The sequence below is a fragment of the Alosa pseudoharengus genome, unplaced genomic scaffold, assembly GCF_046254945.1.
Source record: "Alosa pseudoharengus isolate Yale_2024_CS ecotype anadromous, Long Island Sound unplaced genomic scaffold, YU_APseudo_1.1 YU_APseudo_1.1_scf_1, whole genome shotgun sequence".
NCBI lineage: Eukaryota > Metazoa > Chordata > Actinopteri > Clupeiformes > Clupeidae > Alosa > Alosa pseudoharengus.
In genome coordinates this window covers 38,754,631-38,877,647 of record NW_027468564.1, presented here as the reverse complement: position 1 = coordinate 38,877,647, position 123,017 = coordinate 38,754,631, and the positions used below count along the sequence as shown (strand labels likewise).

At 41.0% G+C, this 123,017-nt stretch overlaps 10 protein-coding genes and 1 pseudogene across 10 annotated transcripts in view; 4 read left to right on the top strand and 7 right to left on the bottom strand.

The window, feature by feature from the left end:
* Positions 1 to 11,036: 11,036 nt before the first annotated feature.
* Positions 11,037 to 24,607, bottom strand: LOC143118729 (cytosolic phospholipase A2 zeta-like; annotated as a pseudogene).
* Positions 24,608 to 30,157: 5,550 nt separating this feature from the next.
* On the top strand, positions 30,158 to 36,589 carry LOC143118721 (polyunsaturated fatty acid lipoxygenase ALOX15B-like). The gene is made up of 12 exons (XM_076279801.1): positions 30,158 to 30,310; positions 31,379 to 31,580; positions 32,055 to 32,136; positions 32,598 to 32,720; positions 32,912 to 33,015; positions 33,109 to 33,278; positions 33,699 to 33,842; positions 34,812 to 35,018; positions 35,283 to 35,369; positions 35,674 to 35,843; positions 36,036 to 36,157; positions 36,414 to 36,589. The coding sequence occupies exons 1-12, from the start codon at positions 30,158 to 30,160 to the stop codon at positions 36,587 to 36,589; spliced, it is 1,740 nt and encodes a 579-aa protein (XP_076135916.1).
* Positions 36,590 to 51,625: 15,036 nt separating this feature from the next.
* Positions 51,626 to 58,340, bottom strand: LOC143118713 (polyunsaturated fatty acid lipoxygenase ALOX15B-like). Its single transcript, XM_076279789.1, has 8 exons — positions 58,305 to 58,340; positions 57,207 to 57,413; positions 56,850 to 56,936; positions 56,449 to 56,618; positions 56,126 to 56,247; positions 55,697 to 55,797; positions 52,557 to 52,727; positions 51,626 to 52,167 (listed from the first exon to the last, which is right to left on the bottom strand). Exons 1-8 carry the CDS (start codon positions 58,338 to 58,340, stop codon positions 51,988 to 51,990), a joined length of 1,074 nt encoding a protein of 357 aa, XP_076135904.1. The 3' UTR covers positions 51,626 to 51,987.
* Positions 58,341 to 61,176: 2,836 nt separating this feature from the next.
* On the top strand, positions 61,177 to 61,791 carry LOC143127563 (histone H1-like). The gene has a single exon (XM_076289137.1). The coding sequence runs from the start codon at positions 61,177 to 61,179 to the stop codon at positions 61,789 to 61,791; it is 615 nt and encodes a 204-aa protein (XP_076145252.1).
* Positions 61,792 to 63,795: 2,004 nt separating this feature from the next.
* Positions 63,796 to 64,245, top strand: LOC143127581 (histone H2A). Its single transcript, XM_076289160.1, has one exon. It carries the CDS (start codon positions 63,796 to 63,798, stop codon positions 64,171 to 64,173), a length of 378 nt encoding a protein of 125 aa, XP_076145275.1. The 3' UTR covers positions 64,174 to 64,245.
* Positions 64,246 to 65,176: 931 nt separating this feature from the next.
* LOC143127573 (histone H3) lies at positions 65,177 to 65,621 on the top strand. The gene has a single exon (XM_076289149.1). The coding sequence runs from the start codon at positions 65,186 to 65,188 to the stop codon at positions 65,594 to 65,596; it is 411 nt and encodes a 136-aa protein (XP_076145264.1). The 5' UTR covers positions 65,177 to 65,185; the 3' UTR covers positions 65,597 to 65,621.
* Positions 65,622 to 66,177: 556 nt separating this feature from the next.
* On the bottom strand, positions 66,178 to 66,810 carry LOC143127596 (histone H2B-like). Its single transcript, XM_076289184.1, has one exon. It carries the CDS (start codon positions 66,797 to 66,799, stop codon positions 66,425 to 66,427), a length of 375 nt encoding a protein of 124 aa, XP_076145299.1. The 5' UTR covers positions 66,800 to 66,810; the 3' UTR covers positions 66,178 to 66,424.
* Positions 66,811 to 67,532: 722 nt separating this feature from the next.
* Positions 67,533 to 68,146, bottom strand: LOC143127605 (histone H4). The gene has a single exon (XM_076289195.1). It carries the CDS (start codon positions 68,125 to 68,127, stop codon positions 67,816 to 67,818), a length of 312 nt encoding a protein of 103 aa, XP_076145310.1. The 5' UTR covers positions 68,128 to 68,146; the 3' UTR covers positions 67,533 to 67,815.
* Positions 68,147 to 71,550: 3,404 nt separating this feature from the next.
* LOC143118706 (histone H4-like) lies at positions 71,551 to 71,862 on the bottom strand. The gene has a single exon (XM_076279776.1). The coding sequence runs from the start codon at positions 71,860 to 71,862 to the stop codon at positions 71,551 to 71,553; it is 312 nt and encodes a 103-aa protein (XP_076135891.1).
* A 7,977-nt stretch (positions 71,863 to 79,839) lies between these two features.
* LOC143118697 (hydroperoxide isomerase ALOXE3-like) lies at positions 79,840 to 93,891 on the bottom strand. The gene is made up of 14 exons (XM_076279764.1): positions 93,751 to 93,891; positions 91,187 to 91,385; positions 90,144 to 90,225; positions 89,932 to 89,991; positions 88,505 to 88,627; positions 86,523 to 86,724; positions 85,899 to 86,042; positions 84,505 to 84,708; positions 84,298 to 84,384; positions 82,795 to 82,964; positions 82,414 to 82,535; positions 81,786 to 81,886; positions 81,539 to 81,709; positions 79,840 to 80,019 (listed from the first exon to the last, which is right to left on the bottom strand). Exons 1-14 carry the CDS (start codon positions 93,889 to 93,891, stop codon positions 79,840 to 79,842), a joined length of 1,986 nt encoding a protein of 661 aa, XP_076135879.1.
* Positions 93,892 to 115,747: 21,856 nt separating this feature from the next.
* The window catches only part of LOC143127553 (polyunsaturated fatty acid lipoxygenase ALOX15B-like), a 10,690-nt gene continuing 3,420 nt past the window's right edge, over positions 115,748 to 123,017 (bottom strand). Inside the window, exons 8-15 of the mRNA XM_076289125.1 lie at positions 122,800 to 122,943; positions 121,641 to 121,847; positions 121,275 to 121,361; positions 120,874 to 121,043; positions 118,337 to 118,458; positions 117,910 to 118,010; positions 116,818 to 116,988; positions 115,748 to 116,465 (exon numbers count right to left, since the gene is read on the bottom strand). Coding sequence (XP_076145240.1) covers positions 116,286 to 116,465; positions 116,818 to 116,988; positions 117,910 to 118,010; positions 118,337 to 118,458; positions 120,874 to 121,043; positions 121,275 to 121,361; positions 121,641 to 121,847; positions 122,800 to 122,943 — 1,182 coding nt within the window. The 3' untranslated portion in view covers positions 115,748 to 116,285. The remainder of the gene's footprint in view (positions 116,466 to 116,817; positions 116,989 to 117,909; positions 118,011 to 118,336; positions 118,459 to 120,873; positions 121,044 to 121,274; positions 121,362 to 121,640; positions 121,848 to 122,799; positions 122,944 to 123,017) is intronic.

Sequence of the window (123,017 nt, the reverse complement as noted above, 5' to 3'; positions counted from 1 at the left end):
CTCACTCAAACCGATCGAGGAATGGGCGAGTGGGTTACAGATCTTTGCGCAGAAGAATCCGGGGAGGGAGCCACAATTACAATAACTGCAAAATACGCTCGAGTATATAACTGTACACCATTGATGGACATGAAGAGTGCGAAATTGTATGCGCAACATGTGCCTGTTAATGGTAGAATTGGTGAAATAAAATGGAACAGGGATATCATATATGGATTCTCGAAACAGCAAACTCATGATTATATTATTCCTTGTTTAAAAAAGGAAGATTCATACTGGGCTAAATATCTCTATGTCGCCACATATTATCAACCTAGTCTGCGAAGTTTAGAATTGTATAATAAGGATCCTACGTATGACGGATTAACTCATTTCTTCGCAGGAACCCGAACTTCATTGCATGTCTCCGTAGGAGGGGGCCAAAATCCTAAGTTTTGGACTTATAAACATTTTATGATACCACCGATGTATGTTCTAGTGCGGAATGATACACAAATGTGGGTGGCTATAGCAGCGGGGAATTATACATTTCAGCAAGCTAAACCAACCTGGGAGTATCTTTATAGAATTTGGTATAAGGTTCAATCCAGGTGGATTCTAAACACACCACCAGGAGGTCCTGGAGTACGAAATGCTTTGCCCAGCATGTGTCATAATCTGTACCGACGGTGTGGGCAAAAAGATTGGCGTCGAGTATTAAAGATTAGGATATGATAATGTGGGAACACTAGATGGTAACACAAGACGATTGCATGGGTCATATATATTTCCTCCAATTATGCCCCATCCAAAGTTAATGAACATAATACTCAATTGGAAGAAGTTTGTATGGTGTAAAGGCAAGGCCATACATACATTAGGCTACTATGGATGGTTAAAAAGTCCAACATTTTCTAACATTACTTGTGAACGAGCTGATAAAGATCTAACTTGGGAGAAATATTGGACAGAGGTTGGGGAAGATTTTAAAACTATAGTACAAGCTGTAGCGGAAGGAGCGAAGAATGTATATGACAATTTCACTGGGGCCATTACAAGCATCTGGAAAGGGATAAAATGGTTCTTAGAAGCCTGGTGGATTATAGCATTAGTTTTGGGCATAGCTTTCATGTTAGGGATTTTAATGAAATTAAGAGGTTGTTATTTGGATATGCAACACAGATATAAGTCTCAGAAGTTAAAAATGCTACAAACTCTTGTCAGGCCGAACAGAATTCAGATACAGTCTGGACAACGAGTAGTCAAGCACATCGATAACTCCGCCCGCTTAAAGAAAGGCGGGATGTGGGGTGTCTGTTAGACAGATACATTAAGGCCTAGAAGAAGTTTCCAAACTCACTTCGACTTTTAGTCTACCAAACTACGAAATCATGGCTCAAGATATGTTGAACTATCAGGATATCTCGTCTGCTAGTTCTAACTCCTCACCTACTCCATCTATTGCTTCCTTTTCTGGGGTGGATTCTACCACTACTCACGTAAGTTACATGATATTTACAATCATCTGGGTCGGATACATGCTTGTGCAAAGTATGGATTTGACACCATATGGCATTCTGATAATCATCATTAATATGATGCGTTTAACCATAATTTTAGTACAGCAGTCACAGGACATAGTGGTGACAATTATATTTGCTATACTACCGAATAGAGTTGGATTGTTTAAACCTTATGCACCATTAGGAACCTATAATGAACTTAAACAAATTCAATTGATACTGGCCATCACAGGATGGGTTGTCACCTGCATGGGAATAGTAAGACAAGTGTTGTTAATGGAGAGATATCACCTGGCGGCCAATTACAGTCATGGCATTCAAATTACAGTTGTCCTCTTAACCTATTTAGCTTGTATGACGCCTCTACAGGCCATATGGGACAGACTTACTGATCCTGAGATAAGTAGGATATATAGATTGAATGTCCTGAAGTCTGTGATATATGGAGTAATAATCTTAATTTTGTAAGTATGTCACGCCGTCTGGTTTATACCAGGCTACGCTGCTGCTTTCCTCACGAGTTTGTACCTAACTGAGTTCTGTAAATGTTACCCTAGGACTTCCACATCTGGAAGCAGGGGATCGGGAGACTCCGACCCACTCAACGACTTTATAGGGGACAAATTCTAATGATCAAAGAGTCTGCATGCTCGTTTTGTGACATGGACTATTTGAACAATGCTTTTGAAACCATGGTGCAAGTGTGTGTTGAATGCATGCGTGAAATGTCACTGGATCAGGTGCAATACTTTATTCAAGAGTTGAATTTGCGGGAAGTGAAGCCATTGTGTCAGTTAGTTTATGGAATGTTACCCCTACGAGGACAATTGGCAGGCATTTTGGGGAATATCCCTGGAATCCAAATTATGAAGCGAGACGAGGTGTACATAGAATCAGCAATAAGACATCCTAGGCCTTTAGTCTCTTGTTCACTGTCATGTGATTATTTTGCCTACTCGATACCTTTACAAACATTTGGAAAAGCGATCCATATATCAGAGAAAGGGGCACTGGATAAATGTTTATTTATTCCCTCATGTAGCCAGGATGTGATGGAGACCGATCGGATAGTCCCGACCGAGACTCCGACTTCCCCACTACAGACCCCGGAATATCGGGCGGATTGGGCCGATGTGTTGCTGGAACTAGCCTTGCCTCAGAGCAGGAGTGTAGCAACGTCAGTTGTTCCCGGGCAGGTATAGCATTATTTCTTCTGCTCCAGGCTGACCGTGACCTCGGACGACAGAATAATACCTACCTCCTGTGCGGAACCTGCGTTTCTGCTAGACCCGAGTGCTGGGTACAGGTAGTAGCAATAACACACAGCCCAGAACCCTTGATAATGATTGGAGTATATCCTGACAATATATTTGATTTGATCAGTTCTTCTGTCTTGCATGCATGGAATATCGACAAATTCCAATCCTGTACAGTTATCCAGTGACCCGTGTAGTATTAATGTGTTTTTATGATTATCAGACGCGAGCCCCTTGGGCTTCTTTGCAGTATCATACTGGAGCCCGGATTGGCATCTTGTGGGGTCCAGTATCCTTCGAAGTTCCTTACGCAGTGCCTACTTCTGTGCTACGCCCTGTGCTCCAAGTAGGGGGTGACGTGTTGCCTGAACACCAACCGTATGGACCACAGAGCGGTAGCACAAAATCAATACGTCTTACAAGGCGAAAACGCAGAAAGGCTAGATTCAGCGCTAGCTATCAAGGTAATCTCTCTGATCTAGAAAATATGATTAGACAAATTAGATAGAAACTGACCAGGAATTGAATCGTAATGTTAAACCAATGACCTTGCAACCTACTCTTGAATTAAGTTCACCTGAAAGCGTGGAAGTGAATGAATGTGTTGAAGCAGATGAACAATGTGCAGGATTACTAAACCAGATCACCCTGACCTCAGAAATAGTTGATGATTATTGAATGTGAATAAAAGAATGGAAAATGAACCATAACTGCAAACAATGACCTCATAATAAATAATAAAGTGCGATGAATGAAATGTATCATTACAAGTATTTTAGTAGCCTGACCTTGTAAAGTCTAGGGAATTATGCATGTAAAGAATTGTATGTCTCAAACTGTGAAATGGGTAAAGTGCCTTAAACTGTTTAAATGAATGTATTCAGATTGCATTGTGTGAAGAGTTAATGCCATAAGTGTTTGTAACCTGTAAGAATGTAACCGATCTCTCTTGATGACTGTAAAAGTGTATGTTGCTAAATGTAATGTGTCACATGGTTATAATTGCCATTGAATGTAAACTGTTTGTGTAGGCTAACCTTTGGAAACTATCTTTAAACCTGAATGTAATGTATCATCTCCAAAATGTAACCCGGAGAAGTATGTTAATGCGTGTCATCTTAAATTGTTGGTTAAGATCAGTGACTTCTAGAATGTATTAGCTATCGTGAGAATTTTCCCAGAACCCGGTGAGAATATTCTCAGCTTACGTGAGAATATTCCCAGCCATCGTGGGAACTTCTAGAAGGTTCTAAACTGTCGTGGGAAAATAGGATTGATTTGTCTCAGGAATGTGTGGGGGAGGTCAAGTCCACCTAGTATAGGGGCCGAACTAAACGATCGGGGCTGCTTCTTCTTTTTTCTTCTACTGCTACGTGCTTTTTGCTGTTACGCTTGATTGTTAGGATTCGTTGTCCGTACTTCGTTGAGAAGCCAAGTGTTGGAACTTCGTGCCAGGCTGAAGCCGCGGATCGTAACTCCGCACCACCTGTTGCCGGGATCGCACTGCTACTCCGACAGTGAGAGACTGCAGAACGACTATCAGCGGATTTTTCCCTTTTTGAGGACTTACTTTTTTCTTATATACCTTTTTCTCCATTTGTGGATTTACTATTATATTCTCTTCTCCATCTGTGGATTACTATTTTTATTGTACTCTCTTTTGTGGATTTACTCTTTTTATATTTTCTACAACATTGTAACCTGCAAGTGGATGTTACGCCGCATTTTGTTAACATCACCAAAGTGTAACAGACATGGATCGTACAGTACACAAAGACTATTTGAGATTATTGAAATTATAGATAGAGCATGTGAACACAAACAACATGAAACAAATAAAGACAGTATTTGACAAGACAATATACGCTACAGGGGACAGATTACAATGGGGGTGGAGGAGGGGCGTGTGTGTGCATGAATAGCTATGTCCGTGCATGAAGGTGTGTGTGTGATGAATGTTTCTGTGTTGAAATGTTAAAATCCACAATAGCTTTCTGTCCGGTTTAAGTCGCTGTGACATATGTCTTAAATCGCATACTTCTGTACTTACAATACCTAATATTAGTTCACATGTACATTCACTTGTGCACTAATATTGGGTATTGTAATTACAGATGTATCCGGTTTGTGACATGTCTCTGTTGTGTGTCCACAGATGGCGTGTATACACTGAAGGTTTGCCTCAGACAGTCGACGCTGATTTATTCTGCCAACTTCCTGCAGAGGTCCAGTTGTCATTCACAAAATTTGTTGAGTTTTTCTCCACTGCAGCCCTCGAGTAAGAAACCATCCTAAGTCATACTTTTTCTCACTCGTGTAACCAAGACTCATGTAACCTTTGCCTTGTTCACCCGGCGGCCAGAACGAGGCTACAGGGGACACTTGCCATTACACCTCAGTCCAGCAGATGGCGGTAATGCACTCTGTTTGCAAACTGTCCCCCTATAGTCACAAAATATTTATATTTTACCCTGCCATTCTAAATACTTCTTTGCCATTGTTCAGAGTATGCTCATTGTACCAAATCGTGGACAAGCTTGAGCAAGCTGGAAAAAATGATGTCAGAATCCTTTTCACCCAGCCAAACCTACGGTACTCACCATAACATGAAGGGCAGCTGAGTTGCTTTTTTTGCACATCAAAAGCACTGTAGTGTGTTTTTTTTCTGACACAGCATGTCTTGCAGAATACGTCCTGAAGCACTGGAAAAGGATGAATTCTTTGGCTACCAGCTCCTGAATGGTCTAAACCCCATGATGATCCAGCGCTGCTCAAAACTGCCCGAGAACTTCCTCGTCACAGAGGAGATGGTCAAAGACTCTCTGAATGGGAGCAACCTGGAGCATGAGATTGAGGTAGGTTATATACTGTATCAACAAGCAAAATATTAAAGATATTTGCAAGACTGTGAGATGTAGAAGGTTGGAGCAGGAGATGATGGTATGCGTTTCTCAGCAGGTTACAGTCATGACCTCTAAAGGTTTCAGTGCTTTAGCAGTGCATGTAATCATGCACATAGCATCTTTTTCCTTTAAGGTGTTACTAAGAGTTTATACATTCACAGTTCCTAAAAAAAATCTTAAGGGTGTTTAAACATCCCTATAGGACTCTCCAAGGCAAACACATAAAATTGTAACCATTACACTGGTCACAAACACTCAATTCTACATTTCAGATATAATTAATCACACACAATATTGTTCACTCCATGATTGTTTTGGTGAATCAATTTACAACATATTCAGAATGAATTAGGATTAACAGAATAGAGTGAGAATTGGTGGATGTATTAATATATTTCCCATTTTAATCGGCCTCACAATCCTATAGAAAGGGAACATCTTCCTGTGTGACTGCAAGATGTTGGATGGGCTTGTGGGAAATGTAGTCCATGACAGGCAGCAGTACCACACCGCTCCCTTGGTCCTGCTCTACTGCAACCCTCAGGGTCTGATGCTGCCCATCGCCATACAGGTAAACAGTTTGCATTTATTTTACCTTCCTATCCATGATATTCATCAACCGACACATTTCCCATGATTCATAACGTACAAATTACTCTATACTCTTCACTATTTACAACTTCCGACTCCATGTATAAAACACTCCTGCCTTAAAAAAATTCCTTTAACTTATTTGAGTTGTTTGTACAACCAGCCATGGAAAAAGTTGAACCTGAACTCATTTTTACTCATTTCCACAGCAGTCACTGTCGACAGCTGTTAATGTTACCGAAAGTTTAAAACAGTATTGGTTGTCATGGCGGTGCACATACTGTAGATCACTTACGAATATGGTGCTTGAGCATCTGACTGTCTTTTATACTTTTTTTTCTTTACTGTCTCTCTCCCCACTGGTAAGTATTTGGTGCCATGTATAACAGACCATTTTTGTAGAGAGAATTACCGTACTTTACTTCTAATTGCAATTCATCATGACAATCTTGCAGGATTTCATTCTGATGCATTCCTTTTGTCCACTTGACTGTTCTGCTGTTATTCAAAGTATGATCAGAGACTTTCTAATGGGGAGACACAGCACTCAATAAATCCTCCATAGAAATGCATGGGGTTAGTTTGTAACGCCAATATGGCAATTGTCTACACATATCACACCCCTTCCTTGGCAAAACGTTGACATGTGAATACATTGAGCCAATCATATGGTGTGTTGTGAAGACATCGTGCCAATCATGTGTTGTGATCTTGCCGCTGGAGGAAGATTGGTGTCGGGAAGCCTTGCGCACGCACATTTCTACTGAAATGGATGCCTGATGAGTGCCCAAAAAGCGTTGCAATATGGCCGCCGAGTGGAGCGAATTGCCTAAAAGGACTTTGGTATGATAGGTATACTGTATGTAGGCTAAAACTGGAGTAGCTGCCAATATTTAATTGGACTAAAAATGGCAACAATTCGACCCAACAGTGTCTTCAAGATCGAGAAGACCCTGTTGGGACAAAATGTTGTCGTTTTTTAGTCCAATTAAATATTGAGAGCTCCAGTGTGCGTGGACATTTATCTTCTTTTCATCCTAGCTGTACCTTTGTCCTGCAACTGGCCTAACAACAGGCGGGATTTGCACACAACTATTCTTCTATGCGATTAAGATCTTTTTAGGGTCGCATTCATTCATCAGAATGTTGGTTCCAACTTCATACTTTCACCACTAACATGTATGTCTCCCCTACACAGTTAGGGCAAACCCCTGGACCTGAGAACCCCATCTTCCTGCCCACCGATCCCAATCATGACTGGCTGCTGGCTAAAATCTTTGTGCGGGCCGCAGAGTTCAGCATGCACGAGTCCGACTTCCACCTGCTGAGAACTCACCTGCTATGTGAGGTGTTAACCATGGCAACATTACGGAACTTACCCTCCATACACCCGCTCTATAAGGTATAACACCTGGAAAACGGGTGGGGAATCATGGGAAACAATCTAATCATTGAAAGACTATCGGTAATTGTAGAACATATTCATATGTGCATTTATGGATTCCCCCCCCCCCCCCCTTTGCAGCTCATCTTTCCGCATATCCGGTACACGCTTCACATCAACATCCTGGCCCGGAATCAGCTGATATCTGAAAATGGGGTCCTTACCAAGGTATGTACATACAGCATTTTTCAACAGGCATTAACGATACAGTCCTTACGTTTAATCCAATATAGGGCAATTCCATGGAAAATTACATTTTTGTAACATCCATAACACCAATAAAATGTGATGGTATGGTATGATGTGATGTGAATTTTCTGTCACGGCCTATGTCGACATTTTTCTAATTTAAACCGACTGGCATTGCCATTGCCATCAGCAAAAACCTAAACCTATTACAAGCATATAAAACAGTTAACTTAAGCCAAACAATATGAGTCATTATTTGTGTTAAATATCTATGTTGGAAAAAATATATAGCCTGGACGAATTTCTGGGTATCGCTAATTGTCTCAACTGGCTCGTGGCTTAAAGGAAAATTCCGGTTTTTAGCACTTTAAGGCCCTTTTCTGGTTTGTTTTGGATGAACTAGAATGGTGGACACCGAAATTTTGACGATTGGTCCGGTCTCGACTTTTCTGACTCGTTTCGAATCACCTTTGACTTCTCAGGGTGGCTGGCAATGGGCATACTGTAGTAGGCTACTCAAACATGTCCTAAAACAACCCCTAACGTTCGTTTTCAAAACTGTGCAACTCACAGAGTGGTTAGTGGTGTTCGTTGATTATTAAAAGCAAATATATCGGCGCAATGTATGATTTCCAGCCGTCTTATTTGCTATTGTGGAACTATTCACAACCGCTCAATATTGGAACCTGAAGCATAGACTGCGCAGCTATCAACGTGCAATGAGTCTTCCAACAGAAATCAATGGGATTTTACAAAATGCCAAATAAAACACGACAGAAACTGTATTTCGCTACGCTACTTGTTTTGGAACATCAACCAACACCACTAACCACTCGGTGAGTCGAACCTACAACGCTGGGATAACAAGTCACCTGCTTTAGCCACTAACATGTATCACTATGCTGGTTTTAAGAGTCTGAAGATTATAATACTAGCCTAACAAAAAGCAAGGAGAATATTATTAACAGCAAGAATGAGCAAAGTAGGGGAGTCAGTCTCTTAATCAAAATTAAGCTAAAGGATAGATAAATCATTGAGTCACGAAATAAACATCCACTTCGGAATTTTTGGTTAGGCGGTTGTGATTTTTGGTTAGGCGCTCAGGACACCAACTGGAACTACCAAGGAACAACACAAGTGCGACTGCCCAGGGGCAGTAGTTCAAATGACCAAACTTTGCGTACTTGTTTGCGATTGAGAGTTCGAACTACCTTTTCTAGGAACACCAAATCCAAGAACGATGGAGCGAACTTCCAAGGTTGCGACGCAAATTAGCAAACAACGCTTTCTAGAAACGAGCCCCTGAATGACCGCGAGGGAACGTTAGCAGCGAACGTTCCCACATCCTTCCGCAAACGTCCGCAGAACGTTCCCTGAATCGAAAATTGTTTGCTGGGTGAACACTATGGACGCGTGTATTAATTTCTTGACCAAGCACAATTCCCGTCTTTCCAAGTTGGTGTAATGGTTCTTATGCCTCCCTATTTCTCCCTAATAGTGCCATCCCGGTGGACCAAAGGAGAACTCGCAGCGATTATCATTGTACCCATCTTGGCACTCCTGGTTTGGCAACTGTGGTCGTTACGTGCTGGTTGTGAGTGTCAATCAGAAGCACTTAATCAATTTGTCCATCTCAACAAAAATGAAAGTAACACATCCAAAAGAAGTAGATTATTTTCTATCGAGTGATTTTAATGTCACCACCTCACACATTATTGCTGTCTTTTTGTGGGCGTCCTCAAACAGGAGGAAGAAGGCGATTGTAAATGAGGACAGCGTGATTAAAGCGGATGTCAAGGTATTTGAAATCATTTAGCATTGAACATAACAAATACGTATTTGATATATCGTATATTACTATCATTCCTTTCATACATAAGCCTGCAAACCAGAGTTACTTATCTGCTCTATTACATGTAATGATGGCTTTTAGAGGTTATTCTAGTTCTTGTTATTTGACTAGCCACTGTAATGCTACTTTTTAAAGGCTTCACAGGATAAGTATGTTTTTTTCCCCCATAATAATACTTTAATAACAAAATTATAAGTGGTTGTCAACTCTTTATAAGGGAATCCTCATTGTAAAGTACTAGGCTACCAATGAATTAAGAAGAAATGCGTACAAAGATATCAGAGTAACATATCCAAGGTAGAACCAGCAACAAATCAATCAAGTACAGGCCACACCTCACTTCAGACAATATACTGTATGTGATCGATCTCCCCTCACCAGCAATGCACTAGTAATGTTTACTGCAGCACCGTAGCAACCATCTCTGACCCTGCATGCTTCAAGATGACCCCTGGCCCCCATGTCAGCGTTCAACATGACGAACACTACGCCACCCTTCACTTCACTCCCAGCTGGCAAGAGGTGTCTCTGAGCAGCAGCATAGCGAAGAAGCATCAGTTCAAATAGCCATGGGAGGAGTGGCTCGACACCTTTTTCAAACAACAATCATATCACTAGCAAAAAAATGAGCACTAATCACAAGCACGAGTCTGAATGTTTATTTGAAGTATATTTTTTAAATGTGCAAGCAAATGCTATGTACTGTACACCACCCGAGACCAACACATGAAGAGTAGTCAACCAATTTTTAGTTTGTATGCAATTTCAGTTTAGTTTATATATTGATACTGTAACGTTGGTGTGTTGGTCTAGCGCTATTGGTTCCCACAATGCATTGCGGCTGGGGTTCAGGGGGGGTTATTGTGTGTGTCTTTACCTTTGTTTACTGTTTATGGATGTGTTTTAGTGTAGTGTGTATCCCTCTTGTGTGACCCTTCTTGCTCGAGTCATTGCAATACATTTTCTGACACTATGGGGGCAACATTCTAACCTTAAAGCCTTTCAGTAGAACAGACTGTTTTTCACAAGTACAACATATATCATCATGCAGTATTGTGTGAAGTAAGTGTGAATCCTTTTTTTATTTTCTATTTTCATATGAATGTACACAATAAGCATGCTTGAATAAGTATATCATGATTATAAACATGCAATTAAAGTAAATGAGATACAGTATCCCACCTTGGTCTCCATAAGAACATGCTTATAATTCTATATTCTCACAGACTATGTCTGGCTCCAAATAATCAAAATGAAAACAAATAGGGATCCATTCAGGGACAGGAGTGGTCTTCGTGTTCATCCTCGTCTTCGTGGACTCTCTCTCTCTAACGCCCGACGCAAAGCCGACAGGAGTGTGTCGCGGTTGTTCAGGATGTTGTAGTGCATGAGATCCATCAGCTTCTGGAAGTTCTCCGGCTGATAGGCCAGGTTGGTAGTGACGTACGGCGAGTCTTTGGTGCTGACATCCACGTCCCCTTGTTTCAGTTCCTCCACCCCCTCGCGCCTGACACCTTAGTGCAACAACAAACAGGAAGTATAGGGTTGATAACAATATGCGATTTGCACGGCAGGATTGTTGAGGCAAAAATAATTAAAATGAAATCACCACAATGTCTGTTAAACTTGATACTATATAAGACACGCATACACTATCCGGGGTAATTAATTGTCTGATTCTGAGTTAAGTGTTGCACAATTGTCAGTCTTGTCTAAGGGGTTATCCTTTGCCCCCACTCACGATGTAACTACATTTGCCACTCGAGTGGATTTATTTCGGTTCTATCGTAGCCTACACCTGAAAGTATGGCACTCTCAGACTTTTGGCCACACTCAGAGCTCCCTGAGTGCAACCACACTTGATGACACCTCTGACACTTCTGACCTGCCCACTGTGTTTAAACCTAAATCCCGATTCTCCCCTAAAGTGACCAACCCAGCACTTGTAACTTTTTCTAAGAAAGTAGACTTTGAGGTTAACCGGTTGTTGAATATGGACCCAGTTACGCACAGAACAAATCTATCCAAAAACGAGCGCATCGCCCTTAACAAACTTTCCAACAACCATGACCTCATTATTCGTCCTGCGGACAAAGGTACTGTCTAAGGATAAATACATCAAGGAAGCTCATCGTCAGCTAGACACCAAATACTATCAGAGACTGTATACTAACCCGTTATGAAAAAAGAATTTAATGCGCTGTTAAAAGGGGCATTTGATGAAGGCTACATAACATCAAACGAACTTGTTTTTTTAACTGTTGAGTACCCAGTTGTGGCAGCTTTTTATTTACTCCCTAAGGTGCACAAAGAACCCAGGGACAATCCCCCTGGTCGGCCTATCATATCAGGCAATGGTACACTCACTGAGCCTGCATCGAAATATATTGATTCCTTTATTAAACCGTTGGTAAGGGAGCTCCCATCATACATAGAGGACACCACCGACGTATTGAACAGATTAAAAACATTGCCCAATGTACGCACACATTTTCTAGTCATCATGGATGTTGAAAGTCTATACACGAACATTGACCACCAGCAGGGCTTGTTTGCGCTGAGTCACTATATCACAGGAAGAATTGACTCAAGTGAATTTCTATTGAAATTGACGGACTGGGTTATTCACAACAATTTTTTCATATTCATGGATGAGATGTATGTACAAAAAATTGGGGTACCCATTGGATCAAGTTTTTCACCTAATTACGCATGTTTGTATTTGGGCCTGTGGGAAAAGGAACACATATTGAACTCATGCAATCCTTTTTTTGAATGTATTACGTGGTATGGTGGCTACATAGACGATGTTCTTTTGATTTTCAATGGGTCTGAAAGTCAACTGTTGGACTTTCATACTTATGTTAATGGCATTAATCCCAATATTAAATTGTCATTAGACTACTCACTTGATAAAGTCAATTTCTTGGATTTGAATATCTATAAGGGCTTGGAGGGCCAGCTACACACTACTCTTTTCAGGAAAAGCACCTCCCGTAATACCATCCTTAGAACAGACTCGTTTCACCCCCCGCACCTTATACGGAATATCTTTTACGGCCAAATCCAACGTTTGAGACGTATCTGTGACAAAGACAACGACTTCAATGAACAGGCTGAGTCAATGGCTAGGAGGTTTTCGGATAGGGCGTATAGGCCAGAAGTTATTTCCCAAGCTAACAGTAAAGCGCAGGCACTTCAACGTAGCGTTCTACTTGAGAAGAATACACATAAACGGACTAATAAATCACCACCATACTTCGTCACTACTTACAGTAGTCACGCGGCACGGATTAAAAACATTGTAAGGAAAAACTGGTCGATCATTGAGAGTGATAGCCAATTACGAGAAGTGTTTCCTGAACCTCAAGTAATTCAGATGCGCGCCTACTCTTAGGGATAAGTTAATGCGCTCATACCTCCCACCTGAGCGAAAAGACTCCTGGCTCAAAAAACCTATAGGTACTTTTAAATGTATGCATTGCCCCCATTGTGCCAATGTCAACCAATCCAAATGTTTTTTGGACGCAAGAACCAACAGAACATATGAATTAAGGGATTTTATTAATTGTTATCGTTTGGCATCCTTGTGAGGAGGGGTTCTTTTATGTCGGCCGCACAAAAAGACGGTTAAGGGACCGTCTTGCTGAGCACAAATATGCCATCAGAGTGGTGAATAAAGATTACCCCATGGCTAGACACTTTAACGAGTACCATAACAAGAACGACTCCTTGTTAACTATACAGGGCATTGAGCATGTCAGACCTTTGGCGAGGGGGGGCAATAGGTTACAGAGGTTGAACCAACGTGAGTCGTTCTGGATACATCGCCTGAATGCTATGGAATATCCTGGTCTAAATGAAGACATCGATTTCACTTGTTTTTTATAGTGATGTAGGCCTACTGATGTGAATGTCACTGTATATTTCTTTTATATAATAATTTTTTATTTTACATTTCTTTTCTTATTTTTCTTTCTGCTGTATTAATGTGCAAAGGATCACCTGTTGTAGAATGTCTTTTCTGGTCATATGACCTCTTGACCCTATATAGGTAAGTCCTCATTCACTTGTACATGCCCTGATGAAGACCAAGTGTGGTCGAAACATGTTGGCGTTTTAAACTATGGATTAGCCAGTAACAAATAAAGGCTTTTTAAATATACCTTCCTCAGTCACCTTCCCTGGACTGCCTGGAATTGCTTTCCTTTTCATGAACTGTTCCCATTTTCCAAGAGCACCCAATACGAGGATAAAGTCTACGCTTTACAATCAAGAGCTACCAGCCTCTTTTGCTGAAGTATATAATATATAATATCATTATAATTTGATGGATTATTAATAGTGAAATTATTTTTTTATTTGATTGCTTTGTGCTTTTTAACTAATTTGGGAAAATAAATTACACTCAAAATACGAGTGAAGTGGTGGTGAGTATGTAACCACACCCAAAAGCATTCAAATGGAACAATGGATGACTGAAAAGATGGTTAATATGTTTTATCAATATGACATTAATTATTGCATTTATAAACATCACAATATTGACGGTTAATGCCTGTATTCTGTGACACATCCTGGCCCCTTGGATTTGAAACGATGAAAGGACTGAGCTGAAATAATCACAAGCATGGCGTATTGTGGAGAATGAAAGATTTCTGAGGGGTCGGGGCTTGCACCTACTCACCTGGGGCTTTGAACTCCCTGAAGGTGAGATTGACCATGGGGAAGTGAACCACGATGGGTGCTTTGGGGTTCTCCTCGTCCTCGAAGACGTACACCTCTTTCATGGGCTCGTTCTCCACGTGGCAGAAATCGATGTGGGGGAACGGGATCCTGTGGTCAGCACAGTGCTGCTGGGTTTCCTTTAACACCTGAGGAGTACATTGACAGGGCAAACAGGTCAAACGTGCCTCAGAGAAGATGAGTAATGTACCTGGCTTAGTGCTCAAGCTCAAGCATGACCATGATAAATGGATAGGTCGTGGTTTAGTGTCGTTAGGTAGGTCATTGTTTATCCACAACTACATTTATTGGGGTCAGAAGAGTGTCAAGAGAAAAGGCAGTTTGCTCTATTTTAATCAATAAGAAATGGTGTCAGGCATGACAGGTGCACGGTCCCTTCAAATTAAGAGCCTCAGATATGAGCACCATGCTGGCCAGGGTGTCACAACATGGCTGATTTGAGAATAACATACATTGCTCACACTGATGTACTACCTCATGTAAAACAATTATTAATACATAGCATAACATAACATAACATAACATAGTAAACCTTAAACTGATCCAAATCCCAGGAGTAGTTGAGGGACAGGACGAGGTCCATGCACCTGTGCGCTTGCAGCACTGGGATGAAACCTGTGTTACAGGCGAAGCCCGCGTCCACCAGGTTCAGGGTGGCGTCCGCTGGGGTCAGCTGGTTTGGGAACGCATCGGGGTGAGTGTCTGGACAGGAAGCCCAAAGGTTGGATTTATTATAACAATGGCAGCTGGTTCCAAATCGTGTCATATTTCACACACAGACACACACACACACACACACTCATACGGTTATTCAGTATATCACACATACTGTATATGACACACGTGTGTGACATATGTAATAAGCAGAACATATACAACATATATAATTGATTATGTAAATATATTAAGATATATAATAAACATGTGATACAACAGCATAATACACAACAGCTGTATATTATGTGACATGAAGTGGCATTATTCTTACCATTTCCCGCAATGAATCCACTTGTCTTGTTGTAGTCCCAGTGTAAATTTAGGCCTCGCATGAAGTTGTAAATGTGGCTGGAGATCGGTCGGCTGGTGAAGAAGCCGGTAATCCTTTGTGCCATGTCGGTGGCCGGCTTGATGATGACGGTGTCGAGCGTGGACGGCCTGTTGTCCGACTCTGTGGGGGACAGAACACCTCACGAATCTCACAGGGTCCAACATGACAACACACACCAACAGCACAGTCATCAGACAGCTGGTTGAAGCTGCTGGGGCAAACTACTGGACTGATACTGTAGTTTGTCAAAATTGCTAAGAATGTGCCTACCCACTTTTAAGATGCTTGACTTCCACATTTCCCTGTGCTACCAATTACATACACGTTAGAAATCATAGGAAGAGTTTGGTTCCAAAAGGCTATATCCTCCATTTTAATGAATTTTCATTAATCTTATTTTTATTATTATTTTGTTTTACATGTAATTTTAGTGGATCTGTATTGGGTTATTGTTATTCAATTAATCTGTACTCAATCAAAACCACACATTTGCAATTTTGTTGATATTATCTGAAATACACAATGACATAACATGACTTATTAATGTTTTTAAAAATGGAGATATAGTGTTTTGGAACCAAACTCTTCATATGCATGTACTGTATACAACATGTATGGATGCATTTATGTGTACAATATATAGCCTACATATTTATCATGTATGGATGCATTTATGTGTACAATATATAGCCTACATATTTAATCATGTATGGATGCATTTATGTGTACAATATATAGCCTACATATTTATCATGTATGGATGCATTTATGTGTACAATATATAGCCTACATATTTAATCATGTATGGATGCATTTATGTGTACAGTATATACAACCAGCCAGGTATTGAAACCACAACTTTTAGGCTCCTGCAGTGTAGTGGTAACTTTCCTTACCACTACACTACACAGTGCTGTCTTCAGAGCACCAATACCTGTCTTGATGACATCACCAGGAAGCCAGGCTGGTTTGTTGCCAGTGACATAGTTCCACACATCGTTAAGGCTGATGGACATGGCACTGCTCCAGATTCCTACAGAACACACACACAGGATGGATGGATGGAGAGGGGGCTGTACTGCATGATCAGGGATCCCCTCACACATACCCTCACACACACACACACACACACACACACACACACACACACACACATACACACATTCACATTCAAACACACACACACACACACACACACACACACTCAAACACACACTTATACACTCAAACACACACACACACACACACACACACTCCTTCTCTCTTGCTTCCTTCATCTCTTACCTATCAGGAATGGCAGCCGAGCCTCTGGAAGGTTCTTGACCATGCACCCCAGGAAGTACTCGCTACCAAAGTTCTCCGTGGGGATGGACGCACCGTATTTTGGAATGCCCACCTCATAGGGGCTGAACTCACACCACTCTGCAAACACAACAAAGGAACAATCTGAAGCTATGACCCAAACATGCTTTAGTCTGTAGAATCACAACATCTTAGCTACACCGGATACAGTAACATTCACTGACTACAATTAGCAAATTCCACTTTAATCAGTAGAGCTGGACGAATGTGTATGCACTGCAGACATTGCCCTGAATTATATTTCAATTTTTTTTTTTTTTTTTGCACAGCACTTGCCATGTGCTCCATTTTGTACGGGATCTGAGTTTAATATCTTAATTTAATTAATAGAAGAATAAAGGGTTGTTTGGAATAAAACTGAAAACTCTTACCAGCATCAGTGACGTTGCCCTTCTGGCTGGTCTTCATGTTCACTGCTGTGTAGATGGGCAGAGGATTTTGTCCCTCAGATACTGCCCTCCTCTGGTCAGACAGGGTACTGTCCCATTTCTGCACAGGCAAAAGTGCACATTCAGCAATTGGCTCTGCAGAATCTATTGCTTACGTGTAATATGCAATCTGATTGCAGTTTGCAAATACATTTTGAACAAAGTTATGGGTGTGTGTATATGTATGGGTGTGTGTATATGTCTGTGTGTGTTGTATTGCTTGTGTGAGAGATGAACAAGAGAGAGATTTAAGAGAAAGAGAGATGTGTGTGTGTGTGTGCGTGTGCGTGCGTGCGTGCGTGCATGTGTGTGTGTGTCTGTGTGTGTATGCATGTGTGTGTATGCATGTGTGTGTGTGTGTGTGTGTGTGTGTGTGTAATGTAAAACCGTGCCTTTTATGGTTTTGTTGCTTTCTGTTTCTGTGTCCATTTCTGTGCTTTTATGTACTATTTCTCTGGGCCATTGCTTATGCAGCACACTGAATGACCCCTGTGCTATTTAAATAAACTTGACTTGAATTGACTTGACTGTATTCAGCACCTTGCCATAGATGAGGTGTTCGATGGCCAGACCCCACTTGTCGATGTAGGTGACTGGGACCCCCTCCTTCTCCCTCAGATCCATCTCCTCCCTGTAGCCACGGAGCTGCTCAGTGGACATGATGTCCTGGTACCTCTTAATCATCTCAACCTTCATGGGCTCGGCGACCACACTTATGTCCTTTTGCGACCAATCGGAAGTATCGTAGAGTGTGGATATGGCCCTGTAACATGCAATAATGCCATGTTATATGAGACAGAACATTATATGGAAATCATACAGGTAAGACTGGTTATGATGTGGTATATTCACACTATATATTCTCTCTCTCTCTCTCTCTCTCTCTCTCACACACACACATACACACAGAGCATTTCAGAAAAGGTCACACTGCACTGAAAGTCAGATGTGTGAGTGAGTTGTGTGTGTGTGTGTGTGTGTGTGTGTGTGTGTGTGTGTGTGTGTGTGTGTGTGTGTGTGTGTCGTCTAATCTTGTCTGAGGGGCTGGTCTCTCACCATGTGGCTCCTGAGACTCCCGTGATGTAGCTGACAGCATCCAGGATGCCCAGAGCTTGGAGACCCTTCAGACTCCCAAAGGTGCCAGTCATCGCCCTGGTCCCGCCCCCCGAGCAAACCACACCCACCAGCGGGACCTGGAAGGAGATGTGTCAATAGCAAAGATCCTAGAGCGGAGCTCTGTTCTAGAATCTTTGGTCAATAAGCTTCCAAAACGGTTCTAAACAGTACAGCCATTACCATGAAATAGGAACAGTGCAGCAAAATTACTTTTGTACTGTTCACACATTTTTGTCGGCATATTTGTACATCTGCCATTGTCAGTCCAGGAGACAAGTGTAATAACTACACACCTGTTGTCCTCTGTCATCTCTCTATCTCTCTCTCTTTCTAGACCCTTTCAATCTGTTCCTAGATTGTTTCCGGTTTCTGTATTGAAACATTCAAAACCACATATACTTTGAAATTAAAATGTAAAATCTATTGGACTTTAGCGTAATGCTCTTCAAATTGTTGATTTTAACTTTTTTGTGTCCCCAAGTTACTATAAAAACTACTAAATGTTGTTTTATGTGCCACCAGAAATGCCTTATGTTAGTTTATGCAGTTGAAATGGTCAATAATGAGTACAACTGTTTATGAACATTATGCCTTCAATAGGGAGTGATTCAGAATGTAGCATCATGTACGAGCATTCTGGGAAATGTAGGCAGTGGAGGTACTGTATGTATTGTGTTACTGTATGTCTGAGTGTGTCTGGCCCAGGCCTTCACTCTCTCTATTTGCATCCCAGGTCATTAGCCAAGGAGCTGGCCAATGTAGTGGAACACATATTTGGACCAAATTTGTACATTGAGGTGAGTCATCTCTCCGTGGGCATGTTTGTGTGTGTGCGTGTGTGTGTGTGCGTGCGTGCATGTGTGCGTGCGTGCCTTTCCCCCTTCCTTAGCCCCCAAAAGAGCATTCTTGTTTTTAATGTTCCACTTGGTTTGTAGAGTTGGAAAAATTAAAGCCTCTATCCACTGATGAACAAAAGTGATTATCAAGCAAAATGAAATACCATCTCTGGCTAATTTGATCTACACAAACAATACAAATTCCTTGTATGCAAAAAACCTGCTTGGCAAGAAACCAAACTCTGATCTGTATCTTCCCTTCAATGCACCCCCCACCCCCCTGGTTTACTCCCTTATCTATCTATTTCTCTCTCTCTCACACACACACACACACACACACACCACACATACACACCACGCATACACACCACACACACACACATACACACACACACACTACCTTATCTGTCTGAGGAGGTGAGCTGAGTCCTAGCAGCTTTTGCAGAGCATGCCCCACCACCGCCTTCCTCTTCTCCAGGAAGTCCCTCTCAGCCAACGGGATGTTAAAGTCCAGACGCAACGCCAGATTCTCCTCTGAGCTGCAGTGTCACAGTCACCAAACAACAGTGAAGAGGGCAACAGTAACAGCATATTTATGTCAGTTACACTTTGATCATGAAAAGGACCTCAAGAAATGTAATCGATCAAATAAAATAATAGAAACTATTACACAGAGCCTTACTCACCGTGGCGATATGGCTCATTTAAAATCATAATGTCGTACTGTGATGAATAGCTGGTGGTAATGGCACATGTGTTCATGTCTCCTTCACGTAACCATACACCATAGACATAATAGAAACCGTACACTACCAGAATTTGAAAATGATGACCAAAACATCTGTTGTCTCGTGTTAATTGTTGGATTTAGGTCAGAGGTTGGATTTAGCCTAAATCATTTAGGTCAGAGGTCATGATGGTGTGTGTATGCGTTACCCCAACCAGAGTGTGCTTTGCAGTTCTAGTTTAAAACAAGACTATGAAACAATTTGCTACTTTCTTTGAGGTTTTTTTTTTATCAAGGAAGACATTTTGGTTATCATCTTCAAATTCTGGTTGTGTACGTTTACATGAAGGACAGATGAACACATGTGCCATTACCACCAGCCATTCATCACAGTACGACATTCCTGTCTTCAAAGGACACAGTTAGCATGTTAGCAAGCTTCTAGCAGTGCCAACAAGGCTCTGAATCAGGGCTGTATGTTAACTTTTTTTGCTGAGGTTGACTTTCTAACATCGGTATCTAGTTACAAACACCTCATTAAAATAATGTGTCACCGGTGCTAAGCTGGATAATCATCCAAAACTGTTTTTTTTGTAGCATGTGCTACATTATACGTTGCACTGTGCACTCCTGCTCTGGGTGGTGACTGCAAGGTTTTGTATGTCTTTGGTTAGCTCACTAGGAAATGTTGAATAAGGAGTGGACCTACAATGTATACCGGTAAGTGATTTACATACAGTTACAAACATGTTGTGTATACAATGAAGCACATTACCAAGGTATGCCTGTGTGGAGAATTGAGAGTGTATTAAGTTTTTAGGTAGACGGAGGTTTTACCTTTCCCCTGTTTTCAGTTCCAGGTTAACACAATCCTGTGGGAAATAAAATGGTGTTGTTTGATAACTGGGCATTTTCTTTTTTATTATTCAAATGTGTTCAAATTGAGCAATAGATGAATGTTAGAGTTTGTGTACTACCTCTCCAAGAGGCACTTTCATTTCCTGATTAGCACTGACTGGCCGCAAAGAATCTGGTGAAAGATTGATTGACTGAATGGCATCGTCAACCTGTTGACAGCAGATTATGAAATAATAAAATGAATGAAAAATAAATAGAAATAAAATCTATGGCATAGTCTCAAATTCTCAATAGTATAGTCTATTGGTTTGCAATGAGTATCTTCCTTTTTGTTACCTGAAAATTATTGTCTTTTCTAAATGAATCAGTAGTTTTTAAAATGTCAAAAAAGGTGGAGGATGTCAATCTGTGCTTTTCCTGAGACAACAATGACATTTTCCAATGCTTTGCTTTGTCTACACCCAAAAGATTATTCAGAATGTGGTTTGACAATACTGAAGATTATAACAATTCCCTATCAAAATAGTTCACAATTAATTAATATATAAATTGCTGCAGTTCTAGTTGAGTCCACCACACCTAAAATGAGAACATGTTCCTTCAGGACTAAGTGTGTGTGTGTGTGTGTGTGTGTGTGTGTGTGTGTGTGTGTGTGTGTGTGTGTGTGTGTGTGTGTGTGCCTGCGTGTATGCATGCATGCATTTATGTGTGTGTGTGTGTGTGTGTGTGTGTGTGTGTGTGTGTGTGTTTATGTGTTGATGTGTGTGTGTGTACCTGCACAGAGAGTTCTGTCTCCAAGTCTCTGTTGATGTAGTAACGTAAAGAGTCCATCAGGTCCGAGGTGAGAACATGTTCCTCTCTATAAGCTCCTTTCAGCTTCAGTATTAAGCTCTGTATTTCTGCAACACACACACACACACACACACACACACACACACACACACACACACACAGAGAGAGAACATATACCTAAGTGAACTGAAAAAGTGTTTCCCCCCTGAACAAAAATTGACAGCTGTACTAAAGCTGGTGATTTATTTTCTTTCTTTGATCCTTCAATGTGTTCTACTGCTTACCTGGGTGTTTTACCGTGATGTCAAGAGTTGAGAATGGTGGTGCCTAGAAGCAGAAGAATCAGGACGAATGTGAGCCATAATTCATCATTTATCCTTTATCTCGACTGAAAGTGTTACGCTTTACTTGACGGTATCGATATAAGAGTGACATGACACTGTCATGAACGTGTCATAAACATTATAAACAACCCATAAACGTTTATGACATAACGCTTCTGTTATTAAGTGTCATTCGGTTTTTGTCACGACAAGTTAGGGTTAGGTTTAGGGTAAGGGTTAGGGTCAGAGTTATGGTTCATGTGTCATGACAGTGTCATGTCACTCCTATGTAGATACCGTCAAGTATTACCAAAGTGATATTTTATTACATGTTTATGCTAACATTTTTTATAGAATTGACACTGCATATTTATAAATTGCAATTATTACGTATACTACATATTAATATCACTGCAATATGCACACTGCAAACAGAATTCTGTAACATCATACTCATATCAACAAATATTATTCTGAATCATTTAAGTAGACTACACAAAGTGACACCTACCACCAAGATTCCATTGGACAGGTAAGAACCTGGTGCTTCAGCGCTAAAAACAAGAAGGACAAGTGTGAGGCGTTTAATAGGCATCTGATGGTTATGCAGTCTATAGAGCTACTGTAACACTCTAAAAAACACAGATGAAAAAAAGGAGCATATGATAAAATATGCAGGGCAGCAATCAGCCTATTATAAATAATTGAAGCCAATGCTTTTTTCAACCTACAGTTGCTTTCACAGTCCTAACAGTTCAATGTTTCCAGGACAACAGTTTATCTTTTCCATTTCAGTGTTTTAATGCAATAAAAGTGTATGTATGTATGTACGTATGTATTCAGTTATGTATTTATTTATTAACTTGTCTGTTCTCTTACCTCTCAACCATCTCAAATTCGACCCATAACTTATCACTTGTCTGAGCATAGACAAAAAACAAAACAAAAAAAAGGTGTCAGTTGACCACATTTTGTTATTAACATGGTAAAATGTCATAATGTCTCTTCAAGAGAGCTTTACCTGTGCATTTGTTAAGAACACTTTGGTCTGTTTTTGGCCCATGGTGAGGTTACTTAGATCAAACAAGATAGCCGTGCAAATATCATCTCCAAAGGATGTGTCATCATCGAACATTTGCAATTCTAGAACATTCTGTAAGAGAAGGATAGTTGTGTAAAAAAGGATAGATTGAGAAAGGAAAGCACTTTTAAAAGTTATTCAACTTTGAGTAGGTGGACCCTCAAACTGATGAATTTGAGACACACCAACCTGGTATCTTAACCAAGGGGGAGGCAATAAGTATAGTTGATAACATCAACAGTTAATAACAATTTGTCTGTAAAGTTTTACATCAGATGTTTGTAAATATGGTTTTAAAGGGTCTATAAGCAGGATCAGCACAACATTGAGACGTCTGTGTGGGTCAGACCTTGACATGGCTGTTCACGCGGAAGTGGAACGTTTCGTTCCACTCAGGGCTGTCGCTGTTGGGAACTGTCCTGGTGCGGTGCAGGCGGGCGGAAGACGTGGGGAGCTTCAGAGTCACATAGCAGTCCGACTTCGACCCTGAAGAGAACCACCAAGAGGGGGTTAGGATTAGTACTAGCAATCAGTTCAGTTCAATTCATTTCAGTTTCTCTGCCGCTATCTGGGAAAAAAGTTGTTTTATCTTCAAGAACAACTGTGTACACATTGAATTCATGCACATATTGTACAAAACTCTGCACATTATTTAGTTAGTTAGAGGATTTCAATTCCATCCACATATTTTCTGCTATACCTAACAATAGTTGAAGCATGGCAATAGAAGACACTGAAATATCTTCCATATCTGGCAATCTATTGCGTTAGTAAAAAAAAACAGAAAAAAAAACAGTGAAAAGAGACAATTAACAGTCAAGCGGACAGAACACAGATTGATTGACGGGACTTACAGTAGTCATGGGAGTGCTGAAGTTCTGCTCGCAGGACGGTAACAGAGAGCTTCCAATAGGGGACCAATTCCAGCTGAGAAAGATAAATAAACAAATAACGTTAATCACAGCAGCACCAGTCTCATCACCATTATTGTCAAATTATCTTCTCAGTATCTTCACATTATCTCCACAATATCTTCTCATTATCTTCACATTGTCTTCTCAAAATCTTCTCAATGTTTGATCAATATCTTCACATTATCTTCTCAATATCTTCTCAATGTTTTATCAATATCTTCACATTATCTTCACATTATCTTTAACCATCCTGCATATAACAGCTTGCTATAGTACACCATCCAGAGTGAGGTCTGTTTTTTTTCTGCTTTCATTTGAGCTTTGATGTGTTTTCATAAAACAGAACATGGAATTCACCATGTAATTTATTCACACATTGTCCTGTAATATAAGGCACGCAATCTGATGAGACACAAGCATGAGTTGTAAACTTTTGACAGTTTTAAAATTGTGATGACCTAGAAAACAAGACTGGACAAAATTATGTTTTCAGAAAAAAATGGGTTAAAATAAGGACCAGCTGCATTAAAACTGAAGTAATACATTGCCCATATCGGACCAGACTGACCAGTGGTCCTGAGGAAATTATTTATACAACCCAACACATTTAGAACGTAACAGTTTGCTTACCTTGGCCATGGTTGTTTCTGCAGTGAGCTCAGCTCAGTCAACTTGAAGGCAAATATCTTGAGTGACTGAGGGCGGAGCAGTTTTTGCTTTTGTGGACTTTAGAATGTGTTCTGTTTTCATGCTGACCCATGAAACTGGACAGCACCAGGTAGGCCATTCCACTGTTCCAGTTAAACTGGTTATTGTAGTTCAGTTGGTTATTGGAGGAGTATCATGAAATCATTTGGTCTCACTTACCATATGTCCTGCCAATTGCCTGAATGCTCCACCAAAGACAAACAAAAATAAAAATCACCAACAGCTTTCGTGCACCAATAACATCACCAACAAAACAGCCTTTGAGAGCATTTCATTATCACTGGTTAACAAGCAGGCATCCGCCATCATCTTCAATGTCCCCCCACCCTACACACGCACACACACACACACACACAGACGCCACGTCGTCTTCAATGCGATGCAATCAAAAACATAATCAGACACACCACAAGCCCTTGATAAAGGCACCAACAAATACCAAGAACCAGCAACAAATTCTTTGGTCATTCTTCTTAGTTTATGATCCGATCAGCAAAATATAACAATAGCAGTGCATGTGAGACATGCTAAGATTCTCACAGAGCTACAAACATGGGATGTTCGATATAAGCTCCACCATTGGTCCTCAGAGCCATCTGAGTGGGATAACCGGAAGCAGTTGGACGTCTAATTATCCTCAAAACGGTTTTGACAAGACCAACAAGGAGCCTGCAGGGTATGGAACTGCCAGACTATAAAACCATGCAAATAAAGATTCTTTATACAAACGAACATCCTCTGTGCTCCTTCCAGCAAATTGCAAAATTCCTCTTGCACTTCCCTAATGACACATTTGAAAACAATCTTTTTGAGACTTCATTAAAACTGATGTTAAGGCAACTGGCCGATAATCATTTAAAACTGGGACGCCAGATACCTGTTGAGGTTTCTGGAGAAGCTGTGGGCCTATGAAACACCTGAAGGAAGGTGCCTGCTTGATAACTCCAGTGAAATGGTCTTAGAGGCTGTTCTGTTGGTGGGTTAGCTTGTTAAGTGCTTTGTGATTTGTTATTGATTTTGGCTTTGATAGTAAATAGGCTTGGTTGTTGATTGGCCGCTGTGTGAAATCCCCTACCTATAGCACTTGGATTTAATATCTCTCCTGTGTATATGAAAAAAAAATAAAACAGTAGCCTAGGCCTACCCATACTGGTACTACGAGTGAGGGGTTTCAATGCCCTGGAAATATAATGTGTAGACTGCAGTGACATGAAACAAACAAAAAAAACTTTGCAACACAAAGACAAATCCTGGTATTGTTGCTTGGCTCTGGCTCTGTATAAGGGGCCGTGCACACGACGCCGGTTTTTGTGAAACCGGTGAGGTTTTGTTAACGGTTACGCCTTGCGTGTACACGACGCCGGCAGTTTAGGAGACTGAAACCGATAGCTTTTGAAACCGGCTTCCGAAGTGGGAACTTTTGAGACCGCCGGCTAGGCAGGGGTGTCAAACTCAAATTCACAGGGGGCCAAAATTAAGAACTGGGAGTATGTCGCGGGCCAAGCGCAACATTTATTGAATAACCGATGTTTTTATTGAATTAAAACTATACACACAAGAAAAAAATAGAATGCAGGCATTTCTGAATATAGCCTAATAGAAAAAATATATTGAATATCTGAATAGAAAAAATATATTGGCCTATTTTTTGCAGGTGAACTATAACAATTGTAAATAACATTTAACAATTATCAAAATTGTAATTGTAACTATTAACAGTTAACAAACTCTCCCTCTGAGAATGGCCGTGCTGTTTGCAGAGCTCCTGTGCAACAGTAAAACTTTTGCTTTTGCAGCATCATCACTTGTAACTTGGCTTGGGTAGTCTGCCTTGAAAGTAGACTTGCTTTCAATTCTCCCACCTTCTGTAGCTTAAGCTTCGCATCCAGATCTTTGTATTTGTCTTCATGTTTAGTTTCGTAGTGCCGTTTTATGTTGTACTCTTTAGTGACAGCTACGGTGAATCCACATACCAAGCAAACGGGTTTGTCCTTGAATAATATGAACGTATAATCGTTTTCCCACCTATCTTGAAAGCTCTGATTATCAATCTTTCGCTTCGCCATTTTTGTTGATAGTTTGTCTGGTTGCATGGATGCGTGTTTTGTTTATGAACAGAAAAGGCGACATTAACGATGCAACGCATTTTGGGATTTGAAGTGTTATCGATGTACAGTATGTAGCAACTTGATGGCTGCGTTGCCCTGGGCTGCGCTCATGCGCTGAATAGAATAGCGTGCGGGGTCAGCTCTAACGCGGATGCGCTGAAGAGAATACTGTCGGGCCAGCTCAGATATGGATGCGCTGTATAAACTACGCGGCGGGCCACTTCTAATACAGATTGAATAATGACCTCGCGGGCCACAAATAAGCAGCCCGCGGGCCATTTCCTGAGTTTGACATCCCTGGGCTAGACAGTGCCGTGTAGACGGCCTGTAGGTGCGAAGCCGGCAACTTTATGAGGTCATAGCCCCACCTCTCAACTCAGCCACGGCACTCGACCTGACATGCTGCTTGTCAAAACAAACCAAACCATTTATTTATCATATTAAAATGTCTTTCTTTCCCCTGTCATGATTTATGTGCACAATGTAGCCTATCAGCCTTTAGTGGTAAGTTAGAAGCACACGTTAGCTTAACTTAGTTAAACATTAGCTTACTGCTTGTTAGTGTTTTCTCCAGTGGTGCTCAGACCTAATGCAATGCGTAGGCTAAGCATTTGAAATTTCACATAGCAGTCACATACCTTGAAAATGAACTTTATTAGTTTAACTTAATTAGTCTCCTTATTTCATGCAACTGTTGGCTTGCACTTATTAGACATTCTCTGGCTTAACAAACAGTTTCAACAATGTTTTCTTCTACGCGATTCACGCGAAACTATCATGCACAGCGGCGCCATCGACTGGTCTGGCATATGCACTACAGCACACTTAGCCGGTTACACCTCTGTGTGTACACGCAAGGTTTTTTCTTGCCGGAGTCGTTAAAGGTGTGAAAGCGGTAAGATAAAATCCACCCAGCGGTTTCGTGTAAACGGCCCCTAAAAGTATATTAACATAATGAGGGGGGTCTGGCTTGGCAAGATGGTACAAAGGCTCAATCCTGTTCAACCGGTTGAAGAACTGTCATGAAGTTGTATTACGCAATCGTTGAGAGGTAGTTAGGCAGATAGCCTATGTGTGGCATCTGAGTATTTAAGAAGGAAAGCTACATGTGATTGTGCAGAGCTCTTCTCAGACGGCATCTCTTCCTCTTGGTCCGTGTGTACTCCACAACAGCACACATTATTTTTTAAAGGTAGGTGATCCTCTGTCTCTGTCTGTCCGCCTGCCTGCCTGTACTGAAACAAAGACAAGACATCTAATTGCTTATCAACAGTGTTGCCACAGTTACATTGAAAAAGTAATCTGATTACTGATTACTGATTACTCCTTTAAAAAGTAACTTAGTTACTTTACTGATTACTTGATTTTAAAAGTAACTAAGTTAGATTACAAGTTACTTTATTAGTTACTTTCAGCAGCTGCCGACAACACCCCCAACGCCTCAACATAAAAATGATAACGGTTTTGTCAATACTCAATATACTGGAAGTGCATTTTAACAGCAATGTATAGCAGACATCCCAACCTAACCTACTTAGATACTGAAATTCAGATGTTTGTTCAATAATGTCTAAGTACACCAAATAAGGAAGGCCTACTGATAGAAACTGTTATAGTAAAATATGTAGATTTCTTTTCATGTAGCCTTGGCAACTAGCCATCTTGTAGCCTATAATATGCAAATGAAATTACACTTGTTAAACTCACCTCAACAAGTCTTTTGCAATCATTTAACCCGCCGTGAGCAATGCTAAAGTTGCTGTTACAAACAGTGCAGTGTGCAAGATGATCATTATGTTTTAATCTTTTGAGACAATTGGGTACACTTTTGTGTAGTCTGATGTGAAATGGGTCTTAAATCTTCCTTTTTGAGGGGCACTGACGCTGCCATGACGCTTCCTAGATACACTGACTGAACTGATTAATTATGTTTGGGAGAAAAGAGATATAAGCACTTACACTGAAAACGGATTGGTTGATTTAGCAAAACAGACCAGGATGCTCTCTGTCTTGGATGCGCTTCAGGCACAAACGCACCACTCCTCTCTCTCTCCCTCTCCGTTGTGTGCGCATTAAGCTATGCACACGCGATTTGAAGCAAAGATTCTAGAATCTTTGATTTGAAGTCCGGTCTGGCTTGCGTGCTCTTGTTCGCTCTAGGTTCCGGGAGATTTTATGTATTTTGCGGGCGTCAGGAAGCCGCTATCAATATGTGGGAGACTCCCAAAACTTCGGGAGACTTGGGATGTCTAGACAGCACTTTGTCGCCAGCACAGAATGTACAATGTACCTTAATGTTGTCATGTTTAACTGACACAAACTCAAAGTAATGACTGATGAAATGTGCATCTCTCTCTCTCCCTCCATTGTTGTTTACGTTTGTGTCGCTGCAAGTGAATTGTCCTCATGCTGAAAACGTGAGCATAGCCTCTACATGACATTAATACCCAAGACAAGAAGAAAGCAAATAATATATATTTTTATTAAGGAACATGACAAAAATAGTAACGCACAGTAACTTAGATAAGTAACTTTAATCTGATTACTGGTTTGTAAATAGTAGCGCGTTAGATTAGGCCTACTCCTTACTGAAAAAAGTGGTAAAAATAGACTAACGCGTTACTAAGTAACGCGTTACTGGCATCACTGCTTATCAAACACCGTGGTATGATGCATGTGAATGATGAGTACCGGCACCATTTTTCCCACTTCAAGCACTGGCTTCACCTTGTAGTGGCGCTCGACCGACCTTAATACAGCCCTCTGGAGCGCGTAGCTGAAAAAGTGCTTAGTCCAGTGCTTAAGCCAGTGGCAGAATGCGCTCAAGAGTTGTAGGCTATAGGCCTAGAGGCCTAAGAATCACCTAGATTGGGTATGCACCTCCCAAAACGTGTAACTCCCTCTATCGCGCAAAAAATGATGGGAGAATTCCTGCAGTTTGAAAAGCGCTTAGTTACACGTTTTTTTTTTTTTTTTACTTACATAGCTTACGCACATGGGAGAATTCCTCCCATTGTGCACACACAGCACAATACCGTCAGGATATCCATGGTGGGAAATCCTCCCATCCCATTGCAAATGTATTTTGTGAATGTGAGAAAATATTTGTTTTGGCAACCACAGATTACTCTTTCTTTACTGCTCAATTTAGCAACAAAGATCATCATGCATTTTACAACAGCAACATTGTGAAAGAATAGAGACTCTCACACCAAAACACACACAAACACAAATACTCTCTCTCTCTCTCTCTCTCTCTCTCTCTCTCTCTAATTCTCTTTGGACTTTAATGTGGGGTTCTGTTTGGTGTTTCCATCACATCTGTATTTTCTCTAAGTAGGCTAATCTGTGTCCACTCCTTTGCAGAATAGCCATGGCGAGCTACACAGTGACGACACACACAGGAACCCGCCTCTTTTCTGGCACCACAAGCTACGTTTACATCCAGCTGCGTGGTGCTGATGCTGAGAGCCAGGAGGAGAATCTACACAAGCGCTTTTTCTCTCATGACTTTTGCAATGGATCGGTAAGTGCATTTAAAGCAACAGAAAAACAGAAAATCCAGAGGCATGATTTTAAAGATGTCCCCATATAGTGTCACACTGTAGCTATCTGGATGCTAGCTGTTAGCCGCAACAACTAACTGGGTAGCACAGATTTTGTTTGTTCATTTTGAGAGAATGAAATAAATTAATTTTCTGAAATTATTTTTTTTAAATTGTGAATTTCAAGCAATATCAACCAATGTGAAGTTATTATGACCGCCGCATATAGGTCATATAGGTTTAGTCAGAATGTTTTTTTTTTTTTTCTTTTTTTTTTTTTTTCACATGCCCAAATTTCCGTCAATGATTCCCGGGACACTGAAAGACCGGGGTACACGAAACTTGGTGGGCATGTAACCCCACATGGATAGCATGGAACCATCGTTTTTCGTTTTGATCTATGAACTAATCATGTTTTGGTACTTGTTGTCTAGCACAGTGTTTCTCAAACTTTTTCAGACCAAGGACCACTTAACCAGTAAAAAAAACCTCATGGACCACCTAGCTGATAGACACAATAGGCCTACTCACTGAACCACCTTGCTAATTGTCTTTGCACCTTGCTTATTGTTTTAGAGGATTCATATGATTTAAATTGGCATAGCTTACATAGGCAGTGTTGCAGAACTGTTTGGAAGTTGGTTCAATATTGCAAACAACTCATCTATATTGTTTTTTACCACGTCTGCTCGCGGACCACTTGGGATAGCTTGCGGACCACCAGTGGTCCCCGGACCACACTTTGAGAAACACTGGTCTAGCAGATATCAGTGAGAATTGAGTGTGGATAATGCAATTTAGTGAGACAGTTAGAACCATATATGCCTTTCAGCGTGATTTATTTTTGTGGAAAAAATGTGCTGGACTGGGCGGCGGTCATATTTTGTACCGCTCTGCGGTACATCTAGTTTTGATCAGATTAATTCTGCCTAATCAAAAAATCCATGGTTTATTGTTTATCTGTATCTGTGTATGTGTTTTTGCAAGCAAACTCATAAATCAAACTTAATATATTTACTTCAAAACTCCATCTCCATATGTTTATACAGGAGCGGACATTTACGTTGGAGTGTGAAGCGTCCCTAGGCGAACTCATCTATTTAAAGCTCCGCACCCAGGCATTTTTGGGCCTTGACAACCAATGGTTTTGTGATAAGATCACTGTGAAGACGCCTGAGGGGGATGCCATTTTGTTTCCTTGTTACCGCTGGCTTGGCAGCGGTGAGACTGTTGTGTTAAGACCTGCCAAAGGTAGGCACTCCTGTTTCAGGGCATGGCCTCAATTCACATATTACTGGTGCACCTGAAAGTTCAGTGGTGAAATCTTGGAAATGTTCTGTGTAAACACATTTTATATACTTTATTTGATTCCACTTTACTAGTCAAGTTACATTAGGAATCAAATCTTCTGAATAATCCAGTAGATTAAAGCAGCTCTATCTATCTATCATGAGTTTACAGATTCAGGGGTACACACACACACACACACACACACACAGACACACATTTTGTGTGTTACACACGTTGGTGTATTGTTTGGAAGAAAACAGACTTCTGTATAAAAACAAAAAGAAGGGGGGAAAAGCACAATAGTGAGTCCTTACTCTTTCTGGCTCTAGTCCATGTCATTCACACACATGTAACACCTTCATTCATTCAAAATTTGGACAAAGCAGTCCGTCAGTTAATATTGACATGTATACTGAGATTACATTTCTATTTCAGCTTCGCTTGTGTTCCAGGACACCAACCCAGTTGCCCAAAAGACAAGGACGAGTCAGCTAGAAGGACGACAGAAGTTAATTAGGTATGTGGGCAACACACCAAAACTAACTGTGTGTGACATTAAGTGTCTGTGTGGTGTTAAGTGTCTGTGTGGTGTTAAGTTAAAGGAACCGTATGTAGGAAATGTATTTCAATTAATCATAAAATGGCCCTGATATGACATTAGACATTAAGAAATCATGTTCATTTCAAATACTTATATCACTGACAACAGTAGTCCGGCCAGGATATTGTCATTTAAAAAGTTGCAGCCCTCAACTGATGTTGTGTTTTGGCCTGATGCGCCACCCTCCACCTATCTACTAATCACACTAAGTCAATAGTGTTTCGGCATCCGGGTTAGCAACCTCGAGTCAGGGGGGGTGGGGAGGGGATACACCGTTCTAGAGTAATTTGAAAGTGATTGCAGTACCAGTTTTGGCCACAATCTTACAGGTTCCTTTAAAGCACCCTTTGCATTTCTCCTGTATATTCCTTTTACAGGTGGAGTGTGTATGCTGAGAACCTGCCCCGGATTATCAATTACGAATCTGCCATGCTTCTGCCAGAGGAACTCCAATTCTCTTTCTCGAAGGAGACAGAGTTCTCCTACACGGCAAGAACACAGTAAGTGTCTAAGTGTTGTGTTTTGTTAACCCATCTTTTTCTTACATTCTGATTGTGGATGGGTGTGCTGCCTCCTTCTACATTAGTAATAATATATATTTTATATTACCTCAAAGACGCTCACAATTATAATTATAGATCATTATTGTGTGTGTGTGTGTGTGTGTGTGTGTGTGTGTGTGTGTGTGTAGGTTAATTTATCTGAAGCTCAATGGATTAGCTGACAACAGAGAATCCTGGGAAAGCATCGACCAGCTGCACATGATCCATAGTGACATCACAAACAAAACCATTGGTAATCATCGTACTTGGATGTGCATAATTGCATAATGAGAACATAGCACTGGCTGTATCTGTTGCAAATGTTCTTACATGGAATGCTTTGCAGAATACGTTGAGGACCACTGGGACAAGGACGAGTTCTTTGGCTACCAGTTCCTGAATGGCCTAAACCCCATGCTGATCCAGCGCTGCTCAAAGGTGCCCGAGAACTTCCTCGTCACAGAGGAGATGGTCAAAGGCCTTCTAGGAGAAACCACCTTGAAGGCAGAGATAGCGGTAGGCAACGCATTGGTCAACAGTCTAGCTTGGGGAAAAAATCAGTAGATTTGAGCACAGTATATAGCATTATGCAAATAAACTGAAAATATCTAATTACATTTAATTTGCTAAAAGGCTTTTTGATAAGAAATATTTCTCTTTTTTTAAGCATAAAAGCATAAGCATAAAAAGCATGAATCCAATAATCCAATGATTAATCCAAGTTGCTGGAAAGGTAGCATGGCCAACAACGGCCCCTTTGACTGGACTGATTGAAGTGTAGCTTCAATCATGAATGTTTGTAGAAAAAAGAGACCAACACAAATATGTTGTTTTTTCATCCGTGTGAAGCTAGTTCATGTTATGTCTGATGCTAAACTCTTTTTCTATATTTACTGACTATGTATTGTTTGCCCTCCACTACACTAAACCACTCAGAAAGGGAACATCTTCCTGTGTGACTACAAGATGTTGGATGGGCTTGTGGGAAATGTAGTTGCTGGCAGGCAGCAGTATCACACCGCTCCCCTGGTCCTGCTCTACTGCAACCCTCAGGGTCTGATGCTGCCCCTCGCCATACAGGTAAACACATTACACTTTTGAAATGTAGCAAAATAAAAAGAAAATGTAGTATTTCAAAATGTTTTTCTAGTGAACAAAATGGAGGAATGCATACATGCACGAGAAATAGAGGTGGACACTGAATTAAATTGTTATTCATTTTAATTCATGTTACAGTCAAAGCCTAGCTGAGCTCAATTGTTTAGGAGAAATTGACCTCAAGTATGTTTAGGAGAAATAGGCAAGACCAAAAAAACATCTAATCTTTTAGAGTTTAAAACAGTTTGTTTGCACTGTGTATGAACTAGGGCTGTCAATCGATTACAAATTGTAATCAAATTAATTACATACTCTGTGATTAATTAATCTAAATTAATCACATATATCATTTTTGCTGTGAAAGTATTTTAAATATTTAAATTCAAATGAATCATTGAATAATCAGCATTAGTGACATTAAAGTTCAAAAACTCTTTTATTATTATTTTCACTGTTCAAATAATGTTCATAATAATCTATGATATGACCTAATATCATAGAAGACGTTTTTTTTCACATACAAGGCATTTCAGGCCACACCTGAGGACACAATGAAAATAAATTAACACTCCCCTCAATGTCAACACTATTTCTTTGCATTGATGTGCGACTTTAGAGTTGACAAACTCTGGTGATATGCAAATTCCTTGCTGCAGACATTGCAGAGGACTTTATTTTTATCAACACCATCAGACCGTTTTTTAAAAGCAAATGTTCCAATCTATGATCTAGGGCAGCACATTTTCTTCTCTCTCCTTCATTTTACAGGGTAATGGTTACTGACTAGAATGGCTTTGGGTCAAAGGTCATACGGAATCGATTAATCTGCGCTATTTTTTTTAATCAGTTATTTTTTCTCAAATTAATTAATCAAAATTAATCAGTTATTTTGACAGCTCTAGTATAAACGTCACACTGTTCTAGTTTCATGGATTTGTCATTTCTCCACAGTTAGGGCAAATGGCTGGACCCCATCAAACCCCCATCTTCCTGCCCACTGACCCCAAGCATGACTGGCTGCTGGCTAAGATCTTTGTGCGGGCAGCAGAGTTCAGCATGCAAGAGCTTGACTCTCACCTGCTGAGAACTCACTTTCTGTCTGAGGTGTTTGCCATGGCAACATTGCGGAACCTCCCATCCCCGCACCCTCTTTTCAAGGTATTGAATCTGCAGGTGTAATCTCACATGCATTAGCTGGTGTGAGGCCTATTACCAAAAGAAGAACAAAAAATATCCAAGAATGATTAGAAAAATAGAGCATCACATGGGCTGATCATTTGAATTTGGAAATGCTGTTAGTACTCTCTGAATCTATCTATCTAATTAGTTCCAAGTATATTATTATTTTAATTTGCCTTTAGGAACTGTCTGTATACCACATGCTGAACTTTCTCTTTACTGTTTTTACTGTTTTCCTTGTAGCTCCTCATTCCCCACACCCGCTACACACTCCACATCAACATCCTGGCAAGAAGTCGCTTGATTTCCGACGATGGCGCCATTACCTTGGTACTCATACAGCTTTACATAATGAAACCGTAAAAAACAGATGTTGATATGATCCCTGCTGTGGGGTGGAAACCTTGTATGTCCAAATTCATTCATTTTCAGAAAAAAAAACTTTAAAAAATATTTCAACAATGCATCGAAAAAACAAAACAAAAAACACAAGGACAGCAGCAATAGAGATAAACTATACAAGTATATTTGTATACAAGGATCATTTTAGTTTCATCTAATATTTGATCATGATGTTAGGTAAACTGCAGTATTTTATACTTTATCCTTATGAATTCATTATGTATAATCCTAGAATGCCGGCATTGGCGGAAAGTCATTGCCTGAGTTGCTGAAGCGTGGAACCTCCTCCCTGACCTACAGCTCCCTCTGTCTGCCTGAGAACATCTCTGAGAGAGGCCTGGAGGACGTCCCCAACTACTACTACAGAGATGATGGCACACAACTGTGGAACATCATCAACAAGTATGCTTACCGTTTGAGTCAGAGTAGGGTTGCCAATTGTACCCCCCCCCCCCCCCTTTATTTGTGTGTGTGTGTGTGTGTGTGTTTAAAAAAGAGTCAAACTATTTAAATATGATTTCACTGTTCACTTTCACAATGACTTCATGTATACAGACAACTATATAAGACACTGAATCATGTGGTCATTTGCAGGTATGTAAAAGGAGTCTTGCAACATTACTACACATCTGATGAGCATGTGCAGAAGGACACAGAACTGCAGAGCTGGATCAGAGAGATCTTCACCAATGGATTCCTGGAAAGGAGCAGCACAGGTGTGTGCAGTAATACTGTCTTTTAGGAATAAAAAAAATGGAATTACAAATAAAAAAGACCTAACTCTAAAATCTATTTTAAGACACTTTAATAAATGTCACCCAACAGCTCCCTGGGAACAACAGGATTTCATGAGGAATTTAGAATGTCGTCATCTGATGTTTCACAGATGTAAATGCACTTTTATGCTGATGGAGTTGTTTTGTGTTTTGTGCAGATTTTTTATTTACATGTCGATGTCTTATTCCTCCACAGGCGTACCTGAGTCTTTTCAGACAGTGAGCGATCTCATCAAGTTTGTTACCATGGTGATCTTCACTGCATCCGCTCAACATGCTGCTGTCAACAACGGACAGGTAAACTTTTATAAAGGGTCTGTGTATCTATTTGGTTCAGATTCTAAAATGATCGCCCCTTTTAAAGTGAACTGAGATTTAGTAGACACTTTTATCCAAAAGCGCCATGGGCTCTCATCAGTGTGTTCAGAATCAAACCCAGGCCGACCCTTTTCAGTTTAACACTAGCAGTTGGATGCCCAGAATCAAACCCAGGCCGACCCTTTTCAGTTAAACACTAGCAGTTGGATGCTTAGTTAATCTATTGAATTCAGAAAGCCCCCATTGACTTGAGATAGAGCAGACCATTGCCTTATTGTCTTCTATGAATCAACATTATCTGAAGTTGCTCTACACATAACATAAGCTCATAGTTCCGGTCCTTCATTATGATTGGCTGAATCGCATTTGATGCCGTTGTAAAATCCAGCACCAACATACTAGAGGGAGAGCAGATAGCTAACAAACGTTCAGAAAAAGTCCTGTTGGCAAATTTGAGGAAAAGTCGGTAAAGGGGCTATTTCACACAATTTGAGGGTGCTGAATTCAAATATTTTGTTCACCAAGCTCAATTTTGAGTTTTAAGCTTGCTAATTAGCATAATTCACATACTTTTTGGTTTTGCCATCAGATATCATAGGAATTGCCAAAAATAAGGCATTAATATACTATTCTTTATGTATCAGATATGTTGTAGGACAGGACAGGAATTACCCCAATGACCCTCAAGTAGCAAATGAAAATAAGATAAAATTAAAATATAAATTGAAAATATAGCCGCAAGCGGCAATGGCGGGCCCGCAAACCCGTGACATGTCGGAATCCAACAAAGCACCGACGTGGTGCGTTTGTGAAATGTACATATTTGATGCGGGTGCTATTTGTTTTTGTATTTTATTTTCTGCCACATTTACTCGCTTGGCCAGGTGGGGGCGTAATGCAAGGCAGGCCCATTGGGTGTCATCATAATCATAATATATATTAACCTGAGAAATTTCAGACCATTCATTTTAAGCAAAGAACATTTCTGATACACTTTTTGGTTGGCCAGATGGTGGCGCTATGTTAGGCATGAAAATTACACATGTGAATATCATCACAATAATGATATCCAAAATGTTTGTAAACTTTCAGATCAATCACTTAAGGCATTGTCCATTTCTGGCACATTTCCTGCTTGACCAGGTGGTGGCGCTATGCCAGGCAGGCCCATTGGGTGTCTGGATATCATCATAATCATAATATCTATTAACCTGAAAAGTTTCAGACCATTTATGCAAAGCATAGAGCAGGGATGTCAAACTCAGGCCGGGGCTGCTTATTTGTGGCCCGCGAGGTCATTATTATGACCGCCGCGCAGCGAAGCGGCGGTCATATAGGTTTAGTCAGATTTTTTTTTTTTTTTTTTTCGCATGTCCAAATTTCCGTCAATGAGTCCCGGGACACTGAAAGACCGGGGTAGACGAAACTCGGTGGGCATGTAACCCCATATGGATAGCATGGAACCATCGTTTTTCGTTTTGATCTGTAGCCCCCCCGCTGGACTGCACCCCCCGAAAGGAGGGTAGGGCAGACACAGTTTTCTGTGAATATCTCGAGAATCGTAAGGTTTAGGAGGACCATTTTTTTTTTGTAAGTTGATCTCAAGGGTCCATGTCAACCCATTCCATAACCACTCATTTCATGTATAGCGCCACCTAGTTAAACACAAAAAAGTAAAAATTAGGTGTTGTAATCGCAGGTAACGGTGACCTAACATAGTCAAAACTGCACGAAATTGGAAGTGTAGGATCATTATGACACCCTCTGAATGCACGGCAAGTTTCGTGGAATTCCGTTCATGGGGGGCCACACAATAAATTAATTTATGTTACTATACACCAACTGGCCTGTAGGTGGCCGGAGACAGTTTTCTGTGAATATCTCGAGAACCGTAGGGCCTAGGAGGTCCACCTTTTTTTTGTATGTTGATCTCAAGGGGCCATGTCAACCCATCCCATTACCACTTATTTCATGTATAGCGCCACCTAGTTAAAAATTAAAAAGCAAAAAATTAGGTGTTTTCATCACAATATCTCTGGCTGACAAGGTCAAAACTGCACGAAATTGAAAGTGTAGGATCATTATGACACCCTCCGAATGCATGCCAAGTTTTGTGTACTTTCGTTCATGGGGGGCCTTACAATAAAATAATTTATGTGTACATTTAGTGACGTACACCAACAAGGATTCCCGGGACACTGAAAGACCGGGGTACACAAAACTTGGTGGGCATGTACCCCCACATGGATAGCATGGAACCGTCATTTTTCACAATAAATTAATTTATGTTACTATACACCAACTGGCCTGTAGGTGGCCGGAGACAGTTCTCTGTGAATATCTTGAGAACTGTAGGGCCTAGGATGACCATTTTTTTCCGTATATTTGCCTCCAGGGGTCATGTTAACCCATTTCATGTGCACACATGTGCACAAACAGATACACACGCACACACACACATTCACAGTAATCATACGTATGACCAGTGTTGGGCAAGTTACTTCAAAATCGTAATGTACTATACATTACTTATTACTGTCATTTCAAAGTAATTTGTTACATTATAATATTACTGTCTCTGAATTGTAAGGCATTACACTACTATTGCATTACTTTTAAGTTACTTTCACCAAAATATCTAGAAATATGGATTTGCCATTCTAAATGCAGTTTATTACGCTCAATGCAGCTCATTGCTCTTCCAATGGAGGGAGATGTGGTATAGCATAATGACTGAGCTAGGCTTAAGGCTAACAACATACAGTAAGAATGCAATAGGCGCAGTGCTCATGATGAAAAACAAGGAACAATCATAGTCAGAATTTTGTTAAAAACCGACAAAAGGTCAAAGTCTGGTAAATTGTGATATAAATACTGTAACTTTAAGGCCTAGGCCTGCTCAATAGAGAGCCTATTGTAAATCAAAGCTTAATAAAGACATGTCAAGATGGTGGCCTACTGGCCATTTCGGTGCCCTAAGTGAGTGACATTTAAATGGTAACTCAAACACCTAAAGTAAAATAAAAGGCCTATTATACAGACCATTAATGTGTGTTTTTTAACATTAATTTCTGAAGAAATGCTGTTTTCTTATAAATGCTGCACGGTCACTTTAAGAGCATTGATCTTTACGTTCTCATAATGCCCTTTTGTCAGCTCTTGTTTACAAGCCTTGTTTGTTGAGTTACATTGATAGCACAATATTAACAATAATATGCACAATGTTAAGTTGTTTTAAGCAGCCTTCATTGCTTTGGAAAGTATGCAATGATATGTTGCTTCACATTTCGTTTTGCAAATAAAAGTGAATTATGAGCCTGGTATCCACCTAGCTATCTGAATGGATTTTTTGTCGACTTGGCATATCATGTGCTTCATGTAGCCTAAATGCTTGGGAAACAAATTATTGAAGACCCACCAATTCCATTCTACTAGTACGTGGTGGAGATTGAGAGAACCCAAAAAGTATCAAACTTCCATGTACCATGGTGTTAGTGCATTCTGACATTGTAAACGTTATTGATGAAGAGTGAAACGCAGTTTGCAGTAAAGCTACTATTCATTGGTTACATTTGGGTGCCCCCTCTGTCCTTTGGTGCCCTACGCAGTGCGTGATGCGGGGGGTGGGAGCGGTGGCACTGCCAGGCTACACAATATTTTTCTGCATTTCTATCCCTTTATTCTCTTTAATTCAAGTTCACAGCTCAAAGCTGTCATGCACTAGAAGAACATAGTTTGTGTTTTATCAAGAATAAAAAAGATTAGCGTGGCACCACTTTAGATGTTTCATTAAATGACTTGTGCTATTTCGCGAGGCATAGTGAGATCTTTTGGTTTCGCACACAAAGTGCACTAACTATTATGTTCTTCATATCCTTGTCTCTGACAAGCTAAAAATAATGAGCGTAGGCTTATGTCCATCCCGCAAATAGAGTCCGACTTTGAGTCTTCTGCAGCCACAGTCATCTTCAACCAGTATCAGGAGATACGTTCTACTATTTTTCGCGGATTTTTTCTCCTCTGTTGTTCTCGCGGTGGTGTTTGCTAATATGTATCAAAACAAAACAAGCGCTTAATTTTGGGTTAAATGCATTGTAACGCGCGTTACTGAAGTTTGTACCGAGTAAATATTACCCAATTGTTTTTTGTAATGCCTTACATTACCGCGTTACCGCAAACAGCAATACATTACAGTAATTACATTACTTTTGTAACGCATTACTCCCAACACTGCGTATGACATATACTCACACAGTAGACATATGTACGCTTCCATGCACAGGCACATACGCAGGCACACACACAAGCACGCACACACACACACACACACACACACACTCACACACACCCACACACATAACATAAACATAACACAAACAATCAAGAATTTCTCTGAATTATGAACAGGCAAGATGGAGGTGGGGTTGTATAAAATGAATTTTACATGTGAAATCTATGAACTAATCATGTTTTGGGACTTGTTGTCTAGCAGATACCAGTGAGAATTGAGTGTGGATAATGCAATTTAGTGAGACAGTTAGAATCATATAGGCCTTTCAGCGTGATTTCTTTTTGTGGAAAAAATGTGCTGGACTGGGCGGCGGTCATATTTTGTACCGCTCTGCGGTACATCTAGTTCAATCTATATTAGAAGTGGCCCGCTGCATAGTTTATACAGCGCATCCATATCTGAGCTGGCCCGAGAGTATTCTCTTAAGCGCATCCGCGTTAGAGCTGGCCCAGCACGCTATTCTATTCAGCGCATGAGCGCAGCCCAGGGCAACGCAGCCCATCAAGTTGCTACATACTGTACAGTGTATCATACACCGATAACACTTCATATCCCAAAATGCGTTGCATCGTTAATGCCGCCTTTTCTGTTCATAAACAAAACATGTATCCATGCAACCAGATAGGGTGACCACCCGTCCCGCGTAGTGCGTGCGCGCACAGCGTTTGAAGCCCAATTCATGCGTCCCGCAAATTGAGACTGTGTCACGCATAATCAATGCTTACTCAAAAAAAAGTTGGTCGCTCTATATCCTGCAGCCGGTTGCACCAGTTGAACGTAAGTTCCATCTTAGCTTAGTTCTAACGTAACTTAGAACTCTAGCTTAGTTCAACGCACTACGTTGAAGTTTACGAGATACTAAAATGTATCGGGTTGCATCAAACTGAATAGTTTCAACGTAACACCAGAGAATCGGTAGACGGGCTCTGGTAACACAAGTTATGACTTAAATTACACCCCCCTCTCCCTAGGTGTAAGGTAATTTGTTAACATGGTTTTCTCATTTATATTGTGGGGATGTTAAATTTAACAAAGTACAAGTTGAGAAGAGTTACATACGCGACCGATTACACACATTTAATTTAGCTACTTGAGCAGTGTTTGAATGTTTGTATTCACTGGAAATCATATGGACCTAGCAGTATACAAATAGGCTACCAAACATCTATCATTACCACACAAAGCATACATTTCATTGCTGTGGATTGAGCTGTTATCAGAGATTTCATTAGCCATAGGCCTACTTGAAAGAGTGTTAACGTTACCATTACCTTCACTAACGTTAACGTTATCCACTGCGGTAGCCTATACGTTAGGCCAAGTGGTGGCTGAAATATTCCCAAAGCACATATAGGCCTACAACAAAATAAAGTCTGTTATTTTCAAATACAGTGTTATTTTATTCCATACAACAAAGTAATTGCGGAGGAAGTCAAACCCAATGTGGCTTTATCATACAACATTACAGTGAACGTTAGGCTACCCAGAATACTGAACAGTTTTTTTCCCCCTGCGCCTGAATTACTAACACGCAAGTTCACCATCCTTCCTCCCCCTTCTTGTTCCGTGAACCTCTGGAGTTGTGAGTTAAGACTTTTTTTTAACTGTTCCTGTGGTGTTGAGCAACTATAATTCCTGTTAATCCTACAATTTTACAATATAATTTATGTAAAGTGAATAAATAATGAAAAATAAATAAAATGAAATAGCTAAAGTAAATCATAAGTGGAAGTGCTTCTGTCAATTCATTGAATGTTCAAAGTATTATGAATCTTTATTTAGAAAAAAAAATACACATTGGTTGGCCTATTCATGATACATCAGCAATTACACATGTTTAGGGGAATAGGGCATATTAATATACCCTGTAAGGTGGTATGTGCTAGAAATGGGTAAACCACTATCAGTGAGTCTGCTCGTGAGGTGGGGGCATCACCGCGCCAGGCAGTGTCCCACATTGTCCCTCAGAAACATACCCCTTGTCCCCCCTTGGGCTTATTAGCAGGTGGTCACCCTACAACCAGACAAACTGGCGAAGCGAAAGATTGATAATCGGAGCTTTCAAGATAGGTGGGAAAACGATTATATGTTCATATTATTCAAGGACAAACCCGTTTGCTTGGTATGTGGATTCACCGTAGCTGTCACTAAAGAGTACAACATAAAACGGCACCACGTTGAACGTGACTGTCATGACGTGAACTGTCATGAGTTCATGACGTGACCTGTCATGAACTGTTAATAGTTACAATTACAATTTTGATAGTTGTTAAATGTTTTATAGTTCACCTGCAAAAATAGGCCAATATATTTTTTCTATTCAGATATTCAATATATTTTTTCTATTAGGCTATATTCAGAAATGCCTGCATTCTATTTTTTCTTGTGTGTGTATACAGTTTTAATTCAATAAAAACATCGGTTATTCAATGTTGAGCTTGGCCCGCGACATACTCCCAGTTCTTAATTTTGGCCCCCTGTGAATTTGAGTTTGACACCCCTGGCATAGAGCATTTCTGGCACATTTCCTGCTTGGCCAGAAGGTGGCGCTATGTTAGGCCTGTGAATTACGCATGTGAATATCATCACAATAATGATATCCAAGTTTTTATAAAGTTTCAGATCAATCACTTAAGGCATTGTCCATTGTCCATTTCACATTTCCTGCTTGGCCAGGTGGTGGCGCTATGTCAGGCACCATGGGGTGTCTGGATATCATCATAATTCCATCTATTAACCTGAGAAGTTTCAGACCATTCATTCAATGCACTGTGATTTATGACACATTTCCTGTTTATCTGGTGAGATATTAAAATCATATCAAATATATGAGTTATCAAAAATCCCTTTACAATTTAACATCAGCGACATCTTGGCATAATATTTGCCAAATTTCAGATGAATCTGACAAACCGTCTAGGTTTGTTCAAATTGATCATATGGCATCAGTATAATTGTCATTCTTTCTGTTGCCAGTTGGTGGCGCTATGCCAAACATGCATTATGGGCATGTGAATATTATCATTAACATGGTCTTCAATGACCTGTGAAATTTAAAACATTTCAAGCCATGCATGGTGAATTATGACACATTTATTGTTTATGTGGAAGGGTATTAAAATTAATAATTTCGCCATTTCGTCAAATTACAACATATCAAAAAAAAGCTTCACAATTTATAATCAGGAACATCTCGGCGTCATGTATACCAACTTTGACATGAATCGGATCAACCGTCTAGGAGGAGTACGTTAAAATTGATCATGTCCACAACGCACAAAATCTCAATTACCTCACTTCCTGTGGGCGTGGCTAATGGCATGTTAATACAAAAGTTGTTTGTTTTTGGGAGTTACATACACCCACCAAATTTGGTGTGTGTATCTAAAACTATATGCCAACCACAAGTCACAGTGACATAAGGGGGCACTATGGAGTTCCTGGGCAACGCCCGGTGCCAAGCTTTTATCCCTGTCTATTCACTGTATCACTTGCCAAATTTCATGCGTTTTCACCCATGGGAAGAACCTCTTTTGGCATCATGATTCATCACATATTTCATCACATATTAGTCTGCACAAAATCCCAAATACCTCACTTCCTGTTGGGCATGCATTGTACATACGAAAGTCGTTCATCTTGGGGAGATACAGACACCTACCAAATTTGGTGTGTGTAGCTGAAAGTATATGCCAACCACGGGATCAGTCATCTAAGGGGGCGCTAGCGAGTCTCTGGGCCATACCCGGGGCCAAGCTTTTTTACCTAGCTGCTTTGTGTGACACCTGATGTGTGTGCCAAATTTCCAGACTTTTCGATTATGTTAACCACCTCAAAATATTTGCCAACAACGGGATCAAGTTCAAGTTCAAGTTCAATTTATTTCTTTGTCCCAAATGGGCAATTTGATTGCAGACAGGATCACATACCACACGACAAGACACAACACGATACAATACAGACAGATATGCACAAAATAATAATTTAGTTGTGATAAATAGGTCTGACAATGCCTAAAAAGTCAGTAAAACCAAGATAAAAACTTCAATAAATAAACTAAACTAAATGGACAAATCTATTTTTTCCTGCTGTGTGCATTCAGTACTTGGATAGAGAAGGGGATGAAGGGATTTTTGTACCTCTGTTTAAAAGCAATAGGAGTTTTAAAACGCAAGCCAGATGGCAGCAGCACGTATTCAGAATACAGGGGATGGCTTGTGTCTTGATATATTTGTATCGCTTTGTTGAACACCTGCTTATTAAAATATTCGGTGAGACTAACAAACTTCACTCCCACTATCTTACTGGCCATATTTACAATCTTGGAAAGTGCATTTTTGTCTCTGATGGTGACATTTCCATACCAGCAGATAATGGAGAATGTGAGGAGTGACTCAATAAAAGCTTTGTAAAACAATGCCATCAATGTTTTGTCCACCTGAAACTTAGCCAGTTTCCTAAGTGCAGAGAGTCTTTGTTGCCCTCTCTTGCACACCGAGGTGGTGTTCAGGTCGAATTTAAGCCGGTCATCAACAGAGATGGCAAAAGTACTCACTTCCCATACTCAAGTAGAAGTATAAATATTTGTGTTAAAAAATACTCTGGTAAAAGTAAAAGTACTGATTTAACTTCTTTACTCAAGTAAAAGTAACAAAGTATAGGCTTAGAAATGTACATAAAGTATAAAAGTAAAAGTAGTCTTGTGAATAACAGCCATTTTATTTTTTATGCAACGGTACCTAGACCATACAAATGTTACTACAGTGCAAGAGTGCCAGTGTCTCTTTTTAAATCTTCCCGTAACATGTTGGGGCATTTCTGGGTTTTGCCAGACAAATAGGTCCAACACCACAGTATGAGAAACATCCCAATAACATGCACCACCATGCTTTACTGTCTTCAGTGTACTGTGGCTTGAATACAGTGCATGTGCAAGGGTCCGGTGCCATGTGATCCTTTGTTTGTTCCCCATGTGCTTTGTGTTTACCTGCCTGTCACCTGTCTTTGTCTCCGCCCCATCTCCTTATTTGGTCTGTGCTTAGTTTTCCCTCCTTTTCTGTTTCCACACCTGTTTTCTGTTATTGTCTTGTTGGTCTCGTCCAGTCCTCTGTCTTTCTGTTAATTAGTCTGTTAGTTTAATTATGGTTTCCACCTGTCTTGTTTTACCCTGATCATTGTCCTGTGCCCTGTTACCCCTGTGTATGTAAACCCTCTGTCTCCTCTCAGTCTCAGTCTTTGTCGGTTATTAGTCTTATTGTGTTGTATTACACACGGTTTGTCCAAGTACAGAATAAAGAATCTTGTAAATTCTAAGGTTGTGGTGCCTTGCATTGCGTTTTGGCTCAGCTCTCCCCAGCTTACTGTGACAGCATGCGGGTCGTTGGACAAACTGTCTGCGGCCAGAACGCTATACAGTTGAGAAGAGAGAGAGAGAGAGAGAGGGAGAGGGGAGAGGAGAGAGGAGGGGTTGTATGGTGTGGCAGATGAAAAGTCCATGACAGCACTATGCTATAGCATAAGGCATGGTGAAGGGTAGTCAACACTAGCACAGGTATGGTCAGTGACCACCGTCGCACGCATGACTGGGGTGCCAGTCACAAGAGGACACAGCAGGGTGGTACATTCCAAAAATGCCTGAGGTGGTTGAAGTTTTTGAGATTCTTGGGATTACAAGAAGTCCAATATTCTGTGATCGTAGCGGTCTAGGTGGGTTGTATGGGACTAGGAGACCTTTAATATATTCAGGTGTCCGGCCATTCATGGCTTTGTATATTGAAAGTAATATTTTTAAGTCAATGTGACTTTTAACAGGTAGCCAGTGTAAAGATGCTAGGATGGGGGAAGTATGTTGTAATATGTCTAATCATGCAGGTGACTCCATGTCATATCCATTGCACTGCTTCACTGGGGGACCTTGTCATGGTGGAAGTGCACTCTGACGACAGGCTCTTTGAAGACCAGAGGGTGAAGAACTTCTGTTCCCGTGTTACCGCTGGCTTAGCTCCAAGGCAGGGCTGAGACCCATGTTTATTCTTTATTGCCATGTTATCATGTTATGGTATTTTGTTGCACTATAGAATATAGTGCTGAATCACTGCTGAATGTTCCCCCCCCCCCAACACATAATACATATGAGGTCAGGTCTGCAAGTGTAATAATTGTAGGTGCTATCTTAATTGTGTCCTCATCCTAACTGGGCCTGGTATGTGTGTGTGTGTGTGTCTGTGTGCGGAAGTGTTCTCTTTCTGCACCTGCTATTCCCACACAAAGTCACAAAATTGTTACATTTAAACCACTTTCACCTGTTCTGATTAAGTTCTAAGAAATAGTCACCCATAATTATCAATCAAGTTTTCTATTTTTTCACCTTTTTATAATGGAATTTCCTAATTGTCTCTCAAAAAACAAAAATGATCATATGATAAATGTGATTATTACCATATGTAAATGGCAAATACGAATACAAATACATACAAATACATAAATGATGTCTATATCATTGGTAATTGAGGTAAAGTAAACATATGTTAAGTATTTTTACATGCATTCTTATCCACCAGACGTGGGAACATGTGCTGTGTAACAAAAATAATATTTTATAACATGTTATGAACACCATACAAGGGTTAAAGTTCTAGCTGGCACAGAACACATTTCTTTTCATCACCATCATTTTATTGCATTCTACCTTGAGAAAGCGTCTCGCAAACACATTTCTGGCTATGTCCTTTCATAACCAGTAAAAAACAGCATGATTTCTAAAATCATCCCTGTGTCTTTGACCTTCAAGGCAAATTGCCATTCCAGGATACTCACCCGATAGCCTATAAACAGAGGCAGAGACAACTGGACGAGGCTCACAACAACTTCAGGTCAGTCTATTGAGAGATCTCTTTAATAAATGGAAAAAGCTTGCTCTCTGAAGTGCTAAACCAACATATACTTTGCACACTGTTCTTTAAATGGTGAAATCTATTTAGTGAAGGGAAAGGGCTGTGATTGTTCTCTGTTTCCCTGAGTACAGAACACTCACAGAGCTCATGTCTCTATTAGAATTGGAAACGGTCAAGGCCGTTGAGGCCAGGTATAGACTGCGGACCCAAAAGAAGACTCAGAGACAGAGGGTAGATTAAATGTAGACAAACACAAACTCTGCAGATCAGGGAGAATCATTTGGTAACAGAAAAGACAAATAGGCAACTCAAAAAATGTCAAAAACCACAGCGGAGGTACAGGCAGGGTCCAGTCAGACCGCCAAAGACAGAGAGGCAGAGAGGTCTGTGTATAGTTAGGAGGATAAATACACAGGTACCTGTAGCCTTTGGCCAGAAAAACAGTTACTCCAACAGGAGCAGGACCATTTGCAAGAATCCGCTCTGAAAGCCACAATAATCTGGCAAAGGGTAGGTTGCACCAACATGGATCAAGTTTTAACCTGGATTAAATCAAGGTTTTTCCATTAATGAAGTTTAAAGGTAATTAGGTTTACATTTAAAGCTTGGTTGATGCAACCCACCGGTCAAGGAGGGGTATATTTCCTCAGCATATTAGGTCATATCATAGATTATTATGAACATTATTTGAACAGTGAAAATAATAATAAAAGAGTTTTTGAACTTTAATGTCACTAATGCTGATTATTCAATTATTCATTTGAATTTAAATATTTAAAATACTTTCACAGCAAAAATGATATATGTGATTAATTTAGATTAATTAATCACAGAGTATGTAATTAATTTGATTACAATTTTTAATCGATTGACAGCCCTAGTTTATACACAGTGCAAACAAACTGTTTTAAACTCTAAAAGATTAGATGTTTTTTTGGTCTTGCCTATTTCTCCTAAACATACTTGAGGTCAATTTCTCCTAAACAATTGAGCTCAGCTAGGCTTTGACTGTAACATGAATTAAAATGAATAACAATTTAAATTAGTGTCCACTTCTATTTCTCGTGCATGTATGCATTCCTCCATTTTGTTCACTAGAAAAACATCTCAACATTTTGAAATACTACATTTTCTTTTTATTTTGCTACATTTCAAAAGTGTAATGTGTTTACCTGTATGGCGATGGGCAGCATCAGACCCTGAGGGTTGCAGTAGAGCAGGACCAGGGGAGCGGTGAGGTACTGCTGCCTGCCAGCAACTACATTTCCCACAAGCCCATCCAACATCTTGTAGTCACACAGGAAGATGTTCCCTTTCTGAGTGGTTTAGTGTAGTGGAGGGCAAACAATACATAGACAGTAAATATAGAAAAGAGTTTAGCATCAGACATAACATGAACTAGCTTCACACAGATGAAAAAACAACATATTTGTGTTGGTCTCTTTTTTCTACAAACATTCATGATTGAAGCTACACTTCAATCAGTCCAGTCAAAGGGGCCTTTGTTGGCCATGCTACCTTTCCAGCAACTTAAATTAATCATTGGATTATTGGATTCATGCTTTTTATGCTTATGCTTTTATGCTTAAAAAAAGAGAAATATTTCCTAACAAAAAGCCTTTCAGCAAATTAAATGTAATTATATATTTTCAGTTAATTTGCATAATGCTATATACTGTGCTCAAATCAACTGATTTTTTCCCCAAGCTAGACTGTTGATCAATGCGTTGCCTACCACTATCTCTGCCTTCAAGGTGGTTTCTCCTAGAAGGCCTTTGACCATCTCCTCTGTGACGAGGAAGTTCTCGGGCACCTTTGAGCAGCGCTGGATCAGCATGGGGTTTAGGCCATTCAGGAACTGGTAGCCAAAGAACTCGTCCTTGTCCCAGTGGTCCTCAACGTATTCTGCAAAGCATTCCATGTAAGAACATTTGCAACAGATACAGCCAGTGCTATGTTCTCATTATGCAATTATGCACATCCAAGTACGATGATTACCAATGGTTTTGTTTGTGATGTCACAATGGATCATGTGCAGCTGGTCGATGCTTTCCCAGGATTCTTTGTTGTCAGCTAATCCATTGAGCTTCAGATAAATTAACCTACACACACACACACACACACACACACACACACACACACACACAAACACACACACACACACACACACACACACACACACACACACACACACAATAATGATCTATAATTATGACCGCCGCGCAGCGAAGCGGCGGTCATATAGGTTTAGTCAGATTTTTTCTTTTTTTCTTTTTCGCATGTCCAAATTTCCGTCAATGATTCCCGGGACACTGAAAGACCGGGGTAGACGAAACTTGGTGGGCATGTAACCCCATATGGATAGCATGGAACCATCGTTTTTCATTTTGATCTGTAGCCCCCCCGCTGGACTGCACCCCCCGATAGGAGGGTAGGGCAGACACAGTTTTCTGTGAATATCTCGAGAACCGTAAGGTTTAGGAGGACCATTTTTTTTTTTGTATGTTGATCTCAAGGGGCCATGTCAACCCATTCCATAACCACTCATTTCATGTATAGCGCCACCTAGTTAAACACAAAAAAGTAAAAATTAGGTGTTGTAATCGCAGGTATCTGTGACCTAACATATTCAAAACTGCACGAAATTGGAAGTGTAGGATCATTATGACACCCTCTGTATGCACGCCACGTTTCATGGAATTCCGTTCATGGGGGGCCACACAATAAATTAATTTATGTTACTATACACCAACTGGCCTGTAGGTGGCCGGAGACAGTTTTCTGTGAATATCTCGAGAACCGTAGGGCCTAGGAGGTCCACCTTTTTTATGTATGTTGGTCTTGAGGGGGCATGTCAACCCATCCCATTACCACTTATTTCATGTATAGCGCCACCTAGTTAAAAATTAAAAAGCAAAAAATTAGGTGTTTTCATCACAATATCTCTGGCTGACAAGGTCAAAACTGCACGAAATTGAAAGTGTAGGATCATTATGACACCCTCCGAATGCATGCCAAGTTTTGTGTACTTTCGTTCATGGGGGGCCTTACAATAAAATAATGTATGTGTACATTTAGTGACGTACACCAACAAGGATTCCCGGGACACTGAAAGAACGGGGTACACAAAACTTGGTGGGCATGTAACCCCACATGGATAGCATGGAACCGTCATTTTTCGTTTTGATCTGTAGCCCCCCCGCTGGACTGGACCCCCCGAAAGGAGGGTAGGGCAGACACAGTTCTCTGTGAATATCTTGAGAACTGTAAGGCCTAGGATGACCATTTTTTTCCGTATGTTTGCCTCCAGGGGTCATGTTAACCCATTTCATGTGCACACATGTGCACAAACAGATATACACACACACACACATACATTCACAGTAATCATATGACACATACTCACACAGTAGACATATGTACGCTTGCATGCACAGGCACATACGCAGGCACACACACAAGCACGCACACACACACACACACACCCACACACACACACACACACACTCACACACACACACACCCACACACATAACATAAACATAACACAAATAATCAAGAATTTCTCAGAATTATGAACAGGCAAGATGGAGGTGGGGTTGTATAAAATTAATTTTACATGTGAAATCTATGAACTAATCATGTTTTGGTACTTGTTGTCTAGCAGATACCAGTGAGAATTGAGTGTGGATAATGCAATTTAGTGAGACAGTTAGAATCATATAGGCCTTTCAGCGTGATTTCTTTTTGTGGAAAAAATGTGCTGGACTGGGCAGCAGTCATATTTTGTACCGCTCTGCGGTACATCTAGTTTACAGTTTACAGTATACATCGGAATCTCAGTATAATCTCTCCACACATATTAGTAATCCTTCTCATGGATAATAAAGAATGTCCACTCTCAGGTTAGCACACACACACACGCCTTTACTTGACCAACTTCAACGGTGTACATTACACACACACCACTTGCATCACTTTACACAATCCTTACGCAGTGACTTGTATCAACACAAGCAGCACAAAGACAAATCATAGTCACTCTAGGACATCTTCCCAAAATTCTTCACAATATTCATGTGTAACCACATTATATGATAAGGCATATTATGCATACAAGCTTTTCATTTTGAAAGGCATTGAACGGCTTTATCCATGACCTCACTTTCAGTTATATTTACTTTGGTCTTCAGTTATATGTACTTATGATTTGGTATTCACTTACTATGTATAGATAAGGCTATTACAGTTATAAAAAATACATATTTTTAAATGGCAACACTATTTTCCACATTTCGGGGGCTCAGAGAGGTGTACGGAAACTCCTGCTTCTTGTTCCGCTCCTCAATAAGATCAGAGAGCTCTCTCAGATCCTTCTGAAAATCTGCAATGATCTTGCAAGGGACTTCTTCATCAAACAGATCTTCTGGGAAACTTCCCAATATGTGCTGGAATGTTTAGAGTGTGGTGTAAAAAAAAAAAAAGTTACTAATAACAAAGTTGATAATGACATGTATGACATAAAAAGCAACAGACATACAAATGTAGGCAATAGTTAATATTATATCAGTCCCAGCAGCAACACTATATGGCACTAAGGCAACAGTTTGCAAAATGTCTGACATGAATAAAGATTTTCTTGGAACATAATTAACATAGTTTGTTTTTGTTATCGTGTAACAATAAGACAATGGAAAACACCGTCAATCAGTATAATAAAATGGAACACACAAGAAAGATATTCAGAATTTTAAAAAGATGGATTTTTTTCACTTTTGTTAAATTGAATTTGCAGTTTCAGTGAAAACATGCAGTTTGATTATGAACAAAAACTCACCTGATCTGAAAATGTTTGGCTCAGCAGGCTCTGGCCAGCCATGGCATTCACTGTCGTACCTATATCAGGTAAAGTCTCCAGAATGGTGTCCATTGTGGTCTGGCCTTTCTCCTTGGGAGGGGGCTTTCTGAGGGCAGTGGGGTAGTTGGGCATCCAGCCGCCAAAGTCAAACTACATGGGGCAATTGGACGCAAGAGCGTTTAGACACGAGTTAAAAAAAGAAAAATGGAATGTGGACGTTGTTAAATTACCTGTCCGCCAAAGTCCAAATGAGGCGTACATGTCACATTTGGGTCAGATATTTAAGGATATTTATACAAGGAAGTCCAGTGCACCACTATCCTAAGTTATAACATGGACAGTGTGTATGGCCTGTGTTTATGGTAGGGAGGTTTTCCTTTGCCCATTGGGGTCTCTGAGCTCATGTGTTATGGACTAAGGTGTTGATCATCTTTGCATAATGTTGATTCATAAAATAACATTGCTTGGTTTGGAGAGTGGTCAGGAAGCATAAAGGGAGGTTTTCCATTTCAGCAGTAAGCCCCTAGAGGCCGTAGGTTACACTGACTTTAGAAAAGCTTACTGTAGTAGCGTTGTTAGTCACGACACGCAAGCAGAGTGCCTAAAACCCCCCTTAGCTGTTCTAATTAATATATTATATTCTAATAAAGCTGTTCTTGAATTTCCCCTTGGGGATCAAAAAAGTATCTATCTATCTATCTAATGAAAATGAAGGCACAGTTTTTATAGCCATACATGCGTGTTCACTTTTGGCTCCTTGGCTATCAATTTGGTAACGATAACGGGCTATTTGACGTCTTTAGAACACTAAACATGTCAAATGTTGAGTTAGTCTACATTATTTGACGTTAATCACTCCTAAAGTTAACTGATGGCTAAATAACCAAAAATTGTTTGCACCTCCAAATGGACGGTGACGTAGGTCTGTGACGCGAGTTTGTGTGAAAGAATAGAACAAAATTCGGTCATGGTGTATGTTGGTGCTGGATTTTACAACGGCATCAAACGCGATTCAGCCAATCATAATCAAGGACCGGAACAATCCGTTTCAGAATTTCCATTGTGGCCTCTGAGCTTATGTGTAGAGCATCTTCGCATAATGTTGATTCATAAATGTCACAATCCTGCCCTGGATCTCTAGATCCACGTTCATGTTTCTTGTGTATCATGTGTACTGCATTATGTTCCTGCCCTGTATTGATGTCTTTGGATTTTGTCATGTCTCCTGCTCCTTGTCACTTCCTGTGTCCTGTAGGCTTCTATGAGGTTCTCATCTGTCTTTTTGTCTATCCTCCCTTCCTTCCTTCCTTCTCTAACTCTAACAGGAAATCAAACAGGTGTCTCTGATTGCTGGCAAGTGTTGTCCATAGACAGTAAACGTGTTGCCCCCCGCAATATGGCGGCCGCGTTTACGTATGCCACCTAATAGAACTCGAGCCCAATGCGCTATCTAGCTTTCTAATATCTATGGTTGAGATGTCCTGCTCACTCACGCATCACTTTTAAGAGATATCAATTACTGATGATACGGCGCAGCACCTCTTAGGCTAGAATAAACAGACACGCAAATTGCAGAGAATATGAGCTTATACCAAAGCCTAAAAATGTACATAGACTCTTCCTACTTATTGACCCTGATAATGAGATAATGTTTGATAGTTCTGGAGACATGGATGAATAGTTATTATACAATGTGGAGGTATTTAAGGATTAAGTCCCGCCCTCCATACAAATGAATGGCGGAGGCTAGGCTAGTAAATCCAGCCATTTCATAGTCAACACCATATTGAACAATGGGGCTAGGATCCAGCGCCAGTCGGCTCTGACGATGCGGCAAGTTCCAAAGCTGGAAATGACGCATGGACCAACGTTGATTTTTATTGGATGTTCTGTGAAAAGAGAATCGTCCTCCAGTTCACAGGGTGGCGATAATGCACATACCTTGCTTGCCACCTAACAAGAAGAAGAAAAAGTTGCTTGGGAACGCTTGGAGTCCGAGTGGAGTCGCCCGTTTGGCTGTAGCCAAAGTCCTTTTAGGCAAGTCCCTCCTCTCGGCGGCCATATTGCAACACTTTTTGGGCACTTATTGGGCATCTATTTCGGCAGAAATGCACTTGCGCAAGGCTTCACGACACTAATCTCGCTCCAGCGGCAAGATCACAACATATGATTGGCACGATGTCTTCACAACACACCACATTATTGGCTCAATGTATTCATAACACAGCACGTGATTGGCTCAATGTATTCACATGTCGACGTTTTGCCGCAGAAAGGGTGTGATATGTGTAGACAACTGTGTTACAAACTAACCCCATGCATTTCTATGGAGGATTTTTTGAGTGCTGTGTCTCCTCATTAGAAAGTCTCTGCTGTAGCCGCCGGATAGGTACCCACCCACCAACATGTACGGGCATGAGAGCAAGTGCTCAACACAGACTTTTGTGCACGGAGCTGGTTCCAAATGTTCCATGCGGCGCCATACTTGAAAATGGCGTATGCTAACATGCCAAAGCTAATCTGCACACTCTTGACAATGCCTGCATGCATCCCTAATTATTGCCTTCATTGCTTTCCACCTGTGCCTTGTTAGTCTTGTTAAGTCTTGTGTGCTTTGCTGGATTATTTCGTCTCTTGTCAGGTTCGTGCCATGTTCTTGTCTATTGTCAGTCTAAGAGTTTGTATTCTTGTTAAGTTTTCTGTAAAGTTTATGTGTGAAAGAAGACACGTTAAAATCGAGTTTAATACCACTTCGGTTCCACTGAATCTGCGTTTGGGTCCAATCTGCTATCCTGGCCAACTGGCCCTGACAATAAAAGACAACAAGGCAATGGTCTGCTCTATCTCAAGTCAATGGGGGCTTTCTGAATGCAATAGATTAACTAGGCATCCAACTGCTAGTGTTTAACTGAAAAGGGTCGGCCTGGGTTTGATTCTGGGCATCCAACTGCTAGTGTTAAACTGAAAAGGGTCGGCCTGGGTTTGATTCTGAACACACTGATGAGAGCCCATGGCGCTTTTGGATAAAAGTGTCTACTAAATCTCAGTTCACTTTAAAAGGGGCGATCATTTTAGAATCTGAACCAAATAGATACACAGACCCTTTTTTAAAAGTTTACCTGTCCATTGTTGACAGCAGCATGTTGAGCGGATGCAGTGAAGATCACCATGGTAACAAACTTGATGAGATCGCTCACTGTCTGAAAAGACTCAGGTACGCCTGTGGAGGAATAAGACATCGACATGTAAATAAAAAATCTGCACAAAACACAAAACAACTCCATCAGCATAAAAGTGCATTCACATCTGTGAAACATCAGATGACGACAAAATGAACTGAAAACCATGCAGTCATGACAGCACAAGGAATTGGCGGCCATTGATCCGTGTGTGTTCTCACATTCTAAATTCCTCATGAAATCCTGTTGTTCCCAGGGAACTGTTGGGTGACATTTATTAAAGTGTCTTAAAATAGATTTTAGAGTTAGGTCTTTTTTATTTGTAATTCCATTTTTTTTATTCCTAAAAGACAGTATTACTGCACACACCTGTGCTGCTCCTTTCCAGGAATCCATTGGTGAAGATCTCTCTGATCCAGCTCTGCAGTTCTGTGTCCTTCTGCACATGCTCATCAGATGTGTAGTAATGTTGCAAGACTCCTGTTACATACCTGCAAATGACCACATGATTCAGTGTCTTATATAGTTGTCTGTATACATGAAGTCATTGTGAAAGTGAACAGTGAAATCATATTTAAATAGTTTGACTCTTTTTTAAACACGCACACACACACACACACAAATAAAGAGGGGGGGGGGGGGGGGGGGGGGTACAATTGGCAACCCTACTCTGACTCAAACGGTAAGCATACTTGTTGATGATGTTCCACAGTTGTGTGCCATCATCTCTGTAGTAGTAGTTGGGGACGTCCTCCAGGCCTCTCTCAGAGATGTTCTCAGGCAGACAGAGGGAGCTGTAGGTCAGGGAGGAGGTTCCACGCTTCAGCAACTCAGGCAATGACTCTCCACCAATGCCGGCATACTAGGATTATACATAATGAATTTATAAGGATAAAGTATAAAATACCACAGTTTATCTGAAATCATAATCAAATTAAAATGGTCCTTGTATACAAATATACTTGTATAGTATATCTCTATAATATTGCTGCTGTCGGATGGAAACCTAGTAACTCCTTACTCATTACCTAACAGTAGGGATCATATCAACATCCATTTTTTACGGTTTCATTATGTAAAGCTGTATGAGTACCAAGGTAATGGATCCATCGTCGGAAATCAAGCCACTTCTTGCCAGGATGTTGATGTGGAGTGTGTAGCGGGTGTGGGGAATGAGGAGCTACAAGGAAAACAGTAAAGAGAAAATTCAGCATGTGGTATACGGACAGTTCCTAAAGACAAATTAAAATAATAATATACTTGGAACTAATTAGATAGATAGATTCAGACAGTATAGACAGCATCTCCAAATTCAAATGATCAGCCCATGTGATGCTCTATTTTTCTAATCATTCTTGGATATTTTTTGTTCTTCCTGGAACACTGAATTGTTTGGTAATAGGCCTCACACCAGCTAATGCATGTGAGATTACACCCGCAGATTCAATACCTTGAAAAGAGGGTGCGGGGATGGGAGGTTCCGCAACGTTGCCATGGCAAACACCTCAGACAGCATGTGAGTTCTCAGCAGGTGAGAGTCGAGCGCTTGCATGCTGAACTCTGCGGCCCGCACAAAGATCTTAGCCAGCAGCCAGTCATGCTTGGGGTCGGTGGGCAGGAAGATGGGGTTTTGATGGGGTCCAGCGTTTTGCCCTAACTGTGGAGAAATGACAAATCCATGAAACTAGAACAGGTTGACATTTATACACAGTGCAAAAAACTGTTTTAAACTCTAAACTAACAGGGGTATTTCACAAAACCTAGAAAAGGGATTAAGCTGGGATTTTTGACTATCCTGGATGAATTTAGCATTGACTTGGTTTCACAAAAGACAAGAGGTGGCACATAAGTTACCATGGGGATTTATTCTCTGCACCTAGCCTGCTCCCGACTAGGCTAACAGCCAAGCTGTTCAGCAAGTTAATTCTAATGGTAATTATGACCGCCGCGCAGCGAAGCGGCGGTCATATAGGTTTAGTCAGATTTTTTTTTTTTCTTTTTTTTTTTTTCGCATGCCCAAATTTCCGTCAATGAGTCCCGGGACACTGAAAGACCGGGGTACACGAAACTTGGTGGGCATGTAACCCCACATGGATAGCATGGAACCATCGTTTTTCGTTTTGATCTGTAGCCCCCCCGCTGGACTGGACCCCCCGAAAGGAGGGTAGGGCAGACACAGTTTTCTGGGAATATCTCGAAAACCGTAGGGTTTAGGAGGACCATTTTTTTTTTGTATGTTGATCTCAAGGGGTCATGTTAACCCATTTCATGTGCACACATGTGCACAAACAGATACACACACACACACACACATACATTCACAGTAATCATACGTATGACACATACTCACACAGTAGACATATGTACGCTTGCATGCACAGGCACATACGCAGGCACACACACAAGCACACACACACACACACACACACATGTTTATAATGTTTATGACACGTTCATGACAGTGTCATGTCACTCTTATATCGATACCGTCAAGTAAAGCGTAACACTTTCAGTCGAGATAAAGGATAAATTATGAATTATGGCTCACATTCGTCCTGATTCTTCTGCTTCTAGGCACCACCATTATCAACTCTTGACATCACGGTAAAACACCCAGGTAAGCAGTAAAACACATTGAAGGATCAAAGAAAGAAAATAAATCACCAGCTTTAGTACAGCTGTCAATTTTTGTTCAGGGGGGAAACACTTTTTCAGTTCACTTAGGTATATGTTTTCTCTGTGTGTGTGTGTGTGTGTGTGTGTGTGTGTGTGTGTGTGTGTTGCAGAAATACAGAGCTTACCCACTAACCCCCCCCCCTCCCTCCCCCCCTAAAAAAGGCACTCAACTCTTTCACCAGCCACTATAGATATATAAAATGATTAAAATTATGTGCTACTGTCCAACTACTATCCATGATATACTGTGTAGCCTACATAATCTGATTTTAATATGTCTGTTATGAAATCATGCATTGACCCATTTAAGCCCAGCTCAGTTTTAAGAAACTTAAATACATGCATGCTTAGCATTTTGTGAAAAGAAATCATTAAGGCTACATTGACAAACTCTTAACCGTGAGCTGCCTATATATTCTCTGATTCTAATATTTAAAGATATCTAGGCATGTAAGCACAGCTCAGTTTTAAGAAATGCTTAAAGCCAAAAGACAATGTTGAATTTCGCTACAATTTATTTAAAATTGGTTTTTACTCTGGAACAGCTAACTATACAGGAATGCATTACACCTCTGTGTTCGGTAAGGTCTGCTGTTTATTCTGATATACGGTTTGTCATGTGTTGCGTGAAGAGTGTGTAGGCCTATGATATTCCACCGAGATGAATGGATGTGGAGATGGGCGCAGAGAATAATTATTAGCCTACATCTCTTGAAGTTATTTTTCTCGCGAACTGTGTATCACAGCAAATAGTGGCTAGCCAGCACCGTTTAAAAGCTGAGAAAAGGCTCTTTCATGTGACACATGTGTGATGAGTAACCTACTTCTCGAGGAGTTCAACAGAGAAGAATGGGTGAATTTGGACGCTCTTCATATGCCTTGTAGTGAAGTGAAGCTGAAGCGCTGCGCCATGCTGCGCAGGAGACTGCGGCTCACTGGTAGTTATTATAGCCTAGGTAACTTCAAATCAGCGCGTTTTACCCTTATTGGCTACTGCACATTACAAGATCTGTACGAGTTGATCCGCAGCACTGAAGTGAGAAATGATTTAACTCTTTGTGTAGCGCATGTGAGCGCTTTTTAACCCATTTCAACCTGAATATTGGTGGGGACATTTCAGTCGTAATTTGACATTGGTATGGACACGTCCTTCGGTCCCCACGCAAATCTACGCCCCTGTGAAGGAACATGTTCTCATTTTAGGTGTGGTGGACTCAACTAGAACTGCAGCAATTTATATATTAATTAATTGTGAACTATTTTGATAGGCAATTGTTATAATCTTGAGTATTGTCAAACCACATTCTGAATAATCTTTTGGGTGTAGACAAAGCAAAGCATTGAGTCTCGATCTCCTCGAGGTTTCTTTCTATATGTATCTCTAAGGTCTCTCTGTAAAGCGCCATAAACATGTGTAATGTTTTGGCGCTCTATAAGTGAAATTAAATTGAAATTGAAATTGAAAATATTGTACCAGCTAGGATTTCTTCGGTAATGAAAGAGTTACTTTGGGTCCAGGAGAGATGGTACAAGATGTTATCTAAACCCGATAAATAGATTGCCTACTCATAATGACCAGAGACTCATACTCAGAAATATTGTTAATTTATTCTGACTATCATGAGGCTCCATGACTCTGTTAACACAGGGCACCTGAACACACAACACAATTTTGATCATTTTAATAACAATGTTGGTGTTTTGTTTAAGTTCAGAACACCCATGTGTATTCCTGGCCAAAAATGGCCAGCCATTAGAAATTAATGGGTGAGAAATTGGTCAGTGTATATAATTGACTCCAGTCACATACCTATTGATCAGATGGACAGTATCTGTGCTTCTGTACATTCACACACATTCTCTCTCTCACACCCACACACACATATATTGTATCAGGAGTTCTTCGGTAATGAAAGAGTTACTTTGGGTCCAGGAGAGATGGTACAAGATGTTATCTAAACCCGATAAATAGATTGCCTAATGAGCAGGCAAAATGCAACTGCGTAATGTCCTCCTCACAATCACTTACAGCATATGGGCAGTCCAAAGAATAGTCTATGCCAGCCAGTGTGTTAGAAACATATATTATATTATAATTCATTCTTGGTCATATGTCTGCATAAGCAGCCTTAGCAAATATTGCCACACCACTTATGCTTCCCATAACTTTGTACTATAATTTAGACCTACAGTATGTGGTATGTATCCGTGTGTTTCGTGTTGGTCAATTGTGTTTCGCAGTGTCCAAAAAACTCCCGATTGGAAAGTACACATTCGCAAAAACCACATTGTAACACGTAAAAGCAGTGACAGAGACTCATGTTTTGGTCTAAGGCACTTCTTTGTCGACGTATTGCACGGTTTTACTATGATTGTCTGCATGTTTTCCTCACAAAACTAAGACTGACTGCAACCTCTCCACCTAGATGTCCGACGTTCTCAGTTCGTTGCAAAAGTTATAACGGGCAACCACAGGCCCCCATATATTCATTTTAACGTGTAGGCTGTGCTCTTCACAACGGACATCGTCTTGTTTGTAAATGTCATGTCGATACTCATATTTCTTACAAAGAAGTGTGTGAAGAAAACACAAGTGACTTCTTTGCCACAGAGGCCGGGACAGCTCTCACTCTGCTGAGTCTAAATGGTTCTCATGTTTATTATAAGTCCAGCCCACCGGCTTTGGCTGTCATTCATTCTCTCAGGTCTCCCGAGTAGTCTGTGCGTGAAACCTAAACGAAACAATGGCAGAAACAGCTCCAGCTCTCGCTGCGGCCCCAGCAAAGGCCCCCAAGAAGAAGGCGCCCCGACCCAAGAAAACTGGCCCAAGTGTGGCCGAGCTCGTCGTCAAGGCCATCTCTGCTTCCAAAGAAAAGAAAGGAGTTTCCCTGGCTGCACTGAAGAAAGCACTGGCGGCTGGTGGATACGATGTGGAGAAGAACAACGCTCGTGTCAAACTGGCCATCAAGAGTTTGGTCACCAAGGGAACTCTGGTCCAGACTAAAGGGACCGGCGCGTCCGGCTCCTTCAAGCTGAACAAGAAACAGGCAGTGGAAAAGAAAAAGCCGGTAAAGAAGGCAGCTCCTAAAGCCAAGAAGCTAGCAGCGAAGAAACCTGCCGCGGCAAAGAAGCCCAAGAAGGCAGCAGCCAAGAAGCCTGCGGCCGCCAAAAAGTCTCCGAAGAAAGCAGCCAAGAAGCCCGCCACACCGAAAAAGGCAACGAAGAGCCCGAAGAAAGCCAAGAAGCCCGCTGCACCCAAGAAGGCCGCGAAGAGCCCCAAGAAAACAAAGGCAGCGAAACCCAAGGTGGCTAAGCCTAAAGCTGCCAAACCCAAAAAGGCTGCACCTAAGAAGAAGTAAATGTTGCGCACATTCTTCTGGTCTATTACACTATGTGTACAGAAAGGCTCTTTTAAGAGCCACCCAAATGCTCTCTGAAAGCTTTTATTCCACCAGTGCCAGCTGGTAGGCAAAACATATTCTGTTTGCAAATACACATTTATACTCTTTTTGTATTTGCTCACTATAGCTCACAAAACCTCTACTGCGTCATAGATCAAATGAATTAGTCCCCAAGCTAGCCGAGAGGGACATTTTAACAAAAGCGAGTGGTATTACGTTGTGTGTAGGCAATTGACTAATGCAACACTAGTACTAGTTAGCTGGCTCAATTTACCCCAGCCTTAGTGGCTCATCTAATCCCACAACCGTCATCTTGAAAGAACATGCTTCTCACAACAAGCCAAGGGTAACATTCATGATTTTGTTCAGCCCTCACATCATAGCTGAAGACGGAACCAATTAAGGTGTAAGTGATGCATCTGAATGTTGTTCTAGTTACGTTTTCTCTAAAACACCCTAACTCTGGACATGAATGGAGGCCACTTGGAAGGCAACACATATTTTTACACATTTTTCGGTTTACCACATTTGCCATGTGCTGTACCTTTCCACAGATTGTAAGGAATGTTTCCCTCTTCCTTAAAAAGCTGTCACATGATAAAATGTGTTTCCCAGAAAAAGGGGTGGCTCACCTTGTCCCTATGCCTAATGGGTTGTGTATACAATTTTAAAATACATTATATTGGGTAATTTATTACGGTTACACAACATGATTTCTACCTAATGTAACAGGTGCATCCAAACTTGAAACAATCCAAAACCTTGCAATACAACAATGTCAGCTTGTTACATTGTAATACAGACATCTCAAGTCTCCCGGAAGTTCCGGGAGTCTCCCGCATATTGATAGCGGCTCCCTGACGCCCGCAAATTAGATAAAATCTCCCGGAATCTAGAGCGAGCGATCAAGAGCGCGCACGCGAGAGGGAGACATAAAATTGCGTGTGCATCTGAGTGTAGCGCGCACATGACAGGGCGAGAGAGAGGGGTGGTGCGTGTGTGTCTGAGCGCATCCAAGACAGAGAGCATCCTGATTGGCCTGTTTCGCTAAATCGACCAATCAGTTTTCAGTGTGTAGGCGGGCTTTTTATCTCTTTTCTCCCGAACTAAATCAGTTCAGTGTAGGCTATCTAAACAGGAGAGTCACGGCATATTCAGTGCCCCTCAAAAAAGAAAATGTAAAACCCATTTCAAAGAGTACCCTTGTTTATAAGAGTAAAAAAATAATGATAGGCCTAGTCTTGCACGCTGCACTGTTTGTAACAGTGACTTTAGCATTGCCCATGGCTGGTTAAATGATTGCAAAAAACATGTTGAGGTGAGTTTAACTAGTGTCAATTCATGTGCATATTATTCAGGCCTAGATGGCTAGTTGTCAAGGCTACATGAAAAGACCAACATATTTCTACATATTTTATTTTCACAATTACTATCTATAGGCCTTCCTTATTTGGTGTACTGACTTGACATTATTGAACAAACATATTAATCTGTATTTCAGTATCTAAGTAGGCTAAAGTTGTTTTTTTTTGTAGTTTTTTTTTTGGGGGGGGGGGGGCTTCGTGATACCTCCCTGAAATGACTTTTTGCAGGTTGGGATGTCTGGTAATAGCCAGTACCAGTGCCAAATGATGTCAGGAAGCCTCGTTGGTTTACTGCGTATTAAGTTGAACCTCTGGAAACTTCGCTGTCACTTTACGTGGGATATTACTTTTCTGCTATGACATGTGGTAACTTCTTTGGTGATTGAGCTGATGGTCTAAAAGGAAGGTGGAAGTGTTATACGCGCCAAATAGATTTTGAAATGATGTCACGTCACGCAACAAACTACAAGTTGATTGGCTCTCACTATTGTGTTGTTAGCCACTGAGGCACGGAGTAGCACCGCGCGGTGTGGTATAAGTACACATGCCTTGCCCACTCTCACCATTTGAGTATTCGGCTCTCAACATCTACTAAAAAATGAGCGGAAGAGGCAAAACCGGTGGCAAGGCCAGAGCAAAGGCCAAGACTCGTTCATCCAGGGCTGGACTTCAGTTCCCCGTGGGCCGTGTGCACAGACTGCTGCGTAAAGGCAATTATGCTCAGCGTGTCGGCGCCGGTGCACCGGTCTACTTGGCTGCTGTGCTCGAGTATCTGACTGCTGAAATCTTGGAGTTGGCTGGCAACGCTGCCCGTGACAACAAGAAGACCCGTATTATTCCCCGCCATCTGCAGCTGGCTGTGCGCAACGACGAAGAGTTGAACAAACTGCTCGGCGGAGTGACCATCGCTCAGGGTGGTGTACTTCCCAACATCCAGGCTGTACTGCTGCCCAAGAAGACTGAGAAGTCCAAGTAAACCTGCTCCTTCTAAGTCTCTGAAACAAAGGCTCTTTTAAGAGCCACCTAAATGCCCATAAAAAAAATCATTCCAAAATGCCTTTGCCGTTGACCTGTTTTCTGTGGCGTCAAAAATATTTACTCACACACCATACACATGTATAAAGCAGTTGAGTAAACACTCCTTTTCCTGCCAATACCTGACCACCCTTGCCCCCACAAAATGTCAAGAAGTAGGCGGCCTATCTGTCTGGTTGAAGAATGAGTATAAGTATACTCTTTTGATCCCGTGAGGGAAATTTGGTCTCACCGATATAACCCAATCGGTGAATTAGTGAAACACAAACCGCACACACTGAACACACAGTGAGGTGAAGCACACACTCATCCCGGCGCAGTGAGCTGTGTGAGGGGTTAGGTGCCTTGCTCAAGGGCACTTCAGCCGCGGCCCACTGGTCGGGGCTCGAACCGGCAACCCTCCCGTTACGAATCCAGAGTGCTAACCAGTGGGCCAGTTTGAATGTAAACTGTTAATCATGAAGATGTTTCTCGGGCCTCGTAGTTCAAGGTGACTACGCAGTCATGTAATAGCATTATCTCCATGATGTATGAAAAATAAGTCATATCAGAGGTAGTTTGGTGTTTACTGATTATAAACAAGCAGTTATTTGTAGGCTTTAACGTAGCAAATACAAGCTATACCTTAGGTCATTATTTTTGTTTGTACATGACGACAAATAAGTCAATTGTTTGTTTCTATAACAACCGATATGCACTGACCGATGGAATGTTTCAGTATATTTATTTTAAGCATCATTTAAATGAAGAAGTTTTATGAATAGTCCATCAACACAATGACATAGGCCATTACGGGGGTGGGCTTTGTATTCTGAATTTCAGGCGGCACTCGGAAGACCAATCAGCGGAGACCAACAACCTCACGTACACAGGGGGAGGCTGAGACCGTAGGCCTTATATACCCAAGTTCCGCAATCGTGTTCATACTGTTCAATTCCGAAGAATACGTAGCAATGGCCAGAACCAAGCAAACTGCCCGCAAGTCCACCGGAGGCAAGGCTCCGAGGAAGCAGCTCGCCACCAAAGCTGCGCGTAAAAGCGCACCTGCCACCGGTGGCGTGAAGAAGCCTCACCGTTACAGGCCTGGAACCGTGGCTCTGAGAGAGATCCGTCGTTACCAGAAGTCCACTGAGCTGCTGATCCGCAAGTTGCCCTTCCAGCGTCTGGTCCGGGAAATCGCCCAGGATTTCAAGACCGATCTGCGCTTCCAGAGCTCTGCTGTCATGGCTCTTCAGGAGGCTAGCGAGGCCTATCTGGTCGGTCTGTTCGAGGACACCAATCTGTGCGCCATCCACGCCAAGAGAGTCACTATCATGCCCAAGGACATCCAGCTGGCTCGTCGTATCCGTGGGGAGCGTGCTTAAGTGATTTGAAGTCAGGAACCGAATATTCAAAGGCTCTTTTAAGAGCCACCCAAACATGAAAAAAAAGCTGTTTTCCAATGTCTTAGTTGAATTGTTTTTTGGTTAATCTTACTATTCTTTAACATCTGCATGGCTCTGTACTTTGTAATAAGTAGGTGTCGCGTATTCATTGCTAAATGTAATGGCAACAGGTGCAAGAGATCAATGCTAGCACGTTAAACATCTACACGCTCATGTGATCCCTCACAATTTAAGTTTCGAGCTTGTCTACGTCGGAGTTTTAGAGCCACCCATGGGGACATTTTTGCCATGACTACGAGATTAAACTCAACATTTCGGGAAGAAAGGTCGACTTTAATCTCGACACTCCGTATTTATTCTTGACATTCGAAACCAGTTAGTATAGTAGGCTAATGCACAAATAAAAACACAAAATGAGACCACAGCACAGCTGCAGCCTTCCTTGACGCACCTTCCTTTTTAACCAACTGATGCAGCCGTGGAGAAAGATCAACGGTAAATAAAAAGGTAGGCTACACAGTGCATAAAGAGTAGGCTAGGAATTCTACCTAATCCAGGAAGTAACATTTGATTGCTGGGCCGAAAACCTAACTGCTCTCTCAAAACAAATGTTTACCCTATCTGGACAGATGTTTTAATAACGCAACTTGTGTTTTTTCAACACATTCGTTTTAGGCTTTATTTCAGATAATTATCTAATGCAAATCAATGCAGTGTAGTCAGTGTATATATTGGAATTACTTTTAAAAGAGAACGTGGATGGCTCTTAAAAGAGCCTTTGGATTAAAGCGCGTTCAAAATCCGGCTTTACTTGGAGCTGGTATACTTGGTGACGGCCTTGGTTCCCTCGGACACGGCGTGCTTGGCCAGCTCACCAGGCAGAAGCAGACGCACTGCGGTCTGGATCTCCCTGGAAGAGATGGTGGAACGTTTGTTGTAGTGAGCCAAGCGGGAAGCCTCTCCAGCAATGCGCTCGAAGATGTCGTTCACGAAGGAGTTCATAATGCCCATAGCCTTGGAAGAGATACCGGTGTCAGGGTGGACCTGCTTCAAGACTTTGTACACGTAGATGGCGTAGCTCTCCTTCCTGCTCTTTCTGCGCTTCTTACCACCCTTGCCGGCGGTCTTTGTCACGGCTTTCTTAGAGCCCTTCTTAGGAGCAGGCTTGGCTGGATCAGGCATGTTGCTGTCTCGACTGTCTGTTCGATTATCTGACTGTCCTCAAGTTACCCGGTATATATGTCAAGTTTTATGCAAATAGAGAACTGCGTCACTTTACACCCACGGCCAGAATTCTTTGTAATTTCCCTCCGAAATCAAATACCCAGACACGGTTGGTCGTTCTGAACCGAAGGGGCAGAATCTAGAAGGTTAGCACCACCCACAGACCATCGGTTTACACCACCTTCTTTTGTTTCATTTCCCTCGCTTTTCTTCTGAATGAAAGGAATCCTTCGACATGTATGGCAAATACCAAATGCCAAAAACATTTAGCGTTACATATCACAATTACATGTTTTCTCGACGGTAAAAAAAAAGAAAAAAACGGTTCTCTATTGCACTGTTTTTACTGCCATTGTTTTGACAGACATTTTACACTATAAAAAACCAAGGCTTCTACAGCATTGTGCAAAGGGAAATTACAAGTGAACAGTAAAATATAGGAAACACTCCTTTACTGTAAAAGTAACTCTTTCTATACATCCCGACGTTCCTGTCTGTCAAACCTGACAGAATATTAAAACCCTAGTTATGACACCAACTTGTATAAGACTTTTTAATGGCACACGCGACTTTTGAGCATGTATTTTATTTTTGTTTTGGTTGATCATTTGTGAACCCTTATCTGATGTCGTTCTATAGCGCAGTCATGGGTCGCACTTTATGATAGATTATTGTAACAACTGTTCTGGCGCTTCTTGGTTGTTTTTGAATGATTTTCAGATGAATACATGGCTTTCTCTTGACTACCATGGGATGATGATTGCACTATAAGCATCTCATGAGATGGTAAATGCACCAGTCTCGGTCGTGTGACAACAAACTATATTGTTGTCAGGCAACTGCATGGAAGTGGACTATTTTCATAGCCGTTCCATAATTCAGATTACCCTATAGATACAGGAACACAACCTTTTATGAGAAGTCGGGTGGCTCTTAAAAGAGCCTTTGTGTATACGATGAGAGAGATCTGATATTTAACCACCAAAACCGTATAATGTACGACCCTGGCGTTTCAGAGCATAGACGACGTCCATGGCGGTCACAGTCTTTCTCTTGGCGTGCTCGGTGTAGGTGACGGCATCACGAATCACGTTCTCCAGGAAAACCTTCAGCACACCACGGGTCTCCTCGTAGATAAGACCAGAGATACGCTTCACACCACCACGGCGGGCCAGACGCCTAATTGCAGGCTTGGTAATTCCCTGGATGTTATCACGAAGAACTTTGCGGTGACGCTTTGCGCCTCCTTTTCCAAGACCCTTTCCTCCTTTGCCTCTGCCGGACATCTTTAAATCTTCTTGAGACTCAGAGTTGCACGAATGAAACGGCAATGGCTTGCAACTCGTTCTAGTTTCCACAGAGAGGACCTTGTTGAAAACTACTAAGCACTGCCCCTTCACTCTCCCTCCCCTTTTATGAATAGAGTGTGCGCGGGAAGAATAAACGTCACCAAAAAACGCCCACATCTGAGCTCCACCCCACCTCACAACGAAACAAAGTAGGACCGACATATTTACTTTGCATACAGTGAAAACACAGAAAAAAGGTCATAGATATGTGTGTGTAATGGATGTTTTTGTGTGGAAGCACAATTATCCTACCTCAAGCTATCAAAATACTTTGTTATTTTGTCTATTAGATGTTTGGGTTATATTTTGTTCCACTTTTCTAAGCTATTCCTGGCTATGAATGTAAGCTTTTCCTTTTGTAATACGTGTTCTATTGTGTTATACCATAGATGTAATTCTGGCGCTTTTGGTTGTTTCCATAACCTTGTCAGATACTTCAATTCTGTAAGACGTAGCATATTACAGTTTTTCTCTGCTGAAGACGGAACAAATTCAAGTGTAATGCATCTGAATGTTGTTATAGTTACGTTTTCTCTAAAACACCCTGGACTCTGGACATGAACGGAAGCCACTTGGAGAGCAAAACATATTTTTACATATTTTTAGTTTTACCACATTTGCCATGTGCTGTACCTTTCCACATATTGTAAGGAATGTGTCCCTCTTCCTTAAAAAGCTGTCACATGATTAAATGTGTTTCCTATAAAAGGATGGCTCATTTTACCCCTATGCCTAATGGGTTGTGTATACAATTTTAAAATACATTATATTGGGTAATTTATTACGGTAACACAAAATTACTTCTAACTACAGGTGCATCCAAACTTGAAACAAAGTATCCAAAACCAATACAACAATTTCAGCTTGTTACATAGACAGTATCAGTGCCAAATGTGCCAAATTATGTCAGGAAGCCTCGTTGGTTTACTGCGTATCAGGCCCGGAGTGGGTAATCGGGAGAATCGGGAGAATTCCCGGTGGGCCGCTTCACTTTTGGGCCGGTTCGAGAGAAAAATATTAACTTTTGCCACGTTAATCTATCTTCTCTTAAAGTTGGCTACACACGTTCGCATCCTATGCCTAAAACCGCAGCCTCTGCATGGGTTGTCCCCTCCCAAGAAGAGTTAATTGGTTGGGTCCATATAGCCCGTCTTTTCTAAAACGTTTTCTCAGATACCAGCTGGGCCGGCCCTACCGTAGTGATAAGCGTCAGGGAGAATGGATGGTAGAAAGAGGCCATGAGGGACTGGAAAGGCCAGGTAAAAAAGACGAAAAGTATTGAAGGAAAATGCTGCCAAATTTGCCAAGCTTCCAGATTTTTTTTGAAGAGGACAGAATAAGTGGCAACTGGTAAATTAGCCATGATTATAGCGCCGTAGCCTAATTATTAGGCTAATACTGGACGTTGTAGCGTTGTCAACCTATTCGCAAGCAACATATTAAATTAATTTAAAAAAAAAATAGCCTTTTTGTATCATCCAATATGGCGATTCATAGACTTTGTAAATATTATGCAAATATTGATAACAAAACTCAAGCTTGATCTGTGTATGCAGTAGCCTAGGCCTAAAAATAAAAGTAGCCTCTGAGCAGCAGATCAACCAGTCCCCCGCTGAAAATGATGAGCCTGAAATTAGCTATGACTACAGGGACAAGTACAAATGATAATAGAGTTAACCATATGAATTAAAATTATTTTATGTAAGAAAGAACATTAGGCTATATGACAGCAGTAGGCTACATGATCAACCTATATGCCTTGTTTGCTCAGAAGTGGGTGTAGTAAAGGAGCAAATCACCAAACAACAACATGATAGCTGACCCATGCAGAAAAAACATGTAAACAGTAGTTCAATATGCCTCTTAGTGGAATTGTGGGATACATTTCAAAAGCTTTATTTCTTCCTTCCTGTTTTTGTTAACTTATCAACTTATCCTTGTGGAATAGTGTAATATTGGTAGCCTATAATAAAAACTACAGGATAGTAAGAGCTGAAATGTTGCCTTATTCATCCAATTTCCACCACCACTAAAAAAGTGGGCCGGTCTTGGGCCTGAAACTCCCGGGCTGAAAAGTGGCCCCACTCCGGCCCTGCTGCGTATTACACTTTGGACTCACGTTTTGAATCGAAGGGGGCAGAATCGAGAAGGTTAGCACCACCTATGGCAAGCGATTTTAACATTTACCCGCTAGACTGGATATGTATTGCAGATATCTGTAATTCAGTTTTGCCAGAGACTTTCTAATGTGGAGACACAGCACTCAAAAAATACTCCATAGAAATGCATGGGGCTAGTTTGTCACGCCAATATGGCCGTTGTCTACACATATCCCACCCCTTCCTCGGCCAAATGTCGACATGTGAATACATTGAGCCAATCATGTGGTGTGATGTGAATACATTGAGCCAATCATATGGTGTGTTGTGAAGACATCGTGCCAATCATGTGTTGTGATCTCGCCGCTGGAACAAGATTGGTGTCGTGAAGCCTTGCGCACGCGCAGTTCGACCCAAAGACTGTGCCCGATGAGTGCCCATAAAACGTTGGTATATGGCCGCCGAGTGGGGCCTTGCCTAAAAGGACTTTGGTTTTGCCTAGTCAAAACGAACATTTTAGATATCCGCAATTTAATTCTTCCTATCCATAATTGTCATTTCAGATATCCACAAAGACATTCTTCCTAGGACAAATGACGCCACATTTGCCATTAATTTCTTTGGGGTTTATCATTACGGATATCTACAATTCAGTTGCAGATATCCACTATACGGATATCTGCAATTGAATTGTAGATATCTGTAATTCCAGTTAGAGATATCTACAATTTGATTCTGACTAGTCATAACTCCAGTTATGAAGATATCTTAAATTCACCTCAATTCAAGATATCTACATGTTCCTTTTCAGATATCTTGAATTAAGATTTGACTAGGCAAAATGACATTGTATATCTGTAAATGGATAAATGACGTTGTAGATATCTCAAACTTGAGTTAGGGATAGTCATAATTTGATTGTAGATATCTATTATCAAATTATAGATATCTTGAATGAGTTTTGATTAGATATATCTGAAATTGGAGATATCTATAACTTTCATTCTGCCTAGTCAAAATGCAATTATAGATATCTTGAATTAGTTGAATTAGAGTTTTGACTAGGCGACTATGGCAATGCCTCGTCTTTAAAATTGTGTGCCTACTTACTTGTTGCGGTCAGGCAACTGCATGGAAGTGGTGTATGTATAGCTTTTTCAATATTCAAATCACCCTATACAGGAACACAACCTTTTTATGAGAATCTGGGTGGCTCTTAAAAGAGCCTTTGAGTATTTAAGTCAAGAGAGAGATTTGATCTTTAACCACCAAAACCGTACAGTGTACGACCCTGGCGTTTCAGAGCATAGACGACGTCCATGGCGGTCACAGTCTTTCTCTTGCCGTGCTCGGTGTAGGTGACGGCATCGCGAATCACGTTCTCCAGGAAAACCTTCAGCACACCACGGGTCTCCTCGTAGATGAGACCAGAGATACGCTTCACACCACCACGGCGGGCCAGACGCCTAATTGCAGGCTTGGTAATTCCCTGAATGTTATCACGAAGAACTTTGCGGTGACGCTTTGCGCCTCCTTTTCCAAGGCCTTTCCCTCCTTTGCCTCTGCCGGACATTTTTCAGACTTCTTGTGGCTGGCTGAGTTGCACGAATGTGAAGTGGTAATGGCTCGCAACTCGTACTCGTTTCCTCAGAGAGGACCTTGTTGAAAACTACTAAGCACTGCCCCTTTACTCCCTCCTTTTCATGCATGGAGTGTGCGCGGGCATTTATGCAAAAATACGTCACCAACAAACGCCCACATCTTAGCCAAAGATGGTTGATTACGAAGATACTTCATGAGAGGCCATTTCCTGTCCCTGGAAATTTATGCAAATAGGGTAGCAGTACACGCCCCCGCACATTTATGCAGTGATCGGGCTCTCTTTTTAACATTGAGGTCTATGGCAGAATCCAAGAATTTCCTAGAATTTGTCAAAGCCTTATTTTTCTGAGCAATGGATGCACATTTCAGACACGGTATCATGATCTCCAAACCCTCCTCTCTATTTCAATCTATTTAATGTCGTGATAGTATGACCCTCCAGTCGGGAGAAAATCAACATTAATGAAGGTGTTACCAAGTTTATTTTGTACTCCGGCTTGTCTGGCGTGGAACCGAGGCGTTCAAACGTAAGTCATACGTCAGTGACACGCCCCTGTGCAGGCGGGAACTGAACCAGAGCCCGTCTCTGACTGAACTCCACTTTGCCCTCATAGACATGAACTAGGACGACCCATCTTGCTACGCATTCATTATCTTTGTCTTAGCTTCACCAAAGTCCTTTTAGGCAAGTCCCTCCACTCGGCGGCCATATGGCAACGCTTTTTGGGCACTTGTCGGGCATCCATTTCGGCAGAAATGCGCGTGCGCAAGGCTTCACGACACCAATCTTGCTCCAGCGGCGAGATCACAACACATTATTGGCACGATGTCTTCACAACACATATGATTGGCTCAATGTATTCACATCACACCACATGATTGGCTCAATGTATTCACATGTCAACGTTTTGCCGAGGAAGGGGTGTGATATCTGTAGTAACGGCCATATTGGCGTTACAAACTAGCCCCATGCATTTCTATGGAGGATTCTTTGAGTGCTGTGTCTGCTCATTAGAAAGTCTCTGGCTTCACCCACCTCACAACGAAACAAAGTAGGACCTACATTGTTACTTTGCACAACTGTTTTAATTTTTTTTAAATTATTTTTTTATCACAATTTGACACAGGACAGGCACTCTTAACCCTTGTATGATGTTCGGGTCATATTGACCCTTTTTTTTTAATTATAATTAAAAAAAGCTATGTAAGGGATAATGGACTCCACGGTGGTCTGTTCACAGAAGTTAATGCACGGTCGAGGTTGTAAAACGGCCCCGACGCGAAGCGGAGGGCCGTTTAAACCTCGTAGTGCATTAACTTCTGTGAACAGACCACCGTGGAGTCCATTATCCCACTTATTCCACTGTTGCCACTTGCGTTGTGTTCATTTCCTGTTACAATTTAAACGTTTTAATCGCTAAAACTGTCTTGTTTGTAGAACTAATTTCTTCCGACACATATCAACTAATTTCTCATCTCACAGGACAAACTGCCGTTACTAGTTCTAAATGGATGGTAGCTACGGCCAAAGGCCAGTCGTTAGTTCTATCTCTCCCGTTGTCAAGCGGGCGTATCCCAAGATTCTGATGAACTTTAGCTTTGAAACATCGCTATTTTACTTAGCCTGCTGTCGTCCATCTAGCTAAAAGCCACCTCCGTCATATGCTACAATGTTGCAATGTTCTGAACGTCTGCATTTTACAGCTCGGATGCAACGTGACAGTTCATTTAAACTTCACAACGAGTTTGGCGAATTAATATACAAGTGTGATACGGCCAAAAAATGGATCTACTTCATAGGTGTGCAGATAACATACGGTTAATGGTCGTTCTAAATTACGTAGGACAATGGGAAATTCAACCAAGCAGTGGAATAAACAAGAATAATGTTTTCTGCCTGATACTTGTGGTGTAATGTAATATGGTTATGGTTTGGACCTGATGAGTTCACGGGCAATATGTCACCTGGACACTAGAGGGAGACTCTCTAGGTTAAGTTTAGAGTGGTAATGCAATGCAAGGTTTTTTGGCAGTAAAATAATCTTAAAATGAATACCGAGTCGTCACGCTTGTTTTATTGAACAACACAACATGGTGTCAGAAGCGCGGACATTAAGCAGCGGTCAAGGGACAGTGTGCTATGTCGAGATCCCGTAAGCGACGACGAAGGAGAAATAAAAAAGAAAAGTTAACGTTAAGCATGGAAGGCGGACAACAAGCACCTGCTGTGCCCGGTGGGGAGAGAGTTGCTAACTCCCAACTGCGACGTTTACTATCAAGCCTCCGGAAGCCTTTGACTTTGCTAAACCACACGAATGGGAGAAATGGATTCGGCGGTTCGAGCGTTTCAGACTGGCAAGTAATTTGAACAATTCCTCTGAGGCAAATCAAGTTAACACATTAGTCTACTGCATGGGTGATGAGGCCGACGACGTGCTATGCGGGTTAGAACTAACTAATGAGCAGCGTCAGCAATACAGTGCAGTAAAGAAAGGATTCGATAAATATTTCGTTCCAAAGAAAAATGTGATTTACGAAAGGGCCAAGTTTAATAAAAGAGTGCAGCAGCCTACAGACACAGTGGATGTATTCCTCACGGCACTTTATGCTCTAGCGGAGAGCTGTGAGTATGGCGAACTGCATGATGAACTTTTGCGAGACCGTTTGGTGGTTGGACTTAAAGATTCGAAACTGTCAGAGAGAATGCAGCTCGACCGGGAACTCACTCTCACGAAAGCGATCACCATGGCTAGGCAGTCAGAGGAAGTAAAGCGGCAGCAGACTGACTTGAGGGGAGAGTTGAGCGCTGCTAGTAAAGTAGCTGTAGATGCACTGAACAAGACCAGAGGAAAGCCGTCGAACGCAAAGCAATTTAAACCAAAAGGACAGACGCAGGGAAATCCAAAATTTAAGAAAATGGTGCAGAGTGCAACAGACCACAAAACATGTCACAAATGTGGAAAATCGCTACCTCATTCTGCTGTTCAGTGTCCAGCATAAAGTGCTGAATGCCACAGCTGTGGCAAAAGAGGACACTATGGGAGAGTGTGTAGACTGGCCAACACAGTGAATGAGCTTGCAAAGGACATGGATGGATTTTTCCTCGGAGTCTTCTGTCTTCTGGCGATGAGCCATGGATGGCTGATATAGACCTAAGAGGCAGCAAAGTAACTTTTAAAATAGATACTGGTGCCGATGTAACAGCCATACCCGAGCAAGTATATAAAACTCTCCGGCACGGAGATGAAAAGCTGAACGGAGCCCCGAAACAACTTTATGGTCCTGGTGGTGCGAAACTGACGGTCCTGGGGTCAGCCACCGAAACACTCACTTATAAAGAGAGGAGCATCACAGAGAAAATCTATATTGTCAAAGATCTGCACATGGGTCTATTGAGCAGGCCAGCTTCAGTGAGACTTAAACTGGTAGTCAGAGTTGACACTATAGACCAAGAGACAGTAAGGATGACATATCCTAAACTCTGCGATGGACTTGGGCTGGTCCAGAAGCCCTACACTATAAAACTCAAGCCAGATGCCAAACCTTTCTCTCTTAAAGTGCCACGGCGAGTACCACTGCCTCTCATGGAGAAGGTGAAGCAGGAGTTAAAGAGAATGGAAAAACTTGGTGTCATCAGCCGTGTCGAGGCACCAACGGAGTGGTGTTGCGGCATGGTTGTAGCTCCCAAAAAGAATAAAGATGAAGTCCGAATCTGTGTGGACATGACACCTTTGAACCAGTCGGTGTGCAGGGAAAAGTTCATTTTGCCGTCTGTTGAACACACCCTAGGCATGCTCACAGGGGCCCGGTACTTCTCAAAGCTCGACGCAAACATGGGCTTTTGGCAGATACCACTGTCCAAAGAATCAGCTCGCTATACCACCTTTATTACGCCATTTGGGCGTTACCACTTTAACAGGCTTCCCTTCGGAATAAGCCCCGCCCCCGAGCATTTCCAGAATAGGATGACATCAGAAGTCACAGCAGGCTTGGAGTCTGCCATGTGGACGACATCCTCATCTGGGGAGCTACGATGGAGCAGCACGACGCTAGAGTTCATGCAGTCCTGGAGCGAGCAAAAAAGGCGGGTGTCACGCTCAACATGTCAAAGTGCGAGTTTGGGAAACGAGAGGTGAAGTTTTTAGGGCACATCATCTCAGCGGACAGGGTGAAACCTGACCCTGAAAAAACAAAAGCTGTACAGGACATGAGAGAGCCAACGAACATAAGTGAGTTGAGGAGCTTCCTTGGAATGGTGAACCAGCTTGGGAAGTTCATCCCTAACCTGTCTGAGAAGGACAAACCTCTAAGAGAACTCCTGTCTAAGAAGAACATGTGGTGCTGGGGTCACGACCAGCAGAGGGCGTTCTGCAGTCTCAAACTCGAGCTCACCTCTGCGCCAGTTCTCCAACTGTACAATCCCAACAGTCCACTTAAGATATCAGCAGATGCCTCCTCCTATGGGCTAGGGGCAGTGTTGCTGCAAAAGAAGGCAGAGATGTGGTTACCAGTCACGTATGCTTCCAGGTCGATGACTGAAACAGAACAGCGATACGCCCAGCTAGAGAAAGAAGTGCTAGCTTTGACATGGGCCTGTGAAAGATTTAGCGATTTCATTCTAGGACTACACTTTGAACTTGAAACTGACCATAAACCTCTGGTGAGCTTGCTTGGAGGTCAGGCTCTGGATGCTTTGCCTCCACGGATACAGAGGTTCAGGATGCGCCTAATGAGGTACTCCTACTCCATCTTTCACACACCTGGGAAAAGCCTCACTTCAGCTGATACTCTCTCACATTCCCCTCTGAAAAATGCAGTGACCAGAAGTGATAATGAGTTAATGGAGGGCACAAATATCTATGTGGAGTCTTTGCTGGAGAACCTCCCGACCAGCGACAGATACCTGACAGAGCTACGTGAACGGCTACGGGACGATAGCGTCTGTGCACAGGTCATGAGATATTGTGTGGACGGCTGGCCAGACAGAAACCAGCTACAAGGACCTGTCAAACACTACTGGCACGAGAGAGTAGCCCTGAGCATACATAATGGACTACTCCTGTGTGGCTGAAGGTTAGTCATACCCGCTGACATGAGAAATGATGTGCTTGAGAAAGTACATGAAGGCCATCAGGGGGTAGTGAAATGCAGGGAGAGGGCTAGTCAGACTGTATGGTGGCCTGGGCTGAGTAATCAGATTAGGGAGCTGGTACTTAAATGCAGGGAATGCATCAAGGAGAGAGTTAACCCAAAAGAGCCCCCGATGACAACTAAACTTCCAGATAGGCCTTGGCAAAAACTAGGTGCAGACCTTTTCATGTTGAGAGAAAAGACTTATCTTTTAGTGGTTGACTACTTCTCTCGATACATAGAGATAGCCCAGCTCAGCCCTACAAGATCTATGGACGTTATTGTGCATCTCAAGTCAATGTTCGCACGCCACGGTATCCCAGATACCTTTATAAGTGACAATGGCCCACAGTTCCGGGGAAATGAGATGAAAGCATTTGCAACTGACTACTGCTTTGAGCACATAACGAGCAGTCCTAAATATCCACAGAGCAACCTGTTGCCACCTGATTCCAATGCCGGAGTCGGGGTCAGAGTGTGAGCAACAACCCGAACAGCCACCTGAAGCAGACAGTGGCGTAGAGACTCCTCCACCAGCCACAGAGTCTGTAAACACACCTGACATCATGAGATCAAGGTCAGGCAGAGAAATAAAGAAACCAGACAGACTAAACCTGTGAGAAACAAACAAAAAAATGTGAAAAAAAAAAGAACAAATTTGAATGATGTAAAATTCCAGGGTTATATTGTGTTTAGATATGAGGTTTGAATGTTTTGTTTAAATAAGAGACCACACTGTTATGGAATGTTATGTGGCTATTTGGATTGAAGTGCTGGTCGTTTTTGGATCATACAGCTTGCAACAAACTGTTCTGTTGAGGAATAGCTAGACTTGATACTTCATCCGCACCAAAGTTGTGGAGAAGATGAATAAGAATACGATTTGGTGCGGATGAAAAATCAGCTTGACAACCACCCTAATATCTTACCTGTGGGTGTCTTCTAACTAAAAAAATAGGGTGACAGCTTGTACCAAAACATGTCCGCAAAAGTCTTAACGGGAGCCCTTTTCAGAATTGGCCCCACTAGTACTACTTGGGGGCAGCCATGGCCTACTGGTTAGCGCTTCGGACTTCTAACCGGAGGGTTAGATAGATAGATAGATACTTTATTGATCCCCAAGGGGAAATTCAAGAGGGTTGCCGGTTCAAACCCCTACCAGTAGGCACGGCTGAAGTGCCTTTGAGCAAGCACCTAACCCCTCACTGCTCCCCGAGTGCCGCTGTTGTTGCAGGCAGCTCACTGCGCCGGGATTAGTGTGTGCTTCACCTCACTGTGTGCTCACGGTGTGCTGAGTGTGTTTCACTAATTCACGGATTGGGATAAATGCAGAGACCAAATTTCCCTCACGGGATCAAAAGAGTATATTTACTTATACTTACTTAGTACCATCTTTGTCCATATAAGTTTCCTCCACAGTATGTCCTCTCAACACACAGGCCTGTTCCCTCTGTTCTATGTCCCCTCACCATTATGTTCTCTCTGTTCTATGTCCCCTCACCATTATGTTCCCTCTGTCCTATGTTCCCCTCAACACTATGTCCCCTCTGCCCTATGCTCCCCTCAACACTATGTCCCCTCTGTCTATGTTCCCCTCAACACTATGTCCCCTCTGTCTATGTTCCCCTAAACACTATGGCCCCTCTGTCTATGTTCCCCTAAACACTATGGCTCTGTTCAAAACAGAAGGCAGCGGTTCACTGCCTCGAGAGAGAGTTGTCTCACTAGACATTACTTTGTAGAATGAGCATAGCGCTCTAGATTCTACGGTTAGTAAACACAGGAACGTTAAAATAAACTACCATAGGCTAATGGTAGAAAGTAACTAACAGTGGTTCCAGCTGTTGTTTTACTCTCTTCCGCTGTTATGATCCTTCTCCATTTGGCAAACCAACATTTGCCACTATGGACTACGGACAGAGACTTTCTAATGAGGAGGCACAGCACTCAAAAAATCCTCCATAAAAATCATGGGGTTAGTTTGTTACATTACATTACATTTAGCAGCCACTTCTTGACCAAAGTGACTTACATATGTCAGCTATATTACTAGGGATCACATTGTCCCCGGAGCAACTTGGGGTTAAGTGCCTTGCTCAAGGGCACAACGGTGGAAGCCGGGAATTGAACCGACAACTTTCAGGCTACTGCACGCTAGCCCAGCTCCTTAACCACTACACTACCACCGCCCGTTTGTAACGCCAATATGGCAGTTGTCTACACATATCCCACCCCTTCCGCAGCAAAGCGTCAACATGTGAAGACATTGTGTCAATCATGTGGTGTGATCTCCACGCTGGAGCAAGGTTGGTCCCAGGGGCGGAGTGGGGCACTAAAATCCACCAGGAAAATTCTGACCGCACCGGCCCACCCTTCATACAGTAATTTCCAGCATTGAATATGAACATATGTTTTTTGTATAAATCAAAGAAGTAGCATTGTATAGGCTACATTTGGAGAAAGGAACTATGGATAGTGCTAATTGGTGTGTCCCCTCTGACCTATGTCCCTTACGTCTTATGTTTCCCCCACAGTGTCCCCTCCGACCTATGTTCTTTCAACATCATGTTCACTCCATCCTATGTTCCTTCAGTCCCTTACACCCTATGCTCCCTCCACCCCAAAGTTCCTTCAACATTAAATGAAAAACTGAGTAATCTAAAAGTAATCAAACAGTTACCCCGTTTGAAATTACCCACAATATGATATTAAATCATTATAAGAATTGCCATACCCAATATTTATGTAATTCAATTTATTTATTTATTTTTGCACAATGAGACAACTCCTCCATAAGAGGCAGAATGCAAAGTATTCTTCAGATGGCAATGCTGTTGTCCACATTTGTGGGGTTCAGAAAAATGTAGGGCAGCTCAAGCTTAGCGTTCCTCTTCTCAATGTGGTGTGACAGCTCCTCCAGGTCCTTCTTAAAATGCTTCATGAACTTGTGTGGAACATCACCCACAAACCATTGCTCAGGGAATTTACCCAGGGGATACTATGGACAAAGTTAAATAGCATCAGAGGTATGTTTGGCCTGTAGTCATTGTGATTACTTGTGAAATATTTGAGAACACTCTTAAATAAACACTTCAGCTATACACAGTCATTATGTAAATAAACCAAAGGGCAGATAGTAGGCTAATTTTCATAATTGTAACCTAAACCCAAAGGTGAATATGGACCCATTGCTAGGCTACACTGTAGGTACCATACCTGCAAACTCAGAAGGGCTGAAAAAGGTGACATATTTCCGAAAGACGCCATTTTAACACGTAAATGATAAATAATAAACGTGCAGTAAACACAATTTAAATATGGCTGCATTTGACACTTTTACTTATTAAAATGACATAACAGTAGGCCTACCAGCTGTTTTGAGTTAAGGCCATGTTTAGCCTAATTGAATAACTTAATGATGGAGAAGATATTTTCAAACCTGCCATCTTTGAAGAAATGTCAGTATTACCTCAAACCAGGGAAAACACATTGCCCACCTTGGCCTTCATGTATGCATAATGGACATAATGTTGACAATCTGTTTTAAAGCCTAATCCTTATCTATAAAAATCACTGGTGTTGATAGAAAGGGACTGTGGATATCAATTTCTGGTATCTGTTCTAGCATGTCTGGTTTATTATTACCTCTTTTCAATACATTATTATTTGATATTTTTTTGTGAAGAAATACATCTATCCTCATGTTATGTTGGTGGCTTTCTGCTCCTCTCGTGTCTACTGAGGCTGCAATGATCACATTCCGACTAAAGGGGCGGGTCTCAGCAATAGGTGCGTTATGTCAGTCTACTCTAGAAGCCTAGGTCTGGCTTGTTTGTGCGCTAATTACCAAGAACTATGATCTATATGCTACACAGAAAACAAACAAATTAAACACCTATCACTGAGCAAGTCAAAATATTTTGCTAGGTTCACTTTCAGATTTGTTGCAAATAACTACATTTGGCCTTGGAAACGTCATGTCTAACCATCACGACACATGGAAAATATAATGCTAAATTAAATAACTCGTGAACAAGCAATAACTTTCCAAGACAATATTAAACTATTAAGCCGAGCTAAATTCACAATCGCACTCAGTGCAGAGTCGTTTTGTTTCGCAAAGCAATTCAAAACGGCCAGCTGCGAGAATGTGAATTTGCGAGTAAACACTTGTTAACTTCACCTCAGCAAGTCTTTCATTTAACCCACCGAGGGCAAGAGAAAAGAATCCTAACAATATGATGTTTTTACCTTGAGTTTATAGTCAGAGAGAGTGTAGCATGTGGCCCGTGTTTGTTAGCTAACATTTTCTTTTTTTCCTTGGTCATATCGCTGCTGCAGGCCATAGCAGGCAGGCTATGTGTAACAGAAAGTGTGAGAGATAAAGCCCGCCCTCAGAAACAACTGATAGTTTGCAGGTATGATAGGTACAAAAGTGCTTTCAAACAATAGCATTACTGAACTATCATACCTAGTCAGATGTAGTTGTGGCTCAGATCTAGTACAAAGAGACTCACATGGTCTAAAGAATCCTTGCTAAGGAGCTTCAGGATGGCCATTATGTTCACAGTCGTTCCCTTGTCAGGCAGGGTCTCCATGATGGTGTCCTCCGTGGTCTGGCCTTTCTCCTTAGGAGGGGGCTTTCTGAGTGCACTAGGGAAGTTGGGCATCCAGCCGCCAAAGTCAAACTGGGGGGAATTTGACATAAGAACGTTAGACGCACTACAAAAGAACGGCATCATAATTTCAGTCTTGTTAAATTACCTGTCCGCTATTGACCGACGCATGCTGGCCTGACGCAGTGAAAATCACCATGGTGACAAACTTAATGAGATCTGTCACTGTATTAAAAGACTGTGGTATTCCTGAAAAAGGAGAGGGAAACAGCATTTAAATAATGTTGAACAAAATATCACTTTAAAGATGCAGTCAGCGATTGTGCAGGAAGTTGCGTTTATTTATGTTTAAGTTTATTTTTACAATTATTAGTAGACACTTTTTTTCAAAACAACATACACTATATTTTAACCAAGGACCAAACACCAGAGATGTAGCTCAACCCTCCCATAAGTATTTGCAGAGAAACTGTGTACGATCGCTGACTGAACCTTTACCATATTAGTAGAGTGAACATTGACACAAGTAGATAAGCCACCACTTTGGTTGTAGTTGGAACATTAGAACTTACCATTTAAGAAATAATTACAAATTACAAAAGTAACCTTGCCCTACTGAGTCACACATAGACATTCTTAATTTTGTACACTTTGGATACCTGGTGCTCATTTGGATATCTCCAAATTCAGGATATCTTTGGCTCACAGGGTGTGATCTTTGATTCAATAGTGTGTACTAATGTGCAGCATGAACATGATGAAGGCCTCAAACTCACCTGTGCATTCCTTTCCCAAGAACCCATATACGAAAATGCCTCTGATCCACCCCTGAAGCTCTGTGTCCTTCTGAACATAATCATCAGACTTGTAGTAGTGTGTCAGTACTCCTTTGACATACCTGCAAACAATCACATGGCCTTGTGTTAGAGCAGCAGCATAGTATGGGCCCATTGCCCAACCAAAGTGAAACAGGCTAAACCATTTTTCAAAATAACTGGTCAACAACCAAATGGCTTAGACCTACAGCCTGTAAACATTTGTGTTTTCTTTCTATGTTCGTTTTGAAAACATCCTCAACTTTATTTGCCTCAGATTTCTAACAAGCGGTCCACGAATATATAAATAATTATCATTTGCTAATCAATTTGTAAGCATACTTGTTGATGATGTTCCACAGTTGTGTGCCATCATCTCTGTAGTAGTAGTTGGGGACGTCCTCCAGGCCTCTCTCAGAGATGTTCTCAGGCAGACAGAGGGAGCTGTAGGTCAGGGAGGAGGTTGCACGCTTCAGCAACTCAGGCAATGACTTTCCGCCCATTCCTGAATACTGAGAGTCGTATCGTTAACAGAGACAAAACAGAGCACCATTAATCCGATAGAAATGCCCCGCCAAAGTAAATTAACAAACAATGAAAAGGTTGAATTATCCATGAGGTCAAAGCGTCATTGCGCATGTTTTTAACAATTTTACGATATAAGTATAAGTATACTCTTTTGATCCCGTTAGGGAAATTTGGTCTCTGCATTTATCCCAATCCCAATCCGTGAATTAGTGAAACACGCTCAGCACACAGTGTACACACAGTGAGGTGAAGCACACACTAATCCCGGCGCAGTGAGCTGCCTGCAACAACAGCGGCGCTCGGGGAGCAGTGAGGGGTTAGGTGCCTTGCTCAAGGGCACTTCAGCCGCTTCCGACTGGTCGGGGTTCGAACCGGCAACCCTCCAGTTCCAAGTCGAAGCGCTGACCAGTAGGCCACGGCTGCCCACTAGTAAGTATATATATATATATATATATATATATATATATATATATATATATCTGGTTAGCTATATATATATATATATATATATATATATATAGTAAGTATATGTATATATATTATATATATTTATTTATATAAATATATATATATATATATATATATATAAATAAATATATATAATATATATATATAGTAAGTATATGTATATATATTATATATATTTATTTATATATATATATATCTGGTTAGCTATATATATATATATAGTAAGTATATGTATATATATTTTATATATATATTATATATATTTAATATATATATATATATATATATATCTGGTTAGCTAGGTTCAGTGCCTGTTGCTGGTGTTTGTAAGGCAAGTCACTTGTTATAATACATTTGCTAGGGCAAATTAAAACTAAACTCAAGAATACTGTTATGATGATATGACTTCAACAGCTATTCCAACATAACACTCTGTTGTTGACTGGCTGGTATATGATAGAGATTAGTCCAAGCTATGATTTTTTCCCCTCCATTTACAGAGCGCTGTAAGAACAGACATGCTGAACTGAAAAAAACAAAACAATTATGGGCAATTCCACGAAAAATTGACTTTTTGTCACATCCATAACGCCAGTGAAATGCCTTGGCATTTGTATGATGTGAATGATAACATTCATTTTTTGTGCATTTTTTCTCATTTACATTCTTCAGCCAAAAATAGCAAATGCTCAAATTTCATGTAAATCATTCACATCATACCATACCATCACATTTTATTGGCGTTATGGATGTTACAAAAAATGTAATTTCCCATGGAATTGCCCTATATTGGATTAAACGTAAGGACTGTATCGTTAATGCCTGTTGAATAATGCTGTATGTACATACCTTGGTAAGGACCCCATTTTCAGATATCAGCTGATTCCGGGCCAGGATGTTGATGTGAAGCGTGTACCGGATATGCGGAAAGATGAGCTGCAAGGGGGGGGGGGGGAATCCATAAATGCACATATGAATATGTTCTACAATTACCGATAGTCTTTCAATGATTAGATTGTTTCCCATGATTCCCCACCCGTTTTCCAGGTGTTATACCTTATAGAGCGGGTGTATGGAGGGTAAGTTCCGTAATGTTGCCATGGTGAACACCTCACATAGCAGGTGAGTTCTCAGCAGGTGGAAGTCGGACTCGTGCACGTTGAACTCTGCGGCCCGCACAAAGATTTTAGCCAGCAGCCAGTCATGATTGGGATCGGTGGGCAGGAAGATGGGGTTCTCAGGTCCAGGGGTTTGCCCTAACTGTGTAGGGGAGACATACATGTTAGTGGTGAAAGTATGAAGTTGGAACCAACATTCTGATGAATGAATGCGACCCTAAAAAGATCTTAATCACATAGAAGAATAGTTGTGTGCAAATCCCGCCTGTTGTTAGGCCAGTTGCAGGACAAAGGTACAGCTAGGATGAAAAGAAGATAAATGTCCACGCACACTGGAGCTCTCAATATTTAATTGGACTAAAAAACGACAACATTTTGTCCCAACAGGGTCTTCTCGATCTTGAAGACACTGTTGGGTCCAATTGTTGCCATTTTTAGTCCAATTAAATATTGGCAGCTACTCCAGTTTTAGCCTACATACAGTATACCTATCATACCAAAGTCCTTTTAGGCAATTTCGGTCCACTCGGCGGCCATATTGCAACGCTTTTTGGGCACTCATCAGGCATCCATTTCAGTAGGCAAGATCACAACACATGATTGGCACGATGTCTTCACAACACACCATATGATTGGCTCAATGTATTCACATGTCAACGTTTTGCCAAGGAAGGGGTGTGATATGTGTAGACAATTGCCATATTGGCGTTACAAACTAACCCCATGCATTTCTATGGAGGATTTATTGAGTGCTGTGTCTCCTCATTAGAAAGTCTCTGATCATACTTTGAATAACAGCAGAACAGTCAAGTGGACAAAAGGAATGCATCAGAATGAAATCCTGCAAGATTGTCATGATGAATTGCAATTAGAAGTAAAGTACGGTAATTCTCTCTACAAAAATGGTCTGTACATGGCACCAAATACTTACCAGTGGGGAGAGAGACAGTAAAGAAAAAAAAGTATAAAAGACAGTCAGATGCTCAATTCTCGTCAGATGCTCAAGCACCTTATTCATAAGTGATCTACAGTATGTGCACCGCCATGACAACCAATACTGTTTTAAACTTTCGGTAACATTAACAGCTGTCGACAGTGAATGCTGTGGAAATGAGTAAAAATGAGTTCAGGTTCAACTTTTTCCATGGCTGGTTGTACAAACAACTCAAATAAGTTAAAGGAATTTTTTTAAGGCAGGAGTGTTTTATACATGGAGTCGGAAGTTGTAAATAGTGAAGAGTATAGAGTAATTTGTACGTTATGAATCATGGGAAATGTGTCGGTTGATGAATATCATGGATAAGGAAGGTAAAATAAATGCAAACTGTTTACCTGTATGGCGATGGGCAGCATCAGACCCTGAGGGTTGCAGTAGAGGAGGACCAGGGGAGCGGTGTGATACTGCTGCCTGTCATGGACTACATTTCCCACAAGCCCATCCAAAATCTTGTAGTCACACAGGAAGATGTTCCCTTTCTATAGGATTGCGAGGCAGATTAAAATGGGAAATACATTAATACATCCACCAATTCTCACTCTATTCTGTTAATCCTAATTCATTCTGAATATGTTGTAAATTGATTCACCAAAACAATCATGGAGTGAACAATATTGTGTGTGATTAATTATATCTGAAATATAGAATTGAGTGTTTGTGACCAGTGTAATTTTTACAATTTTATGTGTTTGCCTTGGAGAGTCCTATAGGGATGTTTAAACACCCTTAAGATTTGTTTTAGGAACTGTGAATGTATAAACTCTTAGTAACACCTTAAAGGAAAATATGCTATGTGCATGATTAGCTGATTACATGCACTGCTAAAGCACTGAAGCCTTTAGAGGTCATGACTGTAACCTGCTGATAAACACATACCATCATCTCCTGCTCCAAGCTTCTACATCTCACAAGTCTTTATATCTTTAATATTTTGCTTGTTGATACAGTATATAACCTACCTCAATCTCATGCTCCAGGTTGCTCCCATTCAGAGAGTCTTTGACCATCTCCTCTGTGACGAGGAAGTTCTCGGGCAGTTTTGAGCAGCACTGGATCATCATGGGGTTAAGACCATTCAGCAGCTGGTAGCCAAAGAATTCATCCTCTTTCCAGTGCTTCAGGACGTATTCTGCAAGACATGCTGTGTCAGAAAAAAAAACACTACAGTGCTTTTGATGTGCAAAAAAAAGCAACTCAGCTGCCCTTCAAGTTATGGTGAGTACCGTAGGTTTGGCTGGGTGAAAAGGATTCTGACATCATTTTTTCCAGCTTGCTCAAGCTTCTCCACGATTTGGTACAATGTTCATACTTCTTTAACCCCAGTGCACATAATCTACAGAAGGAACAATGGCAATGGAACAATTTACAATGGCAGGGTAAAATATAAATATTTTGTGACTTCTAGATTCACCAAAACACCCAAAACTACATTAGATACTTAAAAAAAAAGGTAGTTATGCTGCATTCTAGACAACTTGGATGTCTGAGGTCGAACTCCAGTTGGGGCAGATCGACTTACCCCGAGTTCAGAAATTATAACTCAAGTGGTGTTCTATTGTACTTTTTCCCAGTAGGAGGTCAGAATGTTTGACCTCCAACTGCTCCAAGTTTGTCTGGAATGAAATTGGGAGAATCCAACTACTTCCGAGTGAATCCAACTACTTCCGAGACTTCCGAGGTGTCTGGAATGCAGCATAAGACACACTGTCCAAAGGGCTTTGAATAAAGTTATGTTTTGAAAAGTTTTAAAATTACTGCCCATTTCTGAAATCTTGTCAGTATCCCTGCTTGGACACTGTGCTTTCATAACCACCTGCTGGGGAGTATTCCATCAACCTCGCTGAATGCCAAACCTGTCTTATATTTATATTAATTTTAGTGAGAGATAAGTCTCGCTCATTTTAGTGTGGTTTACGTGAATCCCAGCATGGTTACTATGGTAATTTATGCCACAGAACTAGCCTGCTCAGTAGGAAGTTAACTTTAAAGCTTAATCAAGCTGTGTTGCAGAAAAACCCATCAGTCAGGAAACGAGGCCCAAAAGACAGTTATGTCAACCTGTGCTTTCATGTTCTCATCACCTGTAGCCTACAACTTCAAAAATAGAAGTCAAAACTTTTTTCCCCCAACAGTGTCACCAAGCATTGATTTACATATTCACTAGTTGTGAAGAATTTAGGAAAATTATTCAACTTCAAAAATATTAACTTGACGTGTGTGTGGTTCTAGGAATCCACTAATATTTTGCTGGGTTCCAGTTTGCAACAATTATTAGTTAACACCAAGTTGTAAACACTTCAGAAAAATTAAATAAAAAACTTTGGACATACAAAAAACTTTTTAAAAACTTTTTAATTACTTTTCCCAAATCACTGAAGTTCCTTCAAATCTTCAATGTCCTGGGGATCAATAAAGTATCTATCTATCTATCTATCTATCGACGCAGCGGTAGCAAGTGGAAAAGTTACTCCATGTAGTGTGTGTATAAACTGTCTTCTTTCAGCACACATACAATGTTGCCAGTGCCTCGTTTTAAATTTTAAGGACCTAATTACACTGTCGATGAAGCGTGGAGCTCTTGTTAGCCTTGTAGATGGGTTAAAAGAAGTGATTTATTGCAGTTGCTATCGCTAATAGAGCTATGGAAGAATCGGTAAAAAATGGCTAAGTTCAGAATCCAGCAGATGGTTGTGGTAATGCACTCCGTTTGCAAACTGCCAAAAAATACTGACTGAAGAAGAAGAAGAACAGGCCAGCGAACCCTTCTTCTTTTTCGCTGAGCTATTTTTTTTGGCAGTTTGCAAACAGAGTGCATTACCGCCATCTGCTAGACTGAGGTGTAATGGCAAGTGTCCCCTGTAGCCTCGTTCTGGCCGCCGGGTGAACAAGGCAAAGGTTACATGAGTCTTGAGAAAAAGTATGACTGAGGATGGTTTCTTACTCGAGGGCTGCAGTGGAGAAAAACTCAACAAATTTTGTGAATGAGAACTGGACCTCTGCAGGAAGTTGGCAGAATGAATCAGCGTCGACTGTCTGAGGCAAACCTTCAGTGTATACACGCCATCTGTGGACACACAACAGAGACATGTCACAAACCGGATACATCTGTAATTACAATACCCAATATTAGTGCACAAGTGAATGTACATGTGCACTAATATTAGGTATTGTAAGTACAGAAGTATGCGATTTAAGACATATGTCACAGCGACTTAAACCGGACAGAAAGCTGTGGATTGTGGATTTTAACATTTCAACACAGAAACATTCATCACACACACACACCTTCATGCACGGACATAGCTATTCATGCACACACACACGCCCCTCCTCCACCCCCATTGTAATCTGTCCCCTGTAGCGTATTGTCTTGTCAAATACTGTCTTTATTTGTTTCATGTTGTTTGTGTTCACATGCTCTATCTATAATTTCAATAATCTCAAATAGTCTTTGTGTACTGTACGATCCATGTCTGTTACACTTAGTTGGGTCTTGTTAATATGTTTGGAAAAAAAGAAAGAAAAAAAAGAAAGCTATTGTGGATAACAACAACAGCTCTTCTGGATGATAACAGTTGTGTCCATTTTTAAAGGACGTCAAGCGTTTCTGCAATGCAATGTCTGTTTCTGTCACGGTCCGGCCCAGAAACACCACTCCCTAGTCTGTGACCTGTCATACCTGGGAGGGGTTCAATCTCCAGTGCCTGATCTGTTGCACCTGCTGCCACTCTCCTCATTAGCCTCGGCCGTGTCAGGAGGAACATACCAACGTATCCTGCACCACCAAGGATTAAATTATTCTTGGTTTAGGCCTAATCAAGGATTTGTAGATTTAGGTTTTAATTTAATTTGAGCTATGTTGCACCACTTCATTTTAAGCTTGGTTTAACAAATCGATGATTAAAACCTTCACCTGTGATTAAAACCTTGACCGGTGGGTTGCATCAACCAAGCTTTAAATGTAAACCTGATTAACTTTAAACTTCATTAATGGAAAAACCTTGATTTAATCCAGGTTAAAACTTAATCCATGTTGGTACAACCTACCCTTTGCCAGATTATTGTGGCTTTCAGAGCGGATTCTTGCAAATGGTCCTGCTCCTGTTGGAGTAACTGTTTTTTTCTGGCCAAAGGCTACAGGTACCTGTGTATTTATCTGCCTAACTATACACAGACCTCTCTGCCTCTCTGTCTTTGGCGGTCTGACTGGACCCTGCCTGTACCTCCACTGTGGTTTTTGACATTTTTTGAGTTGCCTATTTGTCTTTTCTGTTACCTAATGATTCTCCCTGATCTGCAGAGTTTGTGTTTGTCTACATTTAATCTATCCTCTGTCTCTGAGTCTTCTTTTGGGTCCGCAGTCTATACCTGGCCTCACCGGCCTTGACCGTTTCCAATTCTAATAGAGACATGAGCTCTGTGAGTGTTCTGTACTCAGGGAAACAGAGAACAATCACAGCCCTTTCCCTTCACTAAATATATTTCACCATTTAAAGAACAGTGTGCAAAGTATATGTTGGTTTAGCACTTCAGAGAGCAAGCCTTTTCCATTTATTAAAGAGATCTCTCAATAGACTGACCTGAAGTGGTTGTGAGCCTCGTCCAGTTGTCTCTGCCTCTGTTTATAGGCTATCGGGTGAGTATCCTGGAATGGCAATTTGCCTTGAAGGTCAAAGACACAGGGATGATTTTAGAAATCATGCTGTTTTTTACTGGTTATGAAAGGACACATAATTTCAGTCACGTCGTTAGGTCTGCTTTTCGGTTTTTAAGTTCAAGGTCTCTATGTGTGAATGACAAGCTTATTCACTGATTACTGGACACATTGAGTTATTGAGTGGCACCCATAATATTCTGGAAAGTCCTAAAATCGAGCCAGAAATGTGTTTGCGAGTCGCTTTCTCAAGGTAGAATGCAATAAAATGATGGGTGATGAAAAGAAATGTGTTCTGTGCCAGGTAGAATTTTAACCCTTGTATGGTGTTCATAACATGTTATAAAATATTATTTTTGTTACACAGCACATGTTCCCAGGTCTGGTGGATAAGAATGTATGTAAAAATACTTAACATATGTTTACTTTACCTCAATTACCAATGATATAGACATAATTTATGGTTCGTATTTGCCATTTACATATGGTAATAATCACATTTATTATCATATGATCATTTTTGTTTTTTGTGAGACAATTAGGAAATTCCATTATAAAAAGGTGAAAAAATTTAAAACTTGATTGATAATTATGGGTGACTATTTCTTAGAACTTAATCAGAACAGGTGAAAGTGATTTAAATGTAACAATTTTGTGACTTTGTGTGGGAATAGCAGGTGCAGAAAGAGAACACTTCCGCACACAGACACACACACACACACACACACACACACCAGGCCCAGTTAGGATGAGGACACAGTTAAGATAGCACCTACAATTATTACACTTGCAGACCTGACCTCATATGTAATATGTGTTTGTGGGGGGGGGGGGGGGGGGGGTACCTTACAAGGGTTAAGCACATCATCTTATATGGAACATTCAGCAGTGATTCAGCACTATATTCTATAGTACAACAAAATACCATAACATGATAACATGGCAATAAAGAATAAACATGGGTCTTACCTGAAGCAGGTCTTAAATACAGCCCTGCCTTGGAGCTAAGCCAGCGGTAACACGGGAACAGAAGTTCTTCACCCTCTGGTGCCTTAACAGAGATCTTGTCACAGAACCACTGGTCTTCAAAGAGCCTGTCGTCAGAGTGCACTTCCACCATGACAAGGTCCCCCAGTGAAGCAGTGCAATGGATATGACATGGAGTCACCTGCATGATTAGACATATTACAACATACTTCCCCCATCCTAGCATCTTTACACTGGCTACCTGTTAAAAGTCACATTGACTTAAAAATATTACTTTCAATATACAAAGCCATGAATGGCCGGACACCTGAATATATTAAAGATCTCCTAGTCCCATACAACCCACCTAGACCGCTACGATCACATAATATTGGACTTCTTGTAATCCCAAGAATCTCAAAAACTTCAACCACCTCAGGCATTTTTGGAATGTACCACCCTGCTGTGTCCTCTTGTGACTGGCACCCCAGTCATGCGTGCGACGGTGGTCACTGACCATACCTGTGCTAGTGTTGACTACCCTTCACCATGCCTTATGCTATAGCATAGTGCTGTCATGGACTTTTCATCTGCCACACCATACAACCCCTCCTCTCCCCTCTCCCTCTCTCTCCCTCTCTCTCTCTCTCTCTCTCTCTCTCTCTTCTCAACTGTATAGCGTTCTGGCCGCAGACAGTTTGTCCAACGACCCGCATGCTGTCACGGTAAGCTGGGGAGAGCTGAGCCGAAACGCAATGCAAGGCACCACAACCTTGGAATTTACAAGATTCTTTATTCTGTACTTGGACAAACCGTGTGTAATACAACACAATAAGACTAATAACCGACAAAGACTGAGACTGAGAGGAGACAGAGGGTTTACATACACAGGGGTAACAGGGCACAGGACAATGATCAGGGTAAAACAAGACAGGTGGAAACCATAATTAAACTAACAGACTAATTAACAGAAAGACAGAGGACTGGACGAGACCAACAAGACAATAACAGAAAACAGGTGTGGAAAGAGAAAAGGAGGGAAAACTAAGCACAGACCAAATAAGGAGATGGGGCGGAGACAAAGACAGGTGACAGGCAGGTAAACACAAAGCACATGGGGAACAAACAAAGGAGCACATGGCACCGGACCCTTGCACATGCACTGTATTCAAGCCACAGTACACTGAAGACAGTAAAGCATGGTGGTGCATGTTATGGGGATGTTTCTCATACTGTGGTGTTGGACCTATTTGTCTGGCAAAACCCAGAAATGCAAAATCATAATGAAAATCATATCAAGTGACCTAGAGGGCTGAAATGTGGTCAGTTCAGAGATACTTGTTATCCAGCAGAAAGAGAAAAAACAATATTCTAGCCTCTGTAACTCTGTGCCAGTACTTCCTAAGAAACTACAGGATCTTAGCTTTCTAAAGATGTCCAGCATTTGATGGTAGGCCAAAAGAACACACTGCCATCTGAAGTAGGCAGTTCCATGTTGGGAGGGGGGGGGGGGGGAGAAATGGCCCAACATGTTACAGGAAGATTTAAAAAGAGAGACTGGCACTCTTGCACTGTAGTAACATTTGTATGGTCTAGGTACCGTTGCATAAAAAATAAAATGGCTGTTATTCACAAGACTACTTTTACTTTTATACTTTATGTACATTTCTAAGCTTGAGTACTTCTTGAGTAAAGAAGTTAAATCAGTACTTCTACTTTTATCAGAGTATTTTTAACACAAATATTTATACTTCTACTTGAGTATGGGAAGTGAGTACTTTTGCCATCTCTGGGTGGCAGTAGTTGGTCGACTCCATGCAACACAGATGTGAAGCAATTCTCAGAAATAATGGATAATGCAACTAGATATTAGTGCAGTGATTCAAAGTAAAGGAAAATCTTGAGACATTTTTCAGTTCATACAGTAAATGTTTGAGTTTGTAAAGAAAAATGCAAACACTGCTATTTTTTTGAACAGCCTAACATTCCTTTTTCTTCCCTTCCGTAAAGGTATAACACAAACTTGATCAATTTTGGTCATGTTTTGATTTGAAATTGAATTTGCAGTGTTCCCAATGCATTGATATTATGGAATTAACAGCTATTCTAAGGATTTTGATACACACACACACACACGCACACACAAATACATACATACCGGTACATGCATACATATATTCTTCTATATTATTCTACTACTATTATAATGTCACTGCTACTACATTGCACATATCTGTACATGTTGTTCACACAAGTGTTCATAATACATTTACACTGCTCTTATAATGCTAATACACTGCACATATTTATATCTCATTCTTATTACTCTAAACCACATACACTGCCTACACTGAACTATATTTATTGACCTGTCTATACATTGTATATCACATTGCACTTTTCTGCTTTTTTGCCTATCTGGTTAGACACAAACTGCATTTCATTGTCTTTGTACTTGTACTCTGCAAAATGACAATAAAGTTGAATCTAATCTAATCTAATCTAATCTAAAAAGCATCAAATGTTTTTATTACGGCATATACAATTCATTGCACAAATAGACTCACCTTGTTGGAATGAAGAGTACTACCATGCACTTTAACTTTCTCACTCACTCCTTCAGTCCCGTGGAGTAGAACATAGACGTTGTAGATGGTTTCGGCAAAAACCCGGCCACCAGTATACAGACTCAGTGTGTAGGTCAACATTTTTACTTTATTCCTGAAATACATTTTGTTAATTTTCAGATACGATCACCCAAGAAAAAGTAATGTATGAATACATCCAAACATAAACAAAATAGAACATCTATCTATAAAGCAAGAAACGTCTAGTGTGTCTGTGTGTTTGTGTGTCTGTGGCACGCATATCTCGCTGACTGTTTGTCAGACTGACCAAAGATTTCGTATGTGGCTCGCGCGTGGCATAAAGGCACAAAGGTGTTAGTATTAGTATTAGTATTGGTATTAGTACAATGGTACCATGGTTCAACAAATGTGTAATAATAATAATAATAAACCACCAATGTGTAATAATAATTCACTTCAACTGAGAAGTTAACAAAAAATATTCCACTATTCCACAAGTTAACAAAAACAGAAAGAAAGAAAGAAAGAAAGAAAGACAGCCTTTGAAATGTAGCCTATCCCACGCTTCCACAGGTGTCGATTTTGAAGATGTTTGAATGCATATTTCAAAATATGCTTATTTACATAGGACGTTTATCGCTGCACTGCACTGTTTCCAAGGGGACCAGTTTCAGGGGAGCTCCAGCCCATGGATCGTGTAGGCCTACTGACAGTTGCTAGGCTCTGTTAGGTCTCACTTTGATGATAGTCGCAATTTAAAAAACGAATTACTCGGGAACCGCTTGTGGGTTAAGATGCAAGATGATTATCATGTCTGACCTCAACAATAAAGACTCCCTGTATGCAGTTTGCTTGCATAAAATGATTACGCGGATTTTGCAACTACACGCCAACAAACACTGGTATGTAGTGACCACTCAAAATAAAAGTGCAATAAACTGACGCTTCGAATAGCATTAGGAAGGTATTCAGTACGCTATACACACTTAACTCAAAACAGTTGTTAGCCTTATGCCATTCTGATCTGTAGAAATGTCACATGCAGCCATGCCTAAATGTATTAGAGGCCACATTAATTATAGGCTAATATATAATATTCAGTTTTCATTATTGAATGCTTAGCTGGAATGATGTTTCCCTATCATCCTATTTTTAAAGCAGGCATACCTGTGGGCATGTAATTGAGCTACGGGTTTTCTTCAGGAATGGCATGTTTGAACGGACACTGCACTAGTTTTGGAAAAGAGAGGGAGATATTTCACTGATACGGGTTACAAAACAATATAACTGAAAATGACTTACCTTTATGGACCAAATGAGAAGATGGATCGATCCTCTTCTGTGTGAGCTGAAGAAACAAGTGACTGGTCAAGCAGTGAAACCTCAGGAGTGAAATGCTTTACTTTCTAGCAGACATTTTATATGGGAGTTTGAGTGTCATGGAATACTATTGTTTGCAACCCTGGTTCTGAAGAACAGTAATTGGCAACTTCTTGAGAAAATGATTGTCCTCGTTATCATGAGGCTATTTCCGGAAAATTTTTTATTGACACAGTGGGTCAATGAGTAACCAAACTGATAACCACTTCCATTGACCTCTGTGCCATTCATCCCTAACCTTCTCACTTATACAGTTAAACAATTGATTTTTGCCTTTTTCCATTTAGGGGTTTGCATGGACGTCACGTTCTGGCCGGTCACCATGGTAACCCAGCATGCGTGGCCATATTGGCGATACTCAGTGATTGGAGTACAATGGAGTAGTATGCACTTTGGATATCTTACGTGATGGTAGCCGTGTCTAAACAACAGAAAAGCTCATCAAAATGCGTCTAAGATGCAAAGGCATATAGGGCAGGACTTGGACCACAAGAAAAGGCGCGATATTTCGAGAAATTACAGTTTATTGGCAGTGCAGATCCATATGAGTTGGGTGAGGGAGACGAAGTACCAAGTTCAACCACAAGCGCCCGCCTTCTTCTGATAACTTCTGGCATTATCTCCTTTCTCCCTGGTTTTTTAATAACTTTTGGAAGTCGATACCTACACCAGATGTTTTTTTTTCACAGTCTGACCTATTGGTACAACCTAAAACACAGCAATAATTAACCATTTTCCTTGACAATGTTAGGGATTTACTTCAGTGCCTAATGCTTTCTTATGAGGCGAGTATCTCCAATATGGCGACGTCCAGATCTGATGACACGCGGTGCAAACCCCTAATTCCTCCAGCCATTCTCTGAGTCTGGTGATACCACTTTTAGCTCCAGCCTAGTGTAACGGATGCCAGCTAGCTTAGCTGTGCTTGTGGAACGTTGGTAAACCTCACTCCCCGACGCCTCGAGTGCTGCTGGCATGCGAGCCAGTAGCCTGGGCTATTGGCTCAATTGTTAGCGCGCTCGCCTCCCGATCCGAGGTGCTGCTGTTCGCGGGTTCGAGTCCGGGCGTGTGCAGGGCTGAATCGCGCAGGTTCAACACAACGCAGGTTACACTAGCATAGATCATTGAATCGGATTGGACCATTAGCATCTCATCTGCTAGCATCACGTTTAAAAGTGACTAAGATTTCCGGCATTTTTCCTATTTAAAACTTGTATCCTCTTAAGTTAGAAAGAGTAATAAGACCAATGGAAAATGAAACGTGGCGATTTGACATGGAACTATACTCTCATGCAGGCATAATAATCCAGTCACTAGCCAATTCTTCTGCTGCAGCTCAACCTTGTTGCTGGAAGTTAGCCTATATGCAGACTATTTTCAGGTGCTGCATTATATCATTGTGCTGCTGACAGTGTTCCTTGATTATTACGCTGGAATACTAGAAAATCGCCACGTTTCAATTTCAAACTTCAATCACGCCAATCACACAGTGTATCGAGTCAGTGTATGGGCTTAACATAATGATGGCAGAGTTGCGACGGTTTGCATGATTTCCCTGCTACTTGAAAACAAAGAAGATGGATGCTGCTGCTGGCGAACGTCGCGACTCCAGTTAGGCTTTTTTAAATTGGTTTATTGGTAAATCTTCAGTGTCCCGCCGGCGGGATGGTTACCCCCCTCCCCCACCTCCCCCCAACATTCTAAATCATTTGAATGCACCACTATATAGCATAGTAATGTTATACACCATTTGAAAGCTTTGACTCTTGGGAATTCAAAAATTATAATTCAAATTGTACAATTTTTCATGTCAGATTAATCTTATTATGTCTCAATTAAATTTGATCCAAAATGCCCCCCTCCCCCTCCTCCACTTTTGGTGCTACTCTGACTTCTAGCTGCAGTGTAGCTGCAGCACAATAAGTAGATGCAAGATATTGGGTACTGAAATATTCAAGAATCCATAGGAATTGAATCTTCATGTTGTATTATCCAATATAAGTTGTACAGATGTATAGTCTATCTTATACACACTCATTGAACCAACAAAGTAAATGCAAAAATAGAGACTTTTTTGTAATTATTCCATATTTTGTGTAGTCAGTCTATATCAGAACACGACCTGACATATGATGTAAACAGTCCACAAGAAACCTCAAAGTGTTACCTTTCATTTGAGACCATGATATGCCAGTCATTAGTTGAAACTGAAAAGGTGTTCATCTTCAAAAGAAGCTTGTTTTCAAAGTTGCCAGAATTCAGTGCCTGGGAGTTTCAGGCCCAAGACTGGCCAACGTTTTACATAGTAGTGGAAATTGGATAAATTAATTAAATGTATTAATAAAAAAAAAACATTTCAGCTCTTACTATCCTGTAGTTTTTATTAGTACCATGGTTCAACAAATGTGTAAAAATAATAATAAACCACCAATGTGTAATAATAATTCACTTCAACTGAGAAGTTAACAAAAAATATTCCACTATTCCACAAGTTAAGAAAAACAGAAAGAAAGAAAGAAAGAAAGAAAGATAGCCTTTGAAATGTAGCCTATCCCACGCTTCCACAAACAGGCATATTGACTAATGTATAGGCTACATGTTTTTTGCATGGGTAGGCTATATTGTTGTTTGGTGATTTAGCCTGCTCCTTTACTACACCCTTATCTGAGCAAACAAGGCATACAGGTTTATCATGTAGGGTAATTGCTCTTTCTTACATTAAATAACTTTAATTTATCCTCTCTACTTGTCCCTGTAGTCATGGCCTCCTCACTAATTTCGGGCTCATCATTTTCACTGGTCGACTGGTTGATCTGCTGCTCAGTTTCTCCTGGCCTCTTTCTACCATCCATCCTTCCTGACGCTTGTGTCTACTGTAGGGCCGGCTCGGCTATCCATATCTGGGAAAACTTTTTGGAAAAAACGGGCTATATGGACCCAACCAACTCTTTTTGGGAGGGGAGAACTCCCTCGCGTAGGCTACAACCCATGCAGAGGCATTGCATTGGTGTCATGCACAGATTGCGGAACGTATCCTACTTTAGGAAAAGATAGACTAACGCAGGGGTCGGGAACCTTTTTTGCCTGGAGAGCCACTTTTACCAATTTTTTTTTTTTTTTAATCTCAGAAGAGCCATATAAAGACGGTTAAAAGAAAAAGTTTAGATATTTAACGCACATTTACTTTCATTCAACAGAGGATTTTTTAATACATTTTCTACTAGTTTTAAAAGTAATGTGCAAGTAACTTGAAATGTAAAGTGGAATGACAGAAGTATAGGCCTCCCATGTAGGCTAAACACCACCCCCTAATTTCCCAGTGTTCTTTTGGTATGCAAAGTAACATCATAGTTAACAACACAACACTCAATTTTCATAACATGACATGTCATTGGCGAAATTGAATATTAGGCCTAGCCTACTGTACCAGAGATTAGATTTGGTGATGGCCTTGGAGTCTGGCTGGCTCATATTCAGGGAGGTGAAGTTTCATGCAAGAATTGAGGCTGTCATCATTTAAGGACAACTCCACGCAAAACTGTCATATATCCATAACGCCAACTAAAACCATGGCATTGTGTTGGCGTTATGGATGTGACAGTTTTGCGCGGAATTGCCCTTAAACGTGAGCGCAGGTTTGTCTTTATATTTTTCATATGTGAGAAAGATTTCTCATATGCAAGTGGAACTGAACAGGGTTAACACAGCAATACTAACTCGTTGCAGTGTGCGATATATAACGGGCAGTTAATTTCGCGTTTTCAGAATCGGTCTTCGGATGGAAACTTTCCCATTTCAGCCCGCTTGTGTTCGTGCTCGCAAGCTGTGGTCACTGACGTTTCCTTTTTGGCTTTCTTATCTAGCCTACAGCAAGCGCACACATCAACAATAACAATTAAAGTGTTCTCGTTCATCTTTTTTTCTCTTCGCCATTTTCTTTGTTTTGGATACAACCGTTAGCTAGCTGAATTTTTAAGTAAAGCATCAGCGGATGGAATGTTATCTCGGCACAGCATTGTCCAATAAAAAAACGCTTTTTTGTACAGTACATCAACGTAACCCTGAACTTCAGCGGTAGAGAACAGACATGGGATGGATTAAACTGCGTGAACATATATTATATTTCGAACACTATTTTAACATTTTGATTTCAGTAGGTCCATTTTTAATTTAATACAGTACCAAAATTATTCATGACTTATTGAGTAAACAAATGGCAGGTTTGTCCGAGAGCCAGATGCAGTTCCCAAAAGAGCCACATGTGGCTCGCGAGCCATAGGTTCCCGACCCCTGGACTAACGTGACAAATGTCAATATTTTTTTTCCTCGACCGGCCCAAAAGTGAAGCGGCCCACCGGGAATTCTCCCGATTCTCCCGATTACCTAATCCGGGCCTGATTCAGTCTCTTCTTGGACTGAAGACAAGTCCTGCGATGCTAAATAGCCTTTCTCAGGCCGCTGTGGCATGTAGCGGAGTGTTTAGCTTCACAGAAGCTGCCAATGTACAGAAACCTTTCTTGCAAATACGGCCACGGGTGTATATTACGTTCTCTTCACCACTACCCTGTTCAACGAGTTCACCACTATCGTCGGGGTGGTCATCTATGATAACGGGAGGTCCTCCAGTAGGTGCTAGTGCTTCCATTTTCAGTTGTGCGTCCTCCTTTAGCAACACACAAGCGCTGAAGTAGAGCGCGCAGCGTGCGTAATGAAATCTAGGAGCAGTGATTCGCAAAACCTCCCTTATTGCAGTCGCACACATTTCTTCTAATTTTTTGTTTTAGTAACGAGTAACGAAGATGCTTAGTGGAAATATAACGGAGTAAAAGTATACATTTTATCTAGAAAATGTAGTGGAGTAAAAGTGAAAGTTGACATAAATTTAAATAGCGTAGGCCTACAGTAAGTAGGCCTACAGATACGTGAAATTTCTACTTAAGTACAGTAATGAAGTATTTGTACTCCGTTACATTCAGGGGTGAAAGTAAGCCGGTACTGGCCGGTACGGAGTACCACTAAAATATTTGGCGAGGGTACGCCGTACCGGAAAGAAAACTATACTGTCGCTGAAAAATATAGCAATTTCAGCATGACAACACGACTGCTAACGTCAAATTACCAGAAGCAACACGTTTCCCCCAAAATATATTTCATATACATCGTTCTGAACTGTATCTGAATTGTGTCTAAACCTCCCGTGCAGCTGGACAGACAACGAGCAAGCTATAGCGCGCGTACAGTAGCCTACAGTAATTGCGCCAACGTGCACTGGTATCCAAAGTGTTTTAGCAGACGGACGTTTCTTGGAAATTCTCCCAAATAAATAAAAACATACAGGCTAAAGAAAAATATGTTGATGTTTAATAGCCTATTCTGGTTTTATGTGTGCAGTGTTTTGCTGGAGAGACAAGAGACAGACAGGGCGTGTACGGCTTAACCAGATCTTGCGCAGCAATAATGAAAGTGTTTTAGCGGACAGAAGTATGTTGCAGTCTCCCAAATAAAAAGGCATGACTCAAAGAAACGTGTTTCATGATATACAGTAGCCTATATAAAACAAACGATTGGAAGTGGGAGCGAGCAGAGTAAATAGGCTAAATAAATAAATAAATGTTGAAATTAAGTGCATTAAGTGTGCAATTTATTCATAATCAAAAACAGATACAGGTGGGTTAAAGAGTGATACTAGAGTGATAAGAAGTCCTAGTGAATGCTTGATAAGTAGACTATAATACAGTAAATAAACAAATAAATAAAAAATAAATAATTAGGCTAAGTGAAATTTTAAAATATAACTCCACCAAGAAATAAAAACTACTTTCACCCCTGGTTACATTACAACACTGATGCTTCCCAATATTCAACATAATACTCATGTGTCACCACACCAAGGGTGGGAACCAGAGGTGACATTTTTGGGATACATGCATCAAATGAAACATATTTATGAGCAAATGGACAACAGGGGGCTGAAATGTGGTCAGTTCAGAGATGCTTGTAATCCGGCAGAAAGAAAAAACTATATTCTAGGGCGTAGGTGACATTTTTGGGATACATGCATCAAGTATCACGAGTATCACACAGTTATTTTGACTGTTTCTCACGAAAACTACAGGTTCTCAGCTTTCTAGAGGTCCAACATTTGATGGTAGGCCCCAACAGAGGTGGGAACAATGCCCTTGTAAATAGGCAGTGGCGTGCACAGACATTTTGGGGGGCAGGTGCTCAGGAGGTGGGGGGGGGGGGGGGGGGGGCACTTTTTAGTGCACGTGGAACACTTAATTATAAAAAAAAATTACACGCACATGTTGAATGAAATTTGACTTGTGCTGCAATTAGTAAATCAATATACAATTAAGACAATAAAGAGACCAAATGTGTTAATTTATGTTGCCTAACAAAACCTATACAACAGAAAACGTTCGTCTTAAAGGGGTCATAGAATGCAAAACCGAGTTTACCTTGTCATAGATGAATAGCGATAGTTCAGTGGGTGAAATGGAGATACAGAGAACTTCAAAACCCCATCGACACCTCCTTCCTATGCAAATCTCACAATTCGAAACTCCCGCCATAAAACGGGCGAATCCAAAAGAAGCTGCGAGTTTACGCAAACTCGCAGGTGGTACCTTATTTGGCTCTGGCCTGTACATTTGTCACGCCTCAAAATTTACATACAGACCAGCCCACTGGTGCTCTGAGCCCAGGAACGTGAATGGAGAGCGAAGATGAGACAAACACTAGTTTAGCTGCCTGCTCGTTTACATCCACAGGAATTATAAAGCAGACAGTTCTTCAAGGATATCGAAAATGAGCCACGGTCGTAAATGCAATGTTCCAGGCTGAAACTTAGGCTACAAAGAAAGCGGAGACTCCATAGTCTTCCCAAGGATTCAAAGTTCGAGGGGCATGGATAATGTTTTTCTACCAGAAGATCCCTGCAAAGTTCGACACTCCGTTATTAATTTGCAAAACATTTCACCGAAGGCAGTTTTCAAAACCTTGGACAGTTTAAAGATGGATTTGCTAAGCTGCTGTTACTGAAACGAGGGGCTGTAAGGTCATCACAACCGCATGCTGTAAGTATTATTTTGTCGCTAAGCAGTTATGCTAACGTGTATCTAGCAAGTAGAATGTGTGATTTAGTTCATTGGCAAGGCTATATAATTTTCCTGTGTGTCATTTAGATAAAACCTGTGTTGTCATGTTAACCTACATTTTACTATGCATGTTTGTCGAGATCTCTGACAGGTTATGTTCTCAGCAAGATAGCTAACTGAAGCGGAGTAACACGATAGTTTGGTTGCTAAGTTGTAATATAACCCACATTTTTTTTTTGACGTCAGAAGTGGAAACAACTTCACGTTATCAATTCAAATGATATCTAGTCGATATGTTGAAAACTGTGTTGTCTAAATACAATGGATTTATTTGCACGTTCTTATTTTAGAACATTACAAGAATGACAACATGACAAACGCAGCATGCCAAACAGATGCTCCAAGTGTGGCATCTTGTGGGGCTTAGAATATTAGCAAATGCTTTTGCTGTGAGTTAACAGCTTGGTGTGTGCATGCAAAAGTGACTTTTACTTGTGTTACAACATTTCTGTTGTTTGGTTTAGGTTTTTATCTTGCAGCCATGCACTTCAATGAGAATGCGGAGTCCCCACAACAGAAGACAGCCAAGGAGAAACTATGTACAGACTTGCCAAACAATTTGTAAGTTTAATAAAATATACTTTTTTTTATCACAAACAACAAATCAAAATGTGCAACAGTATAGGCACTAAAAATAACTTATTGATTCACACACAACAGGCTGTCTTAGACCTGATGCTACTGGTGTCAATCATCATCAGTACTGTAAACAAAGCACAATGTTCAGGGCCATACAATTTGTTTATTGTACAGTATACAGCCTACAATGCACTGTATTACAGTATCCAATATAAGTCCTCTTTCTTGTCCTCTTCGAGATCATCAAAGACCCTCTTCCTGATTGGGATGCCATCCAGCGGATTCCTGTGCCCCAGGACTTGTGTGCTCAGCATGACAAACGTTCCATGGAGGATGCTGTTGCTGAACATGAGTCACGGTTCAGTCGACAAGGGGTCTGAATCCAACGTACTGTCCTGAAATATCCGGACGCTCCCTCCATATACGTAGCACCACACACGAGGGGATCATGACACGGACGCTTCTTCTAAGGAAACCCCAGCACCTGCTCACAAAAGACCTGTAGGCCAAGTCACTTCATTGTCTGCAACGAGAACAGGGTGGAAAAGGAATTTTTTTACTATAAAAAATCTTTTACATTAGAGTAGTGTTGCACGGTGTATCGATACTAAAAAGGTATCGCGATGCCTTCACGCAAAAAACGATACGATTTCAGACGTTTTTAGAATCGATACTTTATTCAAATAATAACGTTCTGTGTCTGTGTGAACTGCTGTTCTCACTGCTCCTTTCACGCATCTAGGCAAGTGGGCGTGTCAAGCAGGCAGCTCTGAGTGAGTGAGTGCGCAGCCAACGTCATAGTTCTTTGCCGACAGTTCTAGGCCTTGTGGATAAAACAAAAGGTGCAGTGAAATCTGCAACTATTTCGGATACATCGCGAATTAAGGCAAGCCATCAGGTACACAAAGTCATTTAAAAGCAGTAGGCTACGCATGGAACTTGGCAAAACACCTCGCAGACATATCCCAACATTTTTAAAGAGTTCAAAGAACGACAGGTTAACGAATATGCTATACAAAACACGACTAGATGGTTAGTGCCAAGTTCTTCTCTTATGTTTTAGTCTAGCCTAAGTGAAACGAGTATGGTTCTCTGGGATAAAGCGAACCTTCCTTCATCAATGAATTTTGACGAGACATAACGAGCTGTAATCATAGGGTGATAACGTGATGAAAGCGCAATGTTCACGCCAGAATAACATTACCATAACTTGTAAACGATCTATTTCATGTTCGGTCAGTAGCCTACTACTGGTAATATTTGTCATGGCATGTAGACTGTAATTTGTTCAATAATTATTGCCCAGATGTAGGATATGGGCTACCCGAAATGCGCTAATTAAAGCCCACAGCATAATACCACCAAAGCGTGTTGAGTCCTAATAATAATAGCGGAGTATTGTTACAGTACGTGCTAGCAAATCATGTTATCAAAGAAATAGACGTAATGTAGTAATGCACACAGATATATTGCAACAGGTAATGGTGTAGGCCTATCTGACAAAGACCTGAGTGGTTGGAACGTCGTACTTGTACACTGGGCGCAAAGAAGACTCCTCACATTTTCCCCTTTGCAACTGTCAAAGAAATCCCATGAACACGGGAAGGCCTAGGGTAGCCTATACTGTACATCAGATGGCCTAAAGATTAGGCCCCTCTGCATAGCATTCAGTGATTTGCATGCAGTAATTTGAACACTGACCTTGATCTAGCCTAGTTTGGCTATTTAAAGCTACTTTATTGCCAAAACACAACACAATGTAAATTAACTATAACAAACAATAAAGGAAGTAGGCCTACTATTTTACTGACTATAAAAAAATAATCATTATGTAGGAAGTTTAGAAGTTTAGAACCCAGAATTGACCTACACACTACAAAAGTGCACCAAATTCAACACAAATGACTCAATACACTTGGAGGAGGTATGAGTCCTTTCTTCTCCAGATATCTTAGGATTTCGCCGTAGTATCGTTTTAGTATCGAGCATCGTGATATTTATGGCAGGTATCGTATCGAAGTCATAATTGTGGTATCGTGACAACACTACATTAGAGTATCACTGGACGATTGTTGAAAAAAAAATAAAGTTTGTCATTTTGTGGTGTTGATCAAACTGTGTTTTTGCAATATGCTGAACCAATAATGAATGTGTATTGGTTAAAAATATTTTATTTATATACTGTAACTGCTAACAGTTGTATCAAATTGTCCTCACCTTTCCATCCCTCTGATTCTCAAACGGCCATGGTCAGCTCTGTAAATATTCATTGCATTTTGCAAAGAATAAATAGAGGCACAACGTATCGAGGCCATGATGGTCATTCAGGTCAGCTCCTCAGGAACCTGGGCCATTCTCATAACCTGTAAAAACAAACATAATTTCCCTGCTGTTATTTCGTAATTTTGAATGAGCAGGAAGCACAAAGTAGCTTAAGTAAATGTCTCCAGTTTTAGTTACCAGAGTTGTAAGATCACATATTAGGCTACTACATGGAAAGAAGGTAATAATCTCAATCAGATGTCAATAGGATAGTTACAAGATTACATTAGACCTACTGACTGTACCTACTGTATTTTAAACAGTGATATTTATAGGATTTTTGATTATTGTACTCTACTCCATGGCATGTAAATGGGGATAAATAAAAGTGTTTTTGAATTGACACAAACGAGAGTAGGCCTAGTAATATTTTCGTTGACCTCGTTTCACTTCAGCCATAGGCTACAAACTGCACAGCGCTCCTGCCCAGCTTACTGGACGTCCCGTTGTAAGATCATACATTACTACATGGAAACAAGGTAAAAATCTCGATAATCAGATGACTTAATCAGCAGGATAGTTACACGAGTACATTAGACCTACTGACATAAACGTAATATTTTCATTGACGCGAGCAGTAGGCTACTCGTTTCACTTCAGCCATATAGCCTACGAACTGCACAGAGCTCCTGCCCAGCTAACTGGACGTCCTGTTGTAAGATCGCATATTACCACTACAATAATGTATGTAACTCCTAATCAGATTACCTATTCAGCAGGAGAATATACTTACTGACTAAAACGAGTAGCAGCTACTTTCCTTGCAAGCAGCACTCCTTTCACTACAGCATAGCCTGAAATGCCCACGACTGGCTACGAACTTTTCAGCTAGCTTCTAACTGGACATCTCGACAAAAATTGCACAAGGGTACAAGTTGTAAAACATTTGTTTGTGTGCAAATAAATAACTTCTGTTGCTTACAATGCTAAAAATGAACCTAATGTTTAGCTTAGTCTACGACACTAACGTGCACTAGTATTACAGCTAGCTAACTGGGCTACGTGTGGCAAAAAGTAAAAGACAAAACTTACCACTCTGAAGTAGTCATTTCCAATCTATGGGCGACTGGTTGCTCCTCTATTTCAGATTCTTCCTCTGAATTCAGGGTCAAATATGCTGTTCAACACCTATGTCTCCATAGTATTTCCACCTTGGCTGTTTCAGTGAGTGCTGTCGGCCATGTTTGCGTCTTTGCTCGGGAGCTTCGCTCGTTGTAAACAAACCAATCAGCACGCAGTTCATCTAAATATTCATGAGCATACCATACAAGGAAGAAAACCTCTCGTTTCATTCTAGGGCAGGGGTCTCAAACTCAAATGAGCTGGGGGCCAATTCTGCCAACGTCATCTGATTGGAGGGCCGGCTATTTCTGAAAACGCAATGTTCTTTTTTTCAAATTTCATGTTATTTTTTTCCACACAAAACTGCAAACAGAAAGTGCAAGTGTTTTTATCTAGTTTTAGACACCTGTGCTAGCAACCTTAGCTTATAAATAAAATAATGATAAAATAAATATTAATACAAATTATAAAACAAATGAAAAGCATAAAACAGGTATGTGTGTGTTTCCTCTCATAACTTTTTTAAACCTGGCAAACTATAGGCATCAGGGTTAAGAAAGCAACACCATTGGATTTTTATATCAAAATGTCAAAAGGCCATGGCTTGAAAGTGGCCAGAGATAAAGTCCTACTGTAAATGTAAAAATCTTTGAGTAAAACAAAAGTTTATGAAGGGGGTACATTTACCCATCTAATTTGCCACTGGATGGCAAGCACCTCAAATTATGCACCTTTCAGTAAATACTGGATGAACATATTTGAGCAGGTTTACTTTCCTTTTAATATATTACCCACATAACAAATTAACAGGAAAACACCTAAGATGTATACCAACACCTAAGATGTATATGGTTTCTAAACCACAAGGCCTACAATAAAGTATTCTGGTCAAATCAGTTCCTATCGCGGGTAATCTGAGTACCCAGAAGTTCGCATCATATTGCGGGTGACTTTGTAGTTTAGAGCCCTATTTCTACTAGCCCTGCTGTCTGTACCACGTCCATTACGGACACTATCATCACGATTACCACTGCAACCTCCAAGCTATGTTGGGCAGAGGCTCGAAATAAGCATGGTATGCTTAGTGGACACCGTTGTATACACGCAGGTGCATCTCCATTCAATAGACGATCGATCATAATCTCCAAAAGGATATTCTCCTTCAGATTTAGAATAGGTGAATAGCATAGCCTACCTAAGACTTCATCACACGTAAACGTTTTTCAACATTTGGTGTAGGCCTATTTCTGCTTAATTTCTGCTTCAATTTATGCAACACTATGGCCTGCATCGCTTCCGCGTCATTACAAATGCACGTCTTTGTGTTTCTCGCGTGTAATACAAGTAGGCTATTTCCTGAAAAGTTTGCGCAGCGATTTTGGGTTTGAATGAAGCTCTGGATGTCTAGCACATAGTGGAGCAGAGTACAAATGAGATTTGTCACCATACTTGGAACTATCGTCTATTTTAATAAGTATAGTTGTTTGTCGCAATTAAAAATAGTCTCAAGGGCCGGATTACATTATTATTTTGACATACGTCGCGGGCCGGAATTGGACCGGACGCGGGCCGGATTTATTAATAGTTACAGGAAGCCACGTTGTTGTTTAAGCTATTGTTGCTTCTAGCCAACGTTACCTCCAGTTTCACTTGCTGCAGGGACACACACATTGCATGAGCGCTCATAAGCGTTCTATTTGAGTTCTACATGCTGGAAATCTTAGTTCTCAGATGTAGAACTCAAATGTGTCTTGACGCCTCCGTTTGTAAGATCAAAATAAGATGTTCTAAATGGAACGCGATCGTATTTAAGATCTCCAGCACCGGCCATAACTTAATGTCGCGGCTACGACCAGTAGGTTAATTGTTGAGGAGGCCCATAGTTTGAGAAAAGCTGCAGATCATAGACAGAGAAAGCAAAATGCTCTGAGAACAGTATAGTAGCCAAGGTCTTTCTGCACAAACAAGTGCCTTGGTGCGCGCACCCCCGCTTTCACTTTGACTCTCTGCATTTATACATTGTGACAAAAACTGTCAGTCAGACAGTGAATTTTGGTTTACGCATAATGCGGTAACAATTATCGCACAATTAGACCCAAGCAGCAGCACCTTGAAAGATGCACTCTTTGAATTTGATCAGAGCGGCTCTGGTTCTTCACTGGCTAACTTGATGTGATTGGCTGGATGACCATTCAATCAAATCAAAAGACCTATTTGTGTCTCTTTGTGTGTGCGTTATGGTAGATACGGTTCCAACTCTTTACGGGAGCGTTTATTTCCATATTTTACTTTCATTTTAATCTGACAAAAAGTGTGGGGGATAGAATCATGTTCCAGCAAAAGTGTGTACGTTATAACACCCACATCCCCCACACTTGCTACGCGCCTGCCAAACAGTACGAGAAGGAGTTATAGTGGGCTACTGACTGTTGTCATTACATGAATGCAGATGGGCATTTTTCACAGGTAATGGGGAACTTCCCGTTTCTTCTGTCACAAATGAATGTGTTAATACATGTTGCCTAACAAAACATATACAACAGAAAACGTTCTTCTCAACACATAAATTTGCTAAATCTACCAAAATTATTTGTATGTGATCGTCACGTTATCTGTCATTGATTTGGGCTACACAGCGTAAAACTTTATCTAGCTTCATCTAACTAGTTTACCAGTCGGCAAAAATGCTTGTTTGGTGCTGAATGAGACATTTTACTGCACAACAAAATTATTACATGTTGGGCTTAGAGGGCAAACTGTAAGATTTTGCTTGATCTGTGTGTTACCTGGCTGATGGGGCACGGGAGAAGCAGCCTGTCAGCGACCATGCCTGCTATCTGAAGACGCTTACTGAACTGCTATGGTGCTGCGCATTTGGCGTGCCCTGCGCGCGACCGCGCGAGTTCACGTGACAAAGGAAGAGAGATATAGGTCGGGTGTGCGCTCATTTCGGGGCATTGTTTCAGTCGTTTTTAATGGCTCAGGTTTTCAAAAGATCATTTCAAAACCGACCTCAGTAAAATCTTAATAACTTATATAATTAAAATAAAAAAAATAATAAAAAAAACAAGTTTCAAAAGGGCATTTTCGTTGATAAAGGGCAAACTTCCTAGTGCTAGCACCACCTAATGTCTATGTATGCACACCTATGTAAATAGGCACAGTGCAATTTCAGGCAAAAACTTGAAATTTGTATTGAGATCCATGTGGTCAATAAATTGTTAATTCACCCACCATATCTCTCTTCTCATATGCCAAGCTGTGAGGATGCTATTGCATCTTCCCTGTTTTTGGACTTTTACTTGAATATCCTTTTACACATGTGCTTAGTGGGCTGTTAGCTTGACAATACTTTAATCAGATTGGTTGGGTTGTGCTGAAAAAAGATTATAAGATAGTCAGTATATTGCACTTTCCTGAGACCTCTGTAAAGTCATTAAAACATAGTAATGCAAAAATCTGCAACAAATGGCTGGAGTCCTAGGGTTAAACCACATGGGAAGTTGTGCAATAAACTGCCCTCTTGACGTACAGCAGTGAGTGTGAGTGGACTCCTATTTGTGTGTGTCATGCAAAGTACTTATTAACAGTTTACAATATACCTCGGAATCTCAGTAGGCCTATCTAAAATGCACCACACACCCATTAGGCAGGCAATAAATCCTTCTCATGGAGAATAAAGAATGTCCACTCTCAGGTTAGCACACACACACTGTAACCTTTACTTGACCAACTTCAACGGTGTACATTTCTACACTTACACACACACCACTTGCATCACTTTACACAATCCTTACGCAGTGACTTGTATCAACACGAGCAACACAAAGACAAATCATAGTCATTATAGGACAGGGGTGGGCAAACTGCGGCCCGCATGCCGGATCCGGCCCGCCAAGCACTTTAATCCGGCCCGCCGAGCATTTAATTAGGTTACCCGCCGGCCAATTTTCAAAACCCAATGTGGCCCTTGAGCCAAAAAGTTTACCCACCACTGCTATAGGCCAAAATTCTTCATAATACTCATGTAACCACATTATATGATGTGGCATATTCATACAAGCTTCTCATTTTGAAAGGTATGAACGGCTTTATCCATAATCTCACTTTAAATTATATTTACTTTGGTCTTCAGTTATATTTACCTATGATTTGGTATTCACTTACGATGTATTGACAAGGCTATTGCAGTACCTCTTTATCAAACAGATTTTCTGGGAAACTTCCCAATAGGTACTGGAATGTTAAAAGTGTGGTGAAAAAAGTTATTAACCCTTGTATTATCCTCAAATCTTACCGACACTCTTTATCCTTGGGGAAAATGATTATAATTCATATTGTTACCCAGTTTTTTTTGTGACAGGTACTTAACAAGAGTGTAATAACCACCATCAAAAGCCCTACAAAACGTTGAGCTGCCCAGCTTCAGTGTAGCTCATTTGGACAGAGACTGTAAACTTTCTGGCAAAAAGAAGGGAGGTGGACTGGTGCTGTACATTAACAATAGATGGTGCAACCCCAGACATGTTACAGTGAAGGAAACTGTATGCTGCAAGGATGTGGAGTTATTAGCGGTTAGTCTCCGTCCATACTACATGCCGAGGGAGTTCTCGCACGCAATTGCTGTCTGTGTTTACGTTCCACCTCGAGCTCTCCCGGATACAGCATGTGATGTCATCCACTCCACAATCGCAAGGCTCCAAACCCAACACAGTGATGCCTTTTTTGTGATCTCTGGCGACTTCAATCACATAACACTGGATTCCACACTCACAAATTTCTATCAGTTTGTTGACTGCCCTACAAGGAAAAACAGGACAATAGACTTCATGTATGCAAACGTGAGGGATGCATACAGTGCAAACCCCCTTCCCCCACTGGGAAAGTCAGACCACAACCTCATTCATATCCAGCCAATGTACAAGCCCAAAGTACAGAGGCTACCAGTTGCCACACGCACCTTCAGAAAGTGGACACCTGAAGCGGATAAGGCTCTGAGAGACTGCTTTGAGTGCACTGACTGGAGTGTGTTACAGAATGGAGAGGACTTAAAGGAGGTCACACAGTGCACAACTGACTACCTGAACTTCTGTATGGACATTGTTGTTCCCACCAGAACTGTACGCTGCTTTCCCAATAACAAGCCTTGTATAACCAGCAATGGCAAGACCCTTCTTAATAGGAAAAAGATGGCATTCAGAGAGGGGGACATGGCAGAGCTGAGGCACGTGCAAGGGGAACTCAAAGTCAAGCTGAAGGAGGCTAAGGAGGACTACAGAAGGAAGGTGGAACAGAAGTTGCAGGAAAACAACATGAAGGAGGCATGGAACGGCATGAAGACTATCACTGGCCTGAAGAAGAGCAGCAGCTCTGTGGAGGGGGATCTGGAAAGGGCGAACCAGTTGAACCACTTCTACAACAGGTTTGACTGCCCTGGACCATCTCCAATGGGAGTGGTCTGTCCACCACCCCCTGCAGACTCAGGCACTGCTCTTGTTTGCGTGCCTGCCCTACCCCCACCTCCCAGCCTCCCAGTCTCTCCAGCTCTGCATCCCGGTGACACCCAACAAACTAAGCCACCATCACCTCACGCCCTGCCCCCGCCTGATGCCTCCTTGCCTGTGCCTGTTGAGGCATCCACGACTCTGGCAGCCTTGACAGGGACATCAAGGAGATGGTCATCCCCCAGCCCCAGCCCCCACCACCACACCGCCTCAATACCAGTGCAACACTCACCTCCACCATCACAGGCTATCGTACCCCCACCATCACTGGATATTGCACCCCTCCCCCACACGGCGATCACGAACAATGAGGCGACAACGACCTCAGTCAACAGCCATCAGACACACAGATCCCAGATGCACCCCTCCCCCTCCCCTCCCCCTCCCCTCCCCTTACACCCCCCATCATCACAACAGATCAAGTGAGAGCTCAACTAAAGAAACTGCACACGAATAATACAGCGGAAACTGACAGACTGTGTCCAAGGCTACTCAAGGCCTGTGCTGCTGAACTGGGGGAGCCACTGAAGCACATCTTCAATCTGAGTCTACGCCTTGGACAAGTTCCAACTCTGTGGAAGACATCATGTCTCACCCCTGTCCCTAAAAAGCCACATCCTAGTGAGCTTAATGACTACAGACCTGTCACTCTAACATCACATGTGATGAAGACAATGGAGCGATTGGTCTTAGGTATGCTCAGACCCCAGGTACGCCATGCACTAGACCCGTTACAGTTTGCATACCAGGAGAAAGTGGGTGTGGACGATGCCATGATTTATCTTCTACACAGGACACATTCTCACCTAGACAAGGGGAAAAGTGCTGTGAGAATCATGTTCTTTGATTTCTCAAGTGCTTTTAACACCATCCAACCCCTCAGACTGGGAGACAAGCTCTTGCAGATGGGTGTGGACGCTCACCTGGTAACCTGAATTACAGATTACCTGACTGAGCGACCACAGTTCGTCAGACTGAAGATCTGTCTCTCTGACACTGTGATCAGCAGCACCAGAGTGCCACAGGAAACTGTGCTCTCTCCAGTCCTGTTCACCCTGTACACATCTGACTTCTGCTACAACACTGAGTCATGCCACATGCAGAAGTTTTCTGACGATACTGCAATTGTGGGGTGTATCAGGAAAGGGCAGGAGGAGGAGTACAGGAGCCTAGTGGAGGACTTTGTGCAATGGTGCAAACTCAATCATCTCCAACTCAACACTTCAAAGACCAAGTGAGTGGATTTCCGCAGGTCTAAGCCCACTCTGCTACCAGTCTCCATTGATGGGGTCAATGTGGAGGTGGTAAGCACCTACAAGTAAGCACCTACAATCTGGGTCTCCACCTGGACAATAAACTGGATTGGTCAGCCAACACTGACGCACTCTACAAGAAAGGGCAGAGCAGGCTGTACTTCCTGAGGAGGCTGCGGTCCTTCAATGTGTGCAGCAAGCTCCTCAGGATGTTCTACCAGTCTGTTGTTGCCAGCGTCCTCTTCTATGCAGTGGTATGTTGGGGAGGAAGCACAAGGAAGAAGGATGCTGGGCGACTTGACAGGCTGGTAAGGAAAGCTGGCTCTGTAGTGGGAGCTGAACTGGAGTGCATCACTTCAATATCTGACAAAAGGACCCTGAACAAACTGATCAACATCTTGGACAATGAGTGTCATCCACTCCACAACATTATTGTTAAGCAGAAGAGCCTGATCAGCTGGAGACTTCGCTCACTGCCTTGCACAACAGACAGACTGAGGAAGTCATTCGTCCCCAGGGCCATTGAACTGTTCAATGCTTCACTTAAGGGAAGAGGAGAAATAGACTTCTCCACATAGTCTGTCTGCCTCTTCACCACCTCCATGTCTTGAACTGTCTGTCCACTAGCCACTTTTTACCACTGTCTTCTGCCTCACTGTTTGCGTGCTATATTAGCACATATGCACAACCCCTCCCTCCATGCCACAGCTGAACTGTGACCACACTTATACCTTCCTTAATATAGTTATATATATATAGATATATAGACTTATTCTTGCACTGTTGCACTGTTTGACTTACTCATTTGCACCATCACCATGACACTCATTCACACAGAGCACCTTACCTTACCTTACCTTATGCACAGAGAATCACAGGCTCAGTCCCTGCCTCAGTAATTGCAAGCGCATCTTGTTTGATTAATCACCCACTATGTGGATACTGTTTTTTTAGAATTGTGTTATTTAGTATAATTTATATTTTAGTATATTTAGTATTTAGTATATATTTATCTTCTACTGTCCTTATTGCTTAGTTGTGTTTTTATATTATATACTTTTAATTACTTTCTGCTGTTAGTGAATGTGTGTGTGTTTCTGTATGCTACTGTGACCTTGAATTTCCCCTGTGGATCAATAAAGTATCTATCTATCTATCTATCTAGTGTGTGTGTGTGTGTGTGTGTGTGTGTGTGTGTGTGCGGTGTCCTTAAAAAGACACCTGTCCTGCAAAGTACTTATTAACAGTTTACAATATACCTCGGAATCTCAGTATCTAAAATGCACCACACACACATTATGCAGGCAATAAATCCTTCTCATGGAGAATAAAGAATGTCCACACTCAGGTTAGCACACACACACTGTAACCTTTACTTGACCAACTTCAACGGTGTACATTCCTACGCTTACACACACACCACTTGCATCACTTCACACAGTCCTTACAGTACGTGGTCACGTATCAATAGCAACACAAAGCCAACCATATTCACATTATAAGACATCTCATCTTTTTATGCTTCCCAATATTCAACATAATACTCATGTGTCACCACACCAAGGGTGGGAACCAGAGGGGCCTAGGTGACATTTTTGGGATACATGCATCAAATGAAACATATTTATGAGCAAATGGACAACAGGGGGCTGAAATGTGGTCAGTTCAGAGATGCTTGTAATCCGGAAGAAAGAAAAAACTATATTCTAGCCTCTGTAACTCTGTGTGAGTATCACACAGTTATTTTGACTGTTTCTTACGAAAACTACAGGTTCTCAGCTTTCTATAGAGGTCCAACATTTGATGGTAGGCTCCAAAAGAGACAATGCCCTTGTAAATAGGCACAGTGCAATTTCAGGCAAAAACTTGACCTTTTTATTGAGATCCATGTGGTCAATAAATTGTTAATTCACCCACCAATTACATATCTCTCTTCTCATATGCCAAGCTGTGAGGATGCTAATTGCATGTTCCCTGTTTTTGGACTTTTACTTGAATATCCTTTTACACATGTCCTTAGTGGGCTGTTAGCTTGACAATACTTTAATCAGATTGTATATAAGTATAAGTATATATACTCTTTTGATCCTGTGAGGGAAATTTGGTCTCTGCATTTATCCCAATCCGTGAATTAGTAAAACACACTCAGTACACAGTGAGGTGAAGCACACACTAATCCCGGCGCAGTGAGCTGCCTGCAACAACAGCGGCGCATGGGGAGCAGTGAGGGGTTAGGTGCCTTGCTCATAGGCACTTCAGCTGTGCCTACTGGTCGGGGTTCGAACCGGCAACCCTCTGGTTACAAGTCCGTAGCGCTAACCAGTAGGCCACGGCTGCCCCAGATTGGTTGGGTTGTGCTGAAAAAAGATTATAAGATAGTCAGTATATTGCACTTTCCTGAGCCCTCTATAAAGTCATTAAATTATAGTAATGCAAAAATCTGCAACAAATGGCTGGAGTCCTAGGGTTAAACCACATGGGAAGTTGTGCCATAAACTGCCCTCTTGACTTACAGCAGTGAGTGTGAGTGGACTCCTATTTGTGTGTGTGTGTGTGTGTGTGCGCGCGGGGTGTCCTTTAAAAGACACCTGTCCTGCAAAGTACTTATTAACAGTTTACATTATACCTCGGAATCTCAGTATCTAAAATGCACCACACACACATTAGGCATGCAATAAATCCTTCTCATGGAGAATAAAGAATGTCCAAACTCAGGTTAGCACACACACACTGTAACCTTTACTTGACCAACTTCAACGGTGTACATTCCTGCGCTTAAACACACACCACTTGCATCACTTCACACAGTCCTTACAGTACGTGGTCACGTATCAATAGCAACACAAAGCCAACCATATTCACATTATAAGACATCTCCCCTTTTTATGCTTCCCAATATTCAACATAATACTCATGTGTCACCACACCAAGGGTGGGAACCAGAGGGGCCTAGGTGACATTTTTGGGATACATGCATCAAATGAAACATATTTATGAGCAAATGGACAACATATTTTTTGAAGTAATTTTGGCCCTCCTAGTTGGTGAAATGTCACTTACGCCCCTCTGGTTCCAAGCCCTTTTACAAGACATATTCATACAAGCTGATCTCATTTTGAAAGGCATTGAACGGCTTTATTCATGATCTCATTTTCAGTTATATTTATTTTGGTCTTCAGTTATATTTACTTATGATTTGGTATTCACTTACTATGTATTGATAAGGCTATTACAGTAATAAAAAATACATCTTTTTAAATGGCCACACTATTCTCCACATTTTGGGGGCTCAGATAGATGTAGGGAAACTCCAGCTTCTTGTTCCTCTCCTCAATAAGATCAGACAACTCTCTCAGATCCTTCTGAAAATCTTCAATGAGCTTGCAAGGGACCTCTTCATCAAACAGTTCTTCTGGGAAACTTCCCAATAGGTACTGGAATGTTAAGAGTGTGGTGTAAAACCAAAAATGTTATTAATAAACAAGTTGATAACAACATGTATGACAATAAAATTAACAATAGTTCATATTATATCAGTCCCAGCAGCAACACTATATGCTAAGGCAAACAGTTTGCAAAATGTCTGATAAGATTAAAGATTTTCTTTGAACATAATCAACATGGTTTGTCTTTGTGTCTAAGACGGAAACCAACATCCAGTATAATATAATGAAACACACACAAGAAAGATATCCAGAATTTTAAAAAAAAATTTTTTTCACTTTCGTTAAATTGAATTTGCAGTTTCAGTGAAAACATGCAGATTGATTATGAACAAAACCTCACCTGATCTGAAAATGATTTGCTCAGCAGTCTCAGGACAGCCATGGCATTCACTGTCGTACCTATATCAGGTAAAGTCTCCAGAATGGTGTCCATTGTGGTCTGGCCTTTCTCCTTGGGAGGGGGCTTTCTGAGGGCAGTGGGGTAGTTGGGCATCCAGCCGCCAAAGTCAAACTGCATGGGGCAATTGGACGCAAAAGTGTTAAGACAGAAGTTTTAAAAAAAGGAAAATTGAATGTGGACGTTGTTAAATGACCTGTCCGCCAAAGTCCAAATGAGGCGTACAGGTCACATGTGGGTCAGATATTTAAAACAAGTAAGTCCAGTGCACCACTATCGTAAGTTAAAACATGGACAGTGTGTATGGGCTGTGTTTATGGTAGGGAGGTTTTCCTTTGGCCATTGGGGCGTCTGAGCTCATGTGTTATGGGTTCAGGTGTTGAGCATCTTTGCATAATGTTGATTCATAAAATAATATTGCTTGGTTTGGAGAGTGGTAAGGAAGCATAAAGGGAGGTTTTCCATTTCAGCAATAAGCCCCTAGAGGCCGTAGGTTACACTGACTTTAGAAAAGCTTACTGTAATAGCGTTGTTAGTCACGACACGCAAGCATATATTTCCACCAAGAAATATATTTCCTCTATCAGAAAGGTTGCAAAGCAACGTCGAGACGCACCTACTCTAACTTTTGTATGAAGTTGTGGTAGCTCAGTATAATATAATGCGATCAAGGTGTATATTGGTGCTGGATTTTACAACGGCATCAAATGTGATTCAGCCAATCATAATGAAGGACCGGAACTATGAGCTTATGTTATGTGTAGAGCAACTTCAGATAATGTTGATTCATAAAAGACAACAAGGCAATGGTCTGCTCTATCTCAAGTTAATGGGGGCTTTCTGAATGCAATAGATTAACTGGGCATCCAACTGCTAGTGTTAAACTGAAAAGGATCGGCCTGGGTTTGATTCTGAACACACTGGTGAGAGCCCATGGCGCTTTTGGATAAATAAATAATCTCAGTTCACTTTAAAAGGGGCAATCATTTTAGAATCTGAACCAAATAGATACACAGACCCTTTATAAAAGTTTACCTGTCCGTTGTTGACAGCAGCATGTTGAGCGGATGCAGTGAAGATCACCATGGTAACAAACTTGATGAGATCGCTCACTGTCTGAAAAGACTCAGGTACGCCTGTGGAGGAATAAGACATCGACATGTAAATAAAAAATCTGCACAAAACACAAAACAACTCCATCAGCATAAAAGTGCATTCACATCTGTGAAACATCAGATGACGACAAAATGAACTGAACACCATGCAGTCATGACAGCACAAGGAATTTTAGCGGCCATTGATCCGTGTGTGTTCTGACATTCTATCCTCATGAAATCCTGTTGTTCCCAGGGAAGTGTTGGGTGGCATTTATTAAAGTGTCTTAAAATATATTTTAGAGTTTGGTCTTTTTTATTCATAATTCCATTTTTTTATTCCTAAAAGACAGTATTACTGCAGACACCTGTGCTGCTCCTTTCCAGGAATCCATTGGTGAAGATCTCTCTGATCCAGCTCTGCAGTTCTGTGTCCTTCTGCACATGCTTATCAGATGTGTAGTAATGTTGCAAGACTCCTGTTACATACCTGCAAATGACCACATGATTCAGTGTCTTATATAGTTGTCTGTATACATTAGGTCATTGTTAAAGTGAACAATGATATGGGTCATTCCGTGTGAAATCACCCAATTTCAGCGCAATTTGGCAGGTGACCCCCTCCGAAAAAATCTGAAAAAAATCACAGGTGTTTGTAGACCAAATCCATGCATAGATCTTAAATAGTATATCTGTATAACTAATCGTTGCAAAACTACAGCCCTTTGAAACTTCAAGTCATTTTAAGCGTTGTGGTGAACAATCCTTTTTGTTCAACTTCCAGCATTATTGGTTCTTTTGGTATTTCGCACACATTAGTGAAACTATGTGAATAGAAGTACATTTTCCTGTTGAATTAAAAAATCCAATCGGATCAGACGTATCTTGTATACTTTCCCCTCTGCAAAGCTCTGAAAATGGCTATAAATTCATAATGTGAAAAGACATCATCACCTTTGAGGGCTTCTCATTCAAAAAGTATGTGACACAAATTCATCAGATTTTTTTCCTACACATATATGTATTATAAGGTTCTGTCCATGCATTAACTTTGGTTGTTATCATTTTCATATTTTCAGAGCATTTTTTTAAAATTGGGCTTGATTTTCAAAAAGCCTGTTTTCATCTTCTCATTTCACCACGTGGACAGTTAACAGGATTTTTTTAAATTTTACCATATATCATTCTGTATGTGAGGATCATCTGCCCAACATTTGGGCTTGTTGCTGAGTTTCTTCATTGAAATAAGATTTTTTTTAAATATTGTCTATAAATCCACTGAATTTGTACTGGATCTGCAGTACCACTTTGCACCACATGTGGTGCTCTTTTAATACAATGGAAGTCAATGGAAGAGTAAGAGAGTCACTTGTTTGCTGCACATATCCAATCTAAACACACAGTTTATGGTTCATAGTTGAATTGGTCCAAATAATTATTGCAACATGAACAACATACTACTCATACATAAATCTTATTTAGAGAAAATAAACTGATCAAGTAAATTATACACACATAAGACTGACTGGTCATCCTACATGCAGCAAGAGGATTTAGCATAATTACCATCTTTGTAATGAGTTTTCTACACCAGCTTCAACCTATCAGTGCCTATGTGAGCACTTTAATAATTTTTAGCCAGCTGGTTAGGCAAAGTCTATATTCATCGTCATATGCTTGGGATGCAGTCCTCTGTGATACATAGACAAAGAGCATCAAGATGGAGATCAGTGCTTTAACAAACAATCAAACAATGGGTTTCTAAAATTCAGTTCATCAAGGTATTTCACTTGATGAAGATGACCATGTGTGTTTCCATCACAAGTATTCATAACAAGGTTTTAGGACTCATGGATCCAAGAGGCATTTGTAAAAAGATGATAAATCTTTAGTATTGATTTTTCTGCATCTGACAATGCACTGAATTTTAGAACCCCCTTTTTACTTGAACCATATGAACCATAAACTGTGTGTTTAGATTGGATATGTGCAGCAAACAAGTGACTCTCTTACTCTTCCATTGACTTCCATTGTATTAAAAGAGCACCACATGTGGTGCAAAGTGGTACTGCAGATAAAGTACAAATTCAGTGGATTTATAGACAATATTTGTAAAAAATCTTATCTCAATGAAGAAACTCAGCAACAAGCCCAAATTTTGGGCAGATGATCCTCACATACAGAATGATATATGGTAAAATTAAAAAAAATCCTGTAAACTGTCCACGTGGTGAAATGAGAAGATGAAAACAGGCTTTTTGAAAATCAAGCCCAATTTAATAAAAATGCTCTGACAATATGATAATGTTAACAACCAAAGTTAATGCATGGACATGACCTTATAATCCATACATGAGTGGGAAAAAAATCTGATGAATTTGTGTCACATACTTTTTGAATGACAAGCCCTCAAAGGTGGTGATGTTTTTTCACATAATGAATTTATAGCCATTTTCAGAGCTTTGCAGAGGGGAAATTACACAAGATACACCTGATTTGATTGGATTGTTTAATTCAACAGGAAAATGTACTTCTATTCACATAGTTTCACTAATGTGTGTGAAATACCAAAAGAGCCAATAATGTTGGAAGTTGAACAAAAAGATTGTTCACCACGATGCTTAAAATTACTTGAAACTTCAAAGGGCTGTAGTTTTGGAACCATTAGTGATACAGATATACTATTTAAGATTTATGCATAGGTTTGGTCTACAAACACCTGTGATTTTTTTCAGATTTTTTGGGAGAGGGTGACCTGCCAGCCACTGGGTGATTTGACACGGAATGACCCATATACTATTTAAATAGTTTGACTCTTTTTTAAACACGTACACATACACACACACAAATAAAGAGGGGGGGGGTACAATTGGCAACCCTACTCTGACTCAAACGGTAAGCATACTTGTTGATGATGTTCCACAGTTGTGTGCCATCATCTCTGTAGTAGTAGTTGGGGACGTCCTCCAGGCCTCTCTCAGAGATGTTCTCAGGCAGACAGAGGGAACTGTAGGTCAGGGAGGAGGTTCCACGCTTCAGCAACTCGGACAATGACTCTCCACCAATGCCGGCATTCTAGGATTATACATAATGAATTCATAAGGATAAAGTATAAAATACCACAGTTTATCTGAAATCATAATCAAATTAAAATGGTCCTTGTATACAAATATACTTGTATTGTATATCTCTATAATATTGCTGCTGTCGGATGGAAACCTAGTAACTCCTTACTCATTACCTGACAGTAGGGATCATATCAACATCCAATTTTTACAGTTTCATTATGTAAAGCTGCATGAGTACCAAGGTAATGGATCCATCGTCGGAAATCAAGCGACTTCTTGCCAGGATGTTGATGTGAAGTGTGTAGCGGGTGTGGGGAATGAGGAGCTACAAGGAAAACAATAAAAACAGTAAAGAGAAAATTTAGCATGTGGTATACGGACAGTTCCTAAAGACAAATTAAAATAATAATATACTTGGAACTAATTAGATAGATAGATTCAGACAGTATAGACAGCATCTCCAAATTCAAATGATCAGCCCATGTGATGCTCTATTTTTCTAATCATTCTTGGATATTTTTTGTTCTTCCTGGAACACTGAATTGTTTGGTAATAGGCCTCACACCAGCTAATGCACGTGAGATTACACCCGCAGATTCAATACCTTGAAAAGAGGGTGCGGGGATGGGAGGTTCCGCAATGTTGCCATGGCAAACACCTCAGACAGAAAGTGAGTTCTCAGCAGGTGAGAGTCGAGCTCTTGCATGCTGAACTCTGCGGCCCGCACAAAGATCTTAGCCAGCAGCCAGTCATGTTTGGGGTCAGTGGGCAGGAAGATGGGGGTTTGATGGGGTCCAGCCATTTGCCCTAACTGTGGAGAAATGACAAATCCATGAAACTAGAACAGTGTGACGTTTATACTAGAGCTGTCAAAATAACTGATTAATTTTGATTAATTAATTTGAGAAAAAATAACTGATTAAAAAAAATAGCGCAGATTAATCGATTCCGTATGACCTTTGACCCCGAGCCATTCTAGTCAGTAACCATTACCCTGTAAAATGAAGGAGAGAGAAGAAAATGTGCTGCCCTAGATCATAGATTGGAACATTTGCTTTTAAAAAACGGTCTGATGGTGTTGATAAAAATAAAGTGTTGATTAAAATAAAGTCCTCTGCAATGTCTGCAGCAAGGAATTTGCATATTACCAGAGTTTGTCAACTCTAAAGTCGCACATCAATGCAAAGAAATAGTGTTGACATTGAGGGGAGTGTTAATTTATTTTCATTGTGTCCTGAAATGCCTTGTATGTGAAAAAAAACTTCTTCCCGAAGCACTTTTGAATTTATTTCCTCAGCATATTAGGTCATATCATAGATTATTATGAACATTATTTGAACAGTGAAAATAATAATAAAATAGTTTTTGAACGTTAATGTCACTAATGCTGATTATTCAATGATTCATTTGAATTTAAATATTTAAAATACTTTCACAGCAAAAATGATATATGTGATTAATTTAGATTAGATAGATAGAGTTTATACACAGAGCAAACAAACTGTTTTAAACTCTAAAAGATTAGATGTTTTTTTGGTCTTGCCTATTTCTCCTAAACATACTTGAGGTCAATTTCTCCTAAACAATTGAGCTCAGCTAGGCTTTGACTGTAACATGAATTAAAATGAATAACAATTTAATTCAGTGTCCACTTCTATTTCTCGTGCATGTATGCATTCCTCCATTTTGTTCACTAGAAAAACATTTTGAAGTACTACATTTTCTTTTTATTTTGCTACATTTCAAAAGTGTAATGTGTTTACCTGTATGGCGATGGGCAGCATCATGCCCTGAGGGTTGCAGTAGAGCAGGACCAGGGGAGCGGTGAGGTACTGCTGCCTGCCAGCAACTACATTTCCCACAAGCCCATCCAACATCTTGTAGTCACACAGGAAGATGTTCCCTTTCTGAGTGGTTTAGTGTAGTGGAGGGCAAACAATACATAGACAGTAAATATAGAAAAGAGTTTAGCATCAGACAT

Coding starts and splice junctions, on each gene's coding strand:
- LOC143127605 (XM_076289195.1), bottom strand. CDS start 68,127: ATGTCCGGCAGAGGCAAAGGAGGAAAGGGTCTTGGAAAAGGAGGCGCA.
- LOC143118706 (XM_076279776.1), bottom strand. CDS start 71,862: ATGTCCGGCAGAGGCAAAGGAGGGAAAGGCCTTGGAAAAGGAGGCGCA.
- LOC143127563 (XM_076289137.1), top strand. CDS start 61,177: ATGGCAGAAACAGCTCCAGCTCTCGCTGCGGCCCCAGCAAAGGCCCCC.
- LOC143118721 (XM_076279801.1), top strand. CDS start 30,158: ATGGCGAGCTACACAGTGACGACACACACAGGAACCCGCCTCTTTTCT. Junction 30,311..31,378: donor ATGACTTTTGCAATGGATCG/GTAAGTGCATTT, acceptor ATGTTTATACAG/GAGCGGACATTTACGTTGGA. Junction 35,019..35,282: donor CCCCGCACCCTCTTTTCAAG/GTATTGAATCTG, acceptor TTTTCCTTGTAG/CTCCTCATTCCCCACACCCG.
- LOC143118713 (XM_076279789.1), bottom strand. CDS start 58,340: ATGGTGGTGCCTAGAAGCAGAAGAATCAGGACGAAT. Junction 57,414..58,304: donor GCAGAAGAATCAGGACGAAT/GTGAGCCATAAT, acceptor ATTTCTCCACAG/TTAGGGCAAAACGCTGGACC. Junction 52,168..52,556: donor GCCAAACATTTTCAGATCAG/GTGAGTTTTTGT, acceptor TAAACATTCCAG/CACATATTGGGAAGTTTCCC.
- LOC143118697 (XM_076279764.1), bottom strand. CDS start 93,891: ATGTTGACCTACACACTGAGTCTGTATACTGGTGGCCGGGTTTTTGCC. Junction 90,226..91,186: donor GTATTTAAGACCTGCTTCAG/GTAAGACCCATG, acceptor TTGACCTTCAAG/GCAAATTGCCATTCCAGGAT. Junction 88,628..89,931: donor GTCAAGGCCGGTGAGGCCAG/GTATAGACTGCG, acceptor GTGTGTCCACAG/ATGGCGTGTATACACTGAAG.
- LOC143127573 (XM_076289149.1), top strand. CDS start 65,186: ATGGCCAGAACCAAGCAAACTGCCCGCAAGTCCACCGGAGGCAAGGCT.
- LOC143127596 (XM_076289184.1), bottom strand. CDS start 66,799: ATGCCTGATCCAGCCAAGCCTGCTCCTAAGAAGGGCTCTAAGAAAGCC.
- LOC143127581 (XM_076289160.1), top strand. CDS start 63,796: ATGAGCGGAAGAGGCAAAACCGGTGGCAAGGCCAGAGCAAAGGCCAAG.